This window comes from Rhinoraja longicauda, chromosome 8, assembly GCF_053455715.1.
Source record: "Rhinoraja longicauda isolate Sanriku21f chromosome 8, sRhiLon1.1, whole genome shotgun sequence".
Classification (NCBI taxonomy): Eukaryota; Metazoa; Chordata; class Chondrichthyes; order Rajiformes; family Arhynchobatidae; genus Rhinoraja; species Rhinoraja longicauda.
Window position 1 is genome coordinate 37,771,669 of NC_135960.1, and position 123,660 is coordinate 37,895,328.

The 123,660-nt window shown below is 42.8% G+C and overlaps 1 protein-coding gene across 2 annotated transcripts; it reads right to left on the bottom strand.

Annotated features, from left to right (window-relative positions):
• Positions 1-11,449: 11,449 nt before the first annotated feature.
• Positions 11,450-105,848, bottom strand: LOC144595864 (INO80 complex subunit D-like). 2 transcript variants are annotated; one of them, XM_078403670.1, is made up of 11 exons: positions 105,670-105,848; positions 80,075-80,210; positions 77,991-78,237; positions 70,371-71,197; positions 54,147-54,255; positions 47,348-47,572; positions 37,697-37,806; positions 33,567-33,700; positions 31,020-31,231; positions 29,066-29,223; positions 11,450-22,878 (listed from the first exon to the last, which is right to left on the bottom strand). In XM_078403670.1, the coding sequence occupies exons 3-11, from the start codon at positions 78,206-78,208 to the stop codon at positions 21,752-21,754; spliced, it is 3,120 nt and encodes a 1,039-aa protein (XP_078259796.1). In that variant the 5' UTR covers positions 78,209-78,237; positions 80,075-80,210; positions 105,670-105,848; the 3' UTR covers positions 11,450-21,751. The 2 variants fall into 2 exon arrangements, with proteins under 2 accessions (XP_078259796.1, XP_078259797.1); XM_078403671.1 differs by lacking the exon at positions 80,075-80,210.
• Between the last annotated feature and the right edge of the window lie 17,812 nt (positions 105,849-123,660).

Sequence of the window (123,660 nt, forward strand, 5' to 3'; positions counted from 1 at the left end):
CAGCATTGCTCTAAACCAGGGATTAGTAGGTGGCGCCCTTGGCTTTGCCAATGGGAGAATTTTTAGATTAATAGACTAATGCAACATGGAAACAGGCCCTTCAACTCAGCTCAACCATGCTGACCAAGATGCCTATCTAAGGTATTCCCATTGTGCCCGCATTTGGTCTATATTCCCAAAACTTTTATTTTCAATGTACCAGCCCAAATGTCTTTTAAACGTACCCACCTCTACCAATTCCTCTTGCAGCTCTTTCCATTTACCCACCATCCGCTGTGAAAAGTTTGCCCCTCACTCCACCTTAAATCTTTCCCCTCTCACAAAATTATGCCCTTTAGTTTTAGATGTCTCAATTCTGGGAAAAGACCGTCACCATCAACAAGTCCTGTATCAGATACGTGACACATCCTCCATGCTGTGGCATAGTAGATTGGAGGTCCTGCAGCAGAAGTCCCGATGAGGTCGAGATCAGCTGCCTCACCCGGCCGAGATGCCACATTTTCGGGGGGACTTCTGGGGGAGATTTCAAATCAGCACTCGCAATTTTGTCTGGATTAAAGTAGGTGCCAGACCATCAGTTGTCGGAAAATCAGTGGTGGACCTGTATACGGTTTGCATTATGTTTGCCGGCTTGTACTGTTCTGGTCTGGTTACTTAGTATTACTGATGATTTATTGTATTATTGTTCATTGTATATTTATTTGTTGCATCTATTGGGGCTTCATTGCTCCATTCCCGATGCATGTGAGAATTAAACACTCTTGTCAGCAGGGCTGGGCTTCAGCCTGGTGCAGAGCTCCATCTGCTGACTGACTCCACAGAAGCTCTGGCAAACCCAGCTCCATGCAACAAGAAGCACTCTTCCCAACACATCCTCAACGTCCCGAGACCTGGCACAGAAGTGTTGTCAAATAAAACCTGCTTCTGTGTCATGGAGGGGTGGGGGGCGGGCGGGCCGGGGGGGGGGATATGATGGAATGTTTGGTCAAAGTATAGTTATACGGATAGCTTTAAAATTGTTTTTTTTTTTTAAAGAGATACAGCGCGGAAACAGGCCCTTCGGAAACCCACGCAGGTCACGGGGAGAACGTATAAACTCCATGCAAACAGCACCCGTACTCGGGATGGAACCCTGATCTCCGGTACTGCATTTGCTGTAAGGAAGCAACTCTACCGCTGCTTGAGGAAGTCAAGGTATTGAAAGGTGTGGGACTGGCCGATTTAGCCATTCTTCGGTGTGCCAAAATGACCGGGACCTTGAATTCAATGGCCATTTTGTTCGCTGTGCTGCTCCACGTGGATCAGTGGCCTCCTCTCCAACTCCCCTTCATCTGCAGCCCAGGAATATCAGCTCACCTCTGGGTCCAGCAACCTACAGCCTTCTGGATTCAGTATCACAACCTGTCCCCAAGACTTGCCATTAAAATGATCAGGGAGGGATTGTGTTTAAAAACTCACCTTAAGGATATAACAACACTTCCTAAAGTCTCAGATAATGTTGTCTCAGAGACTATTCTGCCCACTATTTCTGACTCAACCCTTTGAGAGTGGCTGAGTTTCATCCTGACATTCACTGTTTCTTCCCTGTAACATACTCTTGTTTTCTTCACTTGTTCCTCTTGCTTCAGTCCTTTCACCTTTTCCACATTCCTACCCTCGCTTCTGCCTCTTCATTCGGACTGGCCGGAATCCCGATTGAAATATCACCGGCAGATGAAACTGTCACTGTATGGCGAGTCCGAAAACTTGTTGGTTGTAGAAGAAGTTTATTGCAGCCGCAATATTCGAATACAGAGTTAAACAACAAGGTAAAGGACAACCATCAAAAACTTACTGTCTTCTTCGAAGACTTCGCCGAACTGAACATTTCAGGCGCCAAAAGCGCACATGACCACGCTGGCCAATCAGCGATGTCGCTCCCTGGACCAATCCCCATGGTCGCGTTCACACGTGACCTCGCTGGCCAATCTGAGGGTTCGACGACCTGGACCATTCTCTATGGTCGCTACATGACCCCCCCCCAGAACCCGAGGTACGGAACCTAGCAGGGAGCCGGATTTCGCGGCCATAACGAGTATGGAGAGGGACAGCCTGAACCACAGGAGCCGGGGGTTCCGGACTTGGAGGAACTGCCGGAACGGGGGGTCCTGGAGGAACTGCCGGAACGGGGGGTCCTGGAGGAACTGCCGGAACGGGGGGTCCTGGACTGAGCGGAACTAACGGAGGTCGGCCTCTCCTAGGGGTTTGACCGACCAGGACTGGTTGATCCGCATCCAAGTGTGCAGGTTTGAGCCGGGACACCGAGACGAGCTCACTCTTGCCGCACATGTCTAAGGTGAAGGTAGCCGTTCCCTTACGCAAAACCCGGAACGGCTCTTGATAGACCCTCTGCAACGGGGCGCGATGGGAATCTTTTCGCAGAAAAACAAACTCACAGTCCTTCAGGGAAGGCGGTTCATGTACCATGGGACACCCATGACGTGAAGTCGGAACTGGAGCCAGGGAGCCCACCCGTGCCCGGAGAGATGCTAACACTGATGGGACTGTAGGCAGCTGGTCTGAAGGGTCCGGAAACAAATCTCCGGGTACTCGAAGTGTCGAGCCATATACTAGCTCCGCGGACGACGCACCGAGATCTAGCTTAGGAGCAGTCCGGATGCCCAGAAGAACCCATGGGAGCTGGTCTACCCAGTCCGGGCCTTCAAGCCTTGCACTGAGGGACGCCTTAAGTTGACGGTGGAACCTTTCTACAAGTCCATTTGCCTGGGGGTGATATGCAGTAGTGGGTTGTAACTTGGAACCGTACAGTTCTGCGAGCGCGGCCCAGAGGGACGAAGTGAACTGCGGCCCCCTGTCAGTGGTAATAACTGCCGGGACCCCGAAACGAGCTACCCAATGGCGTCAGCAACGGCATTAAGCTTACCCGCGACATGACGGACATCGGTGGTAAATTCGGAGATAGCAGTCAGATGCCGCTGCTGGCGGGCCGACCATGGGTCAGACAATTTGAAAAATGCAAATGTTAATGGTTTGTGGTCCGTAAAGGCCACAAATGGGCGGCCCTCAAGGAAATACCTGAAATGACGAACAGCTAAATAGAGGGCCAGAAGCTCTCGGTCAAATGCGCTATACTTCAGCTCAGCCGAATTTAGTTGCCGGCTGAAAAACGCCAAGGGCTGCCAACGGCCACCGACCTGCTGCTCCAAAACCCCGCCCACCGCCACGTCAGAGGCGTCAACCGTCAGGGCCGTGGGGGCGGAGGGGCTCGGGTGGACCAACATGGTGGCGTCTGCTAATGCTGCCTTAGCTGCTGTAAAAGCCGACTCTGCGGCCGGGGACCATATCAACTCTACCGGTTTTCCCGCAAGGCACTGGAAAAGCGGGCGCATGACCCGCGCAGCTGCCGGAACGAACCTATGGTAGAAGTTAACCATGCCTACGAACTCCTGTAGTCCTTTTACTGTGGTGGGCCTGGGAAATGCCCGGATAGCCTCCACCTTCTCGGGCAAAGGGGAGGCGCCGGCAGGGGTAATTCTGTGCCCCAGAAAATCAAGAGAAGGGAGGCCGAATTGACACTTGGAGGGTTGGATAATGAGCCCGTGGTCTTGGAGCCGCTGGAACACAGTCCGCAAGTGGACCTGGTGTTCCTGCACTGAGGGGCTGGCGACCAGGATGTCGTCTAAATAAATAAACAAAAAGGGTAAACCCCGACCCACACGGTCCATCAGTCGTTGGAAAGCCTGTGCCGCGTTCTTTAAACCGAAAGGCATACGCAACCATTCAAACAACCCGAACGGAGTAATCGTTGCAGTTTTCTGTATGTCCTCCGGACGCACCGGAATCTGGTGGTATCCTCGCACCAAATCGATTTTGGAGAACACCACCGCTCCTTCCAGCCCAGACGAAAAGTCCTGTAGGTGCGGTATGGGGTAGCGATCAGCCGTGGTGACAGCATTGAGACGCCGATAATCGCCACATGGTCTCCACCCCCCAGATGCCTTGGAGACCATATGCAACGGCGAGGCCCACGGGCTGTCGGACTGACGGACAATTCCCATTTCCTCCATCTTCCTAAATTCCGCCCGTGCCACCACCAGTTTGTCTGGCGGTAGTCTCCTGGCCCAAGCCAAACCGGGGGAGCCCTCGGTGCGGATGTGATGGACCACGCCGTGCTTGGCCGAAGGCGTGTCAAAACGTTGGATGAGCAGCTCTGGAAACTCCGCCAGGATCTCAGCATACGAGTCGGGGGCCGCGACGACGGCCTGGACAGTAGGGCTGGGCGGGGAGGCGGTTGTCCGAGCGACGGGCTCCTCTCCGGCGGAGGGTCGGAGGTCGTTACCGCGGACATCAGGGACCAGTGAAAAAGCCCAGAGAAAATCTGCGCCCACGATCGCTTGTCTGACGTCTGCTATGATGAATGGCCATTCGTACGTGCGGAGGCCTAACACAAGGGACATCTTCCGTATACCGAAAGTGCGAATGGGGCTGCCATTAACCGCGATGAGGGTGGGACCTGTCTTACCCGTTCTGGTTTCGAGGTCGGTCGGCGGCACTATACTGACGATGGCTCCCGTGTCCACCAAAAATTCTGTGTCCGTGAATCGATCGTGGACGTAGAGGCGTCGGTTCTGGCCAATCGTAACTGCCCCTATGTACGATCGGCCGAGGCATTTCCCGCGAAGGTACAAGGTGAGCGGCAGTTGCAGGATTCGCTACCCCATCGTAGGTGATAATAGCACCAGCCGCACTTGTGCGGATCTTTTTGGCGGGCTTTCGGAGAAATGGCGGGAGACGCGGCGCCATCTTGATGTCGCTGTGGCGTGGTCACTGATGTCGAGACCTTGTTGATCGAACCGCTTGCCTTGTTTTTAGCCGCTATGAGCGCGTCCGCTTTCGCTGCATATGCTTCGGGGTCCTTAAAAGAACAATCCGTGAGTAGCAGTCGGACATCCTCAGGAAGCTTCTCTCGGAATGCCTGTTCGAACATAAGGCAATCCGTATGCTCATCGGCTAGCATCATCATTTCGGCCATGAGAACGGAAGGCCGTCGATCTCCGAGGTCCGGTAGGTGCAGAAGTCTTGCAGCGCAATCATGCCTATTAAACCCGAAGGTTCGCAGTAACAGTTTCTTCATGGCCTCGTACTTGTTTTCCGCAGGCGGATTAACGATGAACCGCGTCACGCGTGTGGTCGTCTCCGGTGATAGAGCGCTGACGAGGTAGTAATACATCGTGGAGTCGTCCGATATCTTCTTTATATGAAATTGAGCTTCGGTGTGGATAAACCAAGATTGCGGTGAATGTGTCCAAAACAACGGAAGGTGAACGCTTACCGCGCTTAACTCTGGTGTGCCAGGCGCGGCAATCAACAACGAGGCGTCGTGTCCCTGCATAGTCGGTGATCGTCCAGATCACGTCGGGGTCACCAATATGGCGAGTCCGAAAACTTGTTGGTTGTAGAAGAAGTTTATTGCAGCCGCAATATTCGAATACAGAGTTAAACAACAAGGTAAAGGACAACCATCAAAAACTTACTGTCTTCTTCGAAGACTTCGCCGAACTGAACATTTCGGGCGCCAAAAGCGCACATGACCACGCTGGCCAATCAGCGATGTCGCTCCCTGGACCAATCCCCATGGTCGCGTTCACAGGTGACCTCGCTGGCCAATCTGAGGGTTCGACGACCTGGACCATTCTCTATGGTCGCTACAACTGTCTCCCTCCCCACAGATGTTGTACAAACCACTGGACTTCTTCAAATTTCCTGGTTGCCCTGTGTTTGACGTAATTTGTTTTTGCCTGCTTTAAAGCTGCAGCATTCATTTATAATTCCAGGCATGCCCTAATCTCTCCTCCCATGGTCTGTTGCCCCTGTAACACTCCAGCAAAGAATCACTTGTAAGGCCTGAATACTGTGCCCATCCCTAATTTTCCTGTAAACCTAGTGATCCATTACTGAAGGCATTCAACAATCCAGCACATTGCACACGCCAGCAGGGTAAGGATTTCCTCCCATGAAGAGGTTAGTGAATCAGATGGGTGTTTACTTCAACCCAGCACTGCTGTGGTCATCATGACTAGCGTTTTAAAAAAATTGAATTTAAATTCCACATAGTTTCAAACTCAGGTTTCCACATTGTCTGCCCAAGCCTCCATATTCTGAGTAATTTAACCACTCTGCCACTACCTCATAATCTCACCAAATCATTCCATAAATGTAAATTACTGCTAGGAACTGTATTGGACAATCCAGGTCATTTAAAAACCCTCACCACTTACTAGTTTGTGCTGAAATTTGTTTTCTTTTGTTTCAGAAAGTATTGTCAGCTAGGAATTCCACAGTGCAGTAAAGCTTAAGGAAAGTCAAGAGAGATGTTCATTATTGTTAAAGTGGTTGATAGGGAACATTTCCTGATGAGTGTCCACAGAGTAAGGCCTAGCACAAATTGGAGGAACAGCACCTCATATTTTGCTTTGGCAGCTTACACCCCACCGGTATGAACATTGACTCCTCTAACTTCAAGTATCCCTTGCTCGCCCTCTCTCTCCATCCCTACCCCTTCCCAGTTCTCCGGCCAGTCTTAGTCTCCGACTATATTTTATCACTGCTTTGTTGTTAGCTTCTTGCAGCTACAATGATCTATTCTGCATTTTCCTTGATCTCCATTCCCTTTGTCCTATTTTCATACTCTACACTACTTTATCTATGTATCTCCCTCTCGCCTAACATCAGTCTGAAGAAGTGTCTCAACCAAAATGTCACCCATTCCTTCTCTCCAGAGATGCTGCCTGTCCCGCTAAGTTACTCCAGCAATATTGGGAGTAGGAGAAACTTGGTTGTGGGGATAGCTGTAATGACCTGGAATACATTGTCTGAAAGCATATAGAAGCAGATTCCACGATAGTTTTCAATAGGATGATGGATACACATTTGAAATGGGGAAATAAATTTGGGGGCTATCACGATAGAATCAAGGTTGGGCGGTGATGGGAGATGGGGAAGTAAGCTCAATTAATTGGAAAGCTCTTTCCATGATCTGGCACTGACTCGATGGTCTGAATGGCCTCTTTCAAAAAAACAGCATAGGTGTGATGGACAGAAAGTCTCACTCTTTGCCGTATCACTCTATGAATCACCAACAGATTCCATCACTCTATGAATCACCAACAGTTTCCATCACTCTATGAATCATCAAAGACAGCCCAGCTTGATGATGAGCTATTAATCCCAGATGTTACCTGCTTTCCAAACAATAACCTTTTCAAAGAGGGCTAACATGGACTATCTTCATTCTGCTCAGATGAAAACGAGTAAGCCGAGAAGTCTCCAGCCCTCTCTCATCAACGACTGAAGACCCAAATCACTTCTGCATTTGCTTCACAATGTTAATTAAAGCAACGAGACACAACTGTGAGATCGATGCATTGAGGAGAGCCTCATTACTATGCTGGGCTCTGTAATTGAGAGTTTTAATTGCATACTTCCTTTACTCAAATCGGCAAGCTACTTTAGAGGGGTTTAAGGAGCTTACCTTAATGATGCATGATTAGTAACTTCTGCCTGCTTTTGCTTCTATTGACAAGGAATGCTGCACTGCAGTCCTTCACTGGTTGCACAGGGTGAAAGCACCACCTAGTGGTGGCCAGTTGCATTTGCTTGGAAACGGGCTGAAATGGACCCACTCTTATAGCTGAGGTACGAGATGGAGATCAGATCCTAGCACGCAAGAGATTCAGAGACAAAAGGCAAACATACTGAGCCAAGCATGTCTCCAATGACTCTTGCCAATGTCTACAGATGCACCATTGAAAATATCTTATTGGGAAGCATCACAGCTTTGCCCAAGAATGCAGAGTTGTGGACGTAGCCCATTCCTTCACACAATCCAGATTCCCCTCCCCACTCTCCTGACCCCCCCCCCCTTGACTCCATCTACACATCATGCTGCCTCGGTAAAGCAGCCAACAAAATCAAGACCATTTTCACCCAGTCATTCCCTTTTCTCTGCTCTCCCATTGGGCAGTGGATACAAAGCTTGAAAGCACTAGATCCAGCAAGTGCTTCTTCCTTCTGCTATCAGGCAACAGAATAGTCCTCCCATAAGAGAAGGTGGAGTCTCGATCTCCCAACCTATCTCATTGCAGACTTGCATTTTTAAAATCTGCACTTTCTCTGTTACTTATGCTACGTAACACTATGTTGTAAAAGGACACAACGTGTTGGGATAACTGATCAGGTCAAGCAGCATCTCTGGAGAATATGGATAGGTGACTTTTCAGGTTGAGGCCCTTCTTCAGATTCCTGATCTGGAACTGGGACTGGAATCCGGGTGAGTTCACCGTCTCGGCCTGTTGGCGGCCAGGGGAGAGGCGAGGATCGGCGGATTAATTGGTCGTGGCCCGGCGGGCAACCGGTGTGCAGGTAAGGGTCGGTGGCAGTGATGGCGGTGGGAGCAGCAGGCGTAGACAGGCAGTGGTCGACCGGTAGTTGGTCCAGCTTGGAAGCCGTCTGGAGAGGCAGTGTGGACTGGCATTGGGGTGTAAGGATGCCAGGGGTAGAGAGGAATGCGGAGCGGTAGCTTCAATCAGATCAGCCATGATCTAATTGAATCAGGAGCTGATTTGCAGGCTCACTCCCGCTCCAAACACAATGTTCGTAAGTTGCGGAGTCCTGTTTATTTAAATGGGAATGCTGACAATGAAAGCAATTTGATTTTGCTTATTTTACTTAATCTCCATAATTAATTTACAGAAGCGATATACTTTAGTGCTTTAGATAACTTTTATTTCTGCATTTAATATTTTGTTAACACCTTTTAAACCAGTTTAAAGGACTTGGGTAGCGATGAAAAGCTATTGGGTGATCTGGAGGCCTGATCACTGCTAACTAAGCAGCTTCCTTGTGGCAGCCAGGCTGTGATAATGATCAGGCAGTCAGTGGAGCTGCAAAATCCAGATGGGGAAGAGGAGGTGGTAGGGGGAGAGGCCAGTGCTGACAGCAAACATAGAACTGCAGAGAATGACCTTAGGGAGACGTCAGCAACATCATTTGGGCTATCAGTGGAGAAAGGTGTCAAAATCTTGAAGGTTTGCATTTCCATGCTGCTTTTTCTCAGATCTTGAGGCATCAAGATCTTGAAGCAACCAAAACGGCTGATGAGGGCAAAGCCATAGATGCTATTTATATGGACCAGCAATTCATTTGATAAAGTTTCATATGGTAGGCTACTCTGGAAGGCTAGGTCGCATGGGTTCCAGGGAGGGCTAACCAACTGGATAGAGAATTGGCTTCATGGATGGAAGCAGAGGGTGATGGCGGAAGGTTGTTTTTCAGACTGGAGGCCTTGTGCACTAGTGGTGTGCCTTAGGGATTGGTGCTGAACCCGTCGCTGTGTGTGGTTTATATCAGCAATTTGGATGAGAATGTACAAGGTATGATTACTAAGTTTACAGATGACACTGGGTAGTATTGTAGGCAACAAAAATAGTTATCAGAAATTACAGCAGGAACTTGATCAGCGGGGCAAGTGGGCCAAGGAATGGTTAGTGGAGCTTAATGCAGATAAAAATGAGATGTTGCATTTTGGGAAGTCAAACCAGAGCAGAACATTCAGTGGAATGGTAGGGCCCTGGGGAGTGTTGTGGAGAAGGATCGAGGAGTGCAGGTACATTTCCCTGAAAGTAGCATCACAGGAAGATAGGGTGGTCAAGACTTTAGGTACATTGGCCTTCATCAGTCAGGGTAATGAATATAGAAGTTGCTATGTTATGCGACAAGACAAGTTGTACAAGACATTGGCGACACTGCAGTTGGAGCATTGTGCTCAGTTTTGGTGACTGCTATTGGATGTCATTAAGCTGGAAAGAACACAGATTTACAAGGATGTTGCCAGGACTTGAGGGCCTGAGATATAGAGAGAGCTTGGGCAGGCTAGAACTTTATTCCTTGGATCGCAGGAGGTTGATATTGATAGATATGTATAAAATCACGAGGAACTAGATAGTAGAGGAAGTAGAGTAGAGGAATCAAGAACCAAAAAACATAGGTTTGAGGTGAGAGGTAGAAGATTTAATAGGAACCTGAGGGGCAACTTTTTCCACAGAGCTGCCAGAGGAAGTAATTGAGGCAGGTACTATCACATTTAAGACATTTATTCACAAAATGCTGGAGTAACTCAGCAGGTCAGGCAGCATCTCGTGAGAGAAGGAATGGGTGACGTTTCGGGACGAGACCCTTCTTCAGACATTAAAAGACATTTAGACAGGTATATGGATAGAAAAGGTGCAGAGGGAGGGGCCAAATGCAGGCAGATGAGACTAGTATGGGACATCCTGGTTGGCAAGGGCAAGTCGGGCTGAAGGGCCTATTTCAGTGCTTTGAGACTCCACGTCAACCCAAAATGCCTTACAGCCAATAAAGTTATTTATTGACGTGCCATCATTGGTGGAATGGGCAACCAATTAAAATCACTCGTATTGTGTTGAAGACCAAAGTGAAGTTAATTAAGATATTGTGGATTGCTAAGGGGGACTGGCAAAGGATACAAGGATGTCAAGGGTTCATCCCGAGCAACTGCATAACAGAGGACTCGATGATTCAAGCACTGTTCCCAGGGACACACTCAGAGATGGACATCGAATGCATCTGAAAGACCATCAACTCAGTGAAAGATTCTCTTTGATTTGGCTGAAACTTGTTGATCGTTCAGCACAGCGAGATGTCTGTATGGGAATGGTGCCAACTGGCACATTTCACACTGCATAAGCACGTGCTGAGGGATGCACTGAAGCTCTGTGTAGCCAGTGCAAAGTCTCTGTGGGGGAGGACGTCCTTCTGCTACCGTACATTCAGAGGCTAAGTCCAGGGGGGAAGCCCTTCAAACAACAGAAGGGGGTACCACCCTAAGGGGCCACGTAGCAATGGTACTATATTCATATCAGAAAAGTTAACACCTTGTATGAAACCAGCATCACTGAATGTATAGACCAACACAAAGAATACATTAAGAGCTTTGCATTGTTTTCTGCTGCATATATTTTTTGAAACATTATTTATCAATATTTTATTTATGCCAAAAATAAAGGCTACAATTTTCCTAATCTGTAATCCTTTATGTTCCCTTATGCATGACAAATTTAGAAGTCTAACTATTGGCTTCGCCTTCAGCCTTCTAACACCCCACGTTCTTGAATGCCCTTCTCATACCTCTTCCTTGTTTAAAAACCTTTTCGATATCTATTAATATCTGATTTACCTAACAACTTTTCTTCATGTGCTCATGCAGTACTTTTGGGCATTTTTTACTATTGTAAAAGGGACAAGGGAATTGTTAATTTATCAATGTGACTGAATTTTTATTTTCTTCACAGCAAGTTTTATTTATACATCCAAACAAAGATCATTTATCACACTATATACAGATATTACATACAGTGTTTATACACATATTACATAGTTTGTACACAAGAAAAATATACATAAAAAATGTAAACCTTTGTATACAAAAAATACCTTAAACAAATTAAACAAGGACAATAACAAAAGGTGACTAATTTAATTATTAGCTCGCCCTATCGTTTAAAAACAGAAATACAGTACATTCATTGAGTAGAAGAAATTTGAGCCACCTCTTCAGTTTCTGTATGCTGAAGCAGTTTGTAGGACTGTTATGATTTTCCATGGGCTGTATTCTTTTGCCATAAAGTCCCTGATACAAACTATTTGTGGAGCTGGGATTATGACAGTGTGAGCAGATGGGATTTAAATCTGGGCACTTTGAGGCAAATACCAGGTATAGTTAGGACAGCATGGTGGATATATATTTCTTAAACTTCTTGGATACACTACTCACTTTAGGTATCAGTGATTTCATGGAATCTTCCCTCTCTTCCAGCCAGAACTGCAGAGGGTCCCAAAGGCGCAATGAGTGCTTTCGAAGAATGTTGCCTTTTTAGATGCATAATAGGGCAGGCATTAGAGCATGTTGAATAAAATGGAACCTGTAATCACCAATCCCTGTTCGCACAAATCATTTGAAATATAGATCTTTCAGGGGAATGAGAGGGACCAGTATCATTTTTCCAGATTTTTCCCCACCCCATTTCTTTTGACTAATAAAAACAAATTAAGTGCTTTGTGATAACAGAGAGAAAAAGTCTATGACATGGGCACATGGAAGTCTATGACCAAGGGCCTACAAAAGATGGGGGTACAGGATGGAAGGGGACTACTCTCAGTCTAACTGGAGTTTGACGGGCTGCTGAATATTTCCAGCAGTTCCTGATCTTGGTGCAACTCCAACATCCACAATGTCTTGGTTTTGGGATAGACCCCTACACAGATTCGCAACATCCAAAGGATAGAAGGTGCAGGGGATCCAAAAGTTGCTATGATGCGGAAATTTTAAAATGTTTGTCTAATTAGAGCTAATTGACTGATATCTTGGTGAGGAAATCTATTTTCCAAGAATTCACCTGAGAAACACATGGTTATGGGTTAACTACTCATATCCAGGCTCCACAGAACTGCACAGCTCATTTTAAAAGATCAGCTTTATGAAAGTTTATGGGGGTGGGGGGGGGTAATTTTAATATTAAAATTAGAAGTTTAACTGTTTTTTAAATTGATATAGTAAAAATTTTACTGATGCCTTTGTTGCTTGCTTAGCTACTCTTAAAAACCACATGACCAGCATGAGTCACATCCAACTTCTATGCACAAGCTCTTCTTCAAAGCCATGAAATTTACAGCAGTGAAACTTTACATAAATGTCATTAATTCATAAGGATTCTCCCAAATTTCATGGAAGAAACCAGTTCGGGATACTGGATCAGAGGCAAATGGGAGGGAGTTTCTTTTACCCGTGTTAGGACAGATGGACACACACATACACGACTCATTCAAAGGTCACGATCAGCAGGCACACAACTGATTACGAGTAGTTCATCATCTTAAACCAACCCTTCCCAGTAGAATGGAAGCCTTTGCCCTAGGAGAGACATTCTTAAGCTCTGATCCTTCTGCTGTTTTACCACTCATTGGGGTTGAAGGAAAAAGGGCCTGAAAAAGAGGTAACGGTCGCACAATCCATGCCTCTCACCATAAACCCCACACACATTTCTAGAGTTTGGTTAAGTCTACTTCTAATGAGTTGTAAGTTTATTTTTAAAAATGTATATGCACAATTTTATATAAAATACAACTTGTGTTATTGCCACTACATGCCCTTAAATCATAAAAAAAAAACACCGGGAGATTCATGGAGCCGTGCACAAGTATTCCCATACCTGTGACTTACTGAGCAGGCAGTATTCCCTGTGGGTACAATGCATGCTTGGGAAAGTGATATAAAGTGACACAGGCTTCTTGTGCTTTTAACTTGGTCTCTACATCGTAATTGATAATATTCTTTGATGTATTTGTTTAATGTAGTGAAACAACAAGAGAAACCAGTCACAATTGTGCCCAAAGTTTGGTACGTCACAAGAGAAATTCCAAACGTCTACACATCCTTTAAGAAGGAAATCAGCCTCCATGCTCATGTTGTGCTTCTGCTTTTTTTTTTAAACAAAAGATCATCTCTGGATGGGATGCAGCCATTTAGCTCCTGCAAAATTCTAATAAAAGTGGAATTAAAAATATTTATTTCATTGCTAACTCCCTTCCTTTCTCTCCTCCCTGCTTTTTTAAAAAATATATAAACCTGAGAACATAAGAGGAAAATGTCAGGATGGCTTTATGCTTATGCTCAACATACAAGCTTAACATAGTCCTTCACTTTTCCCTCCCAATAAAAAAGATTTTATAAATTTTATATATATATATATTTATGTATGAAAACTAACAATCTATCATTCACCATCACCTGCCTCGAACTTTTCAAAGTTCTAAAAAGGGTTTCATTGAGAAATCAATAAATATACGATTAGAGAAACCAATGACTCTCCCTGTCAATAAAAGGATAAATTACCAGGTCATCCCTTCCAAGTTATGAACAGAAGGAATGTTGCGCGTACAAGGATTATTACGGGACTACAATAGTAATAACACAAACCTGGGGCAGAGTAGAGATGTTATGCTAATTTCCATATCAACTATGCCTGGGCATAACATTACAGTAGTTGCCTGGCCTGATGTCACATTCATAATTTATAATATTAAACTACCCTCCACTCACTGGATTTTGCTAGAGAAATAATTCTACATTTGCTGTGAGACTTTCCTGTAGTTCTAATTACTGCAGTTCATATAGACTCTGTTAAAGTAGACGCTGCTACAAAATAGATATTTTATCATATATTCTTTTGTCAACTGGCAGGCTAATAATGTTTATTCTGTTTTTCCATATACACTGTGATACCTAGAGAAACCAAATGCTACAGATATTTTATAAAACTATGCTAATTGTGGCCGTTGTTACAATCTCCTACTGACATTTGGTCCAAAAGCTGAAAGTATTGAAATAGAAACTTATCAACTCATAATTTGGCTTTACTTTCAATGAAACATTATGGTTTGCATTCATTCAGTTCCATCCTATCCCAAACTGCACTGCAGAGTGTTACCAAAGGCAAGCCTCAAATGTTAGCCAACCTGTTCACAATAATTAGGGTTCAAACTGGTTCAAGTAACATCAAGCCAGCAACCCACAGGGAGAGTAAAACATACCCTCAACAAATGATGATGGCCTGATGGCAGCAGTAACCTCTCAGCTCCATCTGTACATAAAGCTCACTGTAAGGATCAGGATATGTATAAGCCACACAATGATACATGTCTCAATGATTAGCTGCTTATTATACGTGGTCAATGTTCAATGTATCTGCATTGCCTGTTTTGTTCACTGCAAGATAGTAGTCCCTTTTAAAGTGTGTCTCATTTAGAGATTCAGTAAAGCTTTACTTGGTCAGAAGATGGTTGCTTGATCTTATGTGACGTGCAGCATGGTCCTGGACTGCTACTCCTCCGTGGCTGCCCAGCAATGAATTGCCACGAATCCTAGTAAAAGGGTATCTCTTTATCAACTTTCCCTCATACTTTTGTTCCAAAATATTAGCATACAATTTTTGCTCAGATGGTTTGTGAATATCAACGAGCCTGCAACATCTTGGTGGTAAACACAAAATGCTGGAGCAACAGTGGGACAGGCAACATCTCTGGAGAGAAGGAATGGGCGACGTTTTGGGTTGAGACCCTTCTTCAGACTGAGAGTTAGGCTTCTTCAGACTGAAACGTCACCCATTCCTTATATCCGGAAATGCTGCTTGTCCCATTGAGTTAATCCAGCATTTTGTGTCTATTCTCAGTGTAAACCAGCATCTGCTGTTCCTCTTATACATCTTGGTGGACCATTCTTGTTCAGAAATTGTAATGTGGCTTTATCTTGGAAATTAGACTGAACTACAATTGCATGACACATGCCTTGCGTAGTCTCTCTCGCAGGTTGTTATTTCATGTTTTCCCTTATAGTTATATATAGTTAGCATTATAGTTGGAGGAATTTGATCCCATCAACGATGTTAGTTTTAGGCCAAGTTGTTTAAACTCACTGGCAAAACCAAACTCCTTCAAGAGGGTTTTTTTTAACCTGAATGAAACATGTTCCTAAGTTCTCAAGGTGAAGGGCTACTGCCTAAGCTCCTGCTCACTTTCCACCATCACCAGACTGCTTCCAAAAGCAAAAAAATCCTCTTCTCAAATCTGCTCAGTTTGCACTAACAAGGCTAAAAACAGTTTACATACACAATAGCTGAAGTCTTTGTGAGATTTTGACAAAGGTATTGGAAAGATACTAATTGAAAGGAAAAATCACTGCAGTGCTGAGTCTTGTAGTATTTTTACAAAATCCTTTCCAAAGATGGATGGTAAAAGATAATGTCCGATCACTCATGTGTTGATTGAAATTCAGTATGGCTTTCTTCCTATGTAGTTCTTCAATGCACTTCTTTGGGTAACAATGCACATGGGAATTCAGTTCCAGCAATTTGCTTAAACTACTGGGATCACCCGTCCCATTTCATCATCTTAATGGTCTTGACATGCTTCAAACCAGCTGCTAACAACATAAGTCATTGCTTATAATGTGGTTATAATAAATTATCCTAAACTGGCTGACTTTATTCTTGGGGTGGTTAAAAACATAGTTGCACAAAATCACAACAATTTTTTTTCTAATTGTTCAATGCAAGGCAATATGTGGCCAAGTCAAGAGCTGGCTTGGTGAAATCCTCTCTGCCACAGTGTGGTTTTATACTAGAATGACAAGAGTAAATGGTTTCACCAGGATGTCCGTGGTACTTTTCAATCCAAGGGATAACAATTAGCATCTGGGTGAATTATACAGTATTGTCTATTGGCAGGCATTGTGCACAAGGCAAATAAAAGAACTGAAAGGTGTTAATGAGGATACGTTTGCAGCAATACCTCCAAGTTTGATCACAGTCATCAAGAAGAGGGAACAGACAGATAAAAGTCAAACTTTGGGCTGACATCACTCCTACTCACCAATCCAAGGAATGGTTTATCAAGCGTTCAGTCTGGGCAAAAGACTCTGTTTTCATTTAGAATTTAATTGGCTTACAGCAGTCTTCTCTGAAGGTTGTGGTAGTGGGGGTGGGGGAGTAGAGGGGAAGCTTAATATTTGCTCATCTATTATCAAAATTGTGACCTATGATTTCTCCACAGTTCATATTAACTGGCATTCCCTTAAATGCCATGCATCAAGATAATAAAAGCAGGGAAACAGGTCTTACAGAGGAACTTGATGACATCTGGGATAACTATCGATCTCATTACCTGGCTAAACAGAGGAAACATTGGGTCCATTAAATGTTTGCCAACTCTGCTTGCTGATCACAGAGGCGGGGAGAACAAACCAGAAGGACCAATTCATAAAAAGGGGAAAAAGCCCAATCTGATATAACCGTTAGGACAATCATATGGATTCCAGTAGTTATAAACCCCGATGAAACAGATGTATTCTTTAAAAATTTCTATAATTTCAATAGTAAATACAATTCAATATAGCAACATCAATTTTATAAAAGTAAAGTCTGCTCATCCCACTCCCTTGAAGCAAATCGAAGAGCTGCAGCAGAGCGTGCAACTCTTTAATCCCCACAGTTACTTCTTATGTTAGCAACCAAAGATAAACCAAAACCATATTACATGGACAAATCTTTTGCTTGTGCGAGGATGTGCACAAGTCAGTTGCAGCACTGTCAAAGATCCCCCCCATCTAATTTTGAACACAACTTCCAATCTGACCCGACCTGCGCTGATGAGTAATAAACGAAATGTATCGGCATTGAACAAAACATGGTTCAGACTGCAACTATTCATATTAATAGTTTCTCCACAGTTCATTATCCTCAAACGCTAAGCCAGGAAAACAGTCCAGTTAAGCCGGACAACAAAAAGAGTTGTTTCTTTTTCGGTCAAGGAACTAGCTAATTAAAAGCAATGAATGGAGGAAGGATAACTACAGCCATTTAATCGGATCCAGTGTAAGGTAACAACGTTAACAAAAACCCTTATCTTAGTGCAACAAGAAATAAATACCAAATATTCCTTCTCTCTGTAACATAAAATTAAAGAAAGCCCCTAGATTAAAGAAACAGAAATGGCAATGACTAAGAATCAGCCAGGAATATCTCATTCCTGTTAAGCTACCGGGGAAAGAGTATACAAAACACAATGAGTTATTCTAGAAATCAGGATAAGATGGCGTGGAATAATTTAAGATTCCACTTTATACAAAGGTAATCTGTAAATTGTAACAGCATGGGCCACCCAGAGGTATCTGACAAATAGCTGGAGTAGAATTATTTCCCAAAACCTTCAGAAAGGCCCTTGGTCCTAACACATTGCAGTTAGCTGATGATCCCCCAAAAATGGCTGTACGATACTAAAGCTCCAAAACACATTTCCAACCTCAGAGTCATAGAGCTATACAGTATGGAAACAGACCCTTCGGCCAACCTGATCCATGCCTTTACCACAGTAAGTCAGAAGTGCGACTCAAAATTACCGTAATTCTGTAGTTATGTGGTCATCTGACTAAAACACCTGGAATTTAATAATAGTGATGTTATCACAATAGACAAAACGCCCAAAAGTAACCTGCACCTAAATACTCGCTCTCACCTACATCCTGAACAACATACTCATGCTACTCAGAATTATACCACACACAGTAAACTTTTCTCCGATGTACAAAGACCAGGGTTTGGGACTTAAGAGTGGAGGAATACCTAGTCCAAGGGCACAGCATGGACAGAGTGAGTTAGGATGGAGAAATACACAGTGAATGCACTAAGAGGATTAGGGGTAGGCAGATTCACAGATCAGGTTGGTTAGGGGTGAACCAGTTAGGAGACCAGGACGTTTGGGGCAGTTCATCAGACTGAGGCGATGGGGAGGGGCAGTTCACGGACTGAGGTGATTAGAAGGTTCACAGACCAGAGCATTGGGGGCGAAGCGGTTCAGAGACTAGGGTGATAGATGTCTGAAGAAGGGCCTTGACCTGAAACGTGACCCATTCCTTCTCTCCAGAGATGCTGCCTGACCTGCTGAGTTACTCCAGCATTTTGTGATACCTTCGATTTTACCAGAATCTGCAGTTATTTTCCTACACTGGATGATAGATGTAAAGTTTTTCAGAGATTGGGGCGGTAGGAGTGAAATGGTTCAGAGACCAGAGTGATGGGGGTGGAGAGTATCACAGACAAGGGTGATGGTGCTGGAGAGATTCACAGATCAAGGTATTGGGTGGGTGAAGTGATCAGGTTGATAATGTTGGGGCGGTTCAGACTGAGGAGTTGGACGCAGAACTGCTCGCAAATCGGGGCGCTATGGGTGGAGAGGTGTTAGGGGAGCATGCATTCAAAGACTGGTGTAATAGACCTATAGTTGGTGCTGGAGTAATGTGAGTCAGGCAGCATCTTTGGAGGACAAGATAGGCGACGTTTCACTCTGGACTCTGAACGGGAACGTTTTGGGTTGGTTCTCAACAGTGCCTATCCATGTCCTCTAGGGCTGTTGCCTGACTCACTGAGTTACTCCAGCACTTTTGTGTTCTATGTAACAGAGTTAACCAAAGTTATAAACGTGATTCTTTTCTGCACTCTCTCTCTCTTGCACAAGCTTTAAGTTCTTTCACTTGAGACAGACAGAAGAAACTCCCCAGAAACTGGACCACTTGAATAGAACAACTCCCACACTAAGCAAATGGTTGACAAAATCTGCTCTCTTCCAAGCAAATCTGACAGAAAGCATTATTAAACAAGATCACACTCGATTTAAACCCACACAATGAAGCACTTCATTATGGCAATCAATTAAGTAAACAACCAATGTATAATTAGAATGCATACTCCATGATGAGAGGCATCAGGTTTAACAAAATTTGGATGTTTAAATTAAAATGGAATATTGGGAATGCATGATTTGTTTTTCTATATAAAAAGGGGTTGTGTGTGCAGAAAATTGTTATTGTTCTTCCACAAAACATATCTGGCATGGATCTGTTCCACAATGTGCAGCGTTCACCTTTATTCAAAGAAACAAATAACACTAACTTGGAATCCTCCACACCTTTTCAAGATATACTGGGAATGGCTCCTTATTTCAAATCAAATGCACAAAACATTCACAAGCAAAGTTTCATTGAATCTCTTCCCTGATCTTTCAATTTTTAATGGGAAGTTCTAAGAGTGCAGGAAATTTATAAGGGCACCAGGCTTTGGGAACTGGGTGATGCCATAAGTGTTGAATGGAGGAGCTGTATATGATGTATATTATGTACAATATTGGTTATGAGTACGTGTGATTAACTTAAAACTGGGGTAACCCCTTTGTAGCATATCATCTGAAAAGTCTACAAGTGACACAAGCTTAAAGCTCGTTGGATATATTTTATACATATGCTGAGCTTTTAACATAAAAGTTCTCTCAAAAAAATCTAAAATATTTGGCATTATAAGACACTGGATGCATTGCAGAAAGCAGTGGGTGGCATACTTTAGCTACCTTTATTTTGTGCTACCTGCATACAGGTCTTGAGGCAGTGGAATAAACGCCCAAACTCTAGAAGCCAGGGATCAGCGCCTCCAGACCACACGTGAACTAACCTTTGAGAGCATCAAAAGTACTGGATTGGTTTGAGAGTAAATTTGGATTCCATACGCTGTGATGCCGTTAACAATCTGATGACACCTCAAAAGCCCAGCTTTTAAGGGTTCCCAGAAATGGAAGAAACATAACTACCCTACCCAAATTCCTACTGTTCCTAGAAAACCCTCAACCTCTGCTGTCCTGCACCAAGATACACTGGTTATTTTATTTTCTCTCCCATCCTTGCTAACTAAAATGCAACAAAAGCTTCAGTGAACAAGTTTTATTGTGAGTATTAGGTCTAACTCAGGTGTAGCACCTGTGATTTTAGGAAGAGTAACTCCAACTGGCCTCTCACGGAAATATATAAATTGGAGCCAAAAGAACTGATGCTTTAAGTTCTGAACACCCTTGAAGAAGGGGCAGGAAGAGGGACTGGAGATTGTAGGTAGAACAACAGAGGTGAAGGGGGTTGCTGGAGAAGGGTGCAATGTCCAGCTGGATGGCAAAATAACTCTTATTCATGGCTTTGAGCTTAGGATATATCTCTGCAAATATGGCATTTATAAAACATGCCCTGAAGTATCCTTGCAGATTGAAATGATTTGCTTGTTAGTAGTCCATTCACAGAAGACTTTAGATGGAGTTTTGGGATTGCATTTTAGCAAATAAATGTCAGTACTGCACCTAGCTTAAGAATCTCACAGCAATGTGGGGCATGTCTGTGCAGAGACCTTGGGCACCTGATCTACAACTTTGTGTGTGTGTGTGTGTGTGTGTGTGTGTGTGTGTGTGTGTGTGTGTGTGTCCGAGTCCATTTTATTATATAAAAAGCCTCAATGAGCCAAACATCTACCTTGAGTTTGATACTTAACAGTGTGCCATTAATGGTTTTATAGATAAGCAATGTCAGAAAATGTACTAATGTATTTACATAAAAAATATGCTCAAACTGAATGTATTTAGCTCTTTTAGCCCTGCAAAGGGGGCAAAATGTCACCAATGCCCCTGTTCAAAAAGCACACAAAGCCCTAGCAAGGTGGAAAGGAAGTAACCTAAACTCATTGTGGCTGCTTGGCAAAATATCCAGGTAAGAGATATCTGGTTTAAAAAAATGTTGGCAGGAGTTTGGTCTGGCTGCCAATTTGTTAAAATGCTGCTCACAACAGAGATGCCAATGATGAACTGGGAATGGAGGGGAGATAGAGGAGGCAGTGTTTATAAATGCTAGAGGTGGAGAAAACAGGGAAGTATGCCAAGTTAACAGGTGTGCAAAGAGATTTGGGTCCGTCGTTCATAACCAAAGACAAAAGCCAAATGTTTTATTTTCCCCTTTTTGACGTCAGGAAGGTTGGATGCGAGAATGATGAGCATAACTACCCATTATGTTTGCACTTTTTATCAATAAAGGTAGGAATCACTGGCATCTCTGTTTGGTCACAAGTCAGGTTCTCCCAAAAGCCTTGGCCCTTACAGGTTTCCCCCTCATACCACATGCATGAAGAATTTGTTTTAAGAAAAAGGACCAGCTGATGCCCTTGAAACTCCAAGAAGCCACTGAATATATCAGAGATGGGAAAAACATCTCGACCCTCACTTGCCAGGGAGGAAACAGGGTGGTCTTTCATTGCGCCGTGACTCACTGCAAAGGGCTAAAGGGTGCTGAGACCTTGTTCGTGCTGACAGCGATGACAGAGAAGCTTGTGGGGGGTGCGACCGAGCTGTGGGTGGGCTGAACGTCCTTGGGGATGCCGCTGTGGGAGCCGAGTTGCGGCCCAAAGGCGGCGCTGAACTGCGGCAGAGGCGGCTTGGCGGGGTTGGAAGAAGAGGAGAGGTCTGGAGGGGAGGATGGGCCCAGACTGGCGCTGCTGCCGTTGCCACTGAAGCCGGCCTCACTGAATCCAGCGAGCAGGACAGCATTGCCGGGTGCCTTGGCGCTGGAGAAGGTGGAGGGCAAGTGGGGAGTGGAGAGCGGGGTGGAGAGCGAGGTGGAGAGCAGGTGACCCTCAGGCCTAGGCGCCATCAGGCCACCGAAGCTGGCCGGCTCGCTCAAGCTGATGGTGCCCCACTGGGGCCTGGAGTTGACGAGCTGAGCCGGCAACACGTGAGCGGGCAGCAGGGCGGCGACATCAGGCGAGAAGGGAGCACAGAGACCGTCGGAGGGGTAGGCTGGCGGTGGAGGGCGGGGCGGCGAGGCCACGTGGTCGCTGTAGGGTGATGGCGCATGCTCACTGCTGTAGGGGGACGAGCAAGAGTGTTCGCTCCCGCAGCGCGGCCGCGACGCCAGCAGCTCTTCGGCCTTGCCCAGCAGATGGGCGCGAGGAGATGAGCGGCTGCCATCGGCCCGCAGACCGTGGAAGTGCGGCGGGTAGGCCCGCTCGCCGAGGGCCAACAAAGAGGCATGGCCCACCGCCGGCGGCAAGGCATAGGCGCCCTGCGAGCCGGCCGGGCTGGGCAGCGCCGAGGGGGCGGGCAGGAGGCTCTCGTCCAGCTCCAGGCTGGAGAAGTTCTCTGTGGACATGCGGCCGTTGAGGAGATCCCCCAGATCGTTGTTGACTGCCCGGCTGAGAACCGGGATGCCGGCAGCGGCGACGAACGCACCCATTCCCCTGCCCGACAGCTCCTGGTCGCCGTCTCCGTCCGTGTGCGCTAGCTCACCGATGGAACTGAGGCACTCCAGTGAGGCGGCGTACGATGTCACTGCCTCCAACGCCCGCTCCAGCTCCTCCGCCTCCTCTGTCGTTGGCAGCAGTTCACCGTTCTTACCTGCAGGAAGCCAGGAGAAGCAAAAAGAATATCACCTTACTGCTGATAGACCACACCAAACAGCCAAAAGCAGTGATAAGAGTGTTCTCCATAAATCCAATCTGAAATTCTGCAGAATAGGTTACATATTTCATATGTAATGTGTGAACTAATGAATGCCTGCACCTTCAAGCCAACCCAGTGAACTGCTGTACCTACCAGTACTGTATCCATGTTGTACACTGACAGACCTGTCCTCACCAGGACTGTACCCAGATTATGGTGTAACGGATCTGACCCACGAGTACTGTGGTATTGTGGTGACAGACTAGATCCACCAGTACTGTATGCCATATAAAGCGGGAGACTTGTATCCACCAGTACCGCACCCATGCTATACAGGAACAGACCTGTATCTACCAGTACTGTCCTCATTACACAGTGGCAGGGTTGTGCCCATCAGATTATGCAACATCTTCATGATCAACCTCATCTTGTATCTCATCTTTTGTTCTGATGCTTCCTGGAGCATGAGGCAGGGAGCTTTTACCAATTAAAAGGGTCTAAAGCTTCATTGCTAAATATGGGATTTCACCATGTCCAATCTGCCTTCTGCAATTCCTACATTTAGAACAAGTTGAACGTCAGAATAGTATTTAATTAACAGTAAAGCACAGTGCAACTTGTCTCATAAAAGATGCAATATTAATTTGTATGTTTTTCCATTTCTAGTCTCATTCCAGCTTGGCCCGTCAAATTTAGCAGTAGAGATTTCAAGTTGTCCTTTTGCAAGTAGAAATTAATACTTTTATTAAAACAATACAGGCTCTTTATGATAGCCCAAGTGCAAGAATTAAAATTAACGGAGTAGTTTCAAAACCATTTTTGCTAGAAAGAGGAACAAGACAGGGATGTCCAATCAGCCCCCTTTTATTTGCGGTTTTTATCGAACCTTTGAGTCAGTGGATTATCCAGAATAATAATATCAAAGGAATAGTAATGAAAGGAGGGGAACAAAAGATTTCCTTATTTGCCGATGACGTATTGGTGTATTTGTCAGACCCTGAACAGTCTTTGTTACAGTTATTTTATGTTTTGGAACAATATGGATCCTTCTCTGGTTATAAGTTAAATGTTATAAAAACACAAATTCTTAGTTTCAAATATAGCCCCTCAATAAAAGTAAGGGAAAAGTTTAACTTGAGGTGGGATGCTGAATCCATGAGATATCTAGGAATAAACATTCCAATAGATCTGACTAAACTGCACTTGCTTAACTACCTCCCATTGAACAATAAGACCAGGGAAGACATTAAGAGGTGGGACCTAATACCTTATCTTAATTTTGGATCTCGTATTGAATCGGTCAAAATGGTTATGTTACCGAGGCTGTTGTATCTCTTTCAATCACTTCCACTAGATATATCAGACCAACAATTTCAAGAATGGGATAAACATATCTCGAGGTATATTTGGCAGGGACAAAGACCAAGAATCAGATACCAGGGGTTACAACTGACCAAAAATAAAGGTGGGGTTGCACTCCCGTGCTTGAAAGACTATTATGCAGCTGCTCAGCTGAGAACATTAATTTATTGGTGCAACCCCGACTATTGTGCTAGATGGAAGGAGATTGAGATTGCTATAACAGAGGAATTTCCGATTCAGGCTGCAATCGGAGATAAGGAGTTAACAAATAAGTTAATTAATTTGGGAAACTCATGGATTCGATTATCACTTAAGGTATGGAATAAGGTCGTTACCCAAAATCATCTGAAGGATGCTGTGAAGGTTTTGAGATGGTGCACGTTTGATCCAGATTTTGTACCAAAAAGACAGGACACTAGTTTTAAAAGATGGAGTTCTCAAGGTTTGACATCATATTGCACATTTTTACATAAGGGGTCTATGAACAGCTTTGAGAATCTGAAGAGGCAATTTGGTTTGAATAATGATGATTTCTATAGATACCTTCAAATTCGCCATTATATAGATCAAATACAAAAGGAATGTGCAGAAGTAAAATGGGATAATATCTTGTTAAATGTATTTATTGATGCTTACCATGGAGGCTCAAAACAGAAAACCATCTCAAAATTATACAAGGGTTTACGGCAGAGAAAAGGCAACTCACTGTATGTAGAACAGAAATGGGAAAGGGAAGGTAATCTGGTTCTAAAGGAAGAAACCTGGGAGAGCTTATGTGAGATACAATGGAAAACTTCAAGTTCAAATGTTTGGCGGGTGTTTTGCTGGAAAACCCTTATTAGGTTTTTTATTACACCTGTTCAAAAAAGGCATTACACAAATTCTTCTTCATGCTGGCGACAATGTGGGTGCCTTGAGGCAAACCATTTTCACATATTTTGGTCTTGTGTATCAGTGATCTCATTTTGGCAGGAGATTCATAAAGTTTTACAAAAAGTTTTTTATATGGATATTCCATTTAAATTTGAGTTTTTATATTTTGGTGCTTTACCAGTACAAAATGCTTCTATTAAAGATAAGTATATTTTCCAGATCTTAAGTGCTGCCAGCAGGAAAGCTATTACTAGGAAGTGGTTGAAACCTGGAAAACCTAATGTGGATGACTAGATTAACATTGTATATGATATTTTTATAATGGAAAGGATAACTTTTGCTTTAAGATTGCAACAGGGAATATTTTTGAAAAGGTGGGAAAATGGATGTTGTACATCATGCCCGTACGGCCATCATTCGTTTAAAGCGGATCTTTGTATCCTACTTCCGTGTCCTATCTCATTTTCCTTGATTTCATACCGCTCCAGAAGTAGTGATGAAATATTATAGAGGTATACCCCAAATGTTGGTTTTAGTTGTTTTTGTTTTTGTTTTTGTGTGTAGTTAAGTTTTGGATATGATCAAATGTCCAGTAAGTCATTACCCATCCTTGTAGTGCTTCCAATACCTGTGGTATGCTTTATTTTGGGATATGCAGTATTTGTTAACTAAGGAGGGTTTAAGGTGAATGAGAATGTGTATCATTGCGGAATGTATGGAACTGGAAAATCAAAATAAAAATAGAATTATTTAAAAAAAATTAAAAAAATTAAAAAATTGTAAAGTGGTTGTGGGATCAGGATTTACTTCAGTCAGATCCATTAAAATGTTCACTGACTTTGGGCCTCATGCCCACAATCCAATTGGGCAACAGCTTTCAATCTTTGCTAAATAAAATAGTGACATGTTTGGGATGCAACCTTTATCTTTCAGATTAGGACTGCATATGTTTATCCGTGCATATGTGTGTACAGCACAGGGATGGGGGAAACTCACGGTGATCCATGACATCAGCCATCTTAAACCCTTGCCTACGCTGTTCCTACTGGGCAGAAGAAATTAGGTTTACAATTGTCTGTGACAAACTTTGAACACACTGATTCCCCTGCAGAATTTGAAAGTATCATTGAGATGAAATAAAACATGCTATGCTTGTATCCATATTATTCAACGATAGACAAATTTTATTTTTACACAAGCGACCAATGGTTTAACAGGAGAGTTTTGGGGACATTTTGATTATGGGAAGCAGCAAGGAAGATCTGGGAACCAATGCAAAGTTTGAAGGGTGGGACAACATAAGAAGTAGACCGTGACAGTTGACAGAGAAATGAGAAAGGATAAATATGGAGCAAATGGAAAGAAAAAAATGAGCTGAGATACAGGAAAAGTTCAAAATACAGAAGCCTAGGATTGGCAGAGATGCAAACACATGGATTATAATTCTGATGGTTACATTCTGCAAAAGGAAATTAAAAAGATTAATGAGTATTGAGCAATCTGTTCACTCATCATACATTATAATACCAATACCAAAAGGGTTAAGGTCTCCAGTCTGGTTATGGGAATTGTTTATAATTTAATCACATACTCTGCTTTAGAAAATCATACACAGTCTAAACCCTTGAAGAACCACTGCAACAATGCTCAAAACTGTGGTGAAATTGCCTCAAATAATCAGCTCAGAACATTCTTAATCTTCAAATTCAGTTCAAGCATGGAAAACAGTTATGGGAATCAGTTTATTTGCTGCAAGTCCGTTGATATAATTCACTGAAGGCACTATTACCAATCATAACATTCACAAAATGTTAACCAGAGCTCATTCATTGCATCATCACTTCATTAAATTAGATGTGAATTTAGTTTTAAATGGGAACAAATCTGATGTATGAATTCCAGAGGTTCTGGTAATAGGATTGTACTCGGGAACATGCAATAGGAATAGCATTCTTCTAACCTTTTTGATTATTTTTGTGCTTCGATGAGAGTTTAATGATTTACAAATATCTCAAAGCTGATCTGTACTCTATTTCTTCACTAATTTGAAAGTACTCTGTTTGACCTATCCTCCTTACACCAAAGCGGATGACTTCACATTCACCCAAATTAAAAAGCAAATGCCAGCTTTGTTCATTCAGTTCTGCCTCACAATTTTCCACTCAACATATCATCAAGATAGACTTTCACAATTAATGGATACTGAATTACAGACATTTTTCATTATATGCTATAATTTCTGGTTTCCCCATTTTGAGAATCCACTTCCTGCCTCTTGCATTCTGTCACAAGAGGAGCTGCAAAAAGATCGCAGCCTTTGATGGAACAGGCACTATGTCAATAGTCACAGAATCATTCAGCGTGGGAAACAGGCCCTTCAGCTTAACTTGCCCACACCGACAAACATGTCCCATCTACACTCGTCCCTGCGTTTGGTCTATATCTCTCTAAACATATCCTATCCATGTATCTCTCTAAATGTTTCTTAAACGTTACGATAGTACCTGCCTCAAATACCTCCTCTGGCTGCACGTTCCATACACCCATCACTCTTTGTATAAGAAAGTTACCCCTTGGGTTGCTATTAAATTTTTCCCCCCTCACCTTAAACGTATGTCCTCTGGTTGTCGATTCCCCTACTCTGGGCAAGAGACTGTGCGTTTACCCAATCTATTCCTCTCATGATTTTGTACATCTCTATAAGATCACTCCTCATCTTCCTGCGCTCCAAGGAATAGAGTCCTAGCCTGCTCAACCTCTCGCTATAGCGCAAGCCCTTGAGTCCTGGCAACATCCTTGTAAATCTTCTTTGCACCTTTTCCAGCTTGACAACATCTTTCCTATAACAATACTCTAAATGTGGCCTCACCAACATCCTACATAACAGCAACATGACCTCCCAGCTTCTATACTCAATACTCTTACTGATGAAGGCCAATGTGCTGAAATGTTTGAAACATGGCCATCAATTTGCATCCAGCTAGCTCCCACAATTAGCAATGAGATAAAATCTAATTTAGTAATATTGCTTGAGAAATTAGCATTAGTGGCAACACCAAGAAAACTTGTGTGGCTGCCGAAAGGATGGGGCCTTGGTTATTATTTCGTTTGAAAGATGATTTGTCCAACAAGCAACACACTCAGTAGTGCCCTGCTGTGTCAGCTTAAATGTGCTAAAAAGGGATACAAATTCACAACCTTCAGCGAGGCATGATTGCTACCACTCATCTGCAATGGGGACAAGAGTTCCCAGACTCAAAGGTTTTACAAACTTTGACAGAGGATAATAGCAAAACTTGGGGTGGCTTTATCTTCCTAGATGTGTAATTGCATGGAATTTCCTCCCAGTTATGATTCAGGTATTTCAACAAAAAAAAAGAAATCTTAATCTTGATGATGACATAAAATGCATGTATCTTGGTAGTTAGATTGGATATCGATAGCAAGAATGGTAATCCCGAAAGGAGGGCTCAAATATCACTACAGCAGCTGTGAAATTTAAAATTCAGTTAACTAAATAACCCACAATTTTATATTAAAAGGTCATGAAACTACTAGATTGTTGCAAACACCCATCTGATTCACTTAACGGGAGAAAATTTGCCATCCCTACCCAAGCTGACATTTACAGTATATGAAGCCAGGCCTACAGCAAATGGGATTGATTCTTTCTTAACCGACTTTGAAACTAAATTGTACCATAACTACCACAGAGGGAACATCAGCACCTCCATTGGAGGGATTGCAGTCCTTCAATAAAATGGTTCAACTCCTTCTCAAGGAAAGTCATGGATGGGCAAAAAGTACTGACCCTACCAGAGATGCCAACACTCTGAAAAATATTTTAAAAACTCGTACACACTCCCTGGAAACATTTCAAACAAAAAAACTTTCATTGTAATATCACCTTCAAAGAGGTCGAAGTCCTGCAAATCATCAGGCAATCGCTGAAGAACCTCTGCCAACTCTTCCTGATTTAGTTCCAGGTCATTTGGCATATCCGTGATCTCGTTGGTGATGTCATCAGGGATTTCGTCAGCACTGAGTTCTGGAGTTGAAGAGTCCCTGGAATTCAACAAAACAGTGGTCAGGGGCAGGCATCACATAGTACAGTGCAGCACAGGAACAGGTCCTTCAGCGCACAATGTCCCTGTCAAACATGATGCCAAGTTAAACTAATTTCATCAGCCTGCATATTCATGTGCCACTTCACTGCATATCCATGTGCCTATCTATAAGCAAGTTAAATGCCATTATTTTATCTTCTCTAAACCACCCCTGGCAGCTCGTTCCACGCATTCACCGCACTCTACGTACAAATCTTGCCCTGCACTTCTCTTTGCCCTTCTCACCTTAAAGCTATGCTCCCTAGTATAAATATAGCCATGTCTTCTAGTATAAACATACTACTGTTTGGGAATAAACCAGTATGATGGAAAAAACACTCAAATTCAATTAGTAAAAGAAGAATTAGATTAAAAAGGTTCTCTTCACCACATGCCCAATTGCTTCTGTCTCTCCGTTTGTCATTATGGTCACACAAAAAGTCTTGTTGATACCTGGCTGTAACACTTGCTACTGGTGCTCCATGCCCTTCACCCCACTGTTCCTTCTCGATGTGCATTGAAACCTATTTTTACGACCAGGTTTTTGGCTACTGAGTTACCCAGTGAGCTGATCAGCGTCACATATTGTCGGATTACACTCAGGTAAAGTGCCTTTATACAGTTTGCATAATCAGTCAGTCCAGTGTCCAAATGGAATTGAATATGTTGCTACCTATAGGGATACTTTCTGCAGAAAATGAACACTATCCCAAGTCGTTCTGAACAGTAACACTTTCTTATTCTCTATCTGAAATAGTTTTAACTCAATACGCATTGTACCCTACAATACCTCTGCAGATGTGGTTTCTCAAAATCGTTTAAAGTTAATTAAATATTTATTATTTGGAATATAATCATTACTGTAGTCCAAACAGCATATTGGCCATTTTGTACACAATTTTGCTAAATCTGCCTTAGCAATATTGGGGAAGGTTAAATACTGCTCAGGACACAGAAGAGAACTCTCCGGCTCTTGTTTCAAATTGCACTGTGGGATCTCTCACACAGTGAGAGAGTGCAGGTGCGAGAAAACGCACTGGCATTAGAAGACAGCAGTTCTGGCAGTATGGCACTCATTACAACACTGATGTCTATTCTTGATAATGTGGCAAAGTATCTGCAGCAAGAGATGAATCCACAATCTGCTAAGAGGCAAGAATGCTCCCCACTCAGTCTTGACCAACATTTAATACTATTCACGGCACCCAAGCTCCCCCAGCAGGTAAAACACCAACCTAGTGGTGTCACAGAACACTGAGACAAGGTGTTCCCATGTTCATTTTTTATGAGTGTCTAATTTCGCAAGAGGTACCTCAATTGGCCTCGACTCCCATTCTGATACAACTCTTTGGTAACCAGGGTTCTGATCTGAAACCACCTATCCATTTTCTCCAGAGATGCTGCCTGTCCTGCTGAGTTAGTCCAGCATTTTGTGTCTATCTTTGGTATAAATTATCGGCAGTTTCTTTTTATCTGCAGTGTCTCCTCCAACACAAGAATCATCACTTGTTACGGTATTAGTCATGGCAGACACCAGGGCCAGTGGAGGAAGGAAACTCAACATCTGAAGTAAACTGAAGATGCAATGGTATATCTAATTTCACTGAGAAACCAGAGCTGGCTACCACACTGCCACTAAGAATGAAATCACAATTCTTTAAGCAATGTTATTTTCATGGAAAGAACAACAATGAACACAAAATACAAACAACCTGCACTCACACACCACCAACAATTGCAGCAGTGAGTCCTCACCTGACATGAGAAGCCATGACTGATATGCCAAGACTGGAAGGCATTGTGAGATTGCCCTGGGGTACTGCAGGAGGGATAGGTTTCTGAGGCCGCCTTGGGCCTCTTCGCCGTTTCTTCTTGTGTTTTTTGGTAAGTGCTGGAGGCTTGGTTTTCTTCCTGGGTTTCCTCTGTTGCTGGACTTTCCGGTTACTGTCACCTCGCAAGAAATTATCCTTAAATGAAGAACAAAGCCACAGAATAAGATCGGAAGGAAGGTGGCGCAGCAGAGGTGGGAAAAAGAGGGAGAGGCAAAGGGGGGCTGAGGAAGAAAGGGAGAGACGGGGGGGGAGGGGGGAAGGGTAGAAAAACCAGAGACAGCAGTCTGGAAAAGTACAGGTAGCTCTACATACTTTCCGATGGGAAAAAAAATCCATTTAGGTGCTGACCACGTAGCCTAGTTGACACAATGCAATAATTTTACTGTGTAATAATGTGATAAAAAGAAACTGCAGATGCTAATTTATACCCTAGACACAAAATGCTGGAGTAACTCAGCGGGACAGGCAGCATCTCTGGAGAAAATGGATAGGTGATGTTTCAGATCAGAACCCTTCTTCAGACTGATCGTAGTAGGGAGAATGAGGGGAAAACTGGAAGTGAAGAAAACTTATTTGTGCATTAAATTGGCATCGTTTGTTCTGGTTTGTAATCAAATGGTAAAAATGCTTAAAAGTGTGTATGCTAATTTGAAAATGGATTTGGGTGCAAATGCTTCATTCAATTAGTTTGAGCTTACAAGCTTGTCTTTGGACAAATGTGTCAGTTATTCTGTACACAATAGAATCCAATAAAACATTAGAGTTGATGAACAAATACTATCTGATTTAAATGCATCACAGCATGGTTTGGGATCAACTCCATCTAAGACTGCAAGAAATTGCAGAGTTGTGGATGTAACACAGACCATGATTCAAACCATCCTCCCTTCCATTGACTCCATCTACACCACGCTGCATCAGCAAGGCCACCAGCATAATCCAGGACGAGTCTCACCTCAGTAAATCCCTCTTCTCCCCTCCACCATCAGACAAGAGGTACAGAAGTGTAAAAACGTATACCTCCAGATTCAGGGATAGTGTTTATTTTTTCACAAACACTGCCCGATCTGCTTAGTTTGTTCCAGCATTTTCCATTGTTTTCCTTTGAACGACACAGAAACGTCTAAACTACCTGGCAAGCCCCACCTTACCATTGACAACTCTTTACCAAGACCTAGTAATTTAATGTGTTGATAACTGTTCCCATTAAACCATTACAGTCATTCTTTTTGTTCAGCATGTCCCTCCTGCACCTCCTACTGAAACCCACTGGCATTTCTTTCTTTCCCAGTCCTGAGAGACGATGATACCTGGCCTGCTGACTTTATCCAGCATTTTGCTTTTGTTCCAGATTCTGGGCCACTTGCTGTCAGAACAACTGCAAACTATTCCCACTGCCACAATTTGCTCAAATGCACTCATGTAATCTGCCTACTTCTGCCTTTATTAACAAATGCCTCAACTGCTCCCTCTGACATGGGAGTCCATGTTTCCACTTCCCTTAAAACAAACAAATTTCCTATATCTTTACTCATAATTTTCGCATACCACATCACAATCTTTAAGAATCGAAGAGGAAGATGAGACACACAATGAGGAAATGAGACACACAAGGAACTTGATGCTGGAATCTTGAGTAAAACTACAGATGCTGGAATAGAAACATAGAAAATAGGTGCCTTCGAGCCAGCACCGTCATTCATTGTGATCATAGCTGATCATCCACAATCAGTAACCCGTGCCTGACTTCTCCCCATACCCCTTGATTCCGCTAGCCCCAAGAGCTCTATCTAACTTTCTTTTAAATTCATCCAGTGAATTGGCCTCCACTGCCGCCTGTGGCAGAGAATTCCACAAATTCACAACTCTCTGGGTGAAAAACTTTTTTTCTCATCTGTTTTAAATGGCACCCCCTTTATTCATGAACTGTGGCTCCTGGTTCTGGACTCCCCCAACATTGGGAACAATTTTCGTGCATCTAGCTTGTCCAGTCGTGTTATAATTTTATATGTTTCTATAAGATCCCCTCTCATCCTTCTAAATTCCACTGAATACAAGCCCAGTCTTTCCAATCTTTCCTCATATGGCAGTCCCGCCATCCCGGGGATTAACCTCGTAAACCTACGCCTCACTCCCTCAACAGCAAGGATGTCCTTCCTCAAATCAGGAGACCAAAACTGCACACATTACTCCAGATGTGGTCTCACCTGGGCCCTGTACAACTGCAGAACCTCTTTACTCCTATACTCAAATCCTCTCGTTATGAAGGCCAACATGCCATTAGCTCTCTTCACTGCCTGCTGTACCTGCATGTTTACTCAAAATCTTAAGTAACCCAGTGAATCTGGCAGCATCTGTGGGCATTGACATTGCATACGGATGGAGGTTTCTATCTCCATCAATAATCTTCATTACAACTGGTTTATTCTAAAAACGGAAAACAAATGAGCCCGTTTTACAACTTATTTACCATTTTCTTTGCATGCTCTTCACACAGTGGTGTCTGATGCGTGATGTCAAACACTGGAATGGAACACTGTTGCCCATCTGCGAACTTGGCCGTGCAACTTGAGAACAGCTGCTGCGAGTGACTCAACAAGATATCTGAATCGCACAGGGTCAAGGAAACAGAATCAGCCTTGGACCGAGGTATGGAGTACACCTGTTTAATAGAGCAATGCAACTGTTGTGATTCAGTGATTGTTTTACAATAGAATCCACGGCAAATTAGATTTAATTAAATATCAAAGCAATTAGCTCTAAATGGTGTCATTTACTGGAACCCTTACAAAGTTATCATATTGAGGCTCTGTGTTTTCACACAAGATTCCCCCATCCTTTAAGATTTTCAATTTTATGCTTTCAAGGTGCGATGCAGAATGTGTGAGAATTAAACAAGAGGTTTGATACCAAAATCATATTCCAACGGAAGGTAGAGTTGGAGAAGTCAATTAACTTAATCAAAGCATCATTTCTGGATAACTAAGATTAAGGTGTTCAAGAAGCTGAGCATGTTGTTTAAGAACAGGAAGAGTAGGCTATTCAGCCCCTCAATCTTGTTCTTCCTTTCAACAAAATCATGGCTGGATTTGTATTCAACTCCATCCCACTGCCTTGAATCTATATCACATTATAACCTTATCTTGCAATCCTATGCATTTCAGAAATTAATTGAGTTAGTCGCCACTGCTTCTTGTGGGAGAATATTCCACAAATCTAGCCCGGTCTGCACGAAGCAGCAACTTTTAGAAGCCTTGCTGGATGGTTTGACTCAGACATACAGTTCCAGACAAACATTTCCCATCTATTCTATCAAGTCCAGTCAAAATTCTAGAAACCTCAGTCAAATTATTTCTTCGTCTACAATGGTTCATGGAATCCAAGTCTTGTTTTATAATTCAAACTCTCCTCGCAATCTAAGCATTGGAACCTATGTAACATGTAACCTATGTTAATCACTGCTGCATTCCTTCAAACGGCAAATATATTTAATCTTATATATGATGTGACACATTTATCAAATGTGGTGTGATACGGGTGATTTGTAGCTGTTGCAACTTCCTCCAAACATTATACTCTCGTCCTCCAATTATCTATGTACTAAAACTCTCGTTTGTTTGTTCCTGAACTACAGCTAAAACGGTACACGATCGCGCGACAATTTTAGGCCCACCTTACTCACCGTTGTCCCTTTGGTGCTAATGGAAGAAGTTTCATTGAAATCAGTGCTATATTTTTCCAAAATATTAAAACTCAGCCGCATTAATTTTCCCTTCACTTGTTTAAACTATGAGCATCCCCGTAATTTTATGCTGTCTGTGCTACTTGCTTTATCATGAATCTCTCCGTCAAGGCAACGTTTAAATATATGCCAAATACTAAGTGGTAATTGGCAGCCAACTTGCACTGCTGCATTAATATCAATCATGTTCGGTTACAAATCTTAATTAATCATTGCAAATAATGGAATTAATGGAGCAACCAAGCCAGCCAGAGTTTAAGATGTAATGAGGGAAAGCTAGGAGTGAGCAAATCTTCCCTCCCTGCACTCATAAAACCATTTCAGAAAAATAGGCACATTCAGAAAGAAGGCAAATTAAATGTAACCATATGTTTCTTCCCTTCCAATCTTAAAATATTCAAGAAATCAAAATGGGTGCTGGTCGCCTAGAAGCAGAGGCATCATTGTCATCGGTGTCTGATAAAAGTTAGAATTGCTGCTCAGGGTTTTATCACCAAAATTAAAAATTATGAAGCATTCGAAAACTAAACATAACTTGCATTTGTAGAGTGCCTTTCCTAGACTCAGGAGCGCTTCTAAAAAGGTCTGCAAACAATGAGGTACTTGAGGAATTTTCACTGCCATTGCATTAGAAATTTGACAGCCATTTTACAGAGCAAGGTTCAATCAACAGCTGCTGCTCGCGAGATAAATATTGAGAAATTCATGACTAACTTCACTGGTCTTCCGCAAATGGCAATGTGAAATCTTTTCAATGTCCCCAAGCATTGCCATTCTTCAGGTTAGTTGTTCTCTCCATCAGTGCAGCACTCGCTCAGGGTGGTGCTGAGCATTAGCTTAACTCTGTGGTCAAGTATCTAGAATTAGGGTTTTGAAACGATATCCTAAATCGGAGGTAAAAGCACTCCCATTGAACCATGGCTGGCACCCTTAATAAAAATTCTAATAAATCAATTTCTTTAGCATTTTTTGCTAAATTGAATTTTTCTTTGTAAAAATTTGAGAGTAAGTTAATCAAATTAATCTCGACAGATGCTGCATGGAAGGCAACTCTGAGCTGGCAGCGCTCACCAAAACCAATCTGGAACACCAATTTCCTAGCCGAGTGGGCAAATAAATCAGGGTCATATAACTGAGTCAGATAACTGAAATTTACAAAAATATCACCTGCAAAAGTGAAAAGCAAGAAAATTGAGTGGCACTATGCGGCAAGAACGGTGCTATAAAAGTAAGTTACCTCAGAAGTTAAATGATAAAACATTGGAAAAACATTATGCATGAACCCGATTCGGGATTGCGTGGTGTGTATGTGAATGCACAAAGGAAATCAGAATAAACATGGGAAATTCAGGAGCATTCAATGAAAACACGTGTAATGATAACCAAGATATTGCTTGGGTTTAGAAATGTAGAATTGTAAAAAGGACAAAAACAGAAATTAAGATAGACAAGTGTCTGACAGCAAGCAAAGTGCTGGAAGATGTCAGAGAGGATGCAGATCATACAATCGTTCTAACCTTCAAAAACACCCTAGATATGCAGATTTTTCCAGGGAATTTGAAGATAAATAATGTAACACCTCTGTATAAAAATAAAGAAAATACACCAGGGTACAGTTAAATCAGTCTTTTGCCAATTGTAGTAAACGTTGAGAATCCATAATTAATGCTGGGTTAAATGTACGTTTGAAAAACCTGGACAGGCAAGAAAAAATACAATTTATTAAAGATATTCAATTTGATGTTTCAAGGGAGAGATTATAAAAATTCCAAGGATATGTTAGACCAAGAAATGTGGCAGAAAAAAATAGTAAATTGGTTAATGCATTAACTTCAAAGGGTTATTGATAAAATATTCTAGGCAAATTGAAGGATGCGAACCAAGGAGGTTCAATTTTGTTTTCTTTTTTGTAATTACATTAAGATTGTTCACTTGAATTATATTCATTTATCCCACAAACAGAATTGTAATGCACTTGAAGATAACAGGGATGGGCCAGTGGGTCGGACAGACTGTGCAGATAAAATCTACCATGGATAAATGTGCTTTAAATCTGTTGGTTATTTGGGAAGGTGGAGTATAGTTACTCAAAAGAAACTGAAGAGTAAATAGAAAAAGCATGGAGCATCGAACACTTTTTTTGTTGCAAGGCAATCAATAATGCAAAGATCTACAACACTTCAGATGTTATTAAAGCAAAAAGCGGTAATGATAAATGAACACAAGGTAACACCCAGACTAAAGTTGGGGCACTGTGTGTAATTTTCAATGCTTCATTTATAGAAAGGATATTAAGACGTCGTGGAGATCTGCAGCAAACACTTAGCAGGAATGCAAAACTAGTTATAGAGGGGTTTGAGAAACTCCAGAGACCATTTCCACAACAGCAGAAAATCAGATTTAAAGGAGGCTTAGAAAATTCTTGAAAAGTTTTGAATAGGGAAAGATTATTTTGGCTGGGGTGTGAAATCATGAGGGATGGTGCGAGCGAGCATCAACAAATTTCTTCAGCGTTTTAGAAGACTCAGGGAACATTTGAGGTTTATTATTGCGATTAAGGATAAAAATTCAAGCAATGCAAGATGTATGGGAGGGGGTGCGGCAGCGAGATTAGTTTTGAATTACCCCAGTAAAAAGCGGTATAGAAATAGCTGAGTCCTGCATGGACTCCTGTGCCACAAGCTTCAATCAAATCCCTTAAAAGTGCGAATAATCCTCTCAATTTCATGGTGTACTCAAGTCATTAATCAAAACGAATGATGGAAATGAATGATTCAGCGATTCCTGGCAATGCTTTTTTGAGACCTCTTGCCTTGCAGTTGTTCATCAGTTTGGGAAGAGGAGACATTTAAGGATACGTTGGAAACAATGCCTGGTATATGGAAGAGACATGTTGGGGCAGTGCTGGCCCTTGATGGCTCCTGTACACAGTGCTGGTTCCACCACTCTGTGGTCGGGCTGCTTCATGCTGAAAAGAACACAACACTGAGATTAGTCATCCCTTGATAAGTACCTATGTTTAGGCCTATCTTAAGGCCAGGCCACACAAGAATTCCTATGAACTTGAACAATGGAGTACAGATATTGAAAAGCCAGCCTTCTCTCTTCAGAATCCCAGAATGGTGCCACCAGGGATAAATGTTGAGGCAAATTTTTAATAGGGAGTGATAACACGGAGGCCATTGGGATCCTTTGTTCATCTGCTGGTTGCCAGCTACATGGCTGTAGCAGGGAGTACATCGGTCACAGATGCATTTGGTATTTTAATTGCAGAAACATAATTAGGCAGACGGTACGGAGATTCAAGGACAACTACCATTTATTCAACATCCACCGAACAGAAATCATATTCCCCGTTGTGATGCAAACAGGAGTTTGTCCATCCCTGGCCAGTCTGTTCCCCTCACCACTGTCATAATTCTATTTACTAATTTCTAATTTTCTCTTAAGGAAAGCAGAGTCAGGGGGTATGGGGAGAAGGCAGGAACGGGGTACTGATTGAGAATGATCAGTATCATTCATGATCAGCATCACATTGAATGGCGGTGCTGGCTCGAAGGGCCGAATGGCCTCCTCCTGCACCTATTGTCTATTTGTTTCCACTTTCATACTGGACCAAAACCTAGGAAAGTATCAGTAGCTTTTATAGCCAGAATGAACACTATAGATGGAACTGCTGCTTTTTGTGCCGTCTATATACTAAGACGCTCGTTTGTTTGTTCCTGAACTACAGCCAAAACGGTACATGATAGTGTGACAATTTCAGGCCCACCTTACTCACCGTCGTCCCTTTGGTGCTAATGGAAGTTTCATTGAAATCGGTGTAATATTTTAAAAGTTCTTCACATTTTAAAGTTTAAATATATCTCCTAGGGAGAGAGGGGGAGGAGGGAGGGAGTGGGGGGGGGGGGGGGAGAAAAGAGAGAGAGAGAGAGAGAGAGAGAGAGAGAGAGAGAGAGAGAGAGAGAGAGAGAGAGAGAGAGAGAGAGAGAGAGAGAGAGAGAGAGAGAGAGAGAGAGAGAGAGAGGGAGGGAGGGAGGGAGGGAGGGAGAGAGAGAGAGAGAGAGAGAGAGAGAGAGAGAGAGAGAGAGAGAGAAAGAGAGAGAGAGAGAGAGAGAGAGATCTACACTTCTAATTCTATTCTACTTATTCTTTTGTCGCACTTCTGTTCTCAGCACTACACCGATTTTATAAGTGAATCACCCAGCAGTGGAGGAGATTCAATAAACTGCTCACGCAGACTGTCCAATTTGTAAACCCACACTCCCCACATAGCTTGACATCTCCTTGGCTTTTAACTAATTACCTTGTCCTCAATTCAAAGCAACTACTGAATATATATTTCCACCACCCTGTAAGGTCATTACAAATCTGAACAGCTCATCGCCAAAAGGCAAGATTGAAGATTGAAGTCCATCACCTCATGCTGGATGGGAGGGTGGGGGACGTATAGTCGATGGTTCTGGAGTGGCTTGCGACCGGAGAATGAGGGGGTGGGGGCTGCTGCAAACTGGAGACTGGTAAGGTGCGGGGGTTGGGTGATTGGAGAAGGAAAAGGTGAAGGAGAAGGAAGCTGAAGGAGGACTGGGAGGAAGGGAATAGGTTGTGGAGACTAACTTTCTTTAATCAGAGATTGGCGAATCTGGAATTCATTGCCACCGAAGGCTGTGGAGGCCGTCAATGGATATTTTTATGGTGGAGATTGATAGATTGATAGATTCTTGATTGGTATGGGTGTCAGAGGTTATGGGGAGATGGCAGCAGAATGGGGTTGAGAGGGAAAGATAGATCTGCCATGATTGAATGACGGAGTAGACTTGATGGGCTGAATGGCCTAATTCTGCTCCTACAACTTATGACAAAGGAAAATGGTAGTTAGAAGAGGAAGTGCTTAAGGGGAAGGAGAGAGTAAAGTAGAGAGAAGAGATGAGCTGAAAAAGAGTGTATATTTCCAGACCGGTGTGAATGTGTGTCCAGGAGGCTGCATCATATCAAATGAAATCACACACAGCCTTCTTCCATTTCTCAAAATCATCCTCAAACCCGAAGTACCAAGTAGATAAAACAAAAGTATTTCACCCTTTGGAACTTTTACTAACCAAGCCTCAGTCTCTTGTTATGGAACCTTCTCTGAGTAAATATTCAGAAACATTATCACAAAGATTTTGAACCCCTGCTAAATCCCCCATTAATGTTGTTTTAAAGCTTCACACGTCTTTTTTTACACAAATTAAGTTTCTCATCCCTGGTACTTCCCAGCATACTTCTCCCTAAAGTGCGGTGCTCAGAATTGGAGTCAATACTTGACAAGCCTTATATGTATCACTCCCTTTTCCATCCATCCCCACACTTTCCTTTCTTGTTTTATTCTTCATTGTTTTCTCCCAAAAAGGTCACTCTCACCTTGCCCCCTGCTATCCATTCTACTTTCTTCTAGTTTCTCCCAAGTACCAAGTAGATAAAACAAAAGTATTTCACCCTGGTCTGATTGCAATTTGCTATTTGGTGAACTTGACTCTGTTGCACACTTTTAGAGCTTTGATTCTTCCTATGTCAAAACCTCCAACTTTTCATCTGTCTCACTACCAATCTTCTGGTGAACTAATACCATCACCTCTTCGCCAGTTCCAATGTGGTATGATGTTTCAGCCCTGAGAAAGATAAAGTCCTGAGTTTTCTACCTGGAACTTCCTAACCACAAAAGTTACAGAGAAGGATGCATGTGCTGGGTTAACTAGCCCTTCTCCTCTATTAGCCAATCTCATAACTATCTTCACTATAGTGGACTATCACATAACGTACATAAAATGTTGGTTTATTTGCATAAACTGCGTTCACACATTAATGAAACTTTGGTGTACCCTTTCATAGGCCTGGTACTCTTCCTGCATGCAGCACGCAAGCAACTCGATGTCTTGTATTAATTAATGTCCTTGCTGTTACATTAATTGTCTGTGCTCAGCCTCATTGAGTAGAACTCTCTGCGCATACCATTTCAATGAAAAATGCAATATCATACATATCAATGCATTCAATAAGTGCCTCACTGATTTATATATACAGAGCATTGAATCAGCTTAAGCACTTTAATTTAATCTCTCCTATTGGGCTTGATTAATGAAGAAGGATTAAAAGGGCAGTAAAATAAATATTTATGACATAAAATGTGAGTGGATCTGTCAACTTTTACTTCCAAAACTTGAGGGAAATTTGAAGTCTCTTGTGAGTGCACGATGTCCTGTCCCCCTGCACACCTGATGGTTGCCATCATTCTGTTCTGCTGCTGGACTGAAGATTTTTGCAGTTTCCTAGCACCAGCTGAATCACCGCCAAGTTAGATCTGGCAGAAGTTCAGCAATTCCATTCATTTAAATGGAGAGGCACAACTGCAAAGCAGATTGGCAAGTTACAGACAATTTATACTCTGAATTAATTGAGTTAATTTAATTGTAGTTAATTTTTTAAGTGCTTTCCAGTGTTTTTAAGAAATAATTTACTTTTAATAGCATATTTCATCTTTAATAGTTTTTTAATGTTTGCAAATGTCAAGGGTAGTCACAAACTCAAGCTCCTCCACAGCTGGTTCGCCTGAGGACAAGGCCTAACCAACTGTCACACATTCCTGTGAGAATGATATTCAACGAGACCCCGTGCTGCTTACGACCTAGCTGTTCAATATGAATCTGGGCAAGGACGTTCTGGGGACCTGATAAAAAAACAAAACAAGGTAGATGTGATTAGCATGATCCCCAATCAGTCCTAGCCAGTTGGAAGAAATTCTAGAACTGGACATTCCCAACTTTAAGAAGTCCTGATTCATGTATAATCCTTTCCCAGGCACCTGTTGTTGTTCAGAATTAAGTTAGAAACTCAAAAACTGTTCCTTCTATGAATCAATTATACAACCATCGGAGCTACCAACTCATTACATCTGCACTGACCTGAAACACTAAATTGCCACTTTCAAATCAGTTTAACACAGCAGACAGAGAAACTTTCTAAACATTATGCATTATAGCGCTATCAAAAGCGGAAGTGGCGGTGCCTAACGGCTGCGGCTCGCTAGCAGTCTGTTCGTCTTTTTTCCTTTTTTTTTTTGTTGTGTGTCGGTGTTGGGATGGTTTTTGTATTTTTTTTTTGGTTGTGTATGTGTGGGGGTGGTGGTGTGGGTGGGGGGGGTGGGGAAACTTTTCTCTTCCTCACGGCACGGGGTGCGGCTCGGCTGCGGGGCCTAACATCGCCCGGTGCGGCTCGGCCGCTGGACTTTACATCGCCCGGTACGGCTTGGCCGCTGGACTTAACAGTGCCCGGTGCGGCTTGGCCGCGGGACTTTACATCGCCCGGTGCGGCTTGGCCGCTGGACTTAACAGTGCCCGGTGCGGCTTGGCCACGGGACTTTTCATCGCCCGGTGCGGCTCGGCCGCGGGACTTTACATCGCTGGTGCGGCTTGGCCGCTGGACTTAACAGTGCCCGGTGCAGCTCGGCCGCGGGACTTTACATCGCCCGGTGCAGCTCGGCCGCGGGACTTTTCATCGCTGGTGCGGCTCGGCCGCGGGACTTAACATCGCCCGGTGCGGCTCGGCCGCGGGACTTAGCTGCGCAAGGCTTGGTCGCGGGGCCTTTCATCGCCCGGCTCGGCCGCGAGACGTTTCAGCGCCCGGTGCGATTCGGCCGCGGGGACTTCCATCCCCTTGCGGGGACTGTGCGGGTCGGTCGGGGACGAGCTGTCTGTCGGTGGGCGTGGGGAAGAGAGTGGAAGTTTTGTTGCCTCCATCACAGTGAGGGGGTGTTTGGAGTCACTGTGATGGACGTTTGTGTTGGGGTTATGTGTCTTGTGTTCTTTTTTTCTATGACTGCTTTGTAGTTTCGTTCGGTACTTCGGTACCGAATGACAAATAAATCTGTTATATACTGTTATATACTGTTATATAGCACTTCTGGATTCCACCTCAATGTTAAGCAGGTTAAAAGCTACAATAAAGACATGCTAATTGGAAGTTCAACAATCTTAATGCACTGGGACATGGGACATACATCAAATCATTTAACCTGAATGGCTCCCAACCAAACCATCAATCAAAGCTTCGGTTGGACTTGCGTTTTCTATTTAAAAATATCTAAATGCTTTGAGATGGATATTTCCCATGGGAGTAATGAACAATGCTTTGTTCCATGCCAAGTAATGTATTCTATTGCTGGTTTTAAGTAACAAGCAAAACCACATCCAATGATCAGTACAACCAAGAGGTAGAAAGGAGGAAAGCAGCTCAACAGAAAGTATTATTCACAAAATGCTGGAGTAACTCAGCAGGTCAGGCAGCATCTCGGGAGAGAAGGAATGGGTGACGTTTCGTGTCGAGACCCTTCTTCAGATTGATTTCAACAGAAAGTATGCTTAACAGATAAATAGTCTGCTAAGCTTTAACTAACCAATTATATTGTGAATATATCTGATTTTACCATCTCTTCTGGCAGCGAGTTTCAGATATCAACCACTCTATGGAAAATAAAACATTTCTCTCAAATTCCCTTTAAAACTCCTTCCCATCATATTAAACCAATGCCTGTTTGTTTTTGATAGGCGATAAAGATTCTGATTATCTGTGCCTCTTATTATTTTATATAGTCCTTTATAGTCACTCCCCAGCCTCCTCTCCAGAGATAACAAACCCAGCCTTTGCAATCTCACCCCATAACTGAAGTCTTCCAAACCAAACAACATCCTGGTGAATCTCCTCTGCACTCCCTGAAGCGCAACCATATCCTTCCGAGAGCCTGGTGATCAGGAATGCACATTCAAGTGTGATCCAACCGGAATTTTGTAAAGTTGTTTGAAAGTTTCCCAACATTTATCTTCTATACCTCAACCCATAAAGGCAAGCATGCCATTTGACTACTTCACCATCCTATCCACCTATGTTGCCACTTCCAGGGAACTATGGATTTGAACACCCAGTTCCCTCTATTCATCAACATTGCTAAGCACCCTACCATTTATTGTACACCTGTATGTACTACAACTGTTTAACTCTGCTCTTGTCAGGATAAATTCCATCTGCCAAAACTCTGCCCAACTTTCCAAATGATCTATACTTAGGTTGTAGCTTGAGATGAAGTTCCTTGCCAACCACAGCACCACTATTTTTTGTCATCAGCTAACATACTAATCACACCCCTAAAAGTTGCATCCATGTTATTATACATTTCGACAAAGGGTCTTAGTACCGATCCCTGCAATGCATCACTGTTCACAATGAAACAAGCAATGTTTCACCACCACACTCTGCCTCCTATCACCAAGTCAATTTTAGATCCAATCAGCCAGTTCATCTTGGATCCCACATGCATTAACCTTAGGTGAGTTGGAATGCAAAAATAAGGAAGCCTTGCTGAGATTATACGGGACTTTATTGATCTCCAGTCTGGAATACCATTAGCAGTTTTGATCTTTGTACCCTGGCCTGGAGTCATTGCAGTGGATATGCACTATTTGAGGAATGAAAGGGTTGCTCCACGAGGCAAGTGACTAGTGGGGTGCCACAAGGCTCAGTGCTGGAACCCCAGTTATTTACAATATATATTAACGATTTAGATGTGGGAATTAAATGTAACATCTCCAGGTTTGTGGATGACACAAAGCTGGGTGGCAGTGTGAGCTGCGAGGAGGATGCTGAGGCTGCAGGGTGATTTGGATAAGTTGGGTGAGTGGGCAGATGCAGTATAATGTGGATAAATGTGAGGTTATCCACTTGAGTGGCAAGAACAAGAAGGCAGATTATTAACTGAATGGTGTCAGATTAGGAAAAGGGGAGGCGCAACGAGTCCTGGGTGTCCTTGTACATCAGTCACTGAAAGTAAGCATGCAGGTACAGCAGGCAGTGAAGAAAGCAAATGACATGTTGGCCTTCATAGAGGGGATTTGAGTATAGGAGCAAGGAGGTCCTACTGCAGTTGTATAGGGCCCTGGTGAGACCATACCTGGAGTATTGTACGCAGTTTTGGTCTCCTAATTTGAGGAAGAATTTAAAAGTAACATTAGCAAATTTGCAGATGACACAAAGCTGGGAAGCAGTGTGAACTGTGAGGAGGATGCTATGAGGATGCAGAGTGACTTGGACAGGTTGTGTGAGTGGGCAGATGCATGGCAGATGCAGTTTAATGTGAATAAATGTGAAGTTATCCACTTTGGTGGCAAGAACAGGAAGGCACATTATTATCTGAATGGTGTCAAGTTAAGAAAAGGGGAAGTACAATGAGATTTGGGTGTCTTTGTTCATCAGTCACTGAAAGTAAGCATGGAGGTACAGCAGACAGTGAAGAAAGCTAATGGCATGTTGCCCTTCATAACAAGAGGAGTTGAGTAAAGGAGCAAAGAGGTCCTTCAGCAGTTGTCCAGGGCCCTAGTGAGACCACACCTGGAGTATTGTGTGCAGTTTTGGTCTCCAAATTTGAGGAAGGACATTCTTGCTATTGAGGGAGTGCAGCATAGGTTCACTAGATTAATTCCAGGGATGGCGGGACTGTCGTATGTTGAAAGACTGGAGCGACCGGGCTTGTATTCACTGGAATTTGGAAGGATGAGAGGGGATCTTTTTGAAACATATAAAATTATTAAGGAAGTGGACACGTTAGAGGCAGGAAACATATCCCCGATGTTGGGGGAGTCCAGTTTAAGAATAAGGGATTGGCCATTTTGAACGGAGATGAGGAAAACCCTTTTCACTCAGAGAGTTGTGAATCTGTGGAATTCTCTGCCTCAGAAGACAGTGGAGGCCAATTCTCTGGATGCTTTCAAGAGAGAGTTAGATAGAGCTCTTAAAAAAAGCAGAGTCAAGGGATATGGGGAGAAGGCAGGAACGGGGTACTGATTGTGGATGATCAGCCATGATCACAGTGAATAGTGGTGCTGGCTCGAAGGGCTGAATGGCCTACTCCTGCACCTATTGTCTATGAACATCCTTGCTATTGAGGGAGTGCAGCATAGGTTCACCAAGTTAATTCATGGGATGGCGGGACTGACATATGATGAAAGATGGGTCGACTGGGCTTATATCCACTGGAATTTAGAAGGATGAGAGGGGATCTTATAGAAACATATAAAATTCATAAGGGATTGGACAGTCTAGATGCAGGAAAAATGTTCCCGATGTCAGGGGAGTCAAGAATCAGGGGTGACAGTTTAAGAAAAAAGGGTAGGCCATTTAGGACTGAGATGAGAAAAAACTTTCTCAGCCAGAGAGTTGTGAATCTGTGGAATTCTCTGCCACAGAAGGCAGTGGAGGCCAAGTCACTGGATGTTTTCAAGAGAATTAGATATAGCTCTGCAGGCTAACGGAATCAAGGGATATGGGGGAAAAGCAGGAACGAGGTACTGATTTTGCATGATCAGCCATGGCCCGAAGGAATGAATGGCCTACTCCTGCACCTATTTTCTATGTTTGTGTGTTTCATTGCAACATCCAAGATTGAGAGTGATGGACTGGGTGGATACCAAAGGTCTTTTCCTGTAGCTACAGATTCTGAAACTTTGAAGCATGACGAAGTGAAAAGGCGTCAGCTATTTACGAATTTACAAATATGACAGACATTTACAATTCTGTCTCAAAAGACAGTGATCGTTCGCTTTTTTTAGTATATTCAAGGCTAAGATCAATAGATGTTCAGGCACTATGGGAATCAACATATTTGAAGGAATGGGCAGTAAAACAACATAATATGGCATTGGTCTCGATCTTAAGTAGAGAAGGTTCAATGGGCTATGCGGCCCACTGCTGCTCCAATGGCAGACGATCTTACATTAACTATGATCTCTGCTTTACTCGGAAAGTCTGATCATCGTCTCTTGTTATAGTTATCGCTCAGGAGACCTTACATTGTTAAATACCAGATGATTCACATCAACGCATTCTGAAAAGAAATAAAACTCATTCTCTGTGGGCCTAGTAAAAATGTTTGAAAATTGAAAAATTCCCCAATGAATAGCAATAATATGGGGATTCCTGTTGCACTTTGAGGAACTATGAAAAAAACAGCTCCATGAACATTCAAACAAAACATTGCCTGGAAAACTTTAGCATAAACACCTTCCGGCCCAATACCTGACAGCAACGTCTCAACTTTTAAGAACTTTTGCAGGAACTGAAGTTGACAATTTCAAATCCATTAGCTGGAAAGGAGCATTTACCTTTTAAAGAGTTTGAGAGAAAAAGACACCGCGGCACCACTTTCACATAAAAGAGCTCCCTTTCCTTAAAGATTCAAACAATCTGATGTAGAAGGCAAGATAAGGAATCTCAAAACTTGACACAAAACTTAAAATAAGTATTGTCTGTTTAAAGGGACACTATTAAACCACCGGAGCAATAAACGTATCATACAAGCTTCAGATTGATGAAATCACATTGTTACTTTTGACCATTATGGTTATAAGAGGCACCCCCTGCTTCCACTAAATGTGCCAGCTTGTGCAAGAGAGCTATTTTATCCCTGGTGGGGCACAACAGCTGACCTGGTCTGCATGGGGGGTCCTGTTTTGAGGTCTTGAAGCAACTGCCCGGTGTAATCAGGTTCATTGCTGGCCGCCTGCAGCAAGGCCCTCCGGAAGGCGTGCCGACATCTTTGTTGGCGTGCCGCTGCTCGCTCCACGTGACAGAGCTGCGAGTATCTGTGCTGCAGGTAAGTGCAGAGTCGCGCCACTCTTAACCTTCTCGTACTCCGTGACTCATCTTCGGACCTGCACAAAAGAACAGAATCAAAGTTTAACCTTGCCTCCAGAGAAACCCATGCATACAAAAATTGAGTGGTCATTAATGCGCCAATGCAGAAAACAATGCTGTGTTGTTCAGTTGGCCAGGTAAAAGACATCAATCTACTAGCTGCCATCTTGTCTCTGTTAAATGGCACTTTGTTAATTCATAGTTATAACTTAATGCTGTCTTCTTTTAATCCTCACTTTGTGCACAGGGTTAGACTTTTGACAAAATATCTCCCAAAGGAATGAATTAGAATTGTGACTCTGGTTATTGTAATGGAAGAGCCTGAGAGATTCTTCTGCTGTATCACTCCATTCAATGGATTACAATGAGGAGTCCCAAAGTTGGGTCCTCTTGCGCAGACCAATTCAAATGGATCATCATGGACAAACCCCAAGGGATAGATTCCTTTGCAGAGTCACTTTTAGCAGTCATGATCAAATAAAATGATGCATTTTATGGAAAGTGTTGGGTGACTAATGTCCTACTGTTATCTGGCTTGATTCGTGCATATTTTCTAATAATCAAAAATTACAGAATCCCAGACAGGAAAATACTGAAAATTTGTGTTTTTCTAGCGCTTCATCACATCTTTCCATGACATATTACAATAGGTTATTGCAGAATTATAACAGGGAATTATCTGGGTAAACATAGGAATCATTTTGAACACTGCCAGATCTTAAAAGCAGCAAGATTCCACAACCAATAATGAGATAGCCAATAAGTCAATATGTCTTTAGGTTGGGAAGGACCAATGATCGGTGCGCTGGGAGCACCTCTACATTAGAGTGGTGATAGAGGACGACAGGAGTTATTGTTTCAACATCTCATTGAAGGATGGAGTCTCCAGCAACACATGGTTCGCTCAGGATACTGGAACGTCAGTCCGTGAACAGCATTCCAGAATTTTACTTGAATCCAGTTCCTCAGAAATATGGTGAGAGATAAGGTTTTATATTAATGAAGTAATGAATAAATATGCAGCCTAGATATTGTAAATATTTAACTGTGCTTTGGGATATTTCTCTAACTTATTTTGAGGGATGGGGTGGAAGGAAGTCTTTCTCTCTGGAGAAAGAAAGAGAGAAGCACATTCTCATGTCAAAGTTTTAGAAATTACATTTATCTTTTGAGTCTTAGGGTCTGAAAATCCAATGGTTTAGATCACTCATTGTTTTACCCTTAAAGAGTTAAATCCAAGGCAGTTGGCATATTTCTATGAGATTATATAAAGTGAACAACATTTACCGTGCCGCACTGGGTCTTTACATTTGCCTGTGGGGGGGGGGGAGGGGATACTGAAAAAATGTGTTCAGTTTTAGTTGCCATTCTACCACCTACTCTACAACAAAAAGTGCACAATTGCAAGGTAATGAGAGTCCATGTGTTAAAAGTAAGCATCACGCGCGATTATCCATGAAAATCCTGACCTGGCATTTCCGGTGCAATGAGAGACGGAAGGGAAATAAATACGGAAAATGGAATGGTCTGGGGAGAAAGTGAAAAGAATGTATCAGGAAAAAGTGATGGAAAACTGCACTGAGGAAGGAAAGAAAAAAATGTCCACTAAGTACAGCTTTCTTTATTTTTATTGAAGGGGGTAGAAAGCTTGATTTGAATTTGTGCGCCAAGGAACTGTTTTTGAATTTTGGTAAATGTAATTTTGTCAATGTTTGGTAAAATAGGAGACATGCAGCAAATGTGCATGCAATATCCTGAAATAATGAGCCGATCTTAATTATGATCAAGGTATAGGGATAAACATTTGCTCGGAGAACCAACTGGTTTATTTGCCAGAGAACTCATCTGCTTAGTTACATGTTCACATGTCTACCTAGGAGGACTCTGGTTTAACATGTCATCTGAACAATTATTCCTCTGTTCGTCCAGCACAGCTAAAGTGTTGGCCTAGGTTGGTGCTCAAGTCTTTGAAACCACAAACCTCTATACACCAGCCAAGGCTGACATATGAGCAGTCAGGAATCAGGAATATTACAAAGAGCACAGCTTTCAGAGAAAGAAGATATCTGAAGAGAAATGAATGGCAGCTTCAATTCAATCAAGACTGTTCAATTTGGGGGGTTATCAGAAAAACTATATTCACAACATGAATAATGATGACCATAAACATCATGAATCATCTTAAAGTAAGAGAAATACAGACAGGTTTGAGGAAAAAAATCCAGAGCATAGGAGGGGGGTCCCGATTCACCCATCACCTATCCCTTTTCTCCAGAGATGCTACCTCATCTGCCGAGTTACTCCAGCACTTTGTATCTTTCTCCAGAGCATAGGACCGGTGTTGGTGAAAGGACTGTGGTTATGGAAGACTCTAGGACTACAAGAAGTCAATTCAGAATTGGAGCAGCACAATAAATTTGGGGATTTTCAGTCTGGAGAAGCTGTACTGAAAAATGGAGTGACTTGCTTATGGGAAGATTTCATTAAAAAGATTAGTATTTATAAAATACATCTTGAAAGCAGGAGTTACTGAAAGTAAGTGTGCAGGTACAACAGGCAGTGAAGAAAACTAATGGCATGTTGGCCTTCATAACAAGAGGATTTGAGTATAGGAGTAAAGAGGTCCTTCTGCAGTTGTATAGGGCCTTGGTGAGACCACATCTGGAGTATTGTGTGCAGTTTTGGTCTCCTGATTTGAGGAAGGACATCCTTGCTATTGAGGCAATGCAGCGTAGGTTCACGAGGTCAATCCCCAAGATGGCGGGTCTATCATATGAGGAAAGATTGGAAAGACTGGGCTTGTATTCACTGGAGTTTAAAAGGATAAGAGGGGATGTTATAGAGATGTATAAAATTATAAAAGGACTTGACAAGCTAGATGCAGGAAAAATGTTCCCAATGTTGGGGGAGTCCAGAACCAGGGGCCACAGTGCAAGAATAAAGGGTAGGCCATTTAAATCTGAGATGAGAAAAAAACTTTTTCACCCAGAGAGATGTGAATTTGTGGAATTCTCTGCCACAGAAGGCAGTGGAGGCCAATTCACTGGATGAATTTAAAAGGGAGTTAGATAGAGCTCTCGGGGCGAATGGAATCAAGGGATATGGGGAGAAGGCAGGCACAGTTTACTGATTGTGGATGATCAGCCATGATCACAATAAATCAGTGCTGGCTCGAAGGGCCAAATGGCCTCCTCCTGCACCTATTTACTATTTTTCTATGTTAATATGGCTCAGTGAGTGTGCAGTCAACGTTACCAGGTCTCGTTAAGAGCTAATAGCAGTCTTGAATTAAGTAGAATTTGGATTGATGAGCAAAAGTATACGTGTCCCCCATGGGTACTTCATTTCATCTCCAGTCCAGTTATCTTGATTATGCACTAGTCCTTGCAAATGGCATTTCACAATGCAAATATAGACTTGCACATTTTCTCTCTGAGTAACTGTTTGTGTGATGGCATTAATCTATATTTCTGCACTTTACCACTGATCAGAGATGCTGTCCAAAGACACTTTGAGGATTGCTTCACAAATAACACCATTGCAATATGTACAGGTGTGGTGGGTAAGTTGAACACAGGAAAGACAAGTAGCAATGGGTAAATGACAATGTGCTTTAAGGAATTTGATTTAGCAATAAACCAGGCGAATTCCCTTCTGTTAGATCATTGTAAAAACTACAGGTTTACCAATGGTGTTGTGGGGATTCCCTACTATTAACTGAGGAGATAGGTTTAGTTTAATGTTTCTCCTAGATGTTGGCACATACAACAGCGGGTGTCAAGGGTTATGGGGAGAAAAGACAGGAAAATGGGATTAGGAAGCAGAGATCAGCCATGATTGGATGGCGGAGTAGATTTGATGGGCCGAATGGCCTAATTCTACTCCTATAACTTGTGAACAATGCAGCACTCTCTTGGTGTGGCACCAAAATGTCAAAGGATTGGGTTGGGTGGCGTATATTTCTGACTATTTTATTCATCTTAACACTTACTCTAATTAGACAGTGCTATTTGGGGAAGACAAAGTTTATGTGTCAGTCTTATGTAGTTCAAGTAAGAACTACACTTGAGCTTATAATTGAAACTGACAGATGACCAATGACAGCAAGACCACGTCATAGTCAAGAAAGCAAAAATAAAAAAATGTAGCCATTGAATGAAGACACACACCAGGTAAAGTCAAGCCCTTCAACTATTGTTGAGGCAGATCTCCAACATTTGGTAGAAACAAGGAACTGCAGAAAGACACAAAGTGCTGGAGTAACTCAGCGGATCAGGCAGCATCTCTAGAGAAAACTGATGGGTGGCGTTTTGGGTCCTGACCCTTTTCAGATTGAAATAAGGGGATGGTTGGTGAAGAGCTGGAGGGGAGTAAGACCAGGATCAATCAGGGCCAGTCACAAATGATCTCAGGCAGGGTGGTGCCTAGTAGGTCCATTGTTGGCTTGGGAAGGTGCGATCTCTGGAGAAAAACAATGTGGAGAACTCTGGAACTGCGAAAACGACTGGGACGGAGGAAGGGGGCAAGAGCCGGAGCAAGCAGTAGTTAGTCTGAAGAAGGATCCCAACACGAAATGTCACCCCTTCTTTTTCTCCAGAGATGCTGCCTGACCCATTGAGTTACTCCAACACTTTGTGTCTTTCTCCCACTTTTGGTTATGTCCTGCTTCAGTTGTCCTGCAGTACAATTTTGCTTAAATGATATCAAATGTGTTTTGCACTCTTTGATGTATCTGTGCATGTTCAGCATCCACATGTATAAGAGAATATTTTTATAAGGTACTGGGATGTGTCCCTCTGATCCAACTCTCCAAGTGCAAAAAGTTTGTACCCATGATCCAAGGTCACTGATCCAGTGATATTTCTAGACATTTATGTCTTCCTAGACAATCCTTTGGGATTGAAGATGCTTTACTTTCCCTCCAGTTTGAGGGTTTTAAGGTGCCTAATAATATTTACTATATACAAAATATATGCAACACATTCAAAAGTATGTTTGATTATATATGTAAAAGAAACAACCTGAAGCATCGTTTATCTACCCAGATGCTGCCTGACCTACTGGGTGCTTCTGTTGCACTAAAATTACTGCCATATAAAATTATTCAATAAGCCAACCAGAAAAGTTAATTACACAAAGACTTAGATGGGTCCTGTGTACAGTTATTGATATTACAAAAAGAGATGCTGGAGAACGTGAAATATAGATTCACAAGAATGGCAGCAAAACTGCAAAGCTCGGGCTTATTTGCCAAAATTATCAAAAGAGTGAACAGGTTTACCTCTCTGTAAAGAATGCCAAGGGATGACCATATAGAGGTTGTTACAATTATAAAGAAGAACGATGAGTATGTTTGCACATTTGTTGGGAGAGATGGGGATGGTGGAGTGAGGCAAAAATCAAGAGAAAAGCAAAGAAAACACACTCAATAACAAATAATTATGTGTCTGGAGAGTGCTGTGAACATAGAATGTGTGAACATTCTGTTGCAGAAGAAATGAATAGAACATTTAACAGATTAATTTAACAGGAAGCGAGAAAACTACATGCATGAAAAAAGTAATGGGGAATATGCAAAGAGGGTCAGAGGTGGATTATGTGGAACATATTCCACAATGTAGATCAGTCAGAATGAATGACCTACAGTATTTCTATTATGAGGCAACAAGAGATTTATTAACAATGGATTAAATGCCCTTTTCAATCCCTAAATTTTGTTGCCAGACTGAGCGATGGTGTTGGATTATAGAACATTACTACTGAAAGTTTCAACTGTTCTAATTTGATGCAATGTAGCTTAATAATGGCATCATAAGCAGAGTTATTTAAAACCAAATTCTTCACCTAGCTTTGCTTCTGAACCTACAACTCAAAAAATATCCTGCAGGTTAGCATAGAGTACAGAAGCATACATGTCTATGCCAACTCTTTCAAAGAGCTACCAATTACTCCCCTGCCCTTTCTCTAGTAATCCTGAAAAGCTGCAAATATTTATCCAATTACCTCTCAAAGGTTATCATCGACTCTACTTCCACCAGCATTTCAGTTAATAAATAAAGCATTAAAAAATGGATTTCCTCTACGGTATCTTAAATATGTGACCTCTGGATTCTGACATCTGAATAATTACTCCAACAAAATTCTCACAATTTTGAGTATCTCTATTGACACATTTATTGGATGCAGGTATTATAGATGTGATTCCCCATGTCCTTTTTCACAGCTTCCAAAACCTACCACGTCAGGTCACTCAGCAGCATTGTGTTTAGAAAACAGCCCGAGCCTGTGCAACATTTCTGAACAGTTACCCACTCTTGGTTCTGCTATAATCTCTCCAAATTATTTCTTAATGTTCTTCTGTTCATCTTTTTGTAACAGGAGACCTAAATTTTGTCCAGTGAGTGTGCTTTAGCTAGTGAAGAGATCAACGGTCATTATAAGCCTATGGAAGTTTATATCATTGTAAATGTACATTTGTCATGGGCAGGTAATAATGTGTCGATATGATTTATTTCAGTAAAAGGTCAATTGCCTTCAAAGCTATCCGTACCCAAAACAAAGCCTCAGCACAATTAGCCAAATGCTACTCACTCTTGGTGAACATCTGACCATTTGTCTCGCAACGTCCAAGCATACTGGCAACGAGGCACACGTTCATCTTCTTCCTCATCTTCCTCACTGTCCTCTGACCAGTCTAGCCCTGAAGAAAAGAAAAAAGTTATCTCACTGTATATAAAACAGAACATAAAGAATGACATGGAGACAAAAGGGAAGGCTTCTTTTAAAAAAAAATATTACTGCAGATTACATGTTGACACATTTCACAGATTGTGTTGAAGGTAAAAATAATGAATCCTAATATATAGGAAGTTTTAGGATCTTTCTTGAAGGAACTCATAACCTTTCACAATACTCTGCTAGCCATCACGAGTACGGTTACTAAAATGACTACTTTTAATGTCACCTGATGCTCTAGTTATAGTCTGCTTTAAATACTCTGTTGTGACCTTACTGTCTTTTAGTTTTAGTGATACAACATGGAAACAGGCCCTTCAGCTCACTGAGTCCACGCCGAACCATCAGTTCTCTCCGACACACCAGTGACAATTTACAGAAGCCAATTAACGTACAAACCTGCACGTCTTTGTAATGTGGGAAGAAACCAGAGCACCCGGAGAAAACCCACGTGGTCACAGGGCGAAGGTAAAAATCCATACAGACAGCACCCATGGTCAGGATTGAACCCATGCCTCTGGTGCTGTAAGACAGCAACTCCACCACTGCGCCACCATCATCACTCACTCACCAGGGTCATTGCTTCCTTCAACACAAATTCTCCGGCCCCTTGTTACTGTCTCTTTCAACACAGTACACCAACCTACAGAGTTAATGTATCCTTTCCACTGACCATTTCATTCACTGATTGTCTTAGCATGGTGATATATGCTGTCCCTAACAAGATCACACTGATCTCTAGATGCTATTTTCTTTCCATGAACAGCATGCATTCTGTCACGTTCAACAATTACAATAACTCCTAAAATTTCCATGACAGTGATGCCTAAAGCAATGTCTCCTTAAACTTACACACAACACACTACAATCCCACTGATGCCAAGGGTTACAAATCCCTTTAGCACACAGATGCATTGGATAACTGTTGCCATTTAACATTCACATACTGACCTCTAGCATTACTACTGCCTTTCACACACTGGTGCTGTCAGGGGAGTGGGCGGGACAGAGATAGAATGTAGTCGGAGACAGTAAGACTGATGGGAGAAATGGGAAGAGGGAGGGGATGGAGAGAGAGGGAAAGCAAGGGCTATTTGAAGTTAGAGAAGTAAATGTTCATACTGCTCTGGTGTAAGCTAACCAAGCGAAATATGAGGTGCTGTTCCTCCAATGTGCAGTGGGCCTCAAGGGGCTGTCCCACTTTGGCAATTTTTAAGGCAACTAGGCTGTCACCGCACGGGCACCGGGGTGTCGCGCACGTGGTCGTGAGTCGTCTCCAATGAGTCGTAGCTGTTCTCGGATCGTCGCGGAAAATTCTCTCTGCTCAAAAATTTTCAGCGACAGCTGGCTTGACGCCAATGATCGTAGTTTGTCGTATCCTGCCATGGGTGCTGCCATAGGTTATTTTGATTGTCGCCGGTGCTGATCCACCTTTTATAATAATTTTGTTTGTTTGAATAAAGTAAATTTTGGACATTTTGACCAAAGATTGATGTTTGAAGTTATTGTATTTCAGAGTAGTTTCTCGTGGCATCTCTTTCAAATTTTCATTAATTTTGACCAATAAAACAAACAGAAACACAAGCATTGCACTGCATTGAAAAGCAAGCTCTTTTCATTTATTTTGACATTGCACTGCATTGGGTCTCTTCAGGGACAAGGGCTTCAACCACACAGACCTCTTCTTGGGCTTCTTCTTCCCCATTCTTCTTGTCCTTCTGTCTTGCAGAATTTTAAGCATAAGGGCCGCTGCAAGCAGCAGGGCCTGCATTTGATGTAAGAGCAATGCCATCATATGTTGCTTCCTGGCAGTCATGATGCTGAATGATCGGAGACCCTACCTACACCCGTTTTTGCGCCAAAAGTACGTGAAATGGCTACAGTTGTCATCAGTTGTGACCTGACAGGGTCATAGCTGGTCCAGGGTGGAGGTAGGTTGACTTCGGTTGTCGTAGCTTGTCTAGTCCCTGTCGTTGGTGGACGTCCTAGGTCGCGACGACTGGGTCGCCGGTTGTCAGCAGCTTGCCATCGCCTAGGTGGTAGGTCGGCGTAGCTTGTCGTAGGCATTGTCGTAGGGGGAGTCATAGACATTGTCGTAGGGAAAAAAAAAATCAAAGGTTTTTCGGCGACCTGCTATGACTTAGTCGCCGGCAGTCGCCTTAAAAATCACGGAAGTGGGACAGGCCCTTCACTATGTCAATGGAGGTGGCCCAGAACAGAAAGGTCAGATTGTGAATGGGAGGGGGAGTTAAAGCGCTGAGCAACCGGGAGATCAGGTAGGTTAAGGCAGACTGAGCGGGAGTGTTCAGCGAAACGATCACTGAGCCTGCGTTCAGTCTCACCGATGTACAGTTGACGACACCTGGAACAGCGGATACGGTGCAAGTGAACCTCTGCCTCACCTGGAAAAACTGTTGGGGTCCTTGGATGGAGTCGAGGGGGGAGGTAAAGGGACAGGAGTTGCATCTCTTGCGGTTGCAGGGGAGAGTACCTGGCGGGGGGTCGTTTGGGTGGGAAGGGACAATTTGACCAGGGAGTTGCAGAAGGGACGGTCTCTGCGGAAAGCAGAAAGGGGTGGAGATGGGAAGATCTGGCCAGTGGTGGGATCCCGTTGGAAGTGACGAAAATGTTGAGGATTATATGTTGTATGCGATGGCTGATGGGGTGGAAGGTGAGGACAAGGGGGACTCTGTCCTTGTTATAAACGGGGGGGAGGGGGAGCAAAAGCAGAGCTGTGGGATATCGAGGAGACCCTAGTGAGCGCCTCATCTATAATGGAAGTGAAGAACCCCCGTTTCCTAAAGAATAAGGACATCTCCGATGATCTTGAATGGAAAACCTCATCCTGGGCGTAGATGCGGCGTAGACACTCCTTTAACACTAATGCTGACTCTACAGACTACATTTGTTTTTTTAATTCACTAAGCTTAGATACCACCCAAACTTCCCATTGAGCCTAGTGAGGGAATGCACCCTATAATATCTGGAAGGCTAGTTAAAAGCAGTCTCGTGGAGCAACAGAAATTGTTTTTGAAGTTCTAGAATTCATCGTGCAGGACCAAGTTCAGCATCATCTTCACCAAATTTCCCCTTTCCCCAAGCCTTATGCCCAACTACAATGAGTGAAAAGCCACTATAACTGATCCTCAGACTCATTCATAAACAAAAGGACCTCGAGCCAATGACCATAACATAGCTCAGCTTACAAGTCTCGCCACTGAGAGCTTCAGAACCCTGTGATAAACTACATGTCTCTCAGCAAAATATTTTTAAAAGGATAACTTTACAGCATATTCTGTCACAGCAAAAGTCAAATTGTATGAAAAGAGCAAAATTTTGCATTTTAAAAAGTTAACGTTGTAAAGAATGCAAGGCTATTTTACTATAAGGCTATAAAAACTACCACCAAGCCAAGAAAGAACAGGACGTGACCAAATGCAAAGTCAATAGCTTAAACTTTCTCGGAGCAAAATTGTGAGGAGTTGCTCTTAAAATCATTGTAGAGGGCACAGAATAAACTTAAAGTAATTAACAATATTAGCGATTAAAAAAAAAAAAAGCAGATTCTGTACATAAATGGAAACCAATATATGTATTAAGATTTTGAGAAGACATTCAAGAAGGTGCCATATCAAAATAGGTTCTAGTGGAAAATAAAAGCTGATGGTGTTGGAGGTAACATGTGGGCATGATCACAAAACAGGTTGGGTAACAGGAAATAGAATAGGTATAAATGAATGTTTTCCTGGTGGGAAGATGAAACAAGTGGCGTGTCACAGTGAAGGGGTTTCAACATTTTTTTTAATTCTCTCTATGACTTGGAATTGAAGATATGGTTGCTAAATTTGCTGATGACATGACAATGGGTCAAAATGCAAGTTATCAAAGAATATGAGGCAACAAAGGGATATAAATGGGTTAATTGACAGGCAAAGATCTAGCCAATGGTGTATAATTTGGTAAAATGTAAAGGTGTTCATTTTGGCAGAAAAAATACAAAATGCGTATATTCCACTCTACATTGTGGATTGTGTCGAATCCAGTGACACAAGTGACTGCAGATGCTAGAATCTAGAGCAAAATAGGGGTCAGACATCACCTGTGGAGGCAGAGGGATGGTCGACACTTTGGGTAGAGACAGTGCATCTCAACATGCTTGTGTAGAAGGCTTGCACGCAGATGGGCAAAAAAAAAAGGAAAGTCAACAGAATGTTATCTTTGATTGCGAGGGGAAATTAATTACAATAGAGAGCCAATGCTTCACATGAGGAGTGTTGGAAAGATGACATCTGGAATACTATGCAGAGTATTGGTCTTCTTATTTAAGGAAGCATTCAAAGCAGTTCTGAACAGATTTACTGGAACACAATCAAGAATACCTTTTACAGGCCTACATTTACACTGAATTGGAAACCAAAATCATAAAACACCAGCGAAACACTAATTCAGCTTAAATTTCCTATATTCTTCATATCAGACGGGACTTGCTTTGAGGAGGCAGTGAAAGCACTCCTCAGCATCGCACACCACACTGCCGAGAGATGCATATGCCTAGATGTTGAATTTAGAGAAAGCATTCATCACGAAACCTTGCGCAGAATTCTGCAGAGACAAATTACTGTGAAGCTCATTAACCACAAAAGCACCTAAATTGCCAACTCCGAGCCTGCATCGACATTCCTGAAATATCTACTCCTTTTTGCATTAAGCTCAAGAAGCACTTGAACTGAAGTGGGGAACTAAACCAAAAATACAAAGAGAGGAATTAGGTGAGGAGACAAAGGCTGGGGTAATGTTTAAGTTGCAATTGGAAGCCTCCCAGATTCTCACTGCCTTTCACTGAAATAAATTCAAACCTTTAAATAATTGCTGAAAGAGTTTAAGCTGCAGATTGTTGCACACTGGCTCAGCTAACAAAACGACTCTCTCACCGCTCCACTGCACCATGCAATCCCGATCTCTGGTGCCATCTTTGTGGAGTTTGCACTTCTCTCTTTCACTGCATGGATCTACCCCAGTTGCTCCTCTTTGCTCCCCCCATGCCAAAGATGTGCAGGTTGGTGGGAATAAATTGTGTCTATGGTGTAGATGAGTGCAATGTAAATGAATGCAGAATCTTGGAGGGAGTTGATGAGAATGTAGGAGAATAGAATGGGAGAAGTGTGGAATTAGTGTAAATGGGTCGACACAGACTTGATGAGCCATAGGGCTTTAAAAGGACATTAATAATACCAGTGCCCAGGAGAAAGGTGACATGCCCAATGACAACCTACCAGTGACACGAACGTCTGTGCTGATCGTGTTTTGAGAGGTTAGTTATGACGCATATCAACTCCTACCTAAGTGTAGATCAGTCACTGAATCCACACAGTTCACGGGTTTTACATATGCCGTTCCTGCAAGAGGTTATCTTGCACATGCGCGGTATCCGCGGGAGTCATCTTGATCGTGAGCTGCGACTTGGACTGTAACCATGCTTCCTCGTGCTCAAGAAACGTAGCTTGAAGTTAATAACTTGTTATTCTTGCAACTTCATACGTGGTGTTAGAAATGTTATTCCGGAACTTTCACGAACTGTGTTTTTCTTCGTCCGGGATTTGTTTTTTTCAAGCAAGGACAGTTAACTAAACCTGCTAGACGGTGCAGCCAGCAGTTATTCATTTAACATGGAGGATGCATTCCGGAGGCCAGACCCACTCGTCTTCAGCGGCAACATCGGCAAAAAATGTTGAATTTTCAAACAAGAGCATGAAGAGTATTTTCATAGCGGCGGCACACTCTGACAGGCCAGCCAGCACTAAAGCATACATTCTCTTCAATCTGGCGGGTCCGGAGGTCATTGAATGTGAGTGGTCTTTTGTGTATGAGGGGGAGGTGAGAGACCCCGTTGACGGAGGAAACATCCTCATTCCAGCGGAATCCAAAGAGAATCCTGAATGCAAGAGGAAATTTCGGGAGATATGCAGCCCTCAGGCCAATGTCACTATGGAGAGGCACAAGTTCAACACGCGGAATCAAAAGGCTGGTGAGACAATTGAATCATATGTCAGTGATTTAAGGATAAATGCAAAAAGCTGCAATTTTGGAGGTCTCTGTGATGAGCTTATTAGAGACAGGCTAGTCTGCGGTATCTAAAACGACGATTTGAGAAAGGTCTTACTGCGTGATAGTAATTTGACACTAATTAAGGCGGTCTCCATCAGCCAAATTCATGAGATGACTGAAGAGCACAACAAAACGCTGGCTTTTCCACAGCATTCTGTCACAAACATTGATGCAGTCCAGGCTGGGTTCATGAGAAAGCAACAGCCTGAGATAGGAGTAAAAAACAAGTCAAAACAAGCTGGGACTCGGCATATGCCAACTGCAACAATTGTGGAGACAGTCATGCAGCTGCGAGACACATGTCCAGCTTTTGGTCAACAGTGCCATGCCTGTAAAAAATAGAATCATTTTAAAAGGTGTTGCAAGTCCACACAACAAACCCACAACAGGCAGATGCCTAGGAGGACCGCTCACCAGCTAGAATCTGACCAAGCTGACAGGAGGGCTGATGAAACAGTCTGCATCGATGGAATAACATTGCAAATGCCTGCTGATTCCATTGAGACACAGATGAAAAAGAATGATGAAGCCGGTGGTCACTGTGCGAGTCAATGGCATTCCAGTTGAAATGAAAGTGGACACAGGTGCCAAGTGTAATGTGCTGCCGAGAAATACATTTGACCAACCACAGGATAAAGAACAAATAAGGGCATGCACTAAAGCCACAAACCTTGTTGCGTACAGGGGCAGAAAAATCAAGCCTGTCGGTATAGTTAAGTTGCAGTGCCACCTAGAGGGACAGCCATACAAATTGCCATTCAACGTTGTCCAGGAGGATGCTCTGCCACTGCTAGGGCTACGTGCATGCAGGCAAATGGGGCTTGTCTCATTCAGTAAGGATGTTCACCAGTTGCGCCCCACTGAAGATGATCAGATGTCACGTCGAATTCAAACAGAGTACAGCGATCTTTTCACTGATGAGCTTGGAAAGCTGCCTGTAGCCTATTCTATGACACTCGACCTGGATGTGAGGCCCGTTGTTTGTCCTGCACATCGCATTCGTGTCAAGGACAGGGTCAAAGCGGAGCTGGACAGAATACAGGAATTGGGTGTCATCACTCCAGTGTCCGAGCCAACTGATTGGGTGTCATTCATAGTTGTCACCAACAAGAAGAACAAACAGGAGATCAGAATATGAATCAATCCAAGAGACCCGACCACGGCTTTGAAAAGGCCTGAGCACACGGTGGAAGAAGTGGCTGCTCACGGTGTTTTCTGTCTTGGATGCCAAGAACGCCTTTTGGCAGATTCCATTTGACCACGCGTCTTCGATGCTAACCACCTTTAGCACTTCTTTTGGTCACTACAGGTTTTTGAGGATGCCATTCGGACTCACCTCTGCCAGTGAGGTGTTTCAGCGCTCCATGGAGCAGATTTTCACTGGATATCCCTGCACAATCATAGTCGATGACAGGGTCGTGTTCCAAAGTTTTTTAAAAAACCTCCTCAATCTCAGAAATGCGCCATGTGGCACAACGCTTGGATCTCCAGCACAAAGACTAATGTCAAAGCAGACATGTACTACTCTCCCAGTCTCATGGAAGCTGCTTGAACATACGCGTAAGACCCAGGAGGTACAAGCCAAGCTTCTAAATAAAAGGCTGTCACAGAAAAGGTGCTATGACCAGTCAAGCCGGCCACTTCAGCCTTTGATGGAAGGACAGTTTATCAGGTTACAGACCCCACAAGGTTACAACCGGATGGGCATGATGAAGGAAATATGCCAGGAGCCAAGGTCTTACCTTATCCACTCGGAAGGAAAGTTGTACAGGAGGAATCGCAGGCACATTTTGCCTGTAAGTGAGCCTGCCCCAGCACAGCCAGATCAACCAGCATTGCTAGATCCATGTGACACTGACACCGATCACTTTGATACCAGACTTGGGTCTAGTGACGATAACGCTCTTATGAGAGACGGACAAGCAATAATGGACACTGAGCAGTTTCAGGTTCAGGCACCTGTGCCTGTGGCTGAGCTTCCTTTGAATACCACTGAGGGTCTGTACCGAACACACTCAGGTCGTATCAGCAAGCCAAATCCCAAATCCCCAAACTGAATTCACTTCTTTACTATGCTGTGACTTTAAGTTTGTGTCTTACAGTGTGTACATTTGTTTGGCTATAGTGTTTAGTATTTAGTATGTAGAACTTCCTACCTTGTATGCTTATTTTAGCAGTAGCTGCATTTTGTATACGGCCTGATGTATTTACTACTTTGCATGATATTTAGTTTGATATGGAACGTGACTATTGAGATTATTGAGATTGATGAGGTAAGGAACGGGGATGTGGATCAGCCACTGAATCCACACAGTTCACGGGTTTTACATATGCCGTTCCTGCAAGAAGTTATCTTGCACTCGCGGTACCCGTGGGAGTCATCTTGATTGTGAGCTGCGGCTTGGACTGTAACCTTGCTTCCTCGTGCTCAATAAACTTAGCTTGAAGTTAATAACGTTGTTATTCTTGCAACTTCATACACTCAGCAAAGACAATTTGCCTGCCACCGCAATAAACCAATGGTGGATGTGATCTCACTGGCTCTTCATTGAGCACTGGAACATTGGACAATAAGAACACATATGTCAAGCTGTTGTTCATCGACTTGTTATCAATCTCGGGGAACTGGGTCTCTGCTCATCCTTATGCAACTGAATCCTCGACATCCTCATCAGCAGACCACAATCGGTACGAATTGGCAACACAAATATTCACCTTGATAACCATCAGCACTGGGGCACCTCAGAGCTATGTGCTCAATCGCCTGCTCTACTCACTAAACCCACCACTGTGTAGCCAGATAGTATCATTAAATTCACAGATAATACTACCATTGTTAGACAGATAACAGGTCATGGTGAGATAGAGTCTAGGGGAGAGATTGAAAATCTGATTGAATGGCGCTAGCACAATCATCTTGTTCTCAACATCAGCAAGATCAAGGAGTTGATTGTTGACATTAGAAGGGGAAAGCCAAGGATCCATCTTCATATGAAGAATGAATCATTGCCTGCCAGACTGAAGAAGGGTCTAACCCAAACCATCACCTATTTATTTTCTCCAGAGATGCTGCCTGACCCGCTGAGTTACCCCAGGATTTTGTGTCTATCTATCTTCATCAACAGGTTGTCAGTGGAGAGTCAACAACTTAAAAGTCCCTGAGCATGAACATCCCTGAAGATCTGTCCTGGACCCAGCACGCTGATGCAATCATAAGGAAAGCCCATCATTGCATTTAGAAGATTGAGTATGTCGATGAATACTCTCTTGAATTTCTTCAGGTGCAAGGTAGAGTATATTGGTTAGATCGTGGCCTGGTTCGGCAACTTAATCGCCCAGGAATAAAGGAGCTGACAAAGAGTGTTGGATACTGTCCGGTGGGTCCATGATGGGTACTAACCTCCGCACCATTGAAGGGATCTATAGGAGGCACTGCCTCAAAAAAGCAGCCAATATCATCAAAGACCCACGCCACCCTGTTCACTCCTACAATCGGGAAGAAGGTATAGGAGTTCTAAATCCGTAACCACCCGGTTCAAGAATACCTTCTTCCCCACAACTATCAAACTCTTGAACACTACACAATACCAACTTTAACTGTGAACTATGGACTGTCTTTGGTTGCAAAGAATTTCATTACTCTGTTGTCGGTACTTCTGACAATTAAACACGCTTGTCTTAACTCTTGACAGAGTCTTGACAAACATACATGTTTGTATGCAGAATGATAACATATTTATTTGGTACTTTCCCAGTTTCCTTTACACACACAATGAGAGACTAGGCGTTTTACTAAGATACAAACAAGAAGCCATTATTTAGTACTTTGCAGACCACGTTCACTGACCATGATAAAGAGAGCACGAGATTCAACCCAAACTGAGATGCGCTAACTTGTATCAGATTACAGCTATCTATCTCAAAATGGTACCATAGTCAAGGTAATGGGTAGAAGAGATACAACAGCAACAACATGCCTTTTTACAGTGTCCTCTACAAAGTAAAGCATTCTAATGTGCATCACTGAAGTGCCATCTAACAAAAAGAGAAAGAGGGACTAAAGAGAATTTTGGATAGATGGTCACAAAGTTGGTCAAAGAGATAGGCTCAAGGAATCAAAGGCGCTAACGTGAGCAAAGGTATGGAATGTTTAGGACAGGACAGAGTTAGGGCGTTGCCTGTTAAAGACGTAGGTGCCAGTGATGCGCAAAGGAAATTAGAGATGTTTGAGAGGACGGAATTGCAGAGATCTTAATGGCTGTAGAACTGGAGAAAGTTACAATGTCCACGTAACTCAAGCACATCATCCACATAGTTTTGATCTTTGGCTATGAATGCGAGCCTGTCATTAAACTGGAAAGGGTGCAAAAAAGATTTATTTGGATGGTACGAGTCCAGGGAGTTTGAGTTCTAAGGAGTCTGGATAGGCTGGGTCATTTTTTGCTCCAGAGCATCGGAGGCTGAGGAATAACTTTACAGAGACATTTAAAATCATGAGTGGCATGAGCAGGTGAAAAGCCACAGTCTTTGCCCAGTCTTTGCCCCAGGGTAAGGGAATTTGAAATTAGAGGGCATAGGTTTAAGATGATAGGGGAAACATTTAAGTGACCAGAGAAGCAACGTCTGCCACACAGAGATTAGGAAGAACTACATAGAAGAAGCTATCACAGGACAAGCTAAAGGCAAGTATAAATCATCATCATTGGTCCAAAAACGCTCACCAAATCCACCCAAAACTTCATCCTCAATATTGATGGTCTCCCAGTATCCACCTCCCCTCACATCCGGAATCTTGGAATCATCTTTGATCAAACCCTCTCCTTCGACAAACACATCAAACACATCACAAAGACAGCCTTCTTCCACCTCAAAAACATTGCCCGCCTCCGTCCATCCCTCTCCTTCACAGCTGCAGAAACCCTCATCCACGCCTTCATCACCTCCCGTCTGGACTACTGCAACAGCCTCCTCTATGGCTCACCCTCAAAAATCATCAGTAAACTTCAATACATTCAAAACTCCGCTGCCCGTCTACTCACCCACTCCCCGACCCGTGACCATATCACCCCCGTCCTTTACAAACTCCACTGGCTCCCCATCCCCCAGAGAATCCAATACAAAATCCTCCTCATGACCTACAAAGCCCTCCATAACCTGGCCCCATCCTACCTGACTGACCTCCTCCACAGGCACACTCCCACCTGCACCCTCCGCTCTGCTGCTGCCAATCTCCTGTCCCCCCCCCCCCCCCCCATCCGGACCAAACTCAGATCCTGGGGGGACAGGGCTTTCTCCATCGCTGCTCCCACCCTATGGAACTCACTACCCCAAACCGTCAGAGACTCCTCCTCACTCACCACATTCAAAACATCACTGAAGTCTCACCTCTTCAGCACTGCCTTCAACCACTGAAGGTCACCTCATCTTCTGTCTCCTTTCTCTGTTCGTTTACTTATTTATCTATTTATTCACTTCTCTATGTTCTAGAAATCCCTGTAAAGCGTCTTTGAGTGTTTGAAAAGCGCTATATAAATGTAATGCATTATTATTATTATTATTATAAATATGACATTTGACAGACATTTTCATTGGAAAGGTATGGAGAGATATGGACCAGGAACAATCAAGTGGGATTAGTTGGTTGGCTTGACCAAGCAAGGCAGAAGAGCCTATTTCCGTGCTGTGCAGCTGCATGACTAAGTACCCTTCCACTAATCACATTTATCAATATTGGGCGCAGCCTCCTATTCCTTGGCAATTTGCACTCATCCAGTTATTCTTGTTTAGGAATATGTGTAGGAAAATAACTGCAGATGCTGGTACAAATCAAAGGTATCACAAAATGCTGGAGTGACTCAGCGGGTCAGGCAGCATCTCAGGAGAGAAGGAATGGGTGACGTGTCGGATCGAGACCCGCCAGACTGATGTCAGGGGAGGGGGTGGGACAAAGATAGGATACAGTGGGAGACAGGAAGACAGTGGGAGAACTGGAAAGGGGAGGGGAAAGAGAGGGACAGAGGAACTATCTGAAGTTAGAGAAATCAATGTTCATACCGCTGGGGTGTAAGCTGCCCAAGCGAAATATGAGATGCTGTTCCTCCAATTTGCGGTGGGCCTCACTATGGCAATGGGGGAGGCCCCTGACAGAAAGGTCAGACTGGGAGTAGGAGGGGGAGTTGAAGTACTGAGTCACTGGGAGATCAGGTTGGTTAAGGCAGACTGATCGAAGGTGTTGAGCAAAACGATCGCCGAGCCTGCGTTTGGTCTCGCCGATGTAGAGAAGTTGACATCTGGAACAGCGTATACAATAGATGAGGTTGGAGGAGGTGCAGGTGAACCTCTGCCTCACTTGGAAAGACTGTTATTCTTGTTAGTGTCTGCCTCTCTTACCCTCGCAGGCAATGCATTTCAGATTGCAATCACCCGTGGGTGAAACAAATCCTTATATATCCTCTCAACTTTTTACTCCTGAACTTAGGGCTTTGCCCTCTGGTTCAAAACACTTCTGCTTTGGGTAAAGTTTACTAATGTCCTCACTATTCACCCACTCATAATTTTGCACATCTGTCAGCCTCCTCCATTCAATGGAAAACAAATTTAGATATTCAGCCTCTCCTCATGATTGAGACACTCTATCCCAAGCAACATCCTTGTGAATCTCTTCTGCACCTCCACGTTCTCCCTCAATCACGTTCTTTCTGTGGCAACCAAAACTGCAAAGAACATTCCAGATATGACCTCAATGTTTTATAAAACTTACCATAACTTCCCTGCTTTTATATTTCAAAGACTAGCATCGTTTCTAAACCACTTTCTGCCTGTGCTGCCACCTTCAGGATTCTCTCGACATACACCAAAGTCCTTCTGTTTCTCAGTAAACGGGCTCCCGGGTTTACAGATTACCTGACTTACAGAAATCAGACTTTCAACAAAATATCCCATACATTTTTAAAGCTTTTTTCTAGATAGAGATAATAATAATGATGATGAGTTACATGTGTTCATTAGTAACTGGCCACAGCATATAATCCATTGTTTTTAATTATGGGTAGTATTAGGGTGAATGATTGATAAAGTGAAAGAATTATAGCAACTGTACATAGAGCAATACAACAAGGAGTAGCTATAGAAAACAGATATTTCTGTCTTATGGTGAAATCAGCTGTTGGACAGTTATTGGGAACTGAACCCTTGCATAACCCAGGGACTGTCTGTACTGCCTTGGTACCACTATTCATTTACCCTTATTTGACCTCCCAAAATACATCAGTTAACATTTTTTTTAAATCAAATTCCATCTGCCCATGGTCAGGCCATATTACCAGCTGATCAATGTCTTTCTGTGGCCTGTGACTATCCCTCTCAATAGCCACAACACTATTTATTGTGTATCTGCAAACTTATCAGCATATTTCCTACATTAATATCAGAGTTGTTAATATATATATAACAGCATGGATCCCAGTACCAATTGGTAGTATAACACTGATCACAAACTTCCAATTTAAAAAAAAAAACACTATTATTCTGTCTCCTATCACCAAATCAATTTTGGATCCAATTTAAAAAACAAGGAACTCCAGGTGCTAATTAATACACAATGGACACAATGTGCTGGAATAACTCAGCAGGCAGGCAGCATCTCTGGAGAACATGGATTGGTGACGTTTCGGGCTGAGACCTATCCATGTTCTGCAGAGATACTGCCTGACCTGCTGAGTTACCACAGCACTGTGTCCTTTTGGATCCAATTTCCCTTGGATTTCATGGGCACTAACCCTTTGGATCAGACTCATGCAGGTCCTTGTCAAATACCGTACTAAAGGTTATGTAAACTACCCTCATCTACATATTTTGTTACCTCTACGAAAAGCTCAAATCAAATTAGTCAGACAGAATCTCCAACCAACAAAGCCCTACTTACGATCCCTAATCGTGTAGTTTAATCCTGTTTGTCAGAACTTGTTCCAGTAATTTATTTCCCACAGATGCAAGACTTACTGGCTTATAATTACGTGGGTTATCCCTGCTACCCTTCTTGAATAATGTAACTCCATTTGCTATACTGCATTGTTTTGGTGCCTAACCAGGATCAATGATTATTTTAAAGTCTGTCAGAGCCCTTGCTATCTTCACCTTTCCCTCCCATGGTAACCAGGGATATTTTCATCAGATCAAAAGTTCATAAGTTCTACGAGCAGAATTAGGCCGTTCGACCCATCAAGTCTACTTCACTATTCAATCGGCTCATTCATCTATCTTTCCTTCTCAACCCCATTCTCTTGCCTTCTCCCCATAACTCCTGACACCCGTACTATTGTTCTATATGATCTCCGCTTTATAAAATGTTTTCATTTATTGTTCCTCAAAGTAGCTGACTTTTGGTTTACAGATAAAGAAAAGGATACCAGGGTAAAGTTTTCAAAATGTAACCACCTGCTCTGAGGCAAAACACCAGGATTGCTGCCTAGCACCCAATAATAAAGGACTGGAATGAAGGCAATCTTGTTAACATCCAGGTGATCTCATGGCAGTAACTTTCATGAAATTACTCATGCATAAACCTCAGAAACACACATTTTGTGGACCAATTTTTAAACAACAATCCAGCAATTTCAGTCTCACCATTACTGGTAATTCTATTTTTAAATAATTGAACGTATTTTATAGCACTCCGTGGTGGGAGTCAAAAACATGTTTCTTGATCATTAGAACAGGCGTTTGTCAGCCCTGTAATAAAACCAAAATGCATTGCTCCTTCATTTAGAAAATAGAACATAGATCAGCACAGCACAGGAACAGGCCTTTCGGCCCACAATGTCTGTGCCAAACTTGATGCCAAGGTGAACCAATCTGATCTGCTTGAACATGGTCCATATCCCTCCATTCCCTGCACATCCTATCTCGAAGCCTCAGGTCCTGGGGATTGATTCACTTTTACGTCAGCTAAAATATCTAATACCTCCTTTTTAATGATTATATGCTCCAGCGTATCACCATCTTCCTCCCCCAAATCTCTACCTTTAACATCTTTCTCCAAAGTAAATGCAGAAGTGAAATATTCATTTAAAACCTCACCAACCTCCTGTGGCGTCACACACTAGTTGTCCCTCAAAGCCGTAACAGGCCTCACTCTTTCCCTGATTACCCCCTTGCTCTTAATATACTTTAAAATGACATGTCACCTTGGTTATATTTAAGGCTATAAGTTCTGGACTCCCCCAAAAGTGAACCCATCTTCTTTTTGGCAATCCTATCAAATTTTTGCATATTTTAACCATACCTATCAAGTCCACCATTCAGTTTTTGCAAGCTTCTGCAAATCTTTCAGTCCCATATCATTTATGGCTCCTCGCTGGTTGCATCTACATTTTTTTATTATAATATGTAAATCAGTGCTGTGCAAAGTATTCATTTACCATCCATGCTTGTTTACAGAGGCTGCCATTGTAATACAATGCAATAGAGGTTTGCAGTTTCAGTTAATTGCAGAGTTATGGATTCAGCCCACTCCACCAAACAAACCAGCCTCTCCCTCCACCCCAAGGACGCCAACACTTCACAAAGCCTCTGAAAAGCAGTAATCAAGGATCACCTACACCCGGTCATTCACTCTTCTCCTCTCCCCCGTCAGGTAGAAGATACAAAAAATTGAAAGCACATATCACCAGATTCAAAAACAACTTCTTCCTCACTATAACCAAACTACTGAACGGATCTCTCATAAACTAAGGATTTATTCCCAATCTTCCAATCCACCTCATTGTGGCCCTATCACATTTTTATTTGCATTTTCTCTGGAGCTGAAACACTATATTCTGCATTCTGGGGGGTTTTCTTGCACCATCTGTTGTGCTTGTGCATAGCTTGATTATGTATGATTTGACTAGATAGCACACAGAACAAAGTTTTTCACTGTATCTTGGTACACGTGACAGTAATAAACAATCACCAACTAGCATTGCAGGTTCTTACCTAAATGTGGAAAGAGATCCTGATGCAATAATTGCTTCTCAGCACACAGCTTTTCTAGTCTCTGGAGCCTGTTTACACAGGTCGAGTGCTGCCTACAGACTGGCGTGGAGTTTGAAGCCTTGAGGACCACCATGTTGGGCCGGGAAGAGTCCACTGCCTTGGCCGCAGGCGTGGGTGGGACAGCAGCAGGCTGCGGGAGGGGGGGCGTCCTTGTTTGCTGAGGAGGGGAGGCGGTCCGGTGGGGCCTCCTGTTTGGCGAGGGAGAGGCAGGCGTCGCTGCAGCTGTACAGTGGGCCGCTGCTGGCGGCAGTCCGGGGCTGGGGGGCGGCGGGGGTTTGCATAGCAGGCCCTGTGACAGTATGGTAGGTCTTGGGGGGCTGGAGAGAGGGGGAGTGCCGGGGTAGAGCGGCCGAGGCGGTGCAGGGCGGGGGATAAAGTGCTCTGATTGTAGTCTCAAAATCTCGGGCTCGCGAAGCAGCCGCTGTTGCAGCTGCTGTTGTAGCTGCTGCCGGTTCTGAGCAAGTTTGGTCTGAAACTTCCGTTTGACCGTCCCTTTCCTCAGTGCGCAATCGTCGTCATCGGGGAAAGCAAAGGGGTCATCCAGCTTGCGCTCCAGGCACTGGAGGGGCAGCCTCGGCATCTGCAGGGTTCGCGTGGGTCCATCCAAACCATTTGCCGTCTTCAGGGCCAGCGAGGGCACTGCCAGGCTGACTGCCATGGCAACATCGGGGTGCAGTCTGGGGCGCACCTCGTCTAGCTGCTCATTCTTTTTCTTCCGTTCCTTTTTGGGCACCAAACCAAGGACTTGCAGGTGGCTGTTGCAGTATCTGTCGGAGAAGAATGAAAGTATTAGCACTGTAAGGAAAGTGTTGCTATAGTGCCAAGTACCACACCTTGTGCAATTCAGGTTCCATGTTCCTCCAAACCCTGGAACCAGAACCAGGATATGGCCGATTATAAATGCATTCAGCGCTGAATTGTTTTCATTTGAATAATGATTCTGGAATCTGAAACAACAACAGACATTGCTGGAATAACTCAGCCAGTTAAGCATTATCAGTGAAGAGAAGAGTTGTTTATTGGGCCAGGGACCTTTGCACAGAGCTGCCCAGTTCACCCAAAACGTTAATCAGTTTATCTTTCCACTGAAGCATCTTAACTTGAGGAGTTCTTCCAGCAATTTTTGGTTTTGTTTTAAATTTCTATTCCTTTTTGCCACACTATATATAATTTTTCCTTAAGTATATCTATACTATTCACCTTAATTACTAATTGCATTAACAAAGTTCACCTAACAATACTTTGAACAATGAAACAGGTCCCAATTTCTATTTTGGAATTATTGGCTATTAGCTTAAGCAACTAGTTTTGATTCTTCTTGTGTGAAGGCATTTTATCCCGATCTGCTCCATCAAATCCTTACATAACTATCAAACTATAATTAGTAATTCTCAAACATTTTTGTGGGGAAGAGGTTGCAGCTAGTGTATGTGTATATTCTATTCGCAATGTTGACTTTCTAGCAGTTATGCACAATGAAAGATAAAGATAAAACAATTATTTCATATTAACATTACTCTCCTGTTGCCCGTTGAGATAAGACAAGGGCATCTCTTGGAGTGTTGCCCATTTATATATCACAGTCTCCTATTCACAAAATATACGTAAACACTATACTGGGGAGAAATATTTTCTACTGCAAGGCAGTTATAGTAGTACTGGAAAGTTGAGATGGTGGATTAAGACATCGTATAATGCATCGTGTAAACTGAAAGCAAAGGCTTTAGAAAAATAACAATGAGACACCAGAAAGAAATACTACCACATAATAGTTTCTGCATTCTCATTTTACTGTTGCAGAGGTCAGTGAGATGGAGTGTCGGGGAGAAAGAGTGGTAAAAACCATCAGACGCAATGTCAAATCTAAGCTGCACAAACTCATTATAAAATACAGGGCAACATTGAAAGTTAACATTTTTAGAATGATATTCTAATAACTTCAAGAATTTATTCAGTAAGCGGTATTCAGTAAGTACCTCGTGCTGGTGAGGCCAGGAACAGAGAGATAGAGGGTATGAATTTATGGCTGAGGGGCTGGTGCAGAGAGCAGGGATTTAGATTTCTGGACCACTGGGATCTCTTCTGGGCTAGGGGTGACTTGTACAAAAGGGACGGGTTACATCTTAACAGCAGGGGGACAAACATTCTGGCAGGCAGGTTTGCTAGTGCGACACCTGTGGCTTTAAACTAAGTAGTGGGGGGGAGGGGTTAACAAATTGGGAATATGAAGATGAGGTTAAAGGGAATACAGGAGATATTGCAGAAGACTCTCGGAAGAATGGGAGCAGAAGTTCTAGAGGGGAAAAGAGATTAAGGGCAGGGCCATTTGTGACGAATGTGAGAGGGGAGGTAAATACAGAAGTTAAAGTGTTGTACTTAAATGCGCGTAGTATAAAAAATAAAGTGGATGGGCTTGAGGCTCAGTTAATCATGGGCAAGTATGATGTTGTAGGGATCACTGAGACATGGCTACAAGAGGACCAGGGCTGGGAACTGAATATTCAGGGGTACACAACGTATAGAAAAGACAGACAGGTGGGCAGAGGGGGTGGGGTTGCTCTGCTGGTAAGGAATGATATTCATTCCCTTGCAAGGGGTGACATAGAATCAGGAGATGTTGAATCAGTATGGATAGAAATGAGGAATTGTAAGGGTAAAAAGACCCTAATGGGAGTTATCTATAGGCCCCCAAACAGTAGCCTCGACATAGGGTGCAAGTTGAATCAGGAGATAAAATTGGCGTGTCACAAATGTAATGCTACGGTGGTTATGGGAGATTTCAACATGCAGGTAGACTGGGAAAATCAGGTTGGAAATGGACCCCAGGAAAGAGAGTTTGTAGAGTGCCTTCGAGATGGATTTTTAGAACAGCTTGTACTGAAGCCTACCAGGGAGAAGGCAATTCTGGATTTAGTGTTGTGTAATGATCCTGATCTGATAAGGGGACTAGAGGTAAAAGAGCCATTAGGAGGCAGTGATCACAACATGATAAGTTTTACTTTGCAAATGGAAAGGCAGAAGGGAAAATCGGAAGTGTCAGTATTACAGTATAGCAAAGGGGATTACAGAGGCATGAGGCATGAGCTGGCCAAAATTGACTGGAAGGAAGCCCTAGCAGGGAAGACGGTAGAACAGCAATGGCAGGTATTCCTGGGAATAATGCAGAGGTTGCAGGATCAATTTATCCCAAAGAGGCGGAAAGACTCTAAGGGGAGTAAGAGACACCTGTGGCTGACAAGGGAAGTCAAGGACAGCATAAAAATTAAGGAGAGGAAGTATAACATAGCAAAGAAGAGTGGGAAGACAGAGGATTGGGACTCTTTTAAAGAGCAACAAAAGTTAACTAAAAAGGCAATACGGGGAGAAAAGATGAGGTACGAGGGTAAACTAGCCAATAATATAAAGGAGGATAGCAAAAGTTTTTTTAGGTACGTGAAGAGGAAAAAAATAGTCAAGGCAAATGTGGGTCCCTTGAAGACAGAAGCAGGGAAATTTATTATGGGGAACAAAGAAATGGGAGACGAGTTAAACCGTTACTTTGGATCTGTCTTTACTGAGGAAGATACACACAATCTCCCAAATGTTCTAGGGGCCGGAGAACCTAGGGTGATGAGGAATTGAAGGAAATACACATTAGGCAGGAAATGGTTTTGGGTAGACTGATGGGACTGAAGGCTGATAAATCCCCAGGGCCTGATGGTCTGCATCCCAGGGTACTTAAGGAGGTGGCTCTAGAAATAGTGGAAGCATTGGAGATTATTTTTCAATGTTCTATAGATTCAGGATCCGTTCCTGTGGATTGGAGGATAGCAAATGTTATCCCACTTTTTAAGATAGGAGGGAGAGAGAAAACGGGTAATTATAGACCAGTTAGTCTGACATCAGTGGTGGGGAAGATGCTGGAGTCAATTATAAAAGACGAAATTGCTGAGCATTTGGATAGCAGTAACAGGATCATTCCGAGTCAGCATGGATTTACGAAGGGGAAATCATGCTTGACAAATCTACTGGAATTTTTTGAGGATGTAACTAGGAAAATTGGCAGGGGAGAGTCGGTGGATGTGGTGTACCTCGACTTTCAGAAAGCCTTCGACAAGGTCCCACATAGGAGATTAGTGGGCAAAATTAGAGCACATGGTATTGGGGGTAGGGTACTGACATGGATAGAAAATTGGTTGACAGACAGAAAGCAAAGAGTGGGGATAAATGGGTCCCTTTCGGAATGGCAGGCAGTGACCAGTGGAGTACCGCAAGGTTCTGTGCTGGGACCCCAGCTATTTACGATATACATTAGTGACTTAGATGAAGGGATTAAAAGTACCATTAGCAAATTTGCAGATGATACTAAGCTGGGGGGTAGTGTGAATTGTGTGGAAGATGCAATAAGGCTGCAGGGTGACTTGGACAGGTTGTGTGAGTGGGCGGATACATGGCAGATGCAGTTTAATGTAGATAAGTGTGAGGTTATTCACTTTGGAAGTAAGAATAGAAAGGCAGATTATTATCTGAATGGTGTCAAGTTAGGAAGAGGGGATGTTCAACGAGATCTGGGTGTCCTAGTGCATCAGTCACTGAAAGGAAGCATGCAGGTACAGCAGGCAGTGAAGAAAGCCAATGGAATGTTGGCCTTTGTAACAAGAGGAGTTGAGTATAGGAGCAAAGAGGTCCTTCTACAGTTGTACCGGGCCCTGGTGATACCGCACCTGGAGTACTGTGTGCAGTTTTGGTCTCCAAATTTGAGGAAGGATATTCTTGCTATTGAGGGCGTGCAGCGTAGGTTCACTAGGTTAATTCCCGGAATGGCGGGACTGTCGTATGTTGAAAGGCTGGAGCAATTAGGCTTGTATACACTGGAATTTAGAAGGATGAGGGGGGATCTTATTGAAACATATAAGATAATTAGGGGATTGGACACATTAGAGGCAGGAAACATGTTCCCAATGTTGGGGGAGTCTAGAACAAGGGGCCACAGTTTAAGAATAAGGGGTAGGCCATTTAGAACGGAGATGAGGAAGAACTTTTTCAGTCAGAGAGTGGTGAAGGTGTGGAATTCTCTGCCTCAGAAGGCAGTGGAGGCCAGTTCGTTGGATGCTTTCAAGAGAGAGCTGGATAGAGCTCTTAAGGATAGCGGAGTGAGGAGGTATGGGGAGAAGGCAGGAACGGGGTACTGATTGAGAGTGATCAGCCATGATCGCATTGAATGGCGGTGCTGGCTCGAAGGGCTGAATGGCCTACTCCTGCACCTATTGTCTATTGTCTATTGACTGATAAAAGAAAAATTAGAACAAAAATTGTGACTCCCAGTGAAATGTCGCAGAAATAAATGAGTGAAGCAGATAGATTGGCATAGCCAACTGATAGATTTCAAAATTAAATTGGCTTATCTATGGGGCAAAGACTAGGTCATGCTAGCAGGCAATGGGTCAGAAATACTGCAGTGAAGAGCAAGCACAATGGTATATACAAAAACAAGGATCTGCAGATGCTAGTTTTCACAAAAGGACACAAAGTGCTGGTGTAACTCAGTGGGTCAGACAGCATCTCTGAATAACATGGATAGGTGGCATTTCAGGTGCGACCCTCTGGTCAAAGTTTACACTCAGCTATGATTAACTGAGATTGTTTTAATCCAACAAATAAAGACATCTCTGTGGTGCATAACTGATAAAAAAAGCTTTTGAATGTTTGCAATCTGTCTGTGGTACTCACTACAGGATAGAATTGATGATAAGGTTCACCACTAGGCAATGGCTTCTTTGAGAAATCTGTGTTTTTATTTTAAAGTTAATATTCGTTTACTAAAAATTATAAGATTTAATATCACATTCATCTTCAAGTGCTGTGTTTGACATCACATTTACTCATATCAAGTTATCAGAAAAAAACGCACTAGATTTGCAAATGATTAATCTCATTCCCATTTTAACTAGAACCAAAGTACATTTCATTTTATGAAGACGCCAAGCTCAATTCAAAGACAAGCTTCCCAGCAACTATTTATTCCTTCTTCAATTCTGCTATGGAGTAAGGGACACTCTTGGTTGCCAGACGACTGTGGCAATAAGTTACATGAACTCCTCACCAAATCTGAAAGGAAAGAGGACCCTGCCTACTCACCCACCCACCTGATCTCAGTCATATTGTTAAAAAGCAAATGAAAAATCTGCAGGTGCTGGAAATACAAGATATCAGCTAGATGTCAGTCAGGGATTGTTGCTGACTAGCTCATTCCAGACTGCAGGAGTACATGCCGAGGGACACACTGAGGCTTGGTGCACCCAACATAAAAGCTATGGGGAGGAACAGCCTAATGTCCTTCCATCGCTGGACATTGAGTGGCCATATTCCTCCATCAAGGGAATCAATATCATTCCAAGTGACCTCATAAGTGGCAAGTGTTTTCTTTAAAGGTAGGTGCGAACACTCCTGAGTCGCAAGCGTTTTTTCTTTAAAGATAGGCGCAAACATTACAGAGTATGATGACACTATTGAAAGTATCGACACTGAGAAACCATGATGAGTTTTTGCACAATTTTGTGTTTTGTATATATTTGCAATTCTGAATTCAATTTATTTATGAAATTAAAAATATCTTAAATTTAACAAAGGTTGTTCGACCTACATTACCCGTTTCTCCTTCTACGGATGCTCTCTAACCTGCTGAGTGTTTCCTACATTTTCTGTGCTATTTATTATTGTTCCCTGGCAATGTGCCTCAGAACAAATCTAATAACTGTGTCACAGTGGAACAATTTCCAGCAGTATTGGCAGAGACCTGTGTGGGTTCTCTGTTGGAGAAAATTGTTAATTGCTTCGGCAGAGGTCTCTAAGCAAAGCAGGTCATCATGGTCCAAGGAATAATTGTTGGCCTGTGCTAAGTTGATCTGCACCAGCACAGTAGGTAAGAGGAACACAAAACATATTTCATCAAGGCAGAGTTCCTGAACATCTCTTGTGGAATTCAACAGCAGCACTAATTACAATCCTGGGAATACGAGCGGTGAGAAACATATGCTACTTTTTAAAAATCTTTTATCATCTTCTCCAGAGATCTACCTTTATTTGATGTTGAACAGCCCACTTGCCTTGGAATAGCAACAATCCTCTCTTTTTCTTGTTGATTTTTTTTTTTACATGGATGCATGCCATTTACTTATTGTGGCAACATTACCAATGTTTCATTCCCAAAGTCCAGGTGTTGCAAGATGATAAAAGATTGGAAAAGTAGTATTGTTTTTACCTGAGAGAAACTCCACAAGTTTGTAGGTTAGTGAACTTTAAAACAAAGTAATTAATTCTGCTCAGCAATTTAAATAAAGCATTTTATTGCATCGATTTCGTATGGTCTGAGAAATTAGAAGTAATTCATACTTAACTTATGGGAAGTATTGGATTTAGCATGAAGACAATGATAAGTTATATTCTATATTACTCTCTATTGACTTGAGTGAACAGTAAAAATGTGAAATATAAAACCAGGGTTGGGTATGACCACATCAGTCTACCAAAGAGCAGATTGGTTACAATTCCATTGTACCCAATTAGGAATGGATGACTTGCCTTCGATCTTCAGATTTTGGGATAGGGTTTGTACACCGCTGACTGTTGTACTTGGCCACAAATTCACATTGCTTGAAAGGAGCGGTTCTGTCCTCCAAAACGTGGCGGATGCAGAATGCGTAGCCGTTGAGCCGGCGCTGCTTGCAGAGCTTGGGACTGTAGGAGCACAATGGCTTGTTATCGACCTCTGAGAAGTGTATGTGTTTGCCTTCATACATCACGTGATTCTTCTCCTTGTGAACATTAGCTACAGAGAAAAAGGCAGAGCGTCAGATACAAATTGGAGGGGGAAATAACACCTTTGACCAGCATGGGCTGGAATGGAATTGATGTATTCCAGTCCCTGCCTTGATTTATTCTCTCGAGACAGATTGTCAGATATCTAATTGATCTCTATGAATCTCCATTTGTGGCCGGCCTTTCATGTCTTTGGTTGCAGACCATTAAACAGGTTAATTAACCAATGGGGCTTGGGGGAGGAGATGTGGAAAGCCCAGTAGTCCTCACCATGAGTCAATAGGGATAGGGAGCCTGTTCATCTGCTCCTCATTGGTTTATGGCTATAATAACTCAGTTGGCAGTATACTTGCATCGGAGTTGGAAGATTGCAGGTTGAAGTTCCATTTCAAAACACAAAAATCAAGGCTGGGACTCTTGCAGTACGGAGGGAATAGAGCGTGTGGGGTCATCAGTTGACATGTTAAACCTGATTGCTCACCTGGATATAACAGTTCCCATGTCTTAACTTTGAAGAGCAGCAGAACTTTCCCAATTGCCCTGACTAATACTGAACGTTTAATCAGTACTCAAAGCAGTTATCACTCCTTATGGGATCTTACTCCTCACTAATTAACTGCTAAATTCATGTATCAGAACTGTAATTGCACATTATTAGCACTTAGGTTGGGATTAACTGAGGTCATGACATGAGAAAAATGCAAATCTTCTCCCAAACCCAGGCATACTGCCCTGGATAGACATTCTTGCAGAGTATTATTGGCTACCCAGCTGAGTTCAGGAGATAAACCAGGGACCTAGGATTCAGGTTGAGCTAACATTAGGTTTACTAACTGTTTTTGTACCATTGATACATATCTTGATGAAAGGAAGGACGACTAAGGAGGATTCTGTCTGATTATTTAAAAATTTCAAATATCAATACAAGACACATGCGAACGAACAAATTATGCACATTGGCAAATGAATGCCTGCATCCAATATTGTCAGGTCCAGCATTTTACATTTGAACATAGATTAACATTTGGTCCACTTGTCCACTTTAGTATTGATACTTAGCTCTGAAGACCTGCTGGTATGCCGTTTTCACCATCAGCTACATACATTAATAAGTCCTGATTAGTGCTTTCAGTGTAGGGCTATAGGGTGCCCTTGATAGATACTACTAATTTATTAATCCACATAACGTTTCAAAAATAATTCATGGTTCACAACCCAAGGCGAGGTATGTAAAGGCACAATACAACCACACATATAGCATATACAGAAGGATAATGGATTACGGTAATTACAAAGTAGCAGCACCTCGCCAAATGTTTCACAAAAGCTAACAGTTTTGAAACAGAGCAGCTTTCTTCAGTTTCAATGAATGTGAATCACATCAATTTAGTCCAAATCACCAACTGACCATTTCAACATTTGTATCAATTTTAATAGAAAACATTTTGCCCACAGTCAATGTGCTTTAGGAATATATATTTAACAACAGTCATTAAATAAATCATCTCACAAAATAAGGAATAGATTTAAGATGAAAGATTTAAAAGAGACCCAAGGGGCAATTTTTTCCATACATAGGGTAGAACTACATGGAACAAGTTACCGTGGGCCGTGGTAGAGGTGGGTGCAATTGCGACATTTATGAGACACTTGGACAGATATATGGATAGGAAGGCTTGGAGGAATGTGGACCAGGCACAGGGAAGTAAGACTAGCACAGTTAGGAAACATGGTCGACATGGATGAATTAGGCAGCAGGGTCTCACCCTCCTGCCTAATTCATCACGTCCTTTCTTCACTGTGGCGACCAAAACGGCACAGAACATTCCAGATGCAATAGAACTTACCATAACTTCCTTGCTTTCATATTTTAACAAAGCCAAGCATCCCTTCTTTACCAACCGTTCTATCTCTGCTGCCACTTTAAGGGATTCTGGACTTGTACACCAAGGTCCCTCTGTTCCTCCCCGGGTTTTGGATGACCTGTCTTACAAAAAAATGACTTTATGCAAATTTTCCTTTTAAAAGTCATTTGGACAAATACATGGGTCGGAAAGGCTTGGTGGGATACTAGCCAGGCGAAGGCAAGTGGGACCAGCCCAGTTAGGCAATTAAGTAAAAAACATATCATCCAGGCCCTCAAGCTTGTACCACCATTTAATAATATCAAAGTTCATCTTTACTATCTGCACCAGTTTCATGCATTAATCCCATATTGCTTGATTCTCTTAATACCCAAAGTTCTTCATCTTGAATATGTAGGAAAAAAATCTGCAGATGCTGGTTAGAATCGAAGGTAAACACAAAATGCTGGAATAACTCAGCGGGTCAGGCAGCATCTCAGGAGAGAAGGAATGGGTGACGTTTCGGTTCGACACCCTTCTTCAGACTGATGGTCAAGACCCTTCTTCAGACTGAAAGGGTCTCGCCCCGAAACGCCACCCATTCCTTCTCTCCCGAGATCCTGCCTGTCCCGCCGTGTTACTCCAGCATTGTGTGTCTACCTTCTTCATCTTGAACATACACGGTAACTGAGCCTTCAAAGCCCTCTTGGGTAGAGAATTCCAAAAATTCACTATAAAATTTCTTCTCAACTCAGACCTCTAATGTTGTGATTGTGACCCATGGTTATAGATAAATAAAACATCATTGCTGCATCTACCATCAGGTGCTGTAAGACTTTTATACATTTCAGAAGTTCACGTCTCATTCTGTTGAACTCCAACGAGAATTGCCCAAGTCTCCTTAACATTGCCTCACACCAGGAATGAACCGAGTGAACCTTTGATCCACTCCCAAAATTGTGACTGCATCCTTCCTCATGAAGGGAGACCAAATCTGTGCACAATTTCACAGATACCCTCTCATTAAGGCCCCACACATTTGGAGCAAATATATTTACTCTTGTACATAAATCCTCTTGCAATAAAGATCAATGTATCATTTGCCTTCTAAATTAGTTATTGGCTTGTGTACACATAGATCCCTCTGACCATCAACATCTTCAACCATCATTGGAAAATACTGTTTTTTTTAAAATCTCCACCAACGTAAATGATCTCGATTTTTCCCTCTATTCTCACACATTTACTTTGCCCGTCATCATTCTCCTCTCAGCAAGCATTGTATCCTCAGCAAATCTACCAATATTGGACTTGTCTCCTCTTCCAAACATATTAATCATAAAAAACTGGGACTCCAGACCAGTCCCTGCCACATCCTTCCAGTCATAAACTTAACTCAAAAATTATCCGTTTATTACTACTCTGATTTCTGCCAGCTAAATCATGTCTCAATCTATGCTATTCCCAATAACATAGGCTATTTTGTTTAATGACCTTAACTTAACAGCGATTCACTTAACTTTCATCCATTCTAATATAACATTATAATACTCATGATATGGTCTCCTCTATGTTGGAGAAACAAAGCACAGTTTGGAAGATTGCTTTGAGGAACTCTTCAGCTCTATCTGCAAGGGTTACCCTGTGCTTTCAGCTGTTGGTTCATTTTTCTCAACACACTTCAACTCTAACCTCGTGGGCTTTGGCCTCCTACACTACTCTTCCATATCACAGCCCTCAAAACTCAATACTGAAATCAGTAAATGTAGATAGTCAGCCTTTCCTACCTATGGCCACAAAAGCACACAAAAGATAAAGGAAGTTTGTTATGCCTCCAATGACTTAATAACTTCTACAGATGCAACACAGAAAGCAGCCGACTGGTATGCATCTCAGCTTGGTTTAGCAACAACTCTGCTCAAGACAGCAAAATATTGCAGTGATGTAGCCCAGATGTTGTGGATGTAACCCAGTCCTTCACAAAAAACAGCCTTTCCACCCCCTCCCCAAAAAAACCCCAAACCATCTATTCCATCTACATTTCATGCTGCCTCATGAAAGCAGCCAACAAAATCAAGGATCATTTTCATCTTAGTCATTTTCTCTTGCCTGTCGAGCATGTGATAGAAAAGATTGAAAGCTCATACCACCAGATTAAGGAACAACGTCTTCCCCACGTCTTTAGACTACTGAATGAACCTCCCATATTCTAGGGTCTAGCCCCAAACTTCCAACCTACCTCAATGCAGCCCCTGCTCTTTCTTTGTAACTGCCACGATATAATGTTGTAACACTATATTCCGCATTCTGGTGTTTTTCTCTTTGCACTAACTGCTGAACTTGTATATGACTTTATTGTACTCATGTATAATATGACTTGACTGGATTGCATGCAAATAAAGCTATTCACTGTATTTCTGTACAAGTGACAATAATAAACCAAAGCCAATGCCTGCGTATCAGAATGGCCTTTGTTCTGGTGCAAGCTTTTCACATGATTAAAAAGCAAATAATTTATCGCAATCAACTCCTGTTTGTGGGTGATTGCTCATTGCAAATTGGCTGTTTCATTTCCAACAATAAAAAAAAGTCAATATACCTCAGCAGTGAAATCCTAAGATGCGAGTGTCACTTTGTAAATACAATTTATTTCAATTTTTCTTTGTTTTATTTCACAAAATACATTTATGTTACTTTTACAAGGACATTAATTTCTAATTTCTTGAATCGCCCCCACCAGCGACAAGGATTTTTGGTATTAGCCATTGGTAGTTTGTACAATGCTGTCAGAGCTTTATTGGCTGCTTTGTGGTTTAAGTGCGATATGTTTACACTTGTTACACTGAACATTCTGAAATATTTACACAGAACAGTTATTCAAAGAGAGGCAAAATGTAAATTGGAACTTATTGGATTATACTTGAAGTAATGTATTCACAAATTATGTTTGTGAACGCTTCTCAGAAAGCAGCCGAACGAACACTACTGGACAAAAAGGATTTGGGCCTTTAAAAGTTGTTTTCATAAGCAAAGCCAGGAAATATTTTGTTCATAAGCTAGTAATCCAAAATCACAAAAATATCAAAATGCTGGAGTAACTCAGCAGTTCAGGCAACATTTCTGGAGAAAAGAATAGGTGACGTTTCGGGTCAAGAAAGATCTTGACTTGAAACGTCACCGATTCCTTTTCTCCAGAGATGCTGCCTGACCCGCTGAGTTATTCCCTCATTTTTGTCTATCTTCGATGTAAACCAGCATCTGCAATTTCCTCCTATCAATGCATGCTGCTCTTTCTGTATCACAACAGACACATAATAAAGTGGTTCTTAAACATCGGCACTATTACATTTTATGAATGGGCCTATAAAAACATTTAAAGATATCAAACAAAGTTATCAAAGAGCCATTTTTCATTTTTTTAACTGAGATTTAATATATTTGGTAGTAACAAGGTAATGATTTAATTTCAGATATAAATAGTTTGATTGAATTATTCAACAAAAAAAACAAAAAATTGTGTTTATAGTCAGTTTAACTGCACTGTAGTTTGCCACTGTCGACTCGATCATATTCATTACTTTTACACTGGAGGCCAACATACACAGCTTGTTGTCGGGTTGCATCACACCTTGGTTTGGGAAGTTCTTTGGGAACACATAAACTAGACTTCCCACCATTGATACCATTTACATGCTACCTCGGAAAAGCAGCCAACATAATCAAAGACTTGTCCCACCCCAGTCATTCTTCCTTCTCCCTGCGCCAGTCCAGCAAAGGTACAGAAGCTTGAAGGCACGCTCCACCAGACTCAGGAACAGCTTCTTCCCTTCCGTTATCAGGCTTTTGAATGGTCCATTCATAAGCTAGGGTACTGTCCGAATCATCTCTACCCCATTGTTGACATTGGACTTTATCTATGGAACTGGTGAGCTGCAATGCAGAGAACTATATTCTGCACTCTGAATCCTCCACTTTGCTCTATCTATTGTGCTTGAGTGTGACTTGACTATTTCTGTAAGGTACAGCTGATCTGTTTAGACAACATATAAACATTTCACTGTACCTCGGTGCATGTGACAATAAAAAACCTAAATTTCTGATTTTGGTACAAGCCCGATGCTCAATGGTTCATTACTGTCCATGTACTGTGCCGCTCAGTAAATAAGGCTGCTTCAATCTAATCACCTTGATTCAATAGTAAAAGCAACTTGCATACAGCCCTATTACTGGTGCGTTCCAAAGCATACTTTAAATCAATTGATTAGGAAAAACAGCAGGCAATTTGAGTACAAAATCCCAAAAGTTGCAAAGTTATAGCATCATTTTCCCACTCTCGGTTAATGGAAAACCACATCAATGCCCAGATAATCTGGAGCTGGAACTATGCTGTTTGAGGGATAAATATTGTCCCAAGTTTCAGGGGAATGTTACAGCTATCCTATGCAATAGAGTTATATGACATTTAAATAATGACAGTGCCTCAATTTAATGACCTGATTGAAAGACAGCACCTCTGGCAGTGCAGCATTACCTCAGCACTGCGGCAGAAGTGGTACTCTGGATGACATGCTCAAGGGTCTCAGATGGGGTTTGAACACACAATCTGGGAGGGGAGGGCTGCCAATGAGCTCAGCCCGATACCCGAAAAGATTGAATTAAGAGGAATTGACTTTGGCTATGCTCCATAAAACGGAGATTAATATGTTTATGTGTGCAGTAAAGAGTAAGAACAACTCTTTTTGGGGGTTTATATAAAACAACCCAACTCCTCTCTGCACCACAGGTCCTCCCCAGGTTACAAACAGCATGCACATAAGATCGAATATTAGGGAGAAGGGTAGGCTGGATGTGCCAGCTCCTGTGGGCTGCAGACATCTTCTCATGTGTGGGAACTTGGTTCCTGAAAAGGCAGCAAAAATGAGGAGATAAACCAGCCATTTTTATTTCACACCTTGGGAGGAATTTAAATATCACTACCATTAGTGCTCTGCTTTAAATGCACTGACAAAGAAAAAGGACTTGAACTCCAACAGGCCCGTAATGTTGCGCAACCACTCATAGAAGGATAAAAACTACAATTTTAAATTACACTGGTATATTCACAGTTCAGAACAATTTCGCACTATTGCACTTGGTTGAAATCTTAAGTGAAATATATCTCACTAAAATGAGATCATTGTGTTTTTCTGAAATTATTGGTTGGAATGTTAGGAAACAGATCATAAAAAAAGTATTGGAAGGAAAGAAAACTGCAGATGCTGGTTTAAATCGAAGGTAGACACAAAATGCTGGAGTAACTCAGCGGGTCAAGCAGCATCTCAAATTGGCCCCTTTGTAGATAATAGTACTCTGAAAGGTCAAGAGGATCAATGAAACAAAAAGCACAGAGCTTTGGAATTCCCTCTCTCAACTTCTGCACCTTTTCCTTCTGCTTGTAAAATGCTATGTAAATTCCACCGACCAAGCTTCATATTATATTTGTTAATATCTTTCCTGGGGAATTGTGTCAATATTTTTAGATAATGTTCCTGTGAATTCCCTTGGAACATGTTGTTATTTAAGAGGGCTATGTAAATGCAAGTTGTAACTGTTGATTGAAATTTCCACTACCATACAAAGAAAGGAACAATTAGAAGCACCCAAAAATGCCATTAGTTACTTACAATATCAATTCATTATCTCATGGGTAACATTTGAATAAAGAACAAGAAAGTTCTGCCTGGGACGATATTAACAGGAATTTTTCAAATAGGTGGGAGGATATCACAGGTGGCGAGAACCACACACAATCCTCATGAAGCTAACCAGAAGCTGCCTGAAGACATTGCCTCCACAATAGCTTGTACCAACTATCTGTGCTATGAATACACTACCAAAAGATCTAAAATGTAACCACAAGGATCCAGAACTACAAAAAAAAATGCCTTGGGATCTTTTATGCCCACCCAAAATTACAACTTGGGCCTAGATCTCAATAATATTTATTGCAAGCAAAAATATACTCAAACATTTCTAACTTTCTCACAAAATGTCAAAAAGTGCTGGAGTAACTCAGCAGGCCAGGCAGCATCTTGGGAGAACATGGATAGGTGTTATTTTGGGTCAAGACCCATCTTCAGACTGCAAGTAGGGGTGGGCAATAAACTGGCCTGGCCATTGTCATACAGCTTGGAAAAAGGCCCTTCAGCACAACACCCATGCAGACCAACTCACGCCATTTACACTAATCCGCTCTACCTGCATTTGGTCCATATTCCTCAAAACCTGTCCTATTCATGTACCTGTTCAAATGGTTTTTTTAATGTTGTGATAGCACCTGCCTCAACTATCTCCTCCGGCAGCTTGTTCCATATGAAAAGAAACGATACTGTCTGGGCTGCCACGTGACCATCTTGAGGCTAACCATAAGACACACCCAGGTCTGATCACCCTGCGGTGGGCCTGCCTCAACTGAGGGTGTCTTGTGATAAAAGGCCGAAACACCCAGTGACGTTGAGGTACACAACTGAAGATGTGTCGGAATGGTAGCAACATCACCTAGTGGTCACCCCCAAGAACAACACCAGTCAATTGTAGTGCAAACCTTAGGGATAGTAACATCTAGTCCTACTAATCAATCTGACCACACTGTGCAAAAAGAATTGCCCCTCAGATTGCTATTAAATCATTCCCTCCTCACCGTAAACCTATGCTCTCTGGCTCTTGATTCCCCAACTCTGGGTAAAAGACTCTGTGCATTTACCCCATCTAATCCTCTCATGATCTAATGCACCTCTATAAGATCACCCCTCATCCACCTGCGCTCGAAGGACCAAAGTCCTGGCCTGCTCAACCTCTCCCAACAGCTCAGCCCATTGAGTCCTGACAAAAGCCTCGTAAATCTTCTCTGTACCCTTTCTAGCTTAGCCACATCTTTCCTACAATAATGACCAAAACTGAACACAATATTCTAAATGAGGCCTCACCAATGTCCTGTCCTACAGTAACATGATCTCCCAACTTCTATACTCAATACTCTGATGGCAGACAATGTGCCAAAAGCCTTCTTGACTACCTTATCTATCTGTGATACCACTTTCAGGGAACTATGAACCTACACCCCTAGAACCCTCTGCTCTACAACGCTCCCCAGAGCCCTGCCATTCACGATGTAAGGCCTGCCCTGATTAGACTTCCTAAAATTGAATACCTCATACATCTCTGTATTAAACTCCATCAATCATTCCTCAGCACACCTGCCCAATCAATTTTTGACAACCATCCTCTGTGTACAATACCACCCACTTTGGTGCCATCGCCGAACTTACTAAACATGCTTCATACATTCTCATGCAAATCATTGATATAGATGACAAACAGCAATGGGCCCAGCACCGAACCCTGAAGTACATCACTCGTCACAAGCCTCCAGTCTGAAAAGTTATTTTCCACCATCACATTCTGCTTCCTTCCATGAAACCCATTTACTACCCAGTTCTTTTCTTGGATCCCTTGCGATCTAATCTTCCAGAGCACCCTACCACGTGGAACCTTGTGAAATGTCTTGCTGAAATCCAGTTCTGTCCGCATCAACCTTTTTGGTCACATCTTCAAAAAATTAAATTCCATTCATGAGACACGATCTCCCACATACTGGCCTCTAGTTCCCAGTGTTTTCCTTGCAGCCATTCTTAAATAGAGGAACAACATTTGCCACCCTCCAGTCTTCCCCACTTCACCAAATTTAATGACGACTCATGTCAGCCATGGCATCTGCAATTTCCTCTTTAGCTTTCCATGTGCCATCATTCCAAAGAAGGGGGGAAAAAAGTATTAAAACATGCAATGGACAACTGATCATCAACTCAGAAAATGTCTTAGTTGCACAAGTGCATGGTTTATGACTAGCTTCTTAAAAGTTGTCTTGTTATTCCCAACCTGTCCTCAAGCATGCACATGGTTAATTGCCATCAACAGGATGAGTTCCAACAGAAGCAGTTTGGGAATACGAAGTCCTTGAAACATTTCCAAAGATCTCAACACGAGTAGCAGCTAATACACAGGCAGTAATGTAGCAACAGGACGAGGCAAGGTGTACCATTCTATCCATGACATGGCCAGCATTAAAATCAAGAGGCAGTGCCAGATCCTTTCTAAACTGCTCACTAGTCGAAATACATTTTTGTGAAACAGCCATAACATACTGTGGTGCCACATTTTCTTTACAGCACCTGAACTCAAGACACCCAACACCTGAAAGAAGAGTAGCAGCTTCTGGATGGATCCTTCTCAAAAGGATCATTGCTAATTCTTCTAAGTTGAAGAGGATCTCTCTGTATATTTTGCTACACTGCTGTGAAGTGCAGATGAATCGGAAAGGGGAACCTTAAACCTTTGGTGGTAGCGAGACTAGTTTTTGCATGCCTGGCTCACATTGGTTTTCGCAGTGAATCTGATTGGCGACCTCACCAAATATTGTGCAGTATTTGGGTAATTTCACAGAAACAGTAGGGAAATGGATTGTGGATCTGGTATACGCCTGCACATATACCCAATCATCAGATAATCTGCTGCAGCTAAATTCCATCACAACTTGACGTCACAAGATTTCTAACTCTGCCTCAAACTCTTCCATATTACACAGCATGACAGCAAAGCCTGTCGCAGCTTATTAAGCAGGAAGAAAGCTACTGCACAAATAGCTAAGAGCGAAATGCTTTAAATAGAAAACAAGTGTTTTTTCTTAAGCTGCCAATATTTCAGTTAGCATGGTGACATAAAGGATAAAAAGGGGAATAAGCAAGAATGAGTTAAATTATGCAGAGAAAAAGAAAACCCCATGAAGATAAAATGTGACTTTTGCCTGTGTTGGTTCAATGGCATTAAATGCAAGTGGAAAATGACTTCATAGTTCACATAAAAATAAAAACGTCAGGCCTCAAGTCCTACAAAAGTTTGACTAGTGGTCTTCCAACGCTAAACTGGAACAAGCATACTGTAGACGTAGCTAAAATATTCCACAACCAGTTTATCTAATCAAAACTCGGTCTTCGTGTCACATTTAGTTCCCGGTGGTGAGGTTCAATTAATCAATACAATTCAGGCCTTCTAATGCATGGAAGGTTTTTGATTTTTTTGGAGATTTGATGCTTATTGCATCGTGTTCAGTACCATCTGGATCATCTCAGATAATGTGAGTATTGTGTATTTTACAGTGAATGAATTACCTGCACTGTGTATAGAAACCGACAGATTTTCTTCCAAATTGCACACCTTTTAACTTGGCAATGTTTTCGTTATCAATCTGTTAGAGTTCTAGAATGTCTTGCCCATTAGGTCTGAGTATTTTCACCACAGTAGAGGTTCAAGGAGGTATCTTACAATCAATTCAGCATTTGTGATTAATGATGATTTTGCCAGCAGCATTTATCAACCATTTTTTTTGTTGTAAAATAAGCTTCAGGTACATCTCTAACCAATTTAAATAAATATTCAGTTTGACTTCTAAACTATTATCGAGATTTCAGTATCCAACTCTTAGTGAAGCTCACACCATTACTTTCCAATTTTTACTAATCTCCCAATGTCTCAATGATAGTTTTTGAAGTGTGGGAACCAAAACTAAACATTATTTCCAAAGAAGATCAGACCAATTATTGATAAAAGTTATAGGCTCACTTCAGAAATCTGGATATATCGCTTAAAACTCTTCTCTTCTTTTACTTGCTGTCACTTCACACCGAATGGGAACTAGGAATCTGCTCTTCTCAATAAAATGTGCTGGAACATCATAGTAGGCACAGAGAATACAAATGGTTAAAACAGCCAATACATTTAGGCACGTGCAGTTCTCTGGTCCTTGTAGATTTCTGAATATAGACTCCAAATGGAGATGGAATACTGTGTATCACATGAGTAATGTGTTTATGGGCCTATTAAGCTGCTGCAAGTAAGAATTTCATTGTTGTGCTTTTGGTACATATGACAATTAAATGCTAGAGTATTTAATTATATAATACTTGCTTGACACACACATTCCACCCAAATCAATTTGTGCAGCAATGACAACCTAAATTATATTTGTATATTATTATTCTGATTAAAATGAATACCAATGCTGTGAAGGCAAAGAGCTTTTCTGCTTTAGGTCCCATTAGCAATGAGTATCGGACTTTGCTGATGTATGGATTTGTGGTGAAGAAGTCCATGCATTCTCAACTCAACGTAAAAGGCTTTGAACGTCAGCACAATTTAATCTTTACTCCTCATCCTTAGCTATCCTGAACTAATTATGATGTTCCAACATACTATAGAACAGTGGTGTCCAAACGTTTTTCAAAGAGGGCCAGATTTGGTCATGTGAAAATACCCAAGGGCCAATGCCCCCCCCCCCCCCCCACCCGGACCTTTAACTAATGCGCTGCGCTCCCCCACCCCCCCGGACCTTTAACTAATGCGCTCCCCCCCCCCCTGCGTCTGACAATCCGCAGATCGGGCAGCGCTGAACGCCGGGAGATGTAGTCGCCCTCTCCCCTCCCCTACCCTCCCCTCTCCCCCTCCCCCTATCTTCATTCTGTTAGGCAATGCTGGCAGGCCATAAATAATCAATTTTAAGACGGAAGCTGCGGGCCATATAAAATCTGACCTCGGGCCGCGATTGGCCCCCGGGTCGGACTTTGGACATGTCTGCTATAGAGGGACAGTTTAAAGAGTCAGTGTTATGGCATCGGATGAAATTTTAAAGATGGGGTGATTTGGAAGACCAAATCCTATTGTGGACCTGTTTAGTTATTTCACTAAACTATCAACTTTATTGATATCCAAATATTTTAAACAGGATTCAAAGTCTTAGAACAAATAAATGTTCTCTGGATTATTAATCTGTGTTTTTAGCATATTTTCCAGCAGCTACCATAATGAAAGATGAAATCAGATTTTGATTTATGCTCACCACATTAAAACATAAACAGATAGGAAGGAGATGATAATTTTTACACACTCCATCTCTTTTCCTCCCAAACAACCACTGTACTGCCTGCTTCAAAAAATTATAGTGCTCTCAGGAATAGGACATTAATACAATCGATTCAGAGGTAAATCAGTTTCAACACGACGGCCTCCCTCTAATACGTTTTTCAGTTTTGTCTCTCTGTTCACAATCTTGTAGAATTGTGCGCAATTTCTGTATAATATATGTTTTTGCGTGCTATCAGTGTGAGATACTAGTACATGTACCTCACAGTACCTGTGTACATGACAATAAACTCAACTCAGTTTAAATGGTACACTTTAAAGAAGGGAGCAGGTCAAGTGGTTTAGAAGAGGAATACCAGAATGCTGTGCCTGGGCAAAGGACAACACAGCCAGTGGCAGAACACTTTAAACTGGAGATAGAATAGCCAGAAACAGCATTGAACAATCAAAGAAGTTGACAGAGATAGGCAGGAGCATGGCCACAATGGGATTTCGACACAAGGATAAGCATCTGCAAAATTAATTATATTAAACCATTAACATGCCAAAAAACATTAAATAGCATCTTACATAAATGTTTATCATACAAAAATTTAACACTGAACTATATAGGAGATGTAATGGTACAAATAATCAAATATTAATGGATTAAAAGAGTTGAAAACATTTTAGAACTAAAAGCCTTGGCAGCTGAAATTCCAGCAACCAATGGCGGGTTGATTAAAATAAATACGTGGATATGCTGCATCACATAATTCCTCCTCCTTCCACTTACAGCCACCTCAATATCTGACAAACCAGTTTCTTGAAGTGCCCAAAAAAACTATGAAATACTAAACAGTAGATAACGGACAGAGCCAAGTAATCTGGCAACTAACAGCTCACACTGAAGCTCTGAAATCCTACTACATCTCATGATGTAGTACATTGCAAGGTGATATTCAATAAAGCAGTCAACAGGAGATGGCAACTCCAAGAACATCATATCCTCAATGACATTAAAGTGAGGCTGAAACATTCACACTCACATTCAGCGAAGAGTGCAGAGTGGCTGATCCATTTCAGCTGTGTACAAGTAGGTCTACTATAATGTGTATTCTCAACACAACACAAATTGGATATAATGTGATTGCTGAATTGGGGAACATTATTGGTATTATGTGGGCCAAATTGGTTATAACATGACTTTGACCATGAACCAGAGAACCACTTGAGAGTTAATTTGGAGACTGACAAAGAGAGAAAAAGCTGTCTTTGGGAAAAGAAAGTCTGAGGGGGAAAAACTGTTTCCATGTATCCTCCCTGTAGTAATCATACACTATTTTCTCTTAAGAACAGTTTGTCAGTTTCAACGGCAGCCACTGGAATTGACAAGCAAGTGACACGCGCAATGATACTTTATAATGTAACAAAACGCCTTTCGTATTTTTAGCTTGCAATAGCAAAAGTAAACGAATAGCTGTTAAAAACACCTTTATTTTTAAAAACCTTGAAAGAGAAAAATATTGAAATTCCAAGCCTGAAACTTCCCATCCCCAAACCCTATTTCCCCATTGACAGTTATTTTTAGTCATAGAGGCATATTGTGATACAGTATGGAAACAGGCTCTTTGGCCAACATGTCCCAGCTATACTAGCCCCATCTGCCTGCACTTGGTCCATATCCCTTCAAACTTGTCCTATCCATGTATCTGTCCAACTGTTTTTTAAACTTTGGGATAATCCCAGCCTCAATTACCTCCTCTGGCAGTTTGTTCCATACACCCACCACCCTTTGTGTGAAAAAGTTAACCCTCAGATTCCTATTAAATCTTTTCCCCTTCACCTTGAACCTATGTCCTCTGGTCCTCGAATTCCCGTCTCTGGGCAATAGATTCTGGGCATCTACCCGATCTATTCCTCTCAGGATTTTATACACCTCGGTAAGATCACCCTTCATCCTCCTGTGCTCCAAGGAATGAAGACCCATCCTACTCAACATCTCCCTATAGCTCAGACCCTCTAGTCCTGGCAACATCCTCGTAAATCTTCTCTGAACCCTTTCAAGCTTGACAATATCTTTCCTATAACATGGTGCCCAGAACTGAACACAATACTCTAAATGCGGTCTCACCAACGTCTTGTACAACTGCAACATGACCTCCCAATTTCTATGTTCAATCGACCGATGAAGGCCAATGTGCCAAAAGCCTTTTTGACCACCTTACCTACCTGCGACTCGACCTTCAAGGAACCATGCACCTGCACTCCTAGATCCCTCTGCTCTACAACACTACCCAGAGGCCTACCATTCACTGTGTAGGTCCTGCCCTTGTTAGACATCCCAAAATGCAATACCTCACATTTCTCTGTATTAAATTCCATCAACCATTCCTTAGGCCATCTGGCCAATCAAGATCCTGCTGCAATCTTTCACAACCATCTTCACTATCTGCAAAACCACCCACTTTTGTATCATCACCAAACTTGCTCATTTTGCCCTGCATGTTCTCATCCAAATCACTGATATAGATGACAAACAGTAACAGGCCCAGCACCGAACCCTGAGACACACCACTAGTCACAGACCTTCAGTCCGAGTAGCAACCTTCCACCATCATCCTCTGCTTCCTACCATAAAGCCAATTTTCAATCCATTCAGATATCTCTCCTTAGACCACCAGGGGGCGCCGCACGATGGCTGCCTCGCCTACAGTCTGTCTGTACCTTTCAAACTCTTTTTATTTTTGGTGAGTTTTAAAAGTGTGTGTAAATGTTCTTTGTTTTATGTGGGGGGGGGATCAGGGGAAACCTTTTTTCAATCTCTCACCTTGCTGGAGATGCGATTGCTTTCTGAATCACATCTCCGGTCGCTCTGCGGCCTAACATCACAGAGCTGGAGGCCTTGCCTGGGACTGACTTTGAGCCCCCTCGGGGTCGTGGATGTAACATCTGAGCTGGCGATCCCTTGCCTGGGATCGACGCTCCAACGCGGCCTGCGGACTTAACATCAAGTAGCTCACAGTCTCGGGTTGAGACTGATCGGGAGCTCCAAGTTGCACGACGTTTGAGTAGTCCCGACCCGGGGTAGATTGCTGGCGCGGGGAAGCTGCGATCCTCCCCCCCCCCCCCCCCCCCCCGATGTATGAGCTTGATCGCCCCGACGAGCAAGGGCCGCCACCGGCTATGGGAGTCAAGACCGTCCCGTGAACGGATGGTTAGAGGCCTCCGACCGCTGGAGGACAAAGAAGGGAGAGATTGAACTTTTTTTTCGCCTTCCATCACAGTGAGGAATGTGGAGGAGTCACTGTGGTGGATGTTCATGTTAACGTGTATGTGGTGTGTTCTGTTGCTTTTTATTGGTACGACTGTATGGCAAATGAAGTTCCTCGTATGTTGCAAAACATACTTGGCTAATAAACAGGCATGTGAGTGAGGTAAAAAAAAAGAGGAAAAGAGCCGAGCGCTTGCGCGAGGCATACAATTCAACATTTTTTCGAAAATTTACACAAAAAATTACCTGTTTCAAGCCTCTTTTAGTGCATTTCAAAGTAAAAACAGACATTACAAAATAATGTGAATATGTCACTGTGTACTAACAACATTTTGAAGTAAATTCACACATTAATTGATAATCAGCCCAAAAATGTGGTAATTGGCTTTTCTGCTGTGTTTTATATTTTAACCCTGTCTTAATTAATTTAGTTATATAATCTTGCACTTAAATTTAATATTTACTTATTACAGTTCCATCACTGATTTTCTGGCACTCTTGGTTCCAGAGCTTTGCTGGTCTATCCAGCTGGCCAAGGAAGTTGGTTGTGGGGATAGATGTGCTGGGTCCAGCTGGGCTGGAGTTTCAGAGCCCCGGCTGCAGGTTGCAAATTCAACCCACCGGTCGGCTGTGGAAGTCCCGATGAGGTCAAGATTGGCTGCCTTGCCCAGCCTTGGTGCCACATTTTCAGGGAGACTTCCAGGGCGGGGGGGGGGGGGGGGATTTCTCGCGGAACCCCTAGCGACCTCTAGTGGAACCCTAGTGTTCATTACAAGTCTATACGTTTATTTTTATTTATTTCTTTTTTTCGATCAGATTTCTCCGTTTATTTGGCAGTGAAAAATGCGGAAATCATGCAAAAGGCGCGGAAAATGGATTTTTAAAACGCAGAAATCCGCACACGTGGAAAATTCACATGCCTGAATAAAGTATTATTGTGATTGTGGTTGGATCCCATGCGATCTTCCATGGCAGCCTACCAGAGGCTCCATGAGCAGCCTACCAGAGCAGCCTAACATGCGGAGCCTTGTCAAATGTCTTACTGAAATTCATTATAATACAACATCTACAGCTTGCCCTCATCGACCGTTTTGGTCATGTCTTCAAAAAACTCAGATTTGTGATATACGACCTCCCACATACAAAACCATGCTGACTACCCCTAATCAGCCATTGCCCATCCAAATGCCTGTATAACCTATCCCACAGAATACTCTCCTAGTAACTTTCCAACCACAGATGTTAACTCACCACTCCTTGTGTGAAAAAGTTACCCCATACATTCTGATTCTATAGTTCCCAGCATTGTCCCTTCAGCCCTTCTTGAATAGAGGCACAACATTTGCCACCCTCCTGTCTTCCGGCATCTCTCCTGTATTTAAGGACATTATTTATAACGCTATTTCCCATAACATGGGTTTCTTAGAAACACAACTATCACATTATAGCAAAATTACCTATACCAAGACCCTCACCAAGGCCAGTGTTAATCAATGTGATAAACCTCATGTTGAAGCGGCTGAGAGCACAAGATACAGCAAAAGCTATGGGGTCAGATAGCATCCTTGCTGAAGTACTGAAGACTTGCATGCTAGAGCAAGTTGTGCATGTAACCAAGCTGTTGCTGTTATGTGGTTAATGGGCATTAACACTATTTAAGATAATTCTGAGAGATCAATAACCATTAACTATCTCCACAAAATCCTCCAGATTTAAGGGAAGGACAAGTCAGCCAATGTCATGCCTTCGCCCTGGCCAACATCCCCTGGCATTGAGGCCCCCATTACATCAGCTGGCTACCTCAACAGCATGACTTTCATCAGGTTTCTGAAGCAAGTGCTCTCTTCCGAGCTCCATCATGGGAAAGGATTACTAGGCTGAAAGTAAACAATCCCAGGCAATCATTTGAGAAGAACAACAGGGAGTTTCTCCCTAGCATGTCAGCCAATTTTTGTTTGTCACCCAACATAACTGTAAAACATATGATCTGGTCAAAATTACAATGCTGCTGTCTTTGATGTGCGTAGTCTGGTTGAAGCATTTCCCACATTACAACAAAACGTGCTTAATTTATTATACAGCTTTGAGATGTCTTGAAGGGTGACATCCACTGAAAGTAAATCCACAATAGGTTTTAAGCATACAGGACGTGGACACAGAACAGTCAGAAATATTACTTCCATTAATGCACAAATATTCTTTGTCAGTAAAGGCAACTTCCATTTACTATATGTGTATAAATATGATACAAGTGTATTCTGTTTACTTGATGGGAAAATTTTACTTGTGTGTGTTACTTCATATAGCCATGTAATACATAATATAAACTTATGGTTCCAGACTTCCCTCAACTGTTGTAAAATTAAAATTTGTATTAGGTTTCTACTGATAATTGGACACGAAAATGTGACATTTTTTACACATCGTAATTTATGTGAAAATATATCCCTATCGTAATGGCCTACATTTGTCTAAACAAATTTATTTTGAGGACCTTTGATAAGCCTTTTCAAACCCGACTTTGCTTGGAGAAATTAGTTGCACATATTCATGTGGGTGAGTCAAAAATATCATGCACATGTACGTAACTCATCGTGTCCTGAGAGTTACGTACGTAAGATGCCGTTGGAAATCATGAAAAATTAATATTTTTCGAATCGATATTCATTTGTTTCTATGATGCTCAAGCCAAGTAAAAAAAATACATGGCCAAAAATTCTTAACTCAACATACTTTAAAGCAAAGGAGACATACTGTGCTTACTTTGTTCTCCGTGTCCAAATCGTTACGTACATAAGCAGGCATCAGTAACCCGCTGTTTTCATGTCTGGTGGATCTGTCAACTTATAAAACCATTTACATTGCTGTCATGAAAGAGCCCGCGGGTAAGTGTAGTTTGTCAGTTTTCTGCTGACGGTGCTGCAGCCTGATGACCCTTCGTGTCTTCGGAGCGTCTGCTGGTTACGTACAGGAGACGTTCAATTGTCCAGCGCTATCTTCCTAATGCAAGCATTTATGCAGCCCATCGGACACCATCCTGTCTGTGTTTTGAAAGGTAAGATTTTGTTTGTATTTTAAATGTATTTTGGGGGAAATACTAGCCGAGTCAGGTCGAGATTACAGCGTCTTCTGAAACATTGCGAAAATTCCCACGCTGTCAATGCTTCTCCGGCGTCCTAATTTTCGCTGAACTCACTGACAAGTCGGTAAGTACTTGAGGGTTTTGAACTATATCACCTTGTATTGGTTACTTAAAAACCAAGCTTCACTGTAACAAGGAATAAACCGTATTTACTTCCAGTTTATTAATAGCTGTATTTTCTTTTTTAATTAAAAAAGTGGTTCAGTGGATTTTTGAGAAAAGTGTGTGGGCATTCTTTGAAAATGTAAGGGAGATGCATATCTGGTTTCTGGGTTGAATATCTGGGTTTGGAGCCCACTTTACATGTAATGGCGGAGGCCAAAAACATCGCGAAAATTCCCGCGCTGTCAAACTGTCGCCTCCAATCTATCTGTCAAATGTCTTGATGGTAAATAAATTGGTTTACTGTCCAATTTCATTGTGGACCGCCACGGATAGGATGTATAACTACACTTTAATGAATTAGAAAAAAGAAGTTCTACCTTTGCAATCAAATGCCATTGAGACACCATGTTACATACATTAACACTTGTGTGGTAAATTTTACATTACCTGAAAAGACTACTTGCGGTTGTGGAACTATCTTCTTTCTTTTTGATAGAGTCAGACGGTTGTCAAACTTGTAAATTAATGTGTTTGCATTGGTTTTTGCAACAATTAATTTTTGGGTGTCTATGTCACGCTTCTATGTCCCGCTTCTATGTCCCAGTATCATATTTATACATATATACATATACTACTCCACTGTCAGAAAGATGCCCAATGCAAATTGGAGGAACAGCACATCACATTTCACTTGGGCAGCTTATAACCCAACGGTATGAATACTGATTTCTCCAACTTCAAGTAACTCTTGATTTCCCTCTCTCTCTTAGTCCCTCCCCCACCCTAGTTCTCCGACCAATTTCACTGTCATCCCGATTAATTTTATGCCTCGTTGTCACCTTCCCCTTCAGCTAACAATGAACCACTCTTCATTTCTTGATCAGTTTGCTTTGGTCTGACGTTTTCACACCTTACCCTTCCATATCTCTAGTGGCCCTCTTCCCCCGACTCTCAGTCTGAAGATGGGTCTTGACCCAAAACGTCACCCATTCCTTCTCTCTAGAGATGCTGCCTATCCCATTGAGTTACTCCAGCATTTTGTGGCTATCTTCCATTTATAAATGATCTTTGATTCTGAAATGTCTTGAGATGTTTTACATGAACATTAATAATCACATTTCAATATCCTGCCCACAAGCAAATATTCGGAAGACAATCGTGTTTGGTCAGTTTTGAAGAAGCACCTTAAAGGAGGGTTACAGAGGCAATTTCAGAGCTGTGGGCTAGAGTAGCTGAAGGGGCAAAAATGGAGCAATTAAATCCAGTGCCAAGAGATGTCAGTTATAATTAACTTTTTTAACTTCAGGCAATTCGATTTCGATTCGGGGGGAGTGGAAGCATAAAGGCCATTGGAACAGAATGCAAATTTTAAAACGGGTGCTTCTTGACAATATTCTGTATAATTCAGCAAGTATTGGACAGTGGAGTGCGCAAAAAACAAACTCTTGTACGATCTTAGCAAGCCAGAGAGCAACTGTGGAGGTCGAGGGATTGTTGACATTTCAGGTTGAAATTCTTATCAGAACTTACTTGTGAACTGAACTTTGCACGTTTATTTGGTATGGAAAATGGAAGTCTGTTCCAGATGAATGGGGCTCAAATCAATTTTGGAAGAAAAGAAGCTATGTAATATTGTTCCATCTTTTCTTGACACTACACTAACACCAATTGCTGTTGTTGCTACTGTATCGCACAAAATCAAAAATCAGAGCAAAGAACCAAATGCAGCAGCTCCTAGTATTCTCTGTTGTTTTCCCTTAACACTTCCACATACAAAGCTGCCAGGCCATGGGCCTGTGCATTTTAAACTATTTTACAAAAATCCTGCTTATTGACAAGCCAGTGAAGGGGACCATGTTCTCAATAGCAGAATACTGTGCATCATATAAAGCTGAATAGATTCTCTCATGCTGCAGCTCTCGCATGTCCTCAGAAGGGAGTGTGTACTTTTGTCTGAGGAGACGCCAGAACAAGGGGACATTACATTCAAATAGGCGACAAGAAGGCATGGTGGAAATACAGACTCTTTTCCTCAAAAAGCAGTCCAGGCTGATGCCAAATTGAAAAATTCAAAATTGTGATTCAACAAATCTTGTTAAGGATTACTGAACGTAGCTGGGTCATGTTCCAGATCACCCAACAGAGATTCAAGAACTGAAATTTTTCATGCACACTGAGCTCTCGCCCAAAGTTCCCATGTTCTGCCTGTCCCAACAGACTGTGAAACAAACACAGTTCTTTGCGAGATTATGAACAGCCAACTTATGGACAGCCCATATATAGAAATCAGTATTTGGGGATTTGCCACCCGTAGCAGGGCTGCAGGCATCTTCAGCCGTGTGGGAACTCAGTTCGCACCCTCGTTTCCAACTTGAAAATTGTCCAGGTTACGAACAGTTCACAAAAACAGAACCCTATCATCACCAAGGGAGGAACTGCATCTGGGCGAAACAATTCCAGTTCAAGCACAGGAAGCTTTGCCAGAATAGATTGACACTATATGATCGACTACCTCAAAATGAGGGACAAATATCCCAGCAAAACCCTCTCATTTTAACTTGGTGCTGTAACAGGAAAACACAAGTTTATTTATGTGGCAATTTTTCCCTTAGTATTAACAAGAGTCAGGTGCCAGAAGTATAAATTATGAACAAATATTTAAGGCAAAATAAAGTCTCAAGTGATTCAACGTGATGCTATTCTGTGACAAAGCAGAAGGTGTTAGCTTCCTCCTAGGACTCAGAGAAATCAGCTGCCAGTTGAGTCCCAATATGCATAGTACAATATGAACTATCAAAATTGAGAACTTATTGTGTAATGGAACTTGATGTCCAACCAGAGAACCATCCAAGTCAAAGAGACAATTCAGACCATCATTCCATTGCTGGATTTACATCCTTTCCATTCTATCAAAGCCCTTTGATCCTGCCAAACAAATGATTAAAATCAGTCATATTATATATATGATATATATCTCACTTCATACAAATCCCTGGAAAAAACAAAATAGAGGGATTTGTCAAATCCACTTCAGTTCTATGTTTAAATTCACCTACAGTATTTGCATCCATGTATGCTTAGCTCGCAAGTGTTTTCCAAGTTAATTTTTGCATATTTCTTCTTTTAGGGCAAGGGGCAGCATTTAATCTTCCCATAATCTTCCCACTAAACTCCTTCCCCCAGTGTCGTCGTCGTCCCCCACCCCCTCCCCCCCCCGTCCCCCCCCAATCTACAGGCCAATGCAGATCAGGAACTCACTTTATGGGAAACTTACAAGCAGTAAACCCACATCTCACCAGTTCGTAGAACAGACCACATATATATATATACACAAGAGTGTTATCCACTGCATTCCTTAATTTCAGCACCTAATACATGAACAGCATCAAACATTCAGGGATATGAAACTGATACATTACTGCTCTTCACAATTTCACATCCAATCTGCCAAGAACATAAGTACGAGGAGCAATAGGCCATTTGGCCACCTTCTATCTTAACACAATATTCCTGCATTATCCCATATTTCTCAATTCCTTGAATATTCAGAGATATAAATTTTGATTATGAAGGCCATCAATAAATAAGCAGTCAAAGCCATCCAGGGTAAACAATTATAAAGATCACCATCCTCTGAGTGAAAACATTTCTCACCTTATTCCTGAATAGTTGCCCCATTATTCTGAGACTATGAGCCTTGTTCTCAGGATAAAACATCCTATCTAAAACCACCTCTCATTCTTCTGAACTCTAGACTTAAACCACTCGTTCACCCCAAGGGGCGACAAGCTCTCCATCCCTGGAGCCAGTACGATGAACCTCCACTGCACTCCTAGGACAAGTACAAACAAAAAAGACACGTAGTGTTGGAGTAACTCTGCAGGTCAGACAGCATCCCTGGAGTACATGGATAGGTGACTTTTTGGGTCAGGACCTTGTTTCTGACTATCTAAAGAAGGGTCCTGACCCGAAACATCACCTATCAATGTTCTCCAGGGCATGCTGCCTGGTCGGCTGAAATACTCCAGCACTTTGTGTCTTTTAAAAAAATAAACCAGCATCTGCAGTTCCTGGTTTCTACACATTACTTGAGATGCAGTCTCGCCATGGTCCCACATAATCTCAGTACAATCTTTGTACTCCTGCATTCAAATCCTCTGTAATAAAGGATGACATACTTTTTAACCTTCTTTGTCACTTGTATCGTTGGCTATCAGTAAACTGTGTACAAACATACTTTGGTCCATTGAACCCGTCAACATGACCAATTCCTCACCTTTTTAAGAATACAATTTTTCTATTTCTACACAGAAGCGGATGACCTCACATTTTTCCACATTACATTCCAGCTACTTAACATCATATCTTTATGCAGAATTTTCAGGGTAACTGCCACAAGCAAGGAAATAGTGAAATGCAGCTGTCAATGGTTTAAATTACTTGTATTTATATGGTGCCGCTAACACGTTAAAACATTCTGAACGGCTTCAAAGAAGCCATGTCAAACTAAATTTGTAAATGAGAAACATGAGATGTTAGGATAGATGATTAAAGATTGAACAAAGGGTTTGAGGGGCATCTCAAAAGAAGAAAAAATAGTACGGTTAAGGGCAGAAATTTCTTGGAAGTTGAAAGCACCGAACTAGAGTGAAACAATTAAAATCAAGGGGTGCTTAAGAGACTCAAAATGGAGAAGCATTTATTTATCAAAGGGTGTAGGAAAGAATTGCAGATGTTGGTTTAAATCGAAAATAGATGCAAAATGCTGGAGTCCATAGAAGGATCTCGACACGAAACATCACCCATTCCTTCTCTCCAGAGATGCTGCCTGCCCTACCCTGTTACTCCAGTATTTATCAAAGGGCTTTGGTTCTGTGATCTCATTGAGCCCTTTGGAGAAGGAAGGTGGCCAGAGGGGAGCTAAAATGAGTAAGAATTTAAAAATGAATTTGTCACTGATCTGGAAGTCGGTGTAGGTCGCTTGCACGGGGGTAACTTGGTATGGTTTCCAGAATATGAACACCCGTTTTGGATGACCATTAATCTATGAATGATAGAACAAGGAAGGCAGGCAAGGAATGCGCAGAACTGTCAGGTCTAGAGGCAATAATGGCATGAATGAGGGTAATGGCAAACAGCTGCAGAGTCAGACACTGTTACGGAGATGAAAATAGTCAATTTGAGTGATGGCATGGATGTGTAGTCGAGAGCTCATATAGGGGTCAAATGTGATGCCAAAGTTGTGAACAACCTGGCTGAGCATCAGCATATTGCCGGGGAAAGTGACAGAATCAATGGTTAGGAGGCAAAGCCTATGGGTTCTTGCCTACCCGATATTTATTTGGAGAAATCATCTGTTCATTCCATGCCAGTTAGGCACTAAAAGAGACTGGAGAGATCATGAGCCATAATGGCAAGATACATATGGATGTTGTTAGTGTACACTGTTTATGTTGTAAACAGAAAACATGCAAATAGAAAATAGGAAGGGGCCAAAGATTAGACTTTGGAGGATACCCGAGACAATGGTGCAGGACTATAAGTCATTGCAGGCCATCCACTTGCTACAACAGAACAGGAATGGAAACAAACAAGCATTTGCTAATGGTGGAAAGCAACTTGGAAGAGGATGGTGTGGTCAATTTCTCCAAAGGCTACAGACAGTTCAGAAGTGTCAAGACTATATGAAAAATACAGAGGTAACTTCTGCTGTTGAACTTTGAATTCTTATTTGCAAATAATGTTTAATGTATGAATTTAGGACATGCTTTTATATAGCACCTCCAATTTATGAAAACATCGCACTGTTGGGTTAAAAAACAAACTTTTAATATTGAACATTTTAGAGGATAACACAACTAACCAAAATTTGCTTTGAAGGATGAGATGTTGAAGAGAATGCATGGAATAATGGCAGTTGAATGGAGGAGTGATGAAAAGTGGAGTTGTTCTGTTGTGCACAAAATGAATGTCGGCAAAATTTCTCAGAGTTGATGACCTGGAAGGACTTACTGAGATAAGGAGAGCTGAGGCCACATGGAGAGGTGTTGACAGGTCGGCAACACATCTTGGTCAGCTGGCACTGAGGCATGAATGAAAAGGAGCCAGTGTTTTACCAGAGTTAACCGGGTACAAGTGGCTTGCCGGCAAATTATTAACAACATCGTGACATGAAAGGTGGACTCATATAACAAAGTATTCAATAAAAGTACATTTGCTTACATGGTCCAGTCACTCCCCATATACCCCATACAAGGAATATCACGGTTGACTCTAACCACCATCTTTCAGTTAACCAGGCGCTAACTTTTTCTCTAGTAAATTTAGGTAAACATTCTTCTCAATCTACAGTTTTCCCGTACAATACAAAGCCTGTAATGGGTTTTACATACTATCCACAGTACAATTGGACAGGCTGACTTGTTTCTGAAGAATAAAATAAGGTAATGCAGAAAACTTGAAAAATATATACATATTAAATATGAACTAAACCTTCATTCACCAATAGATAGCAGTCCAACTTAATCAAACTCTATTCCACTAAAAGGCCATCAGATCACAGCAGTAACATACACTTGTAATAAAGACGTAGTCACAAAAAAATCTGAATCATTACAATTTAGATATTAAAGTACAAAGCTGAAGTTTGATAGATTTCTTTGTACAATCAAATCACACAGAGTTCCGTTTTCATCTGAAAAGAACATCCATTTCTTAGTAACTAAGACTTTTACGCAAGTATAGAAAAAAGGGCACTCCCTTGATGATCCACATGCCACTACAATGAAAATCTCTCTTGCTATGATATGTTCTATAATATGTTTCTATATGTTCCCTGTCTTGCTGGAAAAAAATCTGCCTTCAATTCTTAGGGCACAATCTACAAGATCTACATGACAGATGCCGAGAGACTGCTTCACCCAGCTGCAGAGTGAAGAACTGGGATCACATCTTCAGGATAAGGGGATGGTTATTTTGGACAGAGGATCAGAAGAATTTTCTTCATTCCAAGGGTTGTGAATGTTTATAATTCTATACTGTACTTTCAAACGAGCTGCAGATGCTCAAGTATTAGCACATTCAAATCAAGAGACCCAGTGATTCTAAGACAATAATGGACTGATGGATACCAAGAAGGTCAAGTTGAAGTTGTAGTTCTGCCATGATCTTGTTCAATGACAGCATACTTGGGAGGGCTATTCATGCTAGAAATGTATTTAATTGCAACTATCATCCATACACATAAAAAACTGTATTAATGCACGATATGTCTTATGTAGCCAAATAAGAGAACTTTGCAGAGCATTAGTATTGCAAATGTTAAGGGGGAACAGTTACAAAGGAGATATCCCTACAATGTACAGTGAGAGACTTCACTGCAAAACCGAATCTGTTGGAACCATAGTTTAAGATCTACACCAGTAAGATGTGCAAGGCACATCTCCACGGGTTATATGAATGTGTGTGTGTGTGTGTGTGAGAGAGAGAGAGAGAGAGGGAGAGGGAGAGGGAGAGAGAGCGCTCTGCTCTATAAACCGGAGAGGGGTGTGTAATCGTACCAGACCACTGTGTGTGTAACCCAGATCTGTGCTGAGAGGAAGGGAGGGAAGGAAGGGGGACAGGTGTAGGTGAGGAGTAGGAGTGCATTCAACTCCGGGCGGGCAGGGGAGTAGTATAATGTTGCCAGATGGAGGTGGGTGCCCCCCCGTACATGTAGCCGGCAACCGAGCCCAGCCACCGACTCGCATCCCCACACACCGGCCGTTCTGCCCGCGGCCTGTAAACAATAGAAGCCGGGAATCGGCCGGCTGACAGGCACCCGAGGCCGCGGCCTGCGCTTGCAAGGCAGCTGGATCGGGCCGAAGGCTGGGCGAGGACTCTCCGCCCCTCTCCTCAGGGTCAGTGGGCGTGAGGCTCGGCACACAAAGGCGGACGGGAGCCCGGGGGAGGGGACGGGACCGGACCGGGTGGTTAGGCCGCGCGGCGTGTGGCCCGAGCTAAAACAAAACCACCACGACAGGCCGCCGGAGCCCGCCTCTCACACCCACCGCCGGCGCGGCCTCCGCCCGCCCACCCCATCACCTCGATGTTAAATTAATAAACACGCGTGGAAGGAAGAATACAGGGGAAAAAAATAAAACCCACCTCTCGATCCCCGGTGTAAATTTGCAAACCGCCGCCCGGCTCGGGGCGCCTGTTCCCGGGCGCCGCCTGCAACGAGAGCCCGTGGATGTGGGAGGCCTGTGCTGTGGAGGCGCTGTGGCGGTGGCTTGCCGTTGCTGGCTCGCTGTGCTGGCCGGGCTGGCTCCGGGCTGCGAGAGGCGGGCGGGCGGGCGGGAGCGGTGGGGGAGGGGTGGCCAAGGCAACCCGAGCGAGAGAAGGGGAAGGCTGGTGGGGGGGGGGGGGGGGGAAGGGGAGGCGAGCAACCGGCAGACCGCCACTGCGCACGCGCCACCGCTCGGGCGGGCGGGCGGGCGCCGCTCACTCACTCACTCGGTCGGTCGGCTCGATCTTTTTCCTCTCACTTCGTTGAAAGCAGGGAACCAGGGGGCGGCCAGGCCAAGCCGCTCCGATCCGACCCAGGTGAGCGGTGGTCGAGGCGTTTATTTAGTTGGGAGGGTGTATTCCAGGTTCTTAAAGCTTTTGAACATGTTTTCCCCTTATTAAAGGAAACATTTGTTCCGTGAAGCGCAACAGAGCCGGTTGGACTGGTGATAAAGATTAAAAAACTCAGTTAAAGTCGTTTTTTATAGAAATTTATCACCGTCCTCTAGTCATTCCGTCATGGTTTGGAGAAGGGTCTCGATCCGAAAAGTCACCCATTCATTCCCTCTCTCCAGAGATGCTGCCTGACCCGCTGAGTTACTCCAGCATCAGCGTAAACCAGTATCTTGTTCCTTCCTACATACAATACAACACAAGATGCTGGAGTAACTCAGCGGGTCTGGAGGACACGGGTCGGCGACCTTTCGGGTCGGATCTCTTCTTCAGACTCTGCTCCTTTAACCAACGCCAGCAGCCGAATAGAAGAAGCATTTTGACAGCCCTGGGAACATTCTTGAAACAACATCAACGAAACGGTAGGTTCTGCATTCTGCAAGGTACACTCACATTTATTGTAGGCAAAATAGTTTTGTGCAACTGATTATTTTCCCTGGCAAGCCCTTCTTTCATTTTCGCTTTGTTTTTAATCAGTTAAGATTGAACCAATCAAGCCCTTCTCATAAATAGTCATGGAACAGGTAATTTACAAGCTAACTGTGATAATCTGAAAGGTTACTAAATGACCCGAAACGTCACCTATTCCTTTTCGCCTGACCCACTGAATTACTCCAGTATTTTTGTGTCTAACTTCGATCTAAACCAGCATCTGCAGTTCCTTCCTACTTATAATTTACCGCATCAGTTAAGATAGAAAGGAAGCAATGGGCTATCGTCTATTCGGAGTATGATAAACAACAGCATCTATAGAGAGGTAAACAAATATTGAAAGTTGTTCAAACTGACCAGTTCTGATACAGAAAGACTCGATGTCTCAAATTCCCCAATTACTGACTGCTGCAATGATGCCTGATTGGAAGACGAGATGCTGTTCTCGGTCAACGGAGGATGCGATCTCACTGACTCTCCACTCCGCACTGGACCACTTGGACAATAAAAACACTTGTGTCAGGCTGTTGTTTATAAGAGTACAGCTCGGCGTTCAATACCATCATCCCCTCCAAGCTGGTTATCAAGCTCATGGAACTGGGTCTCTGCACATCCCTCTGCAATTGGATCCTCGACTTCCTCATCCCTTCGAATTGGCAGAAATACTTCTTCCTCATTAACAATCAGTACGGGAGCACCTCGAGGCTGCGTGCTCAGCCCCCTGCTCCACTCACTCTACACTCATACTGTGTAGCCGGACACAGTGCGAACTCCATCTTCAAGTTCACCGACGACACCACCGTTTTTGGACGAATTACAAATGGTGATGGTGAGTCAGAGTACAGAAGTGAGATCGACCGATTGACCAAATGGTGCCAGCACAATAACCTGGCTCTCAATATCAGTAAAACCAATGAACTGACTGTGGACTTAGGAAGAGGAAGGATGAGGTCCCACAATCCTGTTTATATCAACGGGACGATGGTGAAGAGAGTCAAAAACTTCAAATTCCTGGGCGTGCATATTTCCAAAGATCTTTCCTGGACCCAACACATTGATGCAATTATAAATAAAGCACATCAACGCCTCTACTTCCTGAGAAGATTACAGACATTCAGTATGTCAGAGAGGATTTTCTTGAACTTCTACAGGTGTACAGAAGTTTCTTGAACTTCTACAGTAGAGAGCATATTGACTGCATCATAGCCTGGTTCGGCAACTTGAACGCCCGGGAGTGGAAAAGGCTGCAAAAAGTTGTCAACTGTCCAGTCAATCATCGGCTCTGACCTCCCCACCATCGAAGGGATTTATCGGAGTCGCTGCCTCAAAAAGGCACCCAGCATCATCAGAGACCCACACCATCCTGGCCACACACTCATTTCACCCCTGCCATCAGGAAGAAGGTACAGGAGCCTGAAGACTGTAACGTCCAGGTTAAGGAACAGCTTCGTCCCCACAGCTATCAGGCTATTAAACACTGCAACCTCAAATAAACTCTGAACTTCAATAGACATTATTAATATTGCACTACTATTTGTTTTTTGAGTATGTGCGTGTATGTATATGTATATGTGTGTGGGTATGTATATATATATATGTGCGTGTGTGTGTACATATATATGCATATATGTGTATATATCTATATATAAACATAGCACAAAAAGTAAGGAAATTTGTGTTTGGTAGATTATTTCTTTGTTGTAACAATGCTTCTTGGCAATAAATCTTATACCGTTGGAAAGCCTGTTTATTTCCCTTTTAAATGGTGCCACATTTGTAAGGAACATGCATTTGTGGGATGAGCAGCAGAGCTGAGTATATGGGTTGCGCCCATGAAAAATTTGCCAAATCTTCTCTGCCAATGCCAAACAGCTTATTCTGCTGTTGCTATTGACTCTTGTTTTGAGCTTCTGGTACCCCCAGGGGCTGACAATCAGGTGCCTGATTGGCACCTGATTGGCAGCATCTGTGAGCATGGGCCCTGCTACAGTGGTCAGTAGGTGTCTGCTCCAAGAATCGGCATGCCACGTTTGACTGATCTGGATAGGGCCCGTGCGATAGGGCAACTTCAAGCTGGTGTTCCGCAAAACCAAGTTGCGGCATTATTTGGAGTGAGCCCTAGTACCATCTCCAAAGTGAAGGCCAAGTTCCATATAACGGGGGATGTCAGAGAGGCCGCGAAGTGGGCGTCCCAAGAAGACGACACCCGAAGAAGACCGTTTCCTCACCCTGTCAGCACTTAGGAACCGTAGGCTGTCTTCTACAGATTTGCAGTCAAGGTTTGCAGGACGATATGGCCGACGGCTCTGCCCAGACAATTCGGAACAGACTGCACGCAGCCGATCTCCGGTCTCATAGGGCTGCCAGGAGGCCTGCCATGACTGCCCTTCACCGTCAGGCCCGTTTGCGCTGGTGTCGGCAACACGTGCACTGGAACCTGAACATGTGGAGGAACGTTATGTTCAGCGATGAGTCCAGATTCTGCCTACGGCAGTTGGATCATAGGGTCAAAGTGTGGAGAAGACGCAGAGAACGCTATGCTGCTTGTTGCACCGATAGAGTAACATCTTTTGGTGGAGGCAGTGTGATGGTGTGGGGCGGCATCTCCCTCACTGGAAAAATGAGGCTTGTCATCATTGGAGGCAATCTCAATGCAGAGAGATATCGAGATGAGATTCTGCAACCAGTAGCAATCCCATATCTCCACAGTCTGGGACCGAACTCTATCCTCCAAGATGACAATGCTCGCCCCCACAGAGCAGGGTTTCTCAGAGACTCCAGAATTTGGGAGTGGAGAGGATGGAATGGCCTGCCAGCAGTCCTGACCTCAACCCCATTGAACACTTGTGGGATCAGCTTGGGCGTGCTGTTCGTGCCAGAGTGACCAACACAACCACGTTGGCTGACTTGCGACAAATGCTGGTTGAAGAATGGGATGCCATCCCACAACAGTGTGTGACCAGGCTGGTGACCAGCATGAGGAGGAGGTGCCAGGCTGTTGTGGCTGTGTATGGTTCTTCCACACGCTACTGTTTATTAAATGAATACATTGTTAAATTGCCAATATGTCTTGTTTCTTCAGACTTCAATCATCCAATCCACCCAACAACACCGAACAAGAGTCAATGGCAGAATAAGCTGTTTGGCATTGGCAGAGAAGATTTGGCAGATTTTTCATGGGCGCAACCCACATACTCAGCTCTGCTGCTCATCCCACAAATGCATGTTCCTTACAAATGTGGCACCATTTAAAAGGGAAATAAACAGGCTTTCCAACGGTATAAGATTTATTGCCAAGAAGCATTGTTACAACAAAGAAATAATCTACCAAACACAAATTTCCTTACTTTTTGTGCTATGTTTATATTGTAGTGGCCTGGCCTGATCCGCCACAATTTATATATATCTTCTATATACTAAAACTCTTGTTTGTTAGTTGTTCCTGAAGTACAGCCAAAACGGTACACGATAGCGCGACAATTTTAGGCCCATGTTACTCACCGTCGTCCCTCACCGTTATATTTTTTAGGTTATTCACATTTTTAAGCTTAAATCTATATCCTAGGGAGGGGGGGGGAGGATAAGGGGGGTTGAGGGGGATGGAGTGGGGGGGAGGGGGAGGGGAGGGTGCTGCACCAATGCAGGAGAGGTTTGGGTCCACTTGGTCTAGTATATATATATAATGTGTATGTATGTGGTTATATATATATGTATGTGGATAGATATATATATGTGTGTGTGCGTGTGCGTACCTGTGGGTATATGTGTATATATATATATATATATACACACACTGAACTTTTTTTTTCTCTCATTTATCATATTGTTTTGTGTACTATGTTTACATATTCAGGTGCTGCAGCAAGTAAGAATTTCATTGTTTCATCTGGGTCACATGACAATAAAACACTCTTGACTCTTGTTCCTCAAATTGGCTTTATTGCAACAGAAATTAGTGGCAAAGGAAAATTAGTGGCAAAGCTCAGGCTCGGCGATTGTTTCGCTCAACACCTCTGCTCAGTCTGCCTTAACCAACCTGATCTCCCAGTGGCTCAGCACTTCAACTCCTCCCATTCCCAATCTGACCTTTCTGTCCTGGGCCTTCTCCATTGTCATAGTGTGGCCCAGCGCAAATTGGAGGAACAGCATCTCATATTTTGCTTGGGCAGTTTACAGTCCAGGGGTATGAACATTGACTTCTCTAACTTCAGATAGTTCCTCTGTCCCTCTCCTTCCCCTCCCCCTTCTCAGTTCTCCCACTAGTTTTCCCGTCTCCTACTACATCCTATCTTTGTCCCGCCCCCTCCCCTGACATCAGTCTGAAGAAGGGTCTCAACCCGAAACATCACCCATGCCTCTCCAGAGATGCTGCCTGACCCGCTGAGTTACTGCAGCATTTTGTGTCTACCAGTGTTAATTGATGTGGTTGGCCAAGATAATGAAGATTAACTGCCATGTTGTACCTCAGATTGAAGCTATGGAGTTATCTATAGCCAACTGCATGGTTGCTGTTTTGAGATAGCATGTGAAAACAGCATTTTTCGTCATCGTCATACAGCGTGGAAACAGACCCTGTGTCCCAACTTGCCCGCACCAACCAATTTGCCCCATCTACACTAGTCCCACCTGCCTGTGTTTGGCCCAAACCAATTAATGTACCTGTCCAAATGCTTCTTAAACCTAGTGATGGTATCCACCTTAACTAGCTCCTATGGCTCCATTTATCTACCACCCTTTGTGTCAAAAGTTTGCCTCTCAGGCTCCCATTAAAATCTTCCCTCCTCACCTTCAATCGATAATCTCTGGATCTTGATTCCCCTATTGTGGGTAAAGGACTGTGCATGTACCCGATCTAATCCTCTCATGATCTTATAGGCTTCTCTATAAGATCACCCCTCATCCTCCTGCACTTCAAGAAACAAAGTCACAGCTTGCTCAGAACCTGCCTCCTTAGATCAGGTCCTCGAGTCCTGGCAACATACTTGTAAATCGTCTCTGCACCCATTCCAGCTTAACATCATCTTTCCTATAACAGGCTGACCAAAACTGAATACAGTACTCCAAATGTGGCCTCACCAGTATCCTGTACAACTGTAACATGACCTCCCAACCCCAGACTCAAGTTCAGCCTGAAGAAGGGTCTCGACCCAAAACATCACCCATTCCTTCTCTCCAGAGATGCTGCCTGTTCCACTGAGTTACTCCAGCATTTTGTGTCTACCTCCCAACCTCTATACTCAATACAGTAAACCCTTGATATTGCGGGCGGTCCTGCTGATGCCACTCTGGCTTGCCTCTCAAGCCCCAGCTTCTGATGCCTCCCCTGACTCGCAAAGTGCACCAGCGAGCCCACTATCTGGTTCACACAGGTTAGTCTTCCCAAAATGCCACACCTCACTTCTCTATATTAAACTCCATCAACCATTCCTCCGCCCACGTGCCCAACCGATCAAAATACTTTGCAATTTTTGACAACCATCTTTACTATTTCCAATACCACTCACTTTAATGTCATCTGAAACTATTAATCATGCCTTGTACGTGCTCATCCAAATCATTGATATAGATGACAAACAGCAATGGTCCCAGCACTGAACCCTGAGGTAGGCCACTAGTCACAGGTGTGCTGTTCACACTCTGTGTAATCCTAGGCAGCTAAGAATTGATGCTCAAGTATACGGATCAGGATTTGAACAGCCTTCTTATTTCTGAAGTTTTCCACCACACACATGCACCCAAGGGATAGCTGGAAAAGAATTAGTTCAGTAAAGGGCCTGTCCCACTTAGGTGATATTTAAGGCGACTGCCGGCGACTGTCAAAGTCGTAGCAGATCGCCGAAATTTTCTTTTACCCGACGACAATGACCACGACAATGCTGTGTCAGGTCGAGATTACACCATCTTTGGAAACATCACGAAATTCCCACGCTGTCAATGCTTCTCCGGCCTCCTAATTTCCGCTGAAATCACTGACAAGTTGGTAAGTATTTGAGAGTTTTGAAATATAACATCTTGCCCGGGTTACTTGAAATCCAAGCTTCATTGTAACAAGGCATAAGCTGGATTGACTTCCAGTTTACTAATAGCAGTATTAAGAAATTTAATTTTTAAAGTGGTTAAATGGATTTTTGTGCGGAGTGTGGGCATTCTTTGAAAATATACGGGAGATGCATATCTGGTTTCTGGGTTGCATATCTGGGTTGGGAGCCTACTTTAAATGTAATCACTGATGGCCGTAAACATCACGAAAATTCCCACGCTTACCTGACCGTCAAACTGTCGCCTCCAATCTACCTGTCAAATGTCCTGACGGTAAATAAATCGGTTAAACATAAGTATTTTATGGTATCTTCACATGACTTTACTTAATTTAATATTATGTGCTTCGAAATGCATCTCGCAAACCTGGGGACTGCATGCAATAAGCAACGATACCTGGCGACAAGCCAGCTGTCGCCGAGAAATGTCATACCGGTTGGTTTCTCAGCGACGCGCCAAGATCCACTACGATTCTTTGAAGATTCCTCACGATCATGACCGCAACACCCCAGCGAACTGTCGGTGACAGCCTAGTCGCCTTAAAATCGCCTAAGTGGGACAGGCCCTTAAAGCTTCCACTGTCAGATGTTTCCTCATTGCAACACTTTTAAATGAGAGATAATTAGCAAAAGTTACAATTTGAAATGAGATGCAGGACTGAGTTGCCGTGTGTTCTATCACAGTAATGTTATAAAGTGCAGGTTGTAATAAATAAAGCTCTGAGCCAATCAACATGACTAATAGGAATGGCATCTATACAACCCTGTCGAAATTTGATTGCCCATGAAAAGTGCTTTGCTCTTCAAGTGCTCATGACAGCCATCGAACACAAGGATGAAGCATCAGACTACTTACTCCATATTTGTATCACAGTTGGCCGCATCTTAGCTTTGGAATCTTCTGTAAACTTCAAATATGTTATAAGAAATTATCAATCTAGTATATAATTTAGAATAGATGTCTGGTTGCTGAATGGAAGGTATTTTCAGAGCAAAACACTGACTATTCAGATCTGCTCTCTATATATGTCGCTGTATTCCTCCAACTGACGCAATAAACAAGTTCTCTGGCATTTACAAAGTTTAGCTTGTCAATTGGTTTTTTTTTTAAGTAGTTACTTTTCAATGAAGATTTACATTAATAATGAAGCTCAGGAAAAATTGTAAAACTTCTATCTTAGCTCACTTACTTGTCAGACTGAGATAAAAATTGGCAAAGACTGGTCAACTTTGTCAAACTTACCCCCACACACTTGGATTCGCAAACAGCTGACACATAGAAACATAGAAAATAGGTGCAGGAGTAGGCCGTTCGGCCCTTCGAGCCTGCACCGCCATTCAATATGATCATGGCTGATCATCCAGCTCAGTAACCTGTACCTGCCTTCTCTCCATACCCCCTGATCCCTTTAGCCACAAGGGCCACATCTAACTCCCTCTTAAATATAGCCAATGAACTGGCCTCAACTACCTTCTGTGGCAGAGAATTCCACAGACTCACTACTCTCTGTCTGAAGAAATGTTTTCTCATCTCGGTCCTAAAAGACTTCCCCCTTATCCTTAAGCTCTGACCCCTGGTTCTGGACTTCCCCAACATCGGGAACAATCTTCCCGCATCTAGCCTCTCCAACCCCTTAAGAATTTTATATGTTTCTATAAGATCCCCCCTCAGTCTTCTAAATTTCAGCGAGTATAAGCCTAGTCTATCCAGTTTTTCTTCATATGAAAGTCCTGCCATCCCAGGGATCAATCTGGTGAACCTTCTCTATACTCCCTCTAAGGCTAGAATGTCTTTCCTCAGATTAGGAGACCAAAACTGTACACAATACTCCAGGTGCGGTCTCACCAAGGCCCTGTACAACTGCAGAAGAACCTCCCTGCTCCTATACTCAAATCCTTTTGCTATGAATGCTAACATACCATTCGGAGTACAAAGTAGTCTACCAGCCTTGTAATCTCAATGCTTTGTTCACATTATGAAAGTTGATGTGGAGATGGCCAATAGTGTACAAAATCTAAAGTTGGTGCCAATCAATATCATTCTGATGCTATATGTTTTTACAACCCGGCTAGATAACTCTCATAACCATAATTAAGGAATTATAAGGCAAAATCTTTGATATTGTTGTGTCTCCAACACAAATTCAAATGGAATTTAATGTAAATACAGGTAGTCCCCAGATTTTGGTGGAATTCGGTTCCTGTGAAGCTTTCGTAACTTGAACAGTTCACAAGTAGGGAAAGTGGCCACGAACTGAGTCCCACCCTGACAGAAGATGCCTCCAGCCCCGCACCAACCAGCACATCCATCCCACTGGTCTTTCAAATGCTTCTTTGTACACATTGGACACAAATTGGACTTTGTAAGGTGGGGAGGACTTGTATAAACTAACTGGTCTAATAGGTGCCTGGGCATAAAAGGGAGACAAGTATAGTGATATCAGCTGCCGAACAATGATTACACCTCCACTACAGCAACCTGCTATTGCTCACTTAATCTTACGCCCCAAATCCAAGAATATCACTAACAAATATCACCAATCACATATTTTGTGAATTACTCAAGAAGGAAATATATCCTGAACAATTCTTTCCTCCTGTTTTGCTGAATTGATAGTAGCTTTTTATTCAAGCAAAATACTGTTATCTTTCTGATCAGAGAATTATACTGATAATGGTGCAATTTCCTGACAATTAGTTTAGTTTAGAGATACAGCATGGAAATAAGCGTTTTGGCCCACTGAGTCCATGCTGACCAATGATTACCTGTACATTATACTACACACTCGGGACGATTTACAGAAGCCAATTAACCTACAAACCTGCACATCTTTGGAATGCGGGAGGAAGTTGGAGCACCTCGAGAAAATCCATGTGGTCATAAGGGGAAAGTCTGTACATTCGGCACCCGTGGTCAGGATTGGACCCAGGTCTCTGACGCTGTAAGACAGCAACTGTACCCCTGTGCCACCCAAATAGGCTTATTACTATTATGAACAAGTTCACCACAAATAAAGCTGCACCACAAAATCTGTAACTGCACATTCAATCAACAACATATAAACAGGCTATTTGATTCATGCTGGTGTGTATGATCTGGAAGCTGCCTTGCTTTGTTTGCACTCAATTCCATCACCATATCTTTTCCTACCTCCAACCTATCTAGATTTCACTAAAAAGCATCTGGGACATTCTGCTCAACCACTCCGTGGAGCACGTTCTGCATTCTTATCACTACGTTAGTAAAAAACAAACTCATGAATTCCAAATGAGTAACTCAGATGCATTTATAGGATAAAGTAAATCTGGTAATACTTCTACAAGGTCTTCTCAGAACAGTATAATCAGATTAAAATGAATATTACAAATGGGATATTAGAATAAGGCACAAGATGGTTGCCCAGAGGCACTTTAGAGGCAGTGACATCTGGGAAAAGTAATACAGAGCATAATATTTACTTTCTAGACAGGTTTCAGTTTACAGGTTTTTTATATTCAAAATAATCCATTATTCAAATTCATCGACTGCAGATATCTGGCACAGGGCGCAAGGTGACATTACTGTTATGATTTTTTTTGTAGCAGTCCTTTCTGTGGATGTTTACAGCAAGAAACACTGAATTGTGGAAAGGATGGAAGTGAGAAAATGGTCAAAAGACACTCGGATACCATTTGGAAAATAGGGAGGGGGATAGTACAGTAATGCTAGAGGTAGGAAGGTCCACAACAAACCATGGCTAAAGGGAGCATCCTAGTAAAAGGTGCTGAGAATGTCCAGGTTTAATGTCAGCCGGTAACACTTTGTTTAGCTGTGAAAATCACAGAGGCACACACCAATTGTTAATGGAAAACCATCAACTCAATAAGGAGGTGCTGTGTCTGCCACAATCTATCCGTTTTCAAGCAGATGCAACTATCGACACGCAACTGTTGCCAAATTGCACGTTCCAAGGCACAAAAATAGATGCTGTTGGATATGTTCAAGCAAGGTGTGACTAATGTAAAGGACCTGTGGAGGACGACTATGAAAGGTACCTGTAAACTTTATTTACAGGAAGCCTTGGCCCATGTGATAGTGCTATCTATTTTTTTTTAAATTCAAAGCATGGAATGTTTTGACAGTAAAAAGTTTAAACATTGCCAGCTTTTGGTATACAGATTTTCTAAATTTAAATCATAATCTTTGTAAAGATATTTGAAAATAGATCACTGAATTTGTGGAATAAAACAGAAAATGCTGGAAACATCTTCTGTGCAGGCAACATTGGTGGAAAGAAAAAAAGTTAACATTTCAGGCCAAGGACCCTTCGATAGAATACAGTATGTGCCCGAGGTGCCACATAGAGCAATGGCCATACAGTATGGAAACAGGCCCTTCAACCCAATTCGTCCAAGCTGACCAATTTGCTTAACCAAGCTGGACCCAGGTGTCTGCACTTCAACCACACCCTCCAAACTTTTCCTGCGCAAATACTTTGCCTCCATCACTTCTTTGCACTACCCTGTAAGAAAAGGTCCATTAAGAAGAGGAGCATTTCCCCCTCAACTTAAACATATGCCGTCTAGTTTTCCACTCGCCTACCTTGGCAAAAAGAGTGTGGCTTTTAACCTTATATCTATCCTTCATGATTTAAATACTTCTAAGATTGCCCCTCACCCTCCTAAACTCCAGAGAAAAAATCCCAGCCTATTCAGACTCTGCTTACAGCTCAAACCCAGCAACATCCTCAAATCTTTCCACACCTTTCTTGTTTAATATCACTTAATAAGTTAATTTGTTTAGTTTGGTTACGAGAATTACATACAGTACTCTAAATGTGGCCTTACCAAGTAAGTTCATTAGTCATAGGAGTAGAATTAGTCCATTCAGCTCATCAATTGTCTATTGTCTATCAAGTCTGCTCTGCCATTCAATCATGACTGATGTATCTTTCTCTCTCAACCTCATTCTCCTGCCTTGACCCATACTAATCGAGAGCCTATTAATCTCCGCTTCAAAAATACCCAAAGACCTGGGCTCCACAGGTGTCTGTAGCAGAATTCCACAGATCCACCACCCTCTGGCTAAAGGAAATTCCTCCTCATTTCCTTTCAAAAAGGTATTATTTTTATTCTGAGGCTGTGCCGTCTGGTCCTGGACTCTCCCACTCGTGGATACACCTCTCCACATCCACTCTATCTAGGCCCGTCATTGTGCGATAAGTTTCAATGAGATCCCCCCCCACCCTCATCCATCAGTACAGGCCCAGAGCCGTCAAACGCTCATCATACATTAACCCAGTCGTCCCCTGGATAATTCGCGTAAACCTCCTCTGGACCCTGTCCAAAGTCAGCACATCCCTCTCCCAATATGGGGCCCAAAACTGCTCATAATACCCCATATGTGGTCTGACCAGTGCCTTATAAAGCCTCAGCATTACATCCCACTACTGGCCACATCTTCCCATCTCCTCCCCTTTCTGCTTTCCGCAGAGACCGTTGCCTCCGTAACTCCCTGGTCCACTTGTCCCTTCCTACCCAAACCACCCTCTCCCCAGGCACTTTCCCCAGCTACCGTAGGAGATGCAACACCTGTCCCTTTACCTCCCCCCTCGACTCCATCCAAGGACCCAAACAGTCTTTCCAGGTGAGGCAGAGGTTCACCTGCACTTCCTCCAACCTCATCTATTGTAGCCGCTGTTCCAGATGTCAACTTCTCTACATTGGCGAGACCAAACGCAGGCTCGGCGGTCGTTTCGCTCAACACCTTCGCTCAGTCCGCCTTAACCAACCTAATCTCCCGGTGGCTCAGCACTTTCCTCCCCCTCCCACTCCCAGTCTGACCTTTCTGTCATGGGCCTCCTCCAGTGTCATAGTGAGGCCCACTGCAAATTGGAGGAACAGCTCCTCATATTTCACTTGGGCAGCTTACACCCCAGCGGTATGAACATTGACTTCTCTAACTTTAGATAGCTCCTCTGTCCCTCTCTTCCCCTCCCCCTTCCCAGTTCTCCCACTGTCTTCCTGTCTCCAACTACATCCTTTCTTTGTCCCGCCTCCCTGACGTCAGTCTGAAGAAGGGTCTCGACCCGAAACGTCACCCATTCCTTCTCTCCAGAGATGCTGCCTGACCCGCTGAGTTACTCCAGCATTTTGTGATACCTCCCAGATGTACTAGAGGACAGAGGATCTGGAGAGACAGAGGAACTGAAAGAAATTTGCATTAGATGAGAAATAGTATTGGGAATGATGGGACTGAAGGCTGATAAATCCCCAGGGCCTGATGGTCTTCATCCCAGGGTACTCAAGGAGGTGGCTCTAGAAATCGTGGACGCATTTTCCAATTTTTCTATAGATTCAGGAACAGTTCCTGTGGATTGGAGGGTAGCTAATGTTATCCGACTTTTCAAGAAAGAAGCGAGAGAGAGAAAACGGAGAATTATAGACCAGTTATCCTGACATCGGTGGTGGGGATGCTGGAGTTAATTATTAAAGAAATAATAAGGGTACATTTGGATAGCAGTAAAAGGATTGGTCCATCAGCATGGATTTATGAAGGGGAAATCCTGCTTGACTAATCTTCTGGAATTTTTTTGAGGATGTGACAACTAAAATGGATAAAGTGGATGTAGTGTATCTGGACTTTCTGAAAGCCTTTGATAAGGTCCCACACAGGAGATTAATGGGCAAAATTAGAGCACATGGTATTGGGGGTAGGGTATTGACATGGATAGAGAATTGGTAGAGGACAGGAAACAAAGAGTAGGAATAATCGGGTCCTTTTCAGAATGGCAGGCAGTGGCGAGTGGAGTGCCGCAAGACTTTGTGCTGGTGTCGCAACTATTTACAATATATATTAATGATTTAGACGATGGAATTAAAAATAATATTAGCAGATTTGCAGATGACACAAAGCCGAGTGGAACTGTGAACTGTGAAGAGGATGCTAGGAGGTTGCAGGGTGACTTGAACAGGTTGAGTGAGTGGGCAGATGCATGGCAGATGCAGTATAATATAGATAAATGTGAGGTTATCCACTTTGGCGGCAAGAACAAGGAGGAAGATTATTATATCAATGGTGTCAGATAAGGAAAAAGAGTGCAACGAGACCTGGGCGTCCTTGTGCACCAGTCACTGAAAGTAAACATGCAGGTACAGCAGGTAGTGAAGCAAGCTAACGAGAGGATTCGAGTATAGGACTAAAGAGGTCCTTCTGGAGTTGTACAGGGCCCTGGTGATACCACATCTGGAGTATTGTATGCAGTTTTTGTCTCCCAATTTGAGGAAGGAAATCCTTGCTATTGAGGCAGTGCAGTGTAGGTTCATGAGGTTAATCCCCGGGATGGCGGATCTGTCATATGGGGACAGATTGGAAAGACTGGGCTTGTATTCACTGGAATTTAGAAGGATGAGAGGGGGTCTTATTGAAACGTACAAAATTATAAAAGGACTGGACAACCTGTCAAGCTGGACAGGAAAAATGTTCCCAATGTTGGGGGAGTCCAGAACCAGGGGCCACAGTCGAAGAATAAAGGGGAGGCCATTTAAAACCGAGATGAGAAAAAACTTTTTCACCCAGAGAGTTGTGAAGTTGTGGAATTCTCTACCACAGAAGGCAATAGAGGCCAATTCACTGGATGAATTTAAAATGGAATCAGATGGATCTCTAGGGGCTAGCGGAATCAAGGGATATGGGGAGAAGGCAGGCACACATTACTGATTGTGGATGATCAGCCATGATCACAATGAATGGCGGTGCTGGCTCGAAGAGTCGAAGCCTCCTCCTGCACCTATTTTCTATGTTTCTACACTACCTGTTCCTCCACACATCTTTGTATCAGCTGCAAACTTGGCCACAAAGCCATCAATTCCATCATCCAAATCATTAATATACAATGTGAAAAGTAGGAGACCCGACACCGACCCCTGCTGAACACCATTAGGCACCAGCAGCCAACCAGAGAAAGTCCCCTTTATTCCTACTTTGCCTACTGCCAGTCAGCCAATCTTCTATCCACGCTAGTATCTTCTCTCCAATACCATGAGCTTTCACCCTGTTTAGCAGCCTCACATGTACCACCTTTATCAAAATTCTTTTAAAGATCCAGGTAAACAACCCTGACTCTCCTTTGTCTATCCTGCTATTTACTTCCTCAAAGAATTCCAACAGTTTTACCCGGCAAGATCTCCCCATTGCAAAACCATGCTGACTTCAGCCTATTTTAACATGTGCTTCTAAGTACTCAGAACCTCATCCTTCATAATGGTTTCCAAAATCTTACCAACCACTGATCTGAGGTTAATCGGCCCAGTTTCCCTTCTTTTCCCTGGCTCCTTTATTGAACAGTGGAGTAACATTCACAATTTTTCAGTTCTCTGAGACCACTCCTAACTCCAGTGATTTTTGAAAGATCACTACTAATGCATCAGCAATCTCTATAGCAACCTCTTTCAGAACCTGGGGTGCAGTTCAAGTCCAGGCGACTTATCCACCTTCAGTCCTTCCACTTTCCCAAGCACCTTTTCCTTCTTAATATCAACTCCACTAACTTCTGTCCACTGAATTTCTGGCATATTGCTGTTGTCTTCCGTTTGTCCGCCATTTCTTTATTCCCTATTACTACTACTCCAGTGTGTTATCCAGCAGTCCAACGTTCACTCTTGCCTCCCATTTACCTTTTTATACATTTGAAGAAACGTTTGGTAGCCTCTTTCGTTTTATTGGCTCGCTTCTCTTCATCTGCAATTCCTGTGCCCATTGATACACATTACCATGTGTTGAAAGGAGCCATTGATGCTGGTTTAAACCGAAGATAGACTGAAGAAGGGTCTCGACCCGAAATGTCACCCATTCCTTCTCTCCAGAGATGCTGCCAGTCCCGCTGAGTTACTCCAGCATTTTGCGTTCTAAATCCCATTGTAATCGTAAACAATCTTCCTCACTATCCACTCTGCTATCAACTTTAAGTGTCATCTGCAAACTTACCAAGCATGTCACCTACCTTCTTATCCAAATCAGTAATATAAATAACAAAAACAGTGGATCTAGCACCAATCTCTGCATGGAGTTCATGGCCACATCCTCAGGACCTGTGTGGACCAGCTGGCAGACTGACCCCCCCACCACCCCCCTTCCCCAATCTGTGCACATCCCTCATCCTGGACTTTTCCACTCGAAAATTTAATTCCATGTTTGTGCAATATTACATGTGCTGTGCTTAAAAGAATTAAATGTACTAGTCACTTAAATTTCATTATTATTATAACGCACATGACACTTTCAATGTCTTGTAACTGTATCTTTTGACTGTTGGCAGACCATTTTCCCTCTGGGATAAAGTTGTATCGTATTGTATTAGTGACTACTGTCCAGGGGTTCTGATATCTACCATCATCAAGTGCTTGGAGAGAAAGATTATGGCGCACATTAAAATCCACCCTCCCAGACAACATTGATCTATTGCAGTGGGCCCACCAATTGCACCAGGTCCACGGAAGATGCCATCTCCCTGGCCCTATACTCATCCCTGGGACACCTGGACAAGGACACCTGGGTTAGACTCCCATTTAGCAACTTTAGCTCTATCTTCAACACTATAATCCAATTCAACTACATCTCTAATATCTTGAATCTAGGAGTCAGCACCATTTTCTACCAATAAATCCTCAGCTTTCTAACCCACAATCAGTGAGGATAGGTGACAACCCTCCTCCACAATATTTTTCAACACTGGTAGCCTGCAAGGATGCGTTCTCAGTCCCCTACTATACTCCCTACACTCACATTCTGCTCGAGCCCCACCTACGTCTGCAAATGACACCATTATGGTGGGCCGGATCACAAATATTGATGAGACAGAGCACAAGGAGAGTGAACTTAGTAACATGCTGGCAGGACAACAACCTCTCCCTCAATCTCAGGATGAAGGAGCTAGTTGTTGATGTCAGGAAGTGTGGAGTATATGCACATCAGCATCAATGGTACCAAAGTGGAAATGGTTGAGAGCTTCAAGTTCCTTGGAACCAATATTACCAATGCTCTGGTGTTGACTAATCCCATTGAAATGATGGCCAAGGCAGCACACCCACTCGGTCATTCCTCCTTTGTGCTTCCGGACACATGGCCATAACAAACCCCCATGTGCATGTGACCATATTAAACCTAAACCATCAGCCTGAATAGCAACCCTGTTGCATCACCCTCTGTCCTACCTTCAAGCCAACTTTGAATCCGCCTTCCAGTCTTTTACACCTCACCCATGCCTATTGATGACGCAGAAATCTCTGCCAGGACGCACTCAAATATCTTTTTTAAATATCTTAACGAGTTTTAAAATCCAAAATATTTCCTCTCTGTAAATGCCATCCTCTTCAACACATCACTATTACCTTCCCCATGTTCTCTATTATCCATGTCTTTCTCCAATAGAGGCTAGGCAAAACCTTTGCCGAACACTTGGGCTCTGTCTGTCAAGGCCTGCTGGTGCTCCCAGTTGCTATGTGAAATTTCCTTCCCATTTCAAATGCTAACCTTTCTAGCCTTGACCACCACCATTGGCAGAGTGAAGCCACACACACACAAACTGGAAGAACAGCACTCCATATTCCGCTTGGGTAGCCTACAACCCAATGTCATGAACATTGAATTCTCCAGTTTTAAGTAATACCTCCCCCCTCACTTCCCCCAGCCCGTCTCCCCACTCGTTTACAAACATTTCCCCAACCAGCCTAGTCACCCTATTGGTTCCCCTCCATATACTTATCTCCTATCCCTAAATTTCTTTCATCTCCACCCCCCCCCCAATTCCCTCCCCTCTCCCCCCCCCCCCCCCAGCCCTTTACCTTTCCACCCATTTCAACTTTTGACTAATCCCATCCTTTTTCATAATTATTTTATAACTGATAGAATTATGATTACTGGTCCCAAAGTGTATTCCAGAACATTGAGGCAAAGGTCAAGCATTTTCAC

Coding starts and splice junctions, on each gene's coding strand:
- LOC144595864 (XM_078403671.1), bottom strand. CDS start 78,208: ATGTATGAAGGCAAACACATACACTTCTCAGAGGTCGATAACAAGCCA. Junction 33,701..37,696: donor TACCAGGCATTGTTTCCAAC/GTATCCTTAAAT, acceptor TGTGCGATTCAG/ATATCTTGTTGAGTCACTCG. Junction 22,879..29,065: donor GGACTTCGACCTCTTTGAAG/GTGATATTACAA, acceptor GGCTTCCTGCAG/GTAAGAACGGTGAACTGCTG.